This window comes from Leuresthes tenuis, unplaced genomic scaffold (genome assembly GCF_036924035.1).
Source record: "Leuresthes tenuis unplaced genomic scaffold, fLeuTen1.0.hap1 SCAF_5, whole genome shotgun sequence".
Lineage (NCBI taxonomy): Eukaryota > Metazoa > Chordata > Actinopteri > Atheriniformes > Atherinopsidae > Leuresthes > Leuresthes tenuis.
Genome location: NW_027325359.1, coordinates 16,220,038 through 16,348,516, shown reverse-complemented (window position 1 = coordinate 16,348,516; position 128,479 = coordinate 16,220,038). Strand labels below are relative to the sequence as shown.

The following is a 128,479-nucleotide window of genomic DNA, read 5'->3' as shown; positions in this document are numbered from 1 at the left end:
TTGATAAAACTATCTCAGAATAGAGAACACTGCTCGAATTCTTATAATTAAAAGAGTTATCTAGAAATATAATTTAAATTCTTGAATATTGTTGTAATAATTCCTGTTTGGCTGGGTAATTAATAACATACTTATCTGTGGTGGAAATAATTCAGAACATACATATTTCTGCTTCACTCTGACTTTAATGATGGTATAATCATAAAGATAAGCCAATAAACTTTCACACAGTCAGCTGTTTTTTGCCAGATTTCCTGCCCAGCTTTTCCTGCAGCAACAGTGTGGCCCTCTGTCTTAATCATATCTTGTAAATTCCTCAAATATCTTTAAGATTTTAGCTTGTTCCTCATATAAGATGCATACAATGCAGCTTAATTTGGTTGATGATGCACTGCCTCAAGAGAATTCTTGTTATTGTGTTTCAAGTTATCCATTTGTGGCAAAAACATCATTTCAGGCCACCTGTGTACTAAATTGGACGCTACTGAGGGGTTTTGATTTTGATGTGAGCCAGCTGTGTACCAACAAAACTTCATTATCATATTGGCTACAGTCCCTTGTGAAACAGTAGATGGTAAAAGACATGTTATCCATCAAACTTCTTTTTTTGTTTTTGAAGTTCTTGTCCAAACGGTTCAAAGGACTTACCAGACGGTTCTGTAAGACAAAACATCTTTCACATCAGGTTATCAACATTGCTACCTTTAAATGAAAGCACATACAGTCAGATTTAGAAAGATGGGCTTAACTGACCACCACTGCATTATACTTGCGCAACCACAATTGTACGAGTATAGCACACTGTGTTTTTGTGTCTTAGTTATGGCTGACAACAAAAACATTCCCTGGATGTGTTTACGGGATTTTTGGCATGGGCCACTTTGCATGATACAGTAAATGTAAAAATCCTACATATCAAAAAAAGCTAAACTAATACAAGCTCTCTCCCACCCTCATCTTTTGCCATGGCTTAGAATCAGGGTATACCCTCGACTAGCCGCCAGTCAATCACAGGGCAGCCCCTCAAAACATAGGTGGGATTTGATGTTGATTGACATGCTCATAGAAAAATGCATTCCTTTCAAGGAATACTGTGAACGTCTGAGGGCAGTTCTGCTTATAGTCCTTCATCACACATCCCAGAAAGCCAAAACAACCCTGTAACATATTCTGCTGGGAGAACAGGAGGTCATCCAGTTTAGTTCTGCTTCAACCTTGACCTACTTGTTCTCAATAAACATCATTAGCTTTTGTTTTCACAAAAGAAAAACAGAAGAAGTACATCCCTGACCCACTCAGGCTCTTATACTCAGGTTGCAATCAGTCCTGCACATGTCAGTGCATGTGTGTATGTGTCAAGCCATGGCTTTTTCCTTAACCCTAACAAGATACTCTATGTCCTAACCTCAACAAGATACTCTATGTCCTAACCTCAACAAGATACTGTATGTCCTAACCTCAACAAGGTACTTCATGTTATAAACTTAACGAAGTGGCTTCAATTTGTATGTGAAACCTCAGAAAATATTTTTGAATTGGAATTTTTTAATTGAAATCAAAAATAAAATAAAGAGTTGAACATGGATTTATCAGTCGAAAGCATTGTTTAATTCAAGTGTGACTATTCGGTTTGTGCACGTGTCCCAAAAGTAAAAATATGTAAAAGAGTTATGGCAGTTAAACAGTGCATGCATTCGAAAAAAACGCATGCACCAGTAATGTGTAAGAAAAGAGTTTTCTTACTGGGTCAGAGCCATTGGTTGGCTCTTCATGTATGTATATATATATATATATATATATATATAGCTATCAATATCCATATAGACATAAAGAACTAACCAATGGCTCTGACCCAGTCCTACACAAAATCTAAGGTATTTAGTTGGAAATGTGGCTGGGCAGTACACCATTCAAGGCAAGGTAATTATTGCAAAATAACTTTCTTTAATAGAAATGAAAAAAAACATAGTTGAAAGAAGAAAAGCACTGGTCAAACAAATCATCGGAATAGAATTCCAGCCACATAAGGTCAAGTTGACATACACAGTAAAGTGTAGGAGTGGCAGCAGCTTGGCAGCACACATGCTAATGGTTGGATTACTGCAGCCTTAGTATATAAGTATGTATGTAAGTGAAAACAAGACAAATTCAAAGTTCAAAAGCAACAGCGATACTGAAGAAGACACTCAAAGGGATGTAGCACAGGGCACAAAAAATATGATATACCGCGAAAAAGACATGATATCATTAAGTGGGATAGAAAATGTCACATTTAAGCGGTTGATTTTAGTATTTGACCCCTTGGTACAACTTGGTGAAAGTTTCTCTCAGACAGCACGCTTTAATTTTTATTTGGAATATAAAAAGACAAGAAAGTATATCATACTTCCCTACCACATCAGATTTGCGGTCAAGTCACACATCTGAACCAAATGAGTCTTTTCTTACAAACATATGGCCAATGTGTCGCTTTAGAACTGACAGGAACACTTACATTGTGGGGACTTAGTAAAGACAAACAAGTCTGCATCATTTACTGGGCAGTAAAGTGAATGCTATGTTACTGAGACTCTGCTTAAGCACTTAAAGCATCTAATTTAATTAGTTTGGATGATGAGAAGAATTCTCTACAAGTATATATCTGAAGCAAATTAAGCATGTCAGCTTTGACGTCACTTGGTTTAATAAAGTTTGTGTCCGATGTTGGGGGACCAGGACATACCCTTGTGAATTGTGAATGACTACTGTGCTACAGTGAAAAATAACACATCACTGGAATGCTATTATACCAGCAATCCCAGGGACTTGACCAATTGACACTCCAACATCTAAACTGCAAAAAGAAACAACTAACCCAGTGTTCAAATGTTCAGAAACAGAATTTATCATAATAGTGAGATTAATGAAGTACAACAAAAAGTCCTGGGACAAGTAGGGGGCCAAGACAAGAGGTCAACCCCATTACAAAGCCCTGATAACCCTAACACAAAGGCAGTTGACCTGAGATAAAAGATTGTAGAGAAAGTTGATACTTGGAGCCTGTGTGGCGTTTTGTCAAGGCTAAAAGACTGGATACAGTACCTTCAGAAAGTCTGCTAGAGTCAGTGCAGCCCAACATACCATACCTACTCAGGCCGTCACAGGGACTAATACACCGATGTATACCATAGAATTGGTGAATCTAGAGATGGTAGACTACAAGATAAACAACACAAAGATCATTTATGGGCAGTATCCATTAGCCAGCTATCAGAGCAAAAGAAAGGTGCATTGAAGAAAGAACTTCCTAAGAAATTCAACAAACTGACAATACTTGAGGCATAAGTCAGGTGGACAGAAAGGAGCCAGAATCTGTAGAAAATTAGATATTACTCAAAGTTGACAGTTTTCTGGAGATGGAAAAAAAACATTCTGAGATCTGTCATGTCTTCAAATTGACAGTTAAATTGGATCAAGATGACTGTTGGCACAGAGCAGTGGGTTCCTTAATTACACAATGTTTGGTAATCGGCAGGCTCCCCACAGCCTTATCAGTGTTGCCACACACAGTGCCAACGAAATATTTGACATTGGATGATGAAAAATGTTTTTCATAAGCAAAGAATTTAACAAACTGTCCAATGACATTCAAAATGTCTCTGGAAAAAAAATAGCTGACAGTAACATACTATGTTGAAATGAATCATTTCCATCAACTATGTATTCTAAGCTTATTATGAATGCCATCACGTCCCTTTATTCCTGTCATGACATAGCTCAATTTTATTGATGCATTGTAACACACACGTTTCACTCCCTTTCCCTATAGAAGCACGAAGACCAGTTGTGATTATTTGTTTGCTGCATATACCCCTGAAATGATAGTTTAGAGTTATAATAGAGAATAGTTGGCATTCCCAGAATATTCTGCAGTCTGCAATTTAACAGAATCTCAGCAATTAGATCCCTTTGACACATTCAAAAGGCCCAGAGTCACTGAGAGAGGAAGAAAAGCACCTTAAAAATGGATGAACTTGAAAATAAGAAGGTTAGCATGATTAATGCTGAAATGTAGCGGGGGAATCTCATTGAAATGATGAGGAGCACCCTTGGAATTCATTTGTTCAGTGCGACAGTCAGCAGGGTGGAATGCCATTCGTCTTCATCGGTCATCATCTGTCTATTGTCTTCCAATCTATGAATGACAGGGAAGCTGCTGCTGCTGTTTGTATGCTTATAATTTCACTTGCCATATTATGGGCTGACACACATATAGCAATATTCTGTCTAATAAAATCCCAGGAAGGTAGCTGGCAGGGAAATGGTAGACAAGAGTCACAGATTCACCCAAAGAGCCATGCTCACTCCTGAAGAGGTATTTTTGACTATTGGTGCTTTGGAAAGGGCAATTTATGCATCTTATCCACGTGATATGTCTGCACAGCCAAGTAAGCAAGAAGACAATAGTGGCAGGTGGCATGTCCACATACATTCAATTTATATTTCAAACTGTGCACATACAGACGATACAAATCCTCTACCTTCTGCAAAAAAAAGTTGCTGAATAAGCATGTATTGCAGAATATCATCCCGATCCACATGGGTAGATTTATACCTATTCCCTCCTGGGGAATGGCTGGTGTAACCACAGGCTTTTACTGTTCTTTGACCACTGGTCCAGATCTGCAGTGTGTGCTTTGATTAAATGTTATATTCCATCTTCTATAGATATTCATCAATGTCTGAAATTGACATGGCATTTAAAAGTACACTGCAGGACGTAGCCACTGTAAAAAAAAAAGCAGAAGGTTGATTTTGAAAGCATATATGAAGGGTTGTATGTCGTTTACTTGCAGTACTTTCAGTCATTTGTGCATTCATATAACAACTGTTGCGAAGTGACTGTTGGTGAACACTATTTTGCAGGTTGCCATTTACATGTGTGTGTAAAGACACACATTACAGCACAAAAATAATGAATTCCTGGTTGGGTTGACATTATCTTTACAAGGCGACCATCTCTCTCAGTGACACAAGTTTTACATTTCACTAGCGGTTGCTTTCATGATCACTGGAGCTTGCATATTGTGCAGATATCTTGGGTTGTATCTGCCTGAGTGAGCACACAACCCATTAGATCGTATTTCCAAGTTTATTTATAAAGCATGCTTACTTTAATCTTAAAGCACGTATTAAGGAGAAGTTGTCTTTTCCAGACATGTTCTTACATGATGACGCCCACTCTAAAATCTTTTTTATTGGCCGCAAATGTTTATAGGTGGGTTAGATGAGATGATGGAAGGTACTAAAACATGAACTATTTTGTGCATGAGATTGCTGGTCCACGGCTCGTCCAGCTGAACATTTTTTACTTTTCTACTTCCCTTCTGCTCTGCATTCTTAATGTGCTCACACCCTTGAATGGTAAGTTTGACATTAAAATTACATGTTTTTAATACATGTAACAATAAACAAGGGAACAGGGAGTTAAAAGAAAATCTACATGGTTCCAGTCAGCCTTTGATTGTCAATGATTCAATGATAAGAAAAAAAAGAAAGAAAAAAAAAGAGAAACAAGCATTTTACATTTTGTGTTCAGTTAGCTTTATGTTTCACATTCACGTCCCATTTGACTTTACAGCCCACATCAAAATGACCTTCTATAAGTCCCAAGTGCAGACATTTTCGGGCATGCATGGAAACAAGATAGTCCCAGCATTGCACACTCGACACTTTTGGAACACTGGCAAGTTGCCATTTTCTCAAGTCAACCATTTAACAAACCTGCCAATCACACCCCAAAGGCCCCAGGGGGACTGATAACATCTATTTCAAGTGTGTCTCGTTCACTAACACAACTACTGCCCATATAATTCTAATTTTGATAGCTCATGTTTACACAGGTTTTTTTTTTTTTTTTTTTTTTTTTTTACTACCTAAATTAACACTGAATGCAGTTTAAGGTGGCTGGTTTAAATGGGATGCTTTGCCCAAAGAGAGCACAGTGGAAGCCTGTGTGTGTGTCAGCTGGGCAGAGATGAACGGAACAATCAACTGCTATCAGTCGATGCATCAAAGTGGCCGGGCTTCAAAGATGTGCAAATTTCATGCCAGTAGCTAAATCAACAATCATTTCCTTGTTGACATCTACACTTAATCCTACACCCTTGTTCATTATGGAGAAAGAAAAAGTGGCTTTTGATTGTGATGGTTTCACAAAGAATAGAGAGGATAACACAACTAAAATAAAAGGTTATTAAAGGTATCTGGCATGCGTAAAAAGAGAAATTCAAATTGTTTGATGAATTATTTGTGTGATTCAATTATTTGTTGAATAATGCACTGCGCTTTTTTCTGTGGCATCAGCACTGACATTCTTTGTATCTTAAAAGAATTCATGTGAAAGAAAGAGCGCTGTGAAACATTTATAAACTTAGATATCCCACTCATTGAGAAAGTTTTGCCGACTTCCCCCTCTCCCGGTGTTGTTTCATCATTTTTATTTTGTTAGATTTGACCTAGGAGCTACTCTTCCTTGTTCTCAATATGTCTGTCCCAGTTCGAATTCCTAATACCTCCCACAAATTGAATGGCTTTGGAGAGCATCCAATCATCTCGGTAACACAGACACAGGACAGCAAAGCTGCAGGCTCTGCAGTGGATGTGTAACATAATTCTATTTGACTCATTAGATTACAGATAAGGGTGATAATGCGTGTTTCCCATTTCTGCAGTTGTTGGACCAAGACGGTGAATTAAAAAAGGACTCTTTCCCATATCATGCATTCAGGGTGAAATTAAGTTCATGTTGAACTCTTTTTATATTCATGAAGACAATACAAGGAGTTGTTAAAAAGGCATTAACATTTGAAGTGAAATATGTAGCTTGTTCTGTGACTGAGGCTGTGCCTTCAGTTGGAACTCAATTCTTGTCTGCAGGTGATTTAAGTTTGACTCGAGCTTTAGCAGTTTTATCTATTTTGTGTAAAAAAACACAGTATTAAATTATGATTACTCTGGTTACAAAGTTAACTAAATTTTGTCTTTATTTAAAAGACAAAATGTAAATTGCGAATGAAGTGTCCAATACACTAAGGGTTACAGGGGAAATTATTAACATAAGAATTGCAATTCTTATTTTTGTAATATTCAGAATAAAAAATGCACTTTTAAAGAAACATTATATGCAAATTACTTCTACCTTGTGGTCAAGTTGAAGAAAGTAATAATCTCAAATGCTGTCAACCCACAATCAAGTGTCGTCAGGTCTTGTGATAGTAACAAACAACCAAATCAATGAAAACAAGCCCAATATAAAACCTCCCCACTGTCCACCATGTGAGCCATATCAAGCTTTGGTCTTCTACCAGAGAACTTGGAGCCTGAGGGGTCTAAGCAGTATCATTTGTGTTTCTAGGATTTCTAAGATTGCCCTCTTCTGGGCAGAGACCTCTGATGTTGTTCCTAAATGCTGGAGCGAGTCTTCCAGTTTGGGGGTCACAACCCTGAGTGCTTGAATTACAACTGGCCCTACTGTCGCCCTCACGTCCCACAATTTTTCAACTTTTTCTTTGTTTAGCTTCTTGTGTTCCTTATCATGGTGTTACTGTCCCTTGGAATAGCTACATCTATCACAACTGCCTTCTTTTGTAGTTTATCAAGCACAATCTCCAGCTGGTTAACCATCACCATTTTATCTGTCTGGATGTGGAAGTCCCATAAGGTTTTTTGCTCTGTCATTCTCCATCACCTTAGGAAGCCTCAGCCAAGATTCAAACAAAGAACTTTCTTGCGGTGATGCACCACACCACCATGCAGCCAAATTGTGTGATAACAAGGAGACAAACAAAGACATATATCACATGCATCAACATGGGTCCTTCACCCACCCCGAACACATATCAGTTTCTTCAGGCTCTGATAGTAAACCCTTTGAATGTGTAAGGATGAACATGAAATGGAGCCCAGCTTGCAGATTTCCAAACCTCGATGCACTGAGGTCATTGTATTTCTCTCCTTACATGTGAGGGAATTCTGTTCAGGGTTAGATTACGGATGGTTACACACACACACACAATGTTCAGTATGCACCCTTCCCTAGGGTCTCGCTATGAAAAGAACCTAGTATATGTTAGTGCCAGTGGGTTGGACATATGGAAGGATGACTGGTGAATTAATGCCCTCAAAACCGCACACATGCTTGTGTTCACCTCCCGAGAGATGGCTAAATGTGACTTTTATGGACAATTTACGATGAATGCATGGCTTTGACTGAAATGCATTCAGGGACAGCTTTTATACAGCATTTGTAAAAGAAAAGGAAAACATCACTTGTGCATCAGTGACAGTGTGTGATGTGTGGCTGACTTCATGCATAGAATTCCCATTATAGACTCGGCACATCATACCAACTTGATCTTTGGTAACGTTGAATTTCTTCATGTTTCCATTTGCCACGTTGCAAATGTTCTCCTGTGTTGGTCATTTTCCATACGCATTTTCCTTTCGACCTCACACTGTTTCAGTATTGTTTCCGGTTTATAATCCATCTCTTAAGTTGTCATATCAATTAAGTTATTCGAACAAAAAAAGTATTTTTCATTCATCGGGAAATTACGAATAAAATATAAATCCATTTGGAATGGGAATACCAGAATTGCAGAACAATAATTAACTCCTGATGATTATAAATAAATACATTAAGAAATAGATAAATAAGCAAACCGTCATTATAAATAGTCATTGTAGAGTTATAGTGTAAGGCTATTGCTGTTGGCAGGAATGACCGTCTGTATTGGTCCTTATTGTAGCAAAGCTGAAGAAGCGCTGACTGAACACACTGTTATTCGATCACCATATATAGACTTTTACTGACATATTATACGTATTACTGACTCCCTATGCCTCATACATGCTCTTGTGCAAACTAAATTCTTGTGTAAGCTCAAAATGACCAAATCCATAGAAAGCCTTGGACTCAAAATGAGTTCCAGTCAACATTGGCAGTGATAGAATTTTAAATTCTACTGGTTTTATTCTGGTCCAGTAAGTACAAAACAAAAATATAATCTTTTGATTTTCGTCAACATGAGGATGTGAGGATTACTACCTTCAATGAAGATCTTTGCTGCTGCTCAGTGAGAAGTTATGGAAGACAAGCTGCGCTCAGAGAAATGTCTCACAGAGCAAAAAGGACTCTAGCAGGGATGTAAGAAAAATGTTTCCCCCCATGAGCCTATTCTGATCATCTATTTTAGAGGATAGTTGATCTGAGCATTTGCTTTCAGATCATATGGGGGACTGTTAAAGCGACCTGTTCAACTTCTCACATTGGTGTTGTGAATCATTATGTTTATTAGGCACGAGTAGAGCTGAGGTGGGTGGCGATGTCAAAGGTTTTTGGCTTTACTCTGGTCACAATGGGAGTTTGAATATTTAGTCTAAATATAAATTTTCACATCTTGCTGATATCATGTAATATTGTCGTACTCACTGACGATCCGGAATCTGTGCTCATTTGACATTTGTGTCCTTCGGTGTTGAGCCAAAGTTACCTCAAGAGTCAGCTGGGGAGGTTCAGCTGGGGTAACATGCGCAAAGCCAATTGGCGGAAGACTCTGGAGCAGACCCAGGACACACTGGCCTGGAAGCAATTACAGTCAAACAGCTGAAAAAAATGACAAGGAGAAATTATTATTAAAAAATGACTTACAAATTACATGCAAAAAAAAGAAAAAAGCCTCAAGGCCATAGTGATCAAACTTTCAGACCCAATATTCCTGAGGCGAGCTACCCTACTAACTACACACCTTCAAGAGCTTTCTTCTGTTTGTAAATCCCAGTAGACAGACAAAGGTTGGAATTCAGTCATGTTGAATGTCTTCTGATGCAATTAAGTTTTATAATGCTCTGACTGTACTTACTTATTGTGTTAAACTGGAATGAGTTAGTGACAGCCACCACTAGTGACTCTGAAGGGTTGTTTCTTAAACCTGTCAGAGACATCAGCTACCTGGGGTATTTTGCTGCACTTGTAAATGAAATGTCCTCACGGTATTCACGAGAGTAAGTGGCACTCAATTTTTTTTTTTTTTTTTTTCAAACGTGGAGGAAAGAGCTTCAGAAACATTCAGTGTCAGTGTTCTTCGACAGCCAATCTCACTGAATAGATAATGAAGATCGAGCACAAGGAGAAAATAGTCTAAAAGCAGTGCATAAAATCGCCCTTATTGGAAAATTCTCTGTCACGCCGCGTTTTAAAGGGAGTAAGATAAACGTCTCAACTGTGCCTTGCATTTTCAGCCAAACTTCCAATAAAAAAGAGCATTTCTTTGCATGCCAGTAATATTCATTTAGCCTTCAGACTGAAAATCCCTCCTTTTTCAGCTGCGGCTCTTACAGTGGAGAAATTAGCAGACGAAATTCACAGGCAGTCTTTACTGCCATTGGGCAGATGGTTTTTACAGCACAAATTGTAATTGATCCACCTTTCTCTATATTCTTACTTTGGGACACCAAATCAGTCTATGGGGCAGGTAAACATAAAACACCAAGGAGAGTCGTCCTCAGCACTTAATGGCCTTTTATTTCTGTTATTGTCCAAATCGCTCAGTTAAATGCCTGTCAGAAATGCTACAGGATGACATAATTTTGTTGAAGTGGCATCACCGACATCAGGCATCCATCCGACTGAAGAAAAGTGCTCGTAATTTCTTTACGTGGCAAACAGTGTCACGGGAAGGACACAAAGTGCTTAAAGATGCATAAGCAGAAAGTAATATATGGTTGAAACTGGTGAGACGGGCATGAAGGCGTGCATTATTTAGCTGTCTCATGTCTCAGTGTGCAGCAAGTACAGTCAGGATCTCAGATGTCAGTCAGAGCTGTTTTTATGAGATCAAGGCTGTTAATAAAGGGAGCCACTAGCTGTAGGGGGTGCCTAAGAAGAGGGTGAAGCATTTGACAACTGCTCATCGTCTTCTTTGAAAAAATTGTCTCTGATATCCAGGGCATCTTTCAATTATTAACAAAAACACAGCAAACGCTGCTCTTAACACCTGGCGATGAGATGAGGCAAACGGAGACTGCAGAAGGTCTTTGCTGAAGCTGACGCACGCAATCTGCTCTCCACAGCTATTCCTAACCTGTGACTGAGTTATTCACGTAGGAACCACATGTTAGAAAACCATGACACGTGTGATCCTATAATCCGCACTGAAACAGATTGTGATCAGAATGTACATAACACACGACTGCATGTATTAAATTCTTTAAACCAGAGTCATGTTTCCAGTACATTTCATTTCAAGGCATAGGTTGTAAGTAAATGTATTTTGTTATAGGTATCCTGATGGGTTTTGAATCCAGATATTTGTTTTGGGTTTTTTTTTTGTTTGACAGCTGTCAAAATCACTCTTGTGTGTTCCATCAAAACTGCTGAAGGTTTGTTTTTGTGGGTGAGTGTTCCGTTGAGCCTGGAAATACATAAAAATCCCATTTCAGCTATATCAACAGCCAGCAGCACTGAACCAAGAGAGCAAGTGCTTGTTTTGCAAGTGTTTTAGTGCTATTTAGCACATTAACACTCCGCTAACGTGCTGTTGGTTGAAATTTACTTTCCTGTTCCAGGAGTCGTGCTGACATCCTGGAGGGCATTATAGAAAACACAGGAAACACGCACTGTATATTTTAGTAATGCTTAGCTATTCAAAGGGAAGATAAATCAAAATCTATATTGATGCAGGCTAAGATGTTTACCCCATGTTGGGTGATTATAGAGAAAAATACAGTACTGTGCAAAAACTTTGTGCCACCTTTAATTTCTTTCAAAAAATGCCAGGCATACAGGAAATGGGTTAACTGATTTATTAAAAAGAAGGGAAAACATAAATGGAAATACACTATTCAAGTGAAAAAAACTGAGTTTGTACATTTCTAAAACACTCGAAACTCAGCGTTTGAGGAGACCACCTTTACTCTTCACCACAGCCGGAACCCTCTCAGACAAGCTTTCTTGTAATTTTCAAAAAGTAGTTCTCCAGGCTTCTTGAAGGACATTCCAAAGCTCTTCTTTGGATGTTGGCAGCCTTTTGTTTTGTTCTCTGTCAAGATGATCCCACACTGCTTCAATAATGTTGAGGTCTGGGCTCTGGGGAGCATTCATCACTCCATACAACCTGTTTTTCAGCCTTTTCTCCCTTCCTTCCCTTCCTTAAGAATGGCTTCTTGACAGCCACCCTTCTATGGAGACCCTTTCTGATGAGGTTTCAATGAAAAGTAGGTGGATCGGTTGAAGGGTCAGATGCATCTCTCAGGTCCTGTCAGACCATTTCAGGATTTTTCCTATTTCTTAAAGACATTCTTTTCCAGACACTGTTCATCTGCTGTATGTAGTTGTTTTTTTAACAGACACATTTCTGTAAAACATTTCACACATTGCTGAGATATGTCAAGTTCTTTGCTAATGGCTCTTTTAAAATCACCCATTTGGTGCAAAAATATATTTCATGTTAGTCAGACTTTGTTATTTTGGCATTTGTGTTGACACTACTAAAGCCAACTAAAGTTTGCATCTTTGAGATAGGCTGCTATCAACTGATGATACAATTTAAATAGGTTCCTTACTAAACCTATTACTAACTTACTGAATCATCCATTATGTGTAGTCACAACACTAATTCATCCATTGAGTTAGGGGCTTTTTTGATGCTTGAATGATTCATAGGACAGTGTTAAGTGGCTTAATAAGCACATTCTTCTGAAAATGGTCAAGTACAAGGACTGGACTGAAAATTAGGGGAAAAGAAGCAAATGTTCCAAAAAACCCATTGAAACTGTTGCTCAAGAAAACTTTAAAAAGATTTAATGAAAGTCTGCCTCTAAAGAAATCAGGGGTGACTCAACACTTGGACAATGCTTTATATTAATACAATAAAAGCGTATTATAAAACATGGCTGTGAGTGATTGACAATGCTTTTCTGCAGAAACTAAATGCCATGATGTGGAGGCATAAGCAGAGACTAGTAAACACAACGATATTAATGTTCCTGATGGAATGACACAGAAGAAAAGTTGAGTAAAGTTGAACAAAGTTGAATTTGAAACTATACCCTATAAATGTCAGAATCTTTTAAGGGCAACATCCGACCCCTCAGGTGTGCCAGCGGACGTCTCACTCAGGACACCAAATCGTTCAGAAACGGTGCCGCATGGTTTGTTACTTTTTAGTTTGCCCCAGTTCTGAGATAGTCTTGAGAGACCTATTTCAGTTCCCACTGTTAGGTGGGTAAAAAGAAAAAGAACATGTAAATTGATCGATTTTTCGAACCATTGGCTGTTGGGAAGCATGAGAGTGATTCGGCAGTTCTGTTTCTCTCTCAAATCCCACAATGGAAACAAGTCCACAAACAAAGAGAGAAATCAATGAACTTTCTTTGGCAGCTTTCAGAGTGGTGCTTAGCATCACAGCGTGCTTGCCTGAGGTGAACATCCCAGAGTGTATTATGGTGTTGCTCCATTGCCCTGTTCACATCCGCAAGCTGTTCTTAACCCATTTGAAGTGAAGCACACAGGGTTTTAACAACTACCAGCACAAGTGTGAATAGCCTCCTAGGGCCCTCTCACTCTATTCAGTCATTGAAATGGTTTCTCTTCTCAGCTGAGCATCCATATATTCCAGCATGAGAATATTAAGAGGAATGTTTACGTTAAAGCAAGGTGCTTTGTCCGGCACTCCACACTAAGGCAACTGTTCAAGTCAACAGTTTTCCTTTCCTCTCCTCATCGTGAATACTCTTATGCCCCATCGATTTATCACTGTGGATTGGAAGGTTCATGGCAGAGTTAAAAAAGACATCACAGCAGATGAGAGGGCTTTTTCTTTTTTTTTTTTTTCTCTTTTCTATTATTATTTCATCTCACCCCTGGCAGAGACTTCAAACTTTCATTGTCGCCCCGGGTTGAACCGAGATTCAAACATTCTTCCTCTGTGTGATTGAGGAGCCTCATAAACTGCACACATCTCTGAAACATCCTTTGGTCCTTCCGAAACCCTCCTTTTTTCGCCAGAGGATTGTGGAGAGTGTAATTCACTTTACAATATCAAATAATCGCCGCTTGTGATTCCTGTCTCCAAGCTAACTTGTCGGGCACGAGTTTATGGCTTTTAAAAGCAGAGGTGAGTTGCTAGAAGGACAGTTCCCAAACTGTGGCCCAAAGGTGAGGAGGCCCAAAGTGAAGCTTCACCTTCAGGTCATTGAGCAATAACGAGTGTTATCAAGTAAGCGCCAGAAGACAGGTAACGCTGGTAGAATTTATGAGAGGCCTTGCAGGATGACCCTAAGTATGGCCAGCCATTCTTCTCTGGTGACAGGGCAAAGGCTCTAAAAAGACTAATATGGCAGGATTGTGATTACATAGCCCCTTGATTTTATAGGCTGTGGCACCAACGCGGCTGTCAGTGTTCATCAGCATTGCAAAAGAACACTTCACTAATTACTGTTCTCAAGGTGAATTTCATGGGAGAAAACTATCTGTTTCTTACAATAATATTTTGACATCATGATATTCTTTGTATCAATAAAAAATTATTCCTGCCAGCTGCCTCACCCCAACATGATCTGACATCCTCTCTTCGTGATCCATTTGTTTCCTATTGTGATCCGGTAATATGGCATGCTTGGAGAACCACAAAAGATATTTTTTTTAAAAAAGAAAGAAAAGAGAAAATACATAAATTGAGACATTAATAAAAGAACAAATAACTGTTTAGATTTATAACATAAAGGACTTGCTAAAAGCATTTTTAATTCATTTTCTACTGAAGCTGAGAGCAGTCTTGCCTGCAATAATCTATTTTGATCTCAAGGTCACGACTTGATTATTCTGTTATCTCGAGATAACAAAGCTCATTTTCACATGACAACAAAATAATTTATCATGTTTTCTTTCTCTTTTGTTTTCTCAGAGATCGCATACAGTAACCTGTTTTTTTTTAGTTTTTTTTTTAGATCACATAGTGATTAGGGTAAGCTGAAAAATGAGGGGTTCCTGTGTTAATACCTTATTTTCCTGCTCATTATTGCTGTCACGACAGTTGAGGAGGATCTATCAGATCTAGTCAAGGCATATGTGTATAATTCTGATTGCTGCAGTGACTTTTGTAAATGTCTGCTCTGAAACCAGACATTGGGATGGGCTCCAGCTGTCATTGGGCGAAAGGCTGGTTACACCCCAGATGAGTTGCCAGTCCATCTCAATAAAAATACAGATTGGTCTATTTTGTTTTGAATTTCACTTACTTATTCTTATACTTTACTTGTCATTATTGTTCCTCTTATGAACTATCCTTGTTCTATGAGGAAACTACATAATCTGTCATTTTTGTCACCTTCGCCATCTGCCAAAATCTGTTTCTAAACAAATTTCATATAAGACGTTTCCAAAGATGTTTGATGTTACCAAATCTTTATTCACAGTACCGTCTTTCTTTTGCTCAATTTTGAGGGGTTTAAGTTAAAGTCTACATCTGGATTCTCTCTTTTTTTTTAAATCTCTTTGTCACATAGGAATTGTAGTGGAGCATGTCTGCAGAAAAGCCTGTGTCTGCTTTTCCTATAGTATTTGTGTTTGTGGCGTAAGGTGTACTGCAAGTGAGTTTTTGTAGATGGTGGACATTTATTTTCCATCAAACAACAATCTACTAAATTTCCCAAGTCTGCCAGTGTCCACACATGTTTACAGTGATGATAACAAAGACCTGATAAAGTCAATTTCCACCACTTTGGGTTGGAATATCAATGTCTGCCGCTTTAGTTTTTCATTGGGACTAAAGTAATAAGCAGTCAGCAAAGTTCCTAAGAAATCTGACAGTTAGTATTCATTATCAAACTGATGCTTGCAGCACCATTTAGCTTTTACACAGCTGATGGACCAAACACTAGCACATTATTCATGGTATGACAAAGAATGGAGGGATCCTGTCATGACTGTTTAGGATATCCATTATCTTTTGGCCCCGAGATGATGCACAGCATAAGTGAGTCATTGAACTGGTGGAGTGTATTCAGTTGACTTTGATGTTTGCCTCAAACTAAGCAACTTCTCGACACAATCAAATCCTTGCTTTGTTGATTGTATTTGGTGTTTGTGGCGGGCATAATGTAGCTGTTTTTGTAAGAATTCAATAGACCCGTTTCCAAGGGGATTACTACATTTCAGCACAATGTATAATAATTAAATGTGAATCTCCATATTCATACTGTGCAGCAGACTGATGAGCTAGATTACATGTCTCACACCTGGTGGCCTGTATTCTCATGCACAATGATTAACAGCTGCTGTGCAACACAGGAAACCTGAGTGACACTTGACTTGCAGATGAGCTCCTCGCCCGTGTTTGTTCTCTTATCTCACCAGAGGTAACATGAACAGGATATGACTCAAGAGTACTGGGAACATGGTGGTCTTTGCTTCCAGCTCAAACAAATTCCCATATTATGGATTGACCAGTTGTCTGAGAACCAAACTACCTTAAATTTTAATGAAGTTCTATTTTTAGGAGGGTTTGCCTGTATTTTGTGCTCTACAACAGGACTCTACCAAACATTTTTCCCCTGCCAAAAGGCAGACATGTTACTTTTAGCTCGGGGATAAGGTTGTGAACCCATGACATAAAAAATTCTATATTCTACCATTGCTCTGGCATTTTGGCAACTAAGACTTCATTCTGCACCCCATTGTGATATACAAGAACATTGCTTTCAGAATCCTGGCAATACCAGTGAAGTGACTGACAGATGTGGATTGTCTACAGAATGTCTGTATTTCACCCCCCCCCCCTGCACTGGGTGTACAGTACTAAGCTGTAAGCACTGCCAACCTCTGCATCCACTGGGAAACTGCCAGTCACTGTGCCAACCATTGGGCTTCTCTGATGCAGGAAACGGAGCAATCCAACTACAAAAGGTGCCCAAGAGTGTCACATCTGCTAATTACAGTAAATAGCATCTATTGAAATGGGTGCACACGTAAGCCGACACTACGGTACAGACACTCACACAGGCACACCTCCTCTAATCCCTCTGCTAATGAAGGTATAATCAGCAATCAAGCCTATGGAAAAACGGTCGTCTCTTCATCTGCTACACCCCCTTTCTTTAATGTCTTTACCAGATCAATTTGTTGAACACAGAGTTAACTTGTATCAACTGAGTCATATCTTGAGATTGACAAAAAGGCCCAACTGCTGCTTTTTTTTTTTACCAGCACAATACCAGCAGGGAAAGGATGAAGCAGGTTCAGTGGATGATCATATTGCAGTGACTTTCTAATTTGATTTAGATTTGCTTTGTCTGAATCTTGACTGACGTCTGCTCTAACGTTATGCTGTTTCAGGGAATGTACATTGCCATGGCAACCCAACAAACGGAGCTGGTATTGCCCACCGTACACAAACGAAGTGATAAGATTGTCAGCAGAAATGGATGATTGTACATAGTATAATTTTTTTCTCCAACTATGGATTTTGTTGTTTTCTTAAAAAACAAATGGAGAGCTATCCGTAGTTGGTCCGACAGCTGACTGCAAGCTTTAGCAAATAGTCGAACAATTTTAGAATAATGTCTCCTCACGTGAAATTGTACAAACTGGATCTGTTGTAGTTGATATCATCAGAATGAGAGAATCTGGGGACATCTCTGTGGACACGGCCGGAAATCTATACTGAAAGACTATGGCCTTCAGGCCTTCAGGTAACACTGCATTAAAAACAGACATGATTCTGCCATGGAAATCACAGCATCAACATCAACAGCTCTCAGTACCATCCACACATGCAGGTTAAAGCCCTATCATGCAAATAAGAAGCCAGACAGTATGTAAACATGATCCAGAAATGCTACATCTTCTGTCGACCAAAGATAATGTAAAATAGACGGAGGGAAAGTGGAAAACTGTTCTGTAGACAGGTGAAGCAAAACTTTGTCGAGCTTGTTATCGGTGCTCAGTTCAAAAGCCAGCATCTCTGATGGCATGCAGGTGAATTAACGCATATGGCATTGGATTATGGAATGTAGGTTTTAAAGGAACATACACTTACATATGACATATTTTGCAGGGAAGGCCTTGCGTATTTCAGCAAGACGATGTTAAACCACATACTGTATCTATTACAACAACATGGCTTCATAGTAGAGGAGTCTGTCAGCATTCCAGACCTTTCCCCAATTGAAAAGATTTGTCACATCATGAAATGCAAGATATAACAAAAAAGACTGGGACTTTTGAGTTCCTAGAATAATATAAAAGAAAATAATAAGACAACGTTCTTCTACAGGTCAAACAACTGTTTACCTCAGTTCTTAGATGTTTGCAGACTCTTGTTAAAAGAAGAGTGGACGCTACATGGTGGTAAAAAAAGCCATTGTCCCAACTTTTAAGAGATGGGTTGCTGCCATCAACTTCAGTATGAGCTAATATTCTCATTCCAACATTTAATTTGGGTTCTTTTTTAAATTGTGAATAAAATATTGGTATCATTTTAACTGCAAATCATTGTCATACAGACTTTATTTGGTATTGCTTTTGAAGTTTTCACTTTTTTTGGTTTACATAGTGTTACAATAATAGATACTAAATGGTCTGCATTTATGTACCATTAGACTTGTCTTTGTACTTTACAAAGTGCTTTACAATATGTTTCTCATCCACCTATTCATGTATACAGTCACACTGTACCTTTTATCGTGAATATAGACTCTATGTATTCAGCAGTTTGCAGTGCTTTTTTCTCTACAATCTCACACTGATGAACATAACATGGAATTCAATGCTTTGCCCACGTACACTTTGACACATGGAGAAGTTGGGGATTGAACCGCTATCTATCCTTCCTCCAGGATGGAAAGTTATTGTTGTCTAATCAAACACCTTAGATAATAATGTTACATTTCTAATCATACCAGATACTAAAATGCAAGTTACTGTACGTCAATACACTTAAGCATATCTCTGCGTCATAAATACTGTTTTACCTTCTGTCACGTTTTGATTATGTTTTGTCTTGTTTTCAGGTTTCTTGGTTTATTTCTTGTCACGTTTTTTCCCCTGTCATGTTAAGTTGTTTCTGTTCCACAGCTGCACGTCATCACTAATCACCTCCCCACAGTACTTAGTTTCCAGGTTCCCAGGCTGGGAGATTCAAACATATTTTGAGGCTTCAACTATACATAGTTGCAAAAGGTGATTCTCACACAAAGTGTTTTGTTACAAAGCAGTGAAATTAAAAGAGGTTTGACTGCATTGTCCTTTAGACCCGGTTCTTTTCTCTGGCCCCCTTAACTAAATCTTTGTGGCAGCAAGGACACACTGACCTAGGCAGGTCAATAATTTAGCTCTGCAGCTGTTATCGTGTAACCCACATCCCTGGCTTTACCAATAATTACAGCTACATCGAGGTGGGTCAAACACAAAAAAAACAGGTTATAAAGATGTCATCATTATTGTACAGACTGTTTTTCTTCCAGATCTGTGTTTGTTGATGTGCACGAATGAAGGTGTTAAACTGAGCATTGTGCAGAGAGACTCGTGTCGTCTGCTGGTGTTTAGTATCATGAACGTTTTTCAGAGCCCCTAATCCTGTCTGCTGTTGTTGTGTGTGCTCATGTGTCCTTTTTGCTGACACAAACCTGACGTTTAAAAGCAAATGCTATTTTAACTGACTAGACAGCTAGCTAAGTTGAAGTTGCTAGTTATCTAGCTAAGCTAGAGTAGACTTACACTCACATCAATTTTAACTTCAAATGTTTGTATCATGCAATATCGCTTGTTGTATTAAGATTGAAAAATATTTATTACAAGTGAAAAAAATTTTTCACTTGTAAAATGATGGGGGCATTATTCATGTTGTGGGGGGTTAATTCAGAGGGAGCTACAGCATCATGTTTTTGTAGGAGGGTGTTTCAGGAACCTGGCTTACTTGCTCTCAAAAATGCATGGGAAAATATTCATATGATGTTTTATAATGCAACATAAATAACCAACACTCCCATGGATCATCTGTAAAGAGTTTGTCAGGCTACAGGTACAGGTTCAGGCACATACGCCTGAGGGGATTTCTAAGGAAGAGCATAACTAAAGAGAAGTCTGCAAGCAAAAAGATTGAATCGGTATTTATTCGTCACAGGTTGAGCGTTTTTGACCCAGATCATGCATTTTAGTGGCACCATTGAGGACGCTGTGAGGGTGGTAACAGAACTGGACCTTTCATCTGGAAAGGACTTTGGCATAAAACACCAGATCAAACATCCATTGTTGATTAAAACTCCTACGCCCCAACGTGCAAAAAATGTGACGTCTACAGACTGCAGACCACTGATTGGCCAGGGAGTTTCGGGAACCTAGCTTGCTCAGGTCTCAAAAGTGCATGGAAAAACATTCATATGATGCATGATACTGCCAAATCCCACTTCCATCATCTATGGGGTACATTGCAAATGCAACATAAATGCATGAACACCCCCATGGATAATCTGTAAACAGTTTGTCAGGCTTCAGGTAAAGGTTCAGGCACATAAGCCTGAGGGGATTTCAAAGGAAGAGCATAACTAAAGAGAAGGCTGCAAGCGAAAAAATCTAAGTTGAATGGTATTTATTCATCACATTTCTTGCAGTATTCTTTCATCATTTAAAGTCACAATGTTATTTATTCCAAGGACAAAGAGCAGACAACAGGAAATGGGATTTTCAAGTGTATCAAATAAACTCTGACTGATGAATCAGCACTGAATTGAATTGAAAACTATAGAATCGCATCTCAAATGCATTAAAGTGCTTGCCACCTATACTTTTTTATTACTTGATATGTCATTGTTCATGCCATACACGTTGTGAACTTCAACTGTCTTTTCCCTAAACAAACTCATTTTTCTGAAGTACCAGAGTTAGCTGCTGAGGCAGTGGCCCTTTCTATTTTATTAAAGCAGTCAAAAGGCATCCAAAACAAAAACAAAACTTTCCATCAGGGGGGAGATTCCGGCAATCCAACCTGACATTTGAGAAAACATCTCAAATGCAGCAGACTGCATGTGAGACGTCAGGTAGAGTCTCAAGTCTCGTTGCACCAACAGCACCCATCACGTCAAGTCTGACTCTACTCTGAAGCTTCTTTGAACCTCTGGCAGCTTGTATGATATGAAATGCTCCTTTCTCCCCATCTAAAACTTTTTCATGCTTCACAAAGTGGCCACTTTTTTTATGGAGGCTTTTTATGCCACAGAAAGATGGTGGAATATGTTGCTTTTATAACTTAAGCACAAGAAAGACAGCTTTCTTCTTTAGATTCTGCCATTTCAAGGATCACAATGACTATTGAAGAATCAAAGGTTTGATCTGCTTGTGGAAATTAAAATGCAACAAAATCTGTTTCCAACCTATTTTGGTCTCGTAGTTCAGTTAAAGTGAGATGGTTTAAAATCACCACTTAATTTAAGATTTGTGTCTCAAAAGGAAAAACGTGGTACAGCTTGAAAAGGCTAGAACAGGATTATAGGATTATTGGGAAACGAGACATTTTTTCCTGTCTTTTTTACTATTGTAAGATGTAGTGAAATTTTATAAAATCAACTAAATACACATTGTAATACCATTGTGTATTCATCGCCACACAACAGACAACAAAATAATGTCACATAACAGACAAGAAAGAGACTTAAAAACAATGCTGAGTTCCATAAATATATACAATCGCTGACGCGAAAAAATGAAAGATAATGCCATCAGAAGTAATTTCGGGTCAGAAACTTCATTACGGTTTGACAACTGCAACGTTGGTATTTCATGTCATTGCGTAGAAAAGAAGCTCACTCAGTAAATGTAAAATCTTTTATTTGTTATTTTTGATCATATAAATCACTGGACAAAACAGTGGTAGAGCAGCACTATCTCGATTCTTTTTTTTTACTGAAGTGAACTCTATAATTATTGGAAGGCAGGAGCCTATCCCAGCTGCCACTGGGGCGAGAGGCAAAATACACCCTGGACTGGCCAGTCCATCACAGTTTGTTGCCAATATCAAAGCAAAAATGCAAACCTTGAGCTATGCAGCTATTTCTTTCTCACTGAGGTTGAATAAAAATTGAGTACACTTTATGATTTTCAAATGATGCATAATTTACTTTATCAAGTTGAGCAGAGCCCTGTGATGGACTGGTGACCTGTCCAGGGTGAACCCCGCCTCTCGCCCGATGACCGGTGGGATAGGCTCCAGCCCCCCGGCGACCCGACCGATGGATTAAGCGGGTATAGAAAATAGATGGATGAAGTTGAGCAGAACCAATTGCCTGACAACACATATAAAAGTTTAAAAAATTAAATAAAACTGCAGATAACGAGATTCAGAAGAGCAAGTTGTTTCAAAGACATGCCTATTTAAGTGAAACGTTTGAAGTTGCTGGCTTTAAGAAAATATCTTGAATGATGACTTAAGTCAGAGAGATATTCATCAAATCATACAGTATTATGATATGAGTTTATTTAGCTATGTATTGAGGCAGCTGACTGAATTGTCTTTAAAATGTTACTTTTTACTTTTATACTTATTTCATTGCTTTCATTGCCAAACAGCGTGTTACATGTAATCATAATAAAGGATGTGTCTAGTTAAAGACACACAGACAATCTTGAACTCATTTACACTGAACTACAGAAGTTCCCTTAACTAGATCCCTGCAGTGATTGTGTGCATCATACCAGTTCCTGTCCATCTCACTCCATCAGACAGCAGTGAACTCTGCCTCTCTGCATGGAGCCAGCTGTAGGCAAGGCTCAAGCACAGGGGACACACTCCATCAAGCACTGCAGCTTCTCTCTACTCCTCCTATGCTTCACTCCTCTCCTGGTAATGATTAACATCATAAATCACTCTACACCGTTTTCTCTTACTGCCAGCAGTAAGGAACGCAGCTCTTCGCTGACCCTAAGAACTCGGCATCAACAGGGAGCGGTTGTGTGGTAGAAATTCTACTTTGGGTTACAATCATTTCTATCTGCCTGTAGGCTTGCAGGATTTTTGGGAAGGATTGAATTTATCCATTTCAATTTGTCGAGTATAGCAAAAAATCACAATAGAACTAACAACTGATCATGTGTTAAAACATTTTTTTCTGCTCTTTCGGACCTGGCCGGACTAAAAAGAACATAAGAAAGAAAGCTGAGTCTACATTCAGAGATTTAGAATGGTGTCGGAAAACAATTGGCCCTTTTCAACAAGTACCTACTCCTTTCGATTTGATTTGACTCAGCTTTTAGGGTTTTCCATTAGGTAGTTGCACCTGGTAGCAGGTGGTACATTTTTAGCACCTACTCGGCCGGGGTTTGAGCTGAGTCGAACCGAAAATGTGACGTCTACAGACTGCAGGTCACTGCCAGGGAGTGATGTCACTGGATGAGTCATGGCAACAGCGACCATGCAATTTTATTTCTTACATTTACTTTATCTTATATAACGACGTTTGCTTTATTCTGTGTTGTCCGGGAGACTAAGAGTAAAGAAATTTAAATTCTCAATGTCCACTAGGGGAATTGCTAGATGCAAAGGAATAGACCAAGCAGCAACTATGCCTTCGCCTCTATGTCCTAAATTGTCGTGTCATGTTTGTGTCACATAGAAATGACATCACGGAACTGGCTATAACTACCCCACCCACAATGAAGTGGTACTTAATTGTAATAGAAAACAATGTAAGCCAAGTAGACAGTTGCGTCGAGTAGAATCAAGTAGGTACTAGGTACTAGTTCCATGAAGAACTTCCTAAGCACATCGGAATTGTGTATGTTTTGGGGAGGAATCGAAGGCTCGTTGTCAAAGACATGTGACCTCTTTCACCATGGCCTGACATGATTTTCCTCGTGGTCTTCTCATATGCGAGTAAAAGAGAAATTGTCAGGAGTGGGATTTGAACCCACGCCTCCTTTTGGAGACCAGAAGTCCCTGTGCTGAGGAAGGAAGGAATCAAACCTTGAGTCTGGCGCCTTGGACCGCTCGGCCATCCTGACAGCTGTACAGAAACCCATGCCACTCAACCCAGAGTCCGATTAGCTGGTATATCTTCGCCTCCATGTCCTAAATTGCAATATAAAATGGAAGAGCTTTGTCATGTAACTTCTTCCATGGAGTTTTGCAAGAACTGAATGGAAAATAACCAGTAAAATTGTACAACAATATAGTGTTGTTGTGTCTGGAACACCATATATTAATGGCAGTAAACTATCATTCCGCATGAGGTTAGAAAAGTTTAAGTTTTGTCCATCACTGCCAGTGATGGTAGTAGACTATAATTCTGCATTAGGCTAGAAAGGTTTAAGTGTTTTCCATCACTGCCAGGCACCAGGTGGTACTACCTAAGTCAAGTAGAATCAGGTAGGTACTAGGTAATAGTGCAAAAGAGCCTAATGTTCCATGAAGAACTTCTTAAGCACATCGGAATTGTGTATGTTTTGGGGAGGAATCGAAAGGCCCGTTGTCAAAGACATGTGACCTCTTTCATCATGGCCTGACATGATTTTCCTCATGGTCTTCTCATATGCGAGTAAAAGTGAAATTGTCAGGAGTGGGATTTGAACCCACGCCTCCTTTTGGAGACCAGAAGTCCCTGTGCTGAGGAAGGAAGGAATCATCCCTTGAGTCTGGCGCCTTGGACCGCTCGGCCATCCTGACAGCTGTACAGAAACCCATGCCACTCAACCCAGAGTCCGATTAGCTGGTATACCTTCGCCTCCATGTCCTAAATTGCAATATAAAATGGAAGAGCTTTGTCATGTAACTTCTTCCATGGAGTTTTGCAAGAACTGAATGGAAAATAACCAGTAAAATTGTACAACAATATAGTGTTGTTGTGTCTGGAACACCATATATTAATGGCAGTAAACTATCATTCCGCATGAGGTTAGAAAAGTTTAAGTTTTGTCCATCACTGCCAGTGATGGTAGTAGACTATAATTCTGCATTAGGCTAGAAAGGTTTAAGTGTTTTCCATCACTGCCAGGCACCAGGTGGTACTACCTAAGTCAAGTAGAATCAGGTAGGTACTAGGTACTAGTGCAAAAGAGCCTAATGTTCCATGAAGAACTTCTTAAGCACATCGGAATTGTGTATGTTTTGGGGAGGAATCGAAAGGCCCGTTGTCAAAGACATGTGACCTCTTTCACCATGGCCTGACATGATTTTCCTCATGGTCTTCTCATATGCGAGTAAAAGTGAAGTTGTCAGGAGTGGGATTTGAACCCACGCCTCCTTTTGGAGACCAGAAGTCCCTGTGCTGAGGAAGGAAGGAATCAAACCTTGAGTCTGGCGCCTTGGACCGCTCGGCCATCCTGACAGATGTACAGAAACCCATGCCACTCAACCCACAGACCAATTAGCTGGTATACCTTCGCCTCCATGTCCTAAATTGCAATATAAAATGGAAGAGCTTTGTCATGTAACTTCTTCCATGGAGTTTTGCAAGAACTGAATGGAAAATAACCAGTAAAATTGTACAACAATATAGTGTTGTTGTGTCTGGAACACCATATATTAATGGCAGTAAACTATCATTCCGCATGAGGTTAGAAAAGTTTAAGTTTTGTCCATCACTGCCAGTGATGGTAGTAGACTATAATTCTGCATTAGGCTAGAAAAGTTTAAGTGTTTTCCATCACTGCCAGGCACCAGGTGGTACTACCTAAGTCAAGTAGAATCAGGTAGGTACTCGGTACAAGTGCAAAAGAGCCTAATGTTCCATGAAGAACTTCCTAAGCACATCGGAATTGTGTATGTTTTGGGGAGGAATCGAAGGCCCGTTGTCAAAGACATGTGACCTCTTTCACCATGGCCTGACATGATTTTCCTCATGGTCTTCTCATATGCGAGTAAAGGTGAAGTTGTCAGGAGTGGGATTTGAACCCACGCCTCCTTTTGGAGACCAGAAGTCCCTGTGCTGAGGAAGGAAGGAATCAAACCTTGAGTCTGGCGCCTTGGACCGCTCGGCCATCCTGACAGATGTACAGAAACCCATGCCACTCAACCCACAGACCAATTAGCTGGTATACCTTCGCCTCCATGTCCTAAATTGCAATATAAAATGGAAGAGCTTTGTCATGTAACTTCTTCCATGGAGTTTTGCAAGAACTGAATGGAAAATAACCGGTAAAATTGTACAACAATATAGTGTTGTTGTGTCTGGAACACCATATATTAATGGCAGTAAACTATCATTCCGCATGAGGTTAGAAAAGTTTAAGTTTTGTCCATCACTGCCAGTGATGGTAGTAGACTATAATTCTGCATTAGGCTAGAAAAGTTTAAGTGTTTTCCATCACTGCCAGGCACCAGGTGGTACTACCTAAGTCAAGTAGAATCAGGTAGGTACTAGGTACTAGTGCAAAAGAGCCTAATGTTCCATGAAGAACTTCTTAAGCACATCGGAATTGTGTATGTTTTGGGGAGGAATCGAAAGGCCCGTTGTCAAAGACATGTGACCTCTTTCACCATGGCCTGACATGATTTTCCTCATGGTCTTCTCATATGCGAGTAAAAGTGAAGTTGTCAGGAGTGGGATTTGAACCCACGCCTCCTTTTGGAGACCAGAAGTCCCTATGCTGAGGAAGGAAGGAATCAAACCTTGAGTCTGGCGCCTTGGACCGCTCGGCCATCCTGACAGATGTACAGAAACCCATGCCACTCAACCCACAGACCAATTAGCTGGTATACCTTCGCCTCCATGTCCTAAATTGCAATATAAAATGGAAGAGCTTTGTCATGTAACTTCTTCCATGGAGTTTTGCAAGAACTGAATGGAAAATAACCAGTAAAATTGTACAACAATATAGTGTTGTTGTGTCTGGAACACCATATATTAATGGCAGTAAACTATCATTCCGCATGAGGTTAGAAAAGTTTAAGTTTTGTCCATCACTGCCAGTGATGGTAGTAGACTATAATTCTGCATTAGGCTAGAAAAGTTTAAGTGTTTTCCATCACTGCCAGGCACCAGGTGGTACTACCTAAGTCAAGTAGAATCAGGTAGGTACTCGGTACAAGTGCAAAAGAGCCTAATGTTCCATGAAGAACTTCCTAAGCACATCGGAATTGTGTATGTTTTGGGGAGGAATCGAAGGCCCGTTGTCAAAGACATGTGACCTCTTTCACCATGGCCTGACATGATTTTCCTCATGGTCTTCTCATATGCGAGTAAAGGTGAAGTTGTCAGGAGTGGGATTTGAACCCACGCCTCCTTTTGGAGACCAGAAGTCCCTGTGCTGAGGAAGGAAGGAATCAAACCTTGAGTCTGGCGCCTTGGACCGCTCGGCCATCCTGACAGATGTACAGAAACCCATGCCACTCAACCCACAGACCAATTAGCTGGTATACCTTCGCCTCCATGTCCTAAATTGCAATATAAAATGGAAGAGCTTTGTCATGTAACTTCTTCCATGGAGTTTTGCAAGAACTGAATGGAAAATAACCGGTAAAATTGTACAACAATATAGTGTTGTTGTGTCTGGAACACCATATATTAATGGCAGTAAACTATCATTCCGCATGAGGTTAGAAAAGTTTAAGTTTTGTCCATCACTGCCAGTGATGGTAGTAGACTATAATTCTGCATTAGGCTAGAAAAGTTTAAGTGTTTTCCATCACTGCCAGGCACCAGGTGGTACTACCTAAGTCAAGTAGAATCAGGTAGGTACTAGGTACTAGTGCAAAAGAGCCTAATGTTCCATGAAGAACTTCTTAAGCACATCGGAATTGTGTATGTTTTGGGGAGGAATCGAAAGGCCCGTTGTCAAAGACATGTGACCTCTTTCACCATGGCCTGACATGATTTTCCTCATGGTCTTCTCATATGCGAGTAAAAGTGAAGTTGTCAGGAGTGGGATTTGAACCCACGCCTCCTTTTGGAGACCAGAAGTCCCTGTGCTGAGGAAGGAAGGAATCAAACCTTGAGTCTGGCGCCTTGGACCGCTCGGCCATCCTGACAGATGTACAGAAACCCATGCCACTCAACCCACAGACCAATTAGCTGGTATACCTTCGCCTCCATGTCCTAAATTGCAATATAAAATGGAAGAGCTTTGTCATGTAACTTCTTCCATGGAGTTTTGCAAGAACTGAATGGAAAATAACCAGTAAAATTGTACAACAATATAGTGTTGTTGTGTCTGGAACACCATATATTAATGGCAGTAAACTATCATTCCGCATGAGGTTAGAAAAGTTTAAGTTTTGTCCATCACTGCCAGTGATGGTAGTAGACTATAATTCTGCATTAGGCTAGAAAAGTTTAAGTGTTTTCCATCACTGCCAGGCACCAGGTGGTACTACCTAAGTCAAGTAGAATCAGGTAGGTACTCGGTACAAGTGCAAAAGAGCCTAATGTTCCATGAAGAACTTCCTAAGCACATCGGAATTGTGTATGTTTTGGGGAGGAATCGAAGGCCCGTTGTCAAAGACATGTGACCTCTTTCACCATGGCCTGACATGATTTTCCTCATGGTCTTCTCATATGCGAGTAAAGGTGAAGTTGTCAGGAGTGGGATTTGAACCCACGCCTCCTTTTGGAGACCAGAAGTCCCTGTGCTGAGGAAGGAAGGAATCAAACCTTGAGTCTGGCGCCTTGGACCGCTCGGCCATCCTGACAGATGTACAGAAACCCATGCCACTCAACCCACAGACCAATTAGCTGGTATACCTTCGCCTCCATGTCCTAAATTGCAATATAAAATGGAAGAGCTTTGTCATGTAACTTCTTCCATGGAGTTTTGCAAGAACTGAATGGAAAATAACCAGTAAAATTGTACAACAATATAGTGTTGTTGTGTCTGGAACACCATATATTAATGGCAGTAAACTATCATTCCGCATGAGGTTAGAAAAGTTTAAGTTTTGTCCATCACTGCCAGTGATGGTAGTAGACTATAATTCTGCATTAGGCTAGAAAAGTTTAAGTGTTTTCCATCACTGCCAGGCACCAGGTGGTACTACCTAAGTCAAGTAGAATCAGGTAGAATCAGCTTTGTCATGTAACTTCTTCCATGGAGTTTTGCAAGAACTGAATGGAAAATAACCAGTAAAATTGTACAACAATATAGTGTTGTTGTGTCTGGAACACCATATATTAATGGCAGTAAACTATCATTCCGCATGAGGTTAGAAAAGTTTAAGTTTTGTCCATCACTGCCAGTGATGGTAGTAGACTATAATTCTGCATTAGGCTAGAAAAGTTTAAGTGTTTTCCATCACTGCCAGGCACCAGGTGGTACTACCTAAGTCAAGTAGAATCAGGTAGGTACTAGGTACTAGTGCAAAAGAGCCTAATGTTCCATGAAGAACTTCTTAAGCACATCGGAATTGTGTATGTTTTGGGGAGGAATCGAAAGGCCCGTTGTCAAAGACATGTGACCTCTTTCACCATGGCCTGACATGATTTTCCTCATGGTCTTCTCATATGCGAGTAAAAGTGAAGTTGTCAGGAGTGGGATTTGAACCCACGCCTCCTTTTGGAGACCAGAAGTCCCTGTGCTGAGGAAGGAAGGAATCAAACCTTGAGTCTGGCGCCTTGGACCGCTCGGCCATCCTGACAGATGTACAGAAACCCATGCCACTCAACCCACAGACCAATTAGCTGGTATACCTTCGCCTCCATGTCCTAAATTGCAATATAAAATGGAAGAGCTTTGTCATGTAACTTCTTCCATGGAGTTTTGCAAGAACTGAATGGAAAATAACCAGTAAAATTGTACAACAATATAGTGTTGTTGTGTCTGGAACACCATATATTAATGGCAGTAAACTATCATTCCGCATGAGGTTAGAAAAGTTTAAGTTTTGTCCATCACTGCCAGTGATGGTAGTAGACTATAATTCTGCATTAGGCTAGAAAAGTTTAAGTGTTTTCCATCACTGCCAGGCACCAGGTGGTACTACCTAAGTCAAGTAGAATCAGGTAGGTACTAGGTACTAGTGCAAAAGAGCCTAATGTTCCATGAAGAACTTCTTAAGCACATCGGAATTGTGTATGTTTTGGGGAGGAATCGAAAGGCCCGTTGTCAAAGACATGTGACCTCTTTCACCATGGCCTGACATGATTTTCCTTATGGTCTTCTCATATGCGAGTAAAAGTGAAGTTGTCAGGAGTGGGATTTGAACCCACGCCTCCTTTTGGAGACCAGAAGTCCCTGTGCTGAGGAAGGAAGGAATCAAACCTTGAGTCTGGCGCCTTGGACCGCTCGGCCATCCTGACAGATGTACAGAAACCCATGCCACTCAACCCACAGACCAATTAGCTGGTATACCTTCGCCTCCATGTCCTAAATTGCAATATAAAATGGAAGAGCTTTGTCATGTAACTTCTTCCATGGAGTTTTGCAAGAACTGAATGGAAAATAACCAGTAAAATTGTACAACAATATAGTGTTGTTGTGTCTGGAACACCATATATTAATGGCAGTAAACTATCATTCCGCATGAGGTTAGAAAAGTTTAAGTTTTGTCCATCACTGCCAGTGATGGTAGTAGACTATAATTCTGCATTAGGCTAGAAAAGTTTAAGTGTTTTCCATCACTGCCAGGCACCAGGTGGTACTACCTAAGTCAAGTAGAATCAGGTAGAATCAGCTTTGTCATGTAACTTCTTCCATGGAGTTTTGCAAGAACTGAATGGAAAATAACCAGTAAAATTGTACAACAATATAGTGTTGTTGTGTCTGGAACACCATATATTAATGGCAGTAAACTATCATTCCGCATGAGGTTAGAAAAGTTTAAGTTTTGTCCATCACTGCCAGTGATGGTAGTAGACTATAATTCTGCATTAGGCTAGAAAGGTTTAAGTGTTTTCCATCACTGCCAGGCACCAGGTGGTACTACCTAAGTCAAGTAGAATCAGGTAGGTACTAGGTACTAGTGCAAAAGAGCCTAATGTTCCATGAAGAACTTCTTAAGCACATCGGAATTGTGTATGTTTTGGGGAGGAATCGAAAGGCCCGTTGTCAAAGACATGTGACCTCTTTCACCATGGCCTGACATGATTTTCCTCATGGTCTTCTCATATGCGAGTAAAAGTGAAGTTGTAAGGAGTGGGATTTGAACCCACGCCTCCTTTTGGAGACCAGAAGTCCCTGTGCTGAGGAAGGAAGGAATCAAACCTTGAGTCTGGCGCCTTGGACCGCTCGGCCATCCTGACAGCTGTACAGAAACCCATGCCACTCAACCCAGAGTCCGATTAGCTGGTATACCTTCGCCTCCATGTCCTAAATTGCAATATAAAATGGAAGAGCTTTGTCATGTAACTTCTTCCATGGAGTTTTGCAAGAACTGAATGGAAAATAACCAGTAAAATTGTACAACAATATAGTGTTGTTGTGTCTGGAACACCATATATTAATGGCAGTAAACTGTCATTCCGCATGAGGTTAGAAAAGTTTAAGTTTTGTCCATCACTGCCAGTGATGGTAGTAGACTATAATTCTGCATTAGGCTAGAAAGGTTTAAGTGTTTTCCATCACTGCCAGGCACCAGGTGGTACTACCTAAGTCAAGTAGAATCAGGTAGGTACTAGGTACTAGTGCAAAAGAGCCTAATGTTCCATGAAGAACTTCTTAAGCACATCGGAATTGTGTATGTTTTGGGGAGGAATCGAAAGGCCCGTTGTCAAAGACATGTGACCTCTTTCACCATGGCCTGACATGATTTTCCTCATGGTCTTCTCATATGCGAGTAAAAGTGAAGTTGTCAGGAGTGGGATTTGAACCCACGCCTCCTTTTGGAGACCAGAAGTCCCTGTGCTGAGGAAGGAAGGAATCAAACCTTGAGTCTGGCGCCTTGGACCGCTCGGCCATCCTGACAGATGTACAGAAACCCATGCCACTCAACCCACAGACAAATTAGCTGGTATACCTTCGCCTCCATGTCCTAAATTGCAATATAAAATGGAAGAGCTTTGTCATGTAACTTCTTCCATGGAGTTTTGCAAGAACTGAATGGAAAATAACCAGTAAAATTGTACAACAATATAGTGTTGTTGTGTCTGGAACACCATATATTAATGGCAGTAAACTATCATTCCGCATGAGGTTAGAAAAGTTTAAGTTTTGTCCATCACTGCCAGTGATGGTAGTAGACTATAATTCTGCATTAGGCTAGAAAAGTTTAAGTGTTTTCCATCACTGCCAGGCACCAGGTGGTACTACCTAAGTCAAGTAGAATCAGGTAGAATCAGCTTTGTCATGTAACTTCTTCCATGGAGTTTTGCAAGAACTGAATGGAAAATAACCAGTAAAATTGTACAACAATATAGTGTTGTTGTGTCTGGAACACCATATATTAATGGCAGTAAACTATCATTCCGCATGAGGTTAGAAAAGTTTAAGTTTTGTCCATCACTGCCAGTGATGGTAGTAGACTATAATTCTGCATTAGGCTAGAAAAGTTTAAGTGTTTTCCATCACTGCCAGGCACCAGGTGGTACTACCTAAGTCAAGTAGAATCAGGTAGGTACTAGGTACTAGTGCAAAAGAGCCTAATGTTCCATGAAGAACTTCTTAAGCACATCGGAATTGTGTATGTTTTGGGGAGGAATCGAAAGGCCCGTTGTCAAAGACATGTGACCTCTTTCACCATGGCCTGACATGATTTTCCTCATGGTCTTCTCATATGCGAGTAAAAGTGAAGTTGTCAGGAGTGGGATTTGAACCCACGCCTCCTTTTGGAGACCAGAAGTCCCTGTGCTGAGGAAGGAAGGAATCAAACCTTGAGTCTGGCGCCTTGGACCGCTCGGCCATCCTGACAGATGTACAGAAACCCATGCCACTCAACCCACAGACCAATTAGCTGGTATACCTTCGCCTCCATGTCCTAAATTGCAATATAAAATGGAAGAGCTTTGTCATGTAACTTCTTCCATGGAGTTTTGCAAGAACTGAATGGAAAATAACCAGTAAAATTGTACAACAATATAGTGTTGTTGTGTCTGGAACACCATATATTAATGGCAGTAAACTATCATTCCGCATGAGGTTAGAAAAGTTTAAGTTTTGTCCATCACTGCCAGTGATGGTAGTAGACTATAATTCTGCATTAGGCTAGAAAAGTTTAAGTGTTTTCCATCACTGCCAGGCACCAGGTGGTACTACCTAAGTCAAGTAGAATCAGGTAGGTACTAGGTACTAGTGCAAAAGAGCCTAATGTTCCATGAAGAACTTCTTAAGCACATCGGAATTGTGTATGTTTTGGGGAGGAATCGAAAGGCCCGTTGTCAAAGACATGTGACCTCTTTCACCATGGCCTGACATGATTTTCCTTATGGTCTTCTCATATGCGAGTAAAAGTGAAGTTGTCAGGAGTGGGATTTGAACCCACGCCTCCTTTTGGAGACCAGAAGTCCCTGTGCTGAGGAAGGAAGGAATCAAACCTTGAGTCTGGCGCCTTGGACCGCTCGGCCATCCTGACAGATGTACAGAAACCCATGCCACTCAACCCACAGACCAATTAGCTGGTATACCTTCGCCTCCATGTCCTAAATTGCAATATAAAATGGAAGAGCTTTGTCATGTAACTTCTTCCATGGAGTTTTGCAAGAACTGAATGGAAAATAACCAGTAAAATTGTACAACAATATAGTGTTGTTGTGTCTGGAACACCATATATTAATGGCAGTAAACTATCATTCCGCATGAGGTTAGAAAAGTTTAAGTTTTGTCCATCACTGCCAGTGATGGTAGTAGACTATAATTCTGCATTAGGCTAGAAAAGTTTAAGTGTTTTCCATCACTGCCAGGCACCAGGTGGTACTACCTAAGTCAAGTAGAATCAGGTAGAATCAGCTTTGTCATGTAACTTCTTCCATGGAGTTTTGCAAGAACTGAATGGAAAATAACCAGTAAAATTGTACAACAATATAGTGTTGTTGTGTCTGGAACACCATATATTAATGGCAGTAAACTATCATTCCGCATGAGGTTAGAAAAGTTTAAGTTTTGTCCATCACTGCCAGTGATGGTAGTAGACTATAATTCTGCATTAGGCTAGAAAGGTTTAAGTGTTTTCCATCACTGCCAGGCACCAGGTGGTACTACCTAAGTCAAGTAGAATCAGGTAGGTACTAGGTACTAGTGCAAAAGAGCCTAATGTTCCATGAAGAACTTCTTAAGCACATCGGAATTGTGTATGTTTTGGGGAGGAATCGAAAGGCCCGTTGTCAAAGACATGTGACCTCTTTCACCATGGCCTGACATGATTTTCCTCATGGTCTTCTCATATGCGAGTAAAAGTGAAGTTGTAAGGAGTGGGATTTGAACCCACGCCTCCTTTTGGAGACCAGAAGTCCCTGTGCTGAGGAAGGAAGGAATCAAACCTTGAGTCTGGCGCCTTGGACCGCTCGGCCATCCTGACAGCTGTACAGAAACCCATGCCACTCAACCCAGAGTCCGATTAGCTGGTATACCTTCGCCTCCATGTCCTAAATTGCAATATAAAATGGAAGAGCTTTGTCATGTAACTTCTTCCATGGAGTTTTGCAAGAACTGAATGGAAAATAACCAGTAAAATTGTACAACAATATAGTGTTGTTGTGTCTGGAACACCATATATTAATGGCAGTAAACTGTCATTCCGCATGAGGTTAGAAAAGTTTAAGTTTTGTCCATCACTGCCAGTGATGGTAGTAGACTATAATTCTGCATTAGGCTAGAAAGGTTTAAGTGTTTTCCATCACTGCCAGGCACCAGGTGGTACTACCTAAGTCAAGTAGAATCAGGTAGGTACTAGGTACTAGTGCAAAAGAGCCTAATGTTCCATGAAGAACTTCTTAAGCACATCGGAATTGTGTATGTTTTGGGGAGGAATCGAAAGGCCCGTTGTCAAAGACATGTGACCTCTTTCACCATGGCCTGACATGATTTTCCTCATGGTCTTCTCATATGCGAGTAAAAGTGAAGTTGTCAGGAGTGGGATTTGAACCCACGCCTCCTTTTGGAGACCAGAAGTCCCTGTGCTGAGGAAGGAAGGAATCAAACCTTGAGTCTGGCGCCTTGGACCGCTCGGCCATCCTGACAGATGTACAGAAACCCATGCCACTCAACCCACAGACAAATTAGCTGGTATACCTTCGCCTCCATGTCCTAAATTGCAATATAAAATGGAAGAGCTTTGTCATGTAACTTCTTCCATGGAGTTTTGCAAGAACTGAATGGAAAATAACCAGTAAAATTGTACAACAATATAGTGTTGTTGTGTCTGGAACACCATATATTAATGGCAGTAAACTATCATTCCGCATGAGGTTAGAAAAGTTTAAGTTTTGTCCATCACTGCCAGTGATGGTAGTAGACTATAATTCTGCATTAGGCTAGAAAAGTTTAAGTGTTTTCCATCACTGCCAGGCACCAGGTGGTACTACCTAAGTCAAGTAGAATCAGGTAGAATCAGCTTTGTCATGTAACTTCTTCCATGGAGTTTTGCAAGAACTGAATGGAAAATAACCAGTAAAATTGTACAACAATATAGTGTTGTTGTGTCTGGAACACCATATATTAATGGCAGTAAACTATCATTCCGCATGAGGTTAGAAAAGTTTAAGTTTTGTCCATCACTGCCAGTGATGGTAGTAGACTATAATTCTGCATTAGGCTAGAAAAGTTTAAGTGTTTTCCATCACTGCCAGGCACCAGGTGGTACTACCTAAGTCAAGTAGAATCAGGTAGGTACTAGGTACTAGTGCAAAAGAGCCTAATGTTCCATGAAGAACTTCTTAAGCACATCGGAATTGTGTATGTTTTGGGGAGGAATCGAAAGGCCCGTTGTCAAAGACATGTGACCTCTTTCACCATGGCCTGACATGATTTTCCTCATGGTCTTCTCATATGCGAGTAAAAGTGAAGTTGTCAGGAGTGGGATTTGAACCCACGCCTCCTTTTGGAGACCAGAAGTCCCTGTGCTGAGGAAGGAAGGAATCAAACCTTGAGTCTGGCGCCTTGGACCGCTCGGCCATCCTGACAGCTGTACAGAAACCCATGCCACTCAACCCAGAGTCCGATTAGCTGGTATACCTTCGCCTCCATGTCCTAAATTGCAATATAAAATGGAAGAGCTTTGTCATGTAACTTCTTCCATGGAGTTTTGCAAGAACTGAATGGAAAATAACCAGTAAAATTGTACAACAATATAGTGTTGTTGTGTCTGGAACACCATATATTAATGGCAGTAAACTATCATTCCGCATGAGGTTAGAAAAGTTTAAGTTTTGTCCATCACTGCCAGTGATGGTAGTAGACTATAATTCTGCATTAGGCTAGAAAAGTTTAAGTGTTTTCCATCACTGCCAGGCACCAGGTGGTACTACCTAAGTCAAGTAGAATCAGGTAGAATCAGCTTTGTCATGTAACTTCTTCCATGGAGTTTTGCAAGAACTGAATGGAAAATAACCAGTAAAATTGTACAACAATATAGTGTTGTTGTGTCTGGAACACCATATATTAATGGCAGTAAACTATCATTCCGCATGAGGTTAGAAAAGTTTAAGTTTTGTCCATCACTGCCAGTGATGGTAGTAGACTATAATTCTGCATTAGGCTAGAAAAGTTTAAGTGTTTTCCATCACTGCCAGGCACCAGGTGGTACTACCTAAGTCAAGTAGAATCAGGTAGGTACTAGGTACTAGTGCAAAAGAGCCTAATGTTCCATGAAGAACTTCTTAAGCACATCGGAATTGTGTATGTTTTGGGGAGGAATCGAAAGGCCCGTTGTCAAAGACATGTGACCTCTTTCACCATGGCCTGACATGATTTTCCTCATGGTCTTCTCATATGCGAGTAAAAGTGAAGTTGTCAGGAGTGGGATTTGAACCCACGCCTCCTTTTGGAGACCAGAAGTCCCTGTGCTGAGGAAGGAAGGAATCAAACCTTGAGTCTGGCGCCTTGGACCGCTCGGCCATCCTGACAGATGTACAGAAACCCATGCCACTCAACCCACAGACCAATTAGCTGGTATACCTTCGCCTCCATGTCCTAAATTGCAATATAAAATGGAAGAGCTTTGTCATGTAACTTCTTCCATGGAGTTTTGCAAGAACTGAATGGAAAATAACCAGTAAAATTGTACAACAATATAGTGTTGTTGTGTCTGGAACACCATATATTAATGGCAGTAAACTATCATTCCGCATGAGGTTAGAAAAGTTTAAGTTTTGTCCATCACTGCCAGTGATGGTAGTAGACTATAATTCTGCATTAGGCTAGAAAAGTTTAAGTGTTTTCCATCACTGCCAGGCACCAGGTGGTACTACCTAAGTCAAGTAGAATCAGGTAGGTACTAGGTACTAGTGCAAAAGAGCCTAATGTTCCATGAAGAACTTCTTAAGCACATCGGAATTGTGTATGTTTTGGGGAGGAATCGAAAGGCCCGTTGTCAAAGACATGTGACCTCTTTCACCATGGCCTGACATGATTTTCCTTATGGTCTTCTCATATGCGAGTAAAAGTGAAGTTGTCAGGAGTGGGATTTGAACCCACGCCTCCTTTTGGAGACCAGAAGTCCCTGTGCTGAGGAAGGAAGGAATCAAACCTTGAGTCTGGCGCCTTGGACCGCTCGGCCATCCTGACAGATGTACAGAAACCCATGCCACTCAACCCACAGACCAATTAGCTGGTATACCTTCGCCTCCATGTCCTAAATTGCAATATAAAATGGAAGAGCTTTGTCATGTAACTTCTTCCATGGAGTTTTGCAAGAACTGAATGGAAAATAACCAGTAAAATTGTACAACAATATAGTGTTGTTGTGTCTGGAACACCATATATTAATGGCAGTAAACTATCATTCCGCATGAGGTTAGAAAAGTTTAAGTTTTGTCCATCACTGCCAGTGATGGTAGTAGACTATAATTCTGCATTAGGCTAGAAAAGTTTAAGTGTTTTCCATCACTGCCAGGCACCAGGTGGTACTACCTAAGTCAAGTAGAATCAGGTAGAATCAGCTTTGTCATGTAACTTCTTCCATGGAGTTTTGCAAGAACTGAATGGAAAATAACCAGTAAAATTGTACAACAATATAGTGTTGTTGTGTCTGGAACACCATATATTAATGGCAGTAAACTATCATTCCGCATGAGGTTAGAAAAGTTTAAGTTTTGTCCATCACTGCCAGTGATGGTAGTAGACTATAATTCTGCATTAGGCTAGAAAGGTTTAAGTGTTTTCCATCACTGCCAGGCACCAGGTGGTACTACCTAAGTCAAGTAGAATCAGGTAGGTACTAGGTACTAGTGCAAAAGAGCCTAATGTTCCATGAAGAACTTCTTAAGCACATCGGAATTGTGTATGTTTTGGGGAGGAATCGAAAGGCCCGTTGTCAAAGACATGTGACCTCTTTCACCATGGCCTGACATGATTTTCCTCATGGTCTTCTCATATGCGAGTAAAAGTGAAGTTGTAAGGAGTGGGATTTGAACCCACGCCTCCTTTTGGAGACCAGAAGTCCCTGTGCTGAGGAAGGAAGGAATCAAACCTTGAGTCTGGCGCCTTGGACCGCTCGGCCATCCTGACAGCTGTACAGAAACCCATGCCACTCAACCCAGAGTCCGATTAGCTGGTATACCTTCGCCTCCATGTCCTAAATTGCAATATAAAATGGAAGAGCTTTGTCATGTAACTTCTTCCATGGAGTTTTGCAAGAACTGAATGGAAAATAACCAGTAAAATTGTACAACAATATAGTGTTGTTGTGTCTGGAACACCATATATTAATGGCAGTAAACTGTCATTCCGCATGAGGTTAGAAAAGTTTAAGTTTTGTCCATCACTGCCAGTGATGGTAGTAGACTATAATTCTGCATTAGGCTAGAAAGGTTTAAGTGTTTTCCATCACTGCCAGGCACCAGGTGGTACTACCTAAGTCAAGTAGAATCAGGTAGGTACTAGGTACTAGTGCAAAAGAGCCTAATGTTCCATGAAGAACTTCTTAAGCACATCGGAATTGTGTATGTTTTGGGGAGGAATCGAAAGGCCCGTTGTCAAAGACATGTGACCTCTTTCACCATGGCCTGACATGATTTTCCTCATGGTCTTCTCATATGCGAGTAAAAGTGAAGTTGTCAGGAGTGGGATTTGAACCCACGCCTCCTTTTGGAGACCAGAAGTCCCTGTGCTGAGGAAGGAAGGAATCAAACCTTGAGTCTGGCGCCTTGGACCGCTCGGCCATCCTGACAGATGTACAGAAACCCATGCCACTCAACCCACAGACAAATTAGCTGGTATACCTTCGCCTCCATGTCCTAAATTGCAATATAAAATGGAAGAGCTTTGTCATGTAACTTCTTCCATGGAGTTTTGCAAGAACTGAATGGAAAATAACCAGTAAAATTGTACAACAATATAGTGTTGTTGTGTCTGGAACACCATATATTAATGGCAGTAAACTATCATTCCGCATGAGGTTAGAAAAGTTTAAGTTTTGTCCATCACTGCCAGTGATGGTAGTAGACTATAATTCTGCATTAGGCTAGAAAAGTTTAAGTGTTTTCCATCACTGCCAGGCACCAGGTGGTACTACCTAAGTCAAGTAGAATCAGGTAGAATCAGCTTTGTCATGTAACTTCTTCCATGGAGTTTTGCAAGAACTGAATGGAAAATAACCAGTAAAATTGTACAACAATATAGTGTTGTTGTGTCTGGAACACCATATATTAATGGCAGTAAACTATCATTCCGCATGAGGTTAGAAAAGTTTAAGTTTTGTCCATCACTGCCAGTGATGGTAGTAGACTATAATTCTGCATTAGGCTAGAAAAGTTTAAGTGTTTTCCATCACTGCCAGGCACCAGGTGGTACTACCTAAGTCAAGTAGAATCAGGTAGGTACTAGGTACTAGTGCAAAAGAGCCTAATGTTCCATGAAGAACTTCTTAAGCACATCGGAATTGTGTATGTTTTGGGGAGGAATCGAAAGGCCCGTTGTCAAAGACATGTGACCTCTTTCACCATGGCCTGACATGATTTTCCTCATGGTCTTCTCATATGCGAGTAAAAGTGAAGTTGTCAGGAGTGGGATTTGAACCCACGCCTCCTTTTGGAGACCAGAAGTCCCTGTGCTGAGGAAGGAAGGAATCAAACCTTGAGTCTGGCGCCTTGGACCGCTCGGCCATCCTGACAGCTGTACAGAAGCCCATGCCACTCAACCCAGAGTCCGATTAGCTGGTATACCTTCGCCTCCATGTCCTAAATTGCAATATAAAATGGAAGAGCTTTGTCATGTAACTTCTTCCATGGAGTTTTGCAAGAACTGAATGGAAAATAACCAGTAAAATTGTACAACAATATAGTGTTGTTGTGTCTGGAACACCATATATTAATGGCAGTAAACTATCATTCCGCATGAGGTTAGAAAAGTTTAAGTTTTGTCCATCACTGCCAGTGATGGTAGTAGACTATAATTCTGCATTAGGCTAGAAAGGTTTAAGTGTTTTCCATCACTGCCAGGCACCAGGTGGTACTACCTAAGTCAAGTAGAATCAGGTAGGTACTAGGTACTAGTGCAAAAGAGCCTAATGTTCCATGAAGAACTTCTTAAGCACATCGGAATTGTGTATGTTTTGGGGAGGAATCGAAAGGCCCGTTGTCAAAGACATGTGACCTCTTTCACCATGGCCTGACATGATTTTCCTCATGGTCTTCTCATATGCGAGTAAAAGTGAAGTTGTCAGGAGTGGGATTTGAACCCACGCCTCCTTTTGGAGACCAGAAGTCCCTGTGCTGAGGAAGGAAGGAATCAAACCTTGAGTCTGGCGCCTTGGACCGCTCGGCCACCCTGACAGATGTACAGAAACCCATGCCACTCAACCCACAGACCAATTAGCTGGTATACCTTCGCCTCCATGTCCTAAATTGCAATATAAAATGGAAGAGCTTTGTCATGTAACTTCTTCCATGGAGTTTTGCAAGAACTGAATGGAAAATAACCAGTAAAATTGTACAACAATATAGTGTTGTTGTGTCTGGAACACCATATATTAATGGCAGTAAACTATCATTCCGCATGAGGTTAGAAAAGTTTAAGTTTTGTCCATCACTGCCAGTGATGGTAGTAGACTATAATTCTGCATTAGGCTAGAAAAGTTTAAGTGTTTTCCATCACTGCCAGGCACCAGGTGGTACTACCTAAGTCAAGTAGAATCAGGTAGAATCAGCTTTGTCATGTAACTTCTTCCATGGAGTTTTGCAAGAACTGAATGGAAAATAACCAGTAAAATTGTACAACAATATAGTGTTGTTGTGTCTGGAACACCATATATTAATGGCAGTAAACTATCATTCCGCATGAGGTTAGAAAAGTTTAAGTTTTGTCCATCACTGCCAGTGATGGTAGTAGACTATAATTCTGCATTAGGCTAGAAAAGTTTAAGTGTTTTCCATCACTGCCAGGCACCAGGTGGTACTACCTAAGTCAAGTAGAATCAGGTAGGTACTAGGTACTAGTGCAAAAGAGCCTAATGTTCCATGAAGAACTTCTTAAGCACATCGGAATTGTGTATGTTTTGGGGAGGAATCGAAAGGCCCGTTGTCAAAGACATGTGACCTCTTTCACCATGGCCTGACATGATTTTCCTCATGGTCTTCTCATATGCGAGTAAAAGTGAAGTTGTCAGGAGTGGGATTTGAACCCACGCCTCCTTTTGGAGACCAGAAGTCCCTGTGCTGAGGAAGGAAGGAATCAAACCTTGAGTCTGGCGCCTTGGACCGCTCGGCCACCCTGACAGATGTACAGAAACCCATGCCACTCAACCCACAGACCAATTAGCTGGTATACCTTCGCCTCCATGTCCTAAATTGCAATATAAAATGGAAGAGCTTTGTCATGTAACTTCTTCCATGGAGTTTTGCAAGAACTGAATGGAAAATAACCAGTAAAATTGTACAACAATATAGTGTTGTTGTGTCTGGAACACCATATATTAATGGCAGTAAACTATCATTCCGCATGAGGTTAGAAAAGTTTAAGTTTTGTCCATCACTGCCAGTGATGGTAGTAGACTATAATTCTGCATTAGGCTAGAAAAGTTTAAGTGTTTTCCATCACTGCCAGGCACCAGGTGGTACTACCTAAGTCAAGTAGAATCAGGTAGAATCAGCTTTGTCATGTAACTTCTTCCATGGAGTTTTGCAAGAACTGAATGGAAAATAACCAGTAAAATTGTACAACAATATAGTGTTGTTGTGTCTGGAACACCATATATTAATGGCAGTAAACTATCATTCCGCATGAGGTTAGAAAAGTTTAAGTTTTGTCCATCACTGCCAGTGATGGTAGTAGACTATAATTCTGCATTAGGCTAGAAAGGTTTAAGTGTTTTCCATCACTGCCAGGCACCAGGTGGTACTACCTAAGTCAAGTAGAATCAGGTAGGTACTAGGTACTAGTGCAAAAGAGCCTAATGTTCCATGAAGAACTTCTTAAGCACATCGGAATTGTGTATGTTTTGGGGAGGAATCGAAAGGCCCGTTGTCAAAGACATGTGACCTCTTTCACCATGGCCTGACATGATTTTCCTCATGGTCTTCTCATATGCGAGTAAAAGTGAAGTTGTCAGGAGTGGGATTTGAACCCACGCCTCCTTTTGGAGACCAGAAGTCCCTGTGCTGAGGAAGGAAGGAATCAAACCTTGAGTCTGGCGCCTTGGACCGCTCGGCCACCCTGACAGATGTACAGAAACCCATGCCACTCAACCAACAGACCAATTAGCTGGTATACCTTCGCCTCCATGTCCTAAATTGCAATATAAAATGGAAGAGCTTTGTCATGTAACTTCTTCCATGGAGTTTTGCAAGAACTGAATGGAAAATAACCAGTAAAATTGTACAACAATATAGTGTTGTTGTGTCTGGAACACCATATATTAATGGCAGTAAACTATCATTCCGCATGAGGTTAGAAAAGTTTAAGTTTTGTCCATCACTGCCAGTGATGGTAGTAGACTATAATTCTGCATTAGGCTAGAAAAGTTTAAGTGTTTTCCATCACTGCCAGGCACCAGGTGGTACTACCTAAGTCAAGTAGAATCAGGTAGAATCAGCTTTGTCATGTAACTTCTTCCATGGAGTTTTGCAAGAACTGAATGGAAAATAACCAGTAAAATTGTACAACAATATAGTGTTGTTGTGTCTGGAACACCATATATTAATGGCAGTAAACTATCATTCCGCATGAGGTTAGAAAAGTTTAAGTTTTGTCCATCACTGCCAGTGATGGTAGTAGACTATAATTCTGCATTAGGCTAGAAAAGTTTAAGTGTTTTCCATCACTGCCAGGCACCAGGTGGTACTACCTAAGTCAAGTAGAATCAGGTAGGTACTAGGTACTAGTGCAAAAGAGCCTAATGTTCCATGAAGAACTTCTTAAGCACATCGGAATTGTGTATGTTTTGGGGAGGAATCGAAAGGCCCGTTGTCAAAGACATGTGACCTCTTTCACCATGGCCTGACATGATTTTCCTCATGGTCTTCTCATATGCGAGTAAAGGTGAAGTTGTCAGGAGTGGGATTTGAACCCACGCCTCCTTTTGGAGACCAGAAGTCCCTGTGCTGAGGAAGGAAGGAATCAAACCTTGAGTCTGGCGCCTTGGACCACTCGGCCATCCTGACAGATGTACAGAAACCCATGCCACTCAACCCACAGACCAATTAGCTGGTATACCTTCGCCTCCATGTCCTAAATTGCAATATAAAATGGAAGAGCTTTGTCATGTAACTTCTTCCATGGAGTTTTGCAAGAACTGAATGGAAAATAACCAGTAAAATTGTACAACAATATAGTGTTGTTGTGTCTGGAACACCATATATTAATGGCAGTAAACTATCATTCCGCATGAGGTTAGAAAAGTTTAAGTTTTGTCCATCACTGCCAGTGATGGTAGTAGACTATAATTCTGCATTAGGCTAGAAAAGTTTAAGTGTTTTCCATCACTGCCAGGCACCAGGTGGTACTACCTAAGTCAAGTAGAATCAGGTAGAATCAGCTTTGTCATGTAACTTCTTCCATGGAGTTTTGCAAGAACTGAATGGAAAATAACCAGTAAAATTGTACAACAATATAGTGTTGTTGTGTCTGGAACACCATATATTAATGGCAGTAAACTATCATTCCGCATGAGGTTAGAAAAGTTTAAGTTTTGTCCATCACTGCCAGTGATGGTAGTAGACTATAATTCTGCATTAGGCTAGAAAAGTTTAAGTGTTTTCCATCACTGCCAGGCACCAGGTGGTACTACCTAAGTCAAGTAGAATCAGGTAGGTACTAGGTACTAGTGCAAAAGAGCCTAATGTTCCATGAAGAACTTCTTAAGCACATCGGAATTGTGTATGTTTTGGGGAGGAATCGAAAGGCCCGTTGTCAAAGACATGTGACCTCTTTCACCATGGCCTGACATGATTTTCCTCATGGTCTTCTCATATGCGAGTAAAAGTGAAGTTGTCAGGAGTGGGATTTGAACCCACGCCTCCTTTTGGAGACCAGAAGTCCCTGTGCTGAGGAAGGAAGGAATCAAACCTTGAGTCTGGCGCCTTGGACCGCTCGGCCACCCTGACAGATGTACAGAAACCCATGCCACTCAACCCACAGACCAATTAGCTGGTATACCTTCGCCTCCATGTCCTAAATTGCAATATAAAATGGAAGAGCTTTGTCATGTAACTTCTTCCATGGAGTTTTGCAAGAACTGAATGGAAAATAACCAGTAAAATTGTACAACAATATAGTGTTGTTGTGTCTGGAACACCATATATTAATGGCAGTAAACTATCATTCCGCATGAGGTTAGAAAAGTTTAAGTTTTGTCCATCACTGCCAGTGATGGTAGTAGACTATAATTCTGCATTAGGCTAGAAAAGTTTAAGTGTTTTCCATCACTGCCAGGCACCAGGTGGTACTACCTAAGTCAAGTAGAATCAGGTAGAATCAGCTTTGTCATGTAACTTCTTCCATGGAGTTTTGCAAGAACTGAATGGAAAATAACCAGTAAAATTGTACAACAATATAGTGTTGTTGTGTCTGGAACACCATATATTAATGGCAGTAAACTATAATTCCGCATGAGGTTAGAAAAGTTTAAGTTTTGTCCATCACTGCCAGTGATGGTAGTAGACTATAATTCTGCATTAGGCTAGAAAAGTTTAAGTGTTTTCCATCACTGCCAGGCACCAGGTGGTACTACCTAAGTCAAGTAGAATCAGGTAGAATCAGCTTTGTCATGTAACTTCTTCCATGGAGTTTTGCAAGAACTGAATGGAAAATAACCAGTAAAATTGTACAACAATATAGTGTTGTTGTGTCTGGAACACCATATATTAATGGCAGTAAACTATCATTCCGCATGAGGTTAGAAAAGTTTAAGTTTTGTCCATCACTGCCAGTGATGGTAGTAGACTATAATTCTGCATTAGGCTAGAAAAGTTTAAGTGTTTTCCATCACTGCCAGGCACCAGGTGGTACTACCTAAGTCAAGTAGAATCAGGTAGGTACTAGGTACTAGTGCAAAAGAGCCTAATGTTCCATGAAGAACTTCTTAAGCACATCGGAATTGTGTATGTTTTGGGGAGGAATCGAAAGGCCCGTTGTCAAAGACATATGACCTCTTTCACCATGGCCTGACATGATTTTCCTCATGGTCTTCTCATATGCGAGTAAAAGTGAAGTTGTCAGGAGTGGGATTTGAACCCACGCCTCCTTTTGGAGACCAGAAGTCCCTGTGCTGAGGAAGGAAGGAATCAAACCTTGAGTCTGGCGCCTTGGACCGCTCGGCCATCCTGACAGCTGTACAGAAACCCATGCCACTCAACCCAGAGTCCGATTAGCTGGTATACCTTCGCCTCCATGTCCTAAATTGCAATATAAAATGGAAGAGCTTTGTCATGTAACTTCTTCCATGGAGTTTTGCAAGAACTGAATGGAAAATAACCAGTAAAATTGTACAACAATATAGTGTTGTTGTGTCTGGAACACCATATATTAATGGCAGTAAACTGTCATTCCGCATGAGGTTAGAAAAGTTTAAGTTTTGTCCATCACTGCCAGTGATGGTAGTAGACTATAATTCTGCATTAGGCTAGAAAGGTTTAAGTGTTTTCCATCACTGCCAGGCACCAGGTGGTACTACCTAAGTCAAGTAGAATCAGGTAGGTACTAGGTACTAGTGCAAAAGAGCCTAATGTTCCATGAAGAACTTCTTAAGCACATCGGAATTGTGTATGTTTTGGGGAGGAATCGAAAGGCCCGTTGTCAAAGACATGTGACCTCTTTCACCATGGCCTGACATGATTTTCCTCATGGTCTTCTCATATGCGAGTAAAAGTGAAGTTGTCAGGAGTGGGATTTGAACCCACGCCTCCTTTTGGAGACCAGAAGTCCCTGTGCTGAGGAAGGAAGGAATCAAACCTTGAGTCTGGCGCCTTGGACCGCTCGGCCACCCTGACAGATGTACAGAAACCCATGCCACTCAACCCACAGACCAATTAGCTGGTATACCTTCGCCTCCATGTCCTAAATTGCAATATAAAATGGAAGAGCTTTGTCATGTAACTTCTTCCATGGAGTTTTGCAAGAACTGAATGGAAAATAACCAGTAAAATTGTACAACAATATAGTGTTGTTGTGTCTGGAACACCATATATTAATGGCAGTAAACTATCATTCCGCATGAGGTTAGAAAAGTTTAAGTTTTGTCCATCACTGCCAGTGATGGTAGTAGACTATAATTCTGCATTAGGCTAGAAAAGTTTAAGTGTTTTCCATCACTGCCAGGCACCAGGTGGTACTACCTAAGTCAAGTAGAATCAGGTAGAATCAGCTTTGTCATGTAACTTCTTCCATGGAGTTTTGCAAGAACTGAATGGAAAATAACCAGTAAAATTGTACAACAATATAGTGTTGTTGTGTCTGGAACACCATATATTAATGGCAGTAAACTATCATTCCGCATGAGGTTAGAAAAGTTTAAGTTTTGTCCATCACTGCCAGTGATGGTAGTAGACTATAATTCTGCATTAGGCTAGAAAAGTTTAAGTGTTTTCCATCACTGCCAGGCACCAGGTGGTACTACCTAAGTCAAGTAGAATCAGGTAGGTACTAGGTACTAGTGCAAAAGAGCCTAATGTTCCATGAAGAACTTCTTAAGCACATCGGAATTGTGTATGTTTTGGGGAGGAATCGAAAGGCCCGTTGTCAAAGACATGTGACCTCTTTCACCATGGCCTGACATGATTTTCCTCATGGTCTTCTCATATGCGAGTAAAAGTGAAGTTGTCAGGAGTGGGATTTGAACCCACGCCTCCTTTTGGAGACCAGAAGTCCCTGTGCTGAGGAAGGAAGGAATCAAACCTTGAGTCTGGCGCCTTGGACCGCTCGGCCATCCTGACAGATGTACAGAAACCCATGCCACTCAACCCACAGACCAATTAGCTGGTATACCTTCGCCTCCATGTCCTAAATTGCAATATAAAATGGAAGAGCTTTGTCATGTAACTTCTTCCATGGAGTTTTGCAAGAACTGAATGGAAAATAACCAGTAAAATTGTACAACAATATAGTGTTGTTGTGTCTGGAACACCATATATTAATGGCAGTAAACTATCATTCCGCATGAGGTTAGAAAAGTTTAAGTTTTGTCCATCACTGCCAGTGATGGTAGTAGACTATAATTCTGCATTAGGCTAGAAAAGTTTAAGTGTTTTCCATCACTGCCAGGCACCAGGTGGTACTACCTAAGTCAAGTAGAATCAGGTAGGTACTAGGTACTAGTGCAAAAGAGCCTAATGTTCCATGAAGAACTTCTTAAGCACATCGGAATTGTGTATGTTTTGGGGAGGAATCGAAAGGCCCGTTGTCAAAGACATGTGACCTCTTTCACCATGGCCTGACATGATTTTCCTCATGGTCTTCTCATATGCGAGTAAAGGTGAAGTTGTCAGGAGTGGGATTTGAACCCACGCCTCCTTTTGGAGACCAGAAGTCCCTGTGCTGAGGAAGGAAGGAATCAAACCTTGAGTCTGGCGCCTTGGACCGCTCGGCCATCCTGACAGATGTACAGAAACCCATGCCACTCAACCCACAGTCCAATTAGCTGGTATACCTTCGCCTCCATGTCCTAAATTGCAATATAAAATGGAAGAGCTTTGTCATGTAACTTCTTCCATGGAGTTTTGCAAGAATTGAACGGAAAATAACCAGTAAAATTGTACAACAATATAGTGTTGTTGTGTCTGGAACACCATACATTAATGGCAGTAAACTATCATTCCGCATTAGGTTAGAAAAGTTTAAGTTTTGTCCATCACTGCCAGTGATGGTAGTAGACTATAATTCTGCATTAGGCTAGAGAAGTTTAAGTGTTTTCCATCACTGCCAAGCACCTGGTGGTACTACCTAAGTCAAGTAGAATCAGGTAGAATCAGCTTTGTCATGTAACTTCTTCCATGGAGTTTTGCAAGAACTGAATGGAAAATAACCAGTAAAATTGTACAACAATATAGTGTTGTTGTGTCTGGAACACCATATATTAATGGCAGTAAACTATCATTCCGCATGAGGTTAGAAAAGTTTAAGTTTTGTCCATCACTGCCAGTGATGGTAGTAGACTATAATTCTGCATTAGGCTAGAGAAGTTTAAGTGTTTTCCATCACTGCCAGGCACCAGGTGGTACTACCTAAGTCAAGTAGAATCAGGTAGGTACTAGGTACTAGTGCAAAAGAGCCTAATGTTCCATGAAGAACTTCTTAAGCACATCGGAATTGTGTATGTTTTGGGGAGGAATCGAAAGGCCCGTTGTCAAAGACATGTGACCTCTTTCACCATGGCCTGACATGATTTTCCTCATGGTCTTCTCATATGCGAGTAAAAGTGAAGTTGTCAGGAGTGGGATTTGAACCCACGCCTCCTTTTGGAGACCAGAAGTCCCTGTGCTGAGGAAGGAAGGAATCAAACCTTGAGTCTGGCGCCTTGGACCGCTCGGCCATCCTGACAGATGTACAGAAACCCATGCCACTCAACCCACAGACCAATTAGCTGGTATACCTTCGCCTCCATGTCCTAAATTGCAATATAAAATGGAAGAGCTTTGTCATGTAACTTCTTCCATGGAGTTTTGCAAGAACTGAACGGAAAATAACCAGTAAAAGTGTACAACAATATAGTGTTGTTGTGTCTGGAACACCATACATTAATGGCAGTAAACTATCATTCCGCATGAGGTTAGAAAAGTTTAAGTTTTGTCCATCACTGCCAGTGATGGTAGTAGACTATAATTCTGCATTAGGCTAGAAAAGTTTAAGTGTTTTCCATCACTGCCAGGCACCAGGTGGTACTACCTAAGTCAAGTAGAATCAGGTAGGTACTAGGTACTAGTGCAAAAGAGCCTAATGTTCCATGAAGAACTTCTTAAGCACATCGGAATTGTGTATGTTTTGGGGAGGAATCGAAAGGCCCGTTGTCAAAGACATGTGACCTCTTTCACCATGGCCTGACATGATTTTCCTCATGGTCTTCTCATATGCGAGTAAAAGTGAAGTTGTCAGGAGTGGGATTTGAACCCATGCCTCCCTTTGGAGACCAGAAGTCCCTGTGCTGAGGAAGGAAGGAATCAAACCTTGAGTCTGGCGCCTTGGACCGCTCGGCCATCCTGACAGATGTACAGAAACCCATGCCACTCAACCCACAGACCAATTAGCTGGTATACCTTCGCCTCCATGTCCTAAATTGCAATATAAAATGGAAGAGCTTTGTCATGTAACTTCTTCCATGGAGTTTTGCAAGAACTGAACGGAAAATAACCAGTAAAAGTGTACAACAATATAGTGTTGTTGTGTCTGGAACACCATACATTAATGGCAGTAAACTATCATTCCGCATGAGGTTAGAAAAGTTTAAGTTTTGTCCATCACTGCCAGTGATGGTAGTAGACTATAATTCTGCATTAGGAGAATTATAGTCTACTATTTAAGTGTTTTCCATCACTGTCAGGCACCAGGTGGTACTACCTAAGTCAAGTAGAATCAGGTAGGTACTCGGTACAAGTGCAAAAGAGCCTAACGTTCCATGAAGAACTTCCTAAGCACATTGGAATTGTGTATGTTTTGGGGAGGAATCGAAGGCCCGTTGTCAAAGACATGTGACCTCTTTCACCATGGCCTGACATGATTTTCCTCATGGTCTTCTCATATGCGAGTAAAGGTGAAGTTGTCAGGAGTGGGATTTGAACCCACGCCTCCTTTTGGAGACCAGAAGTCCCTGTGCTGAGGAAGGAAGGAATCAAACCTTGAGTCTGGCGCCTTGGACCGCTCGGCCATCCTGACAGATGTACAGAAACCCATGCCACTCAACCCACAGACCAATTAGCTGGTATACCTTCGCCTCCATGTCCTAAATTGCAATATAAAATGGAAGAGCTTTGTCATGTAACTTCTTCCATGGAGTTTTGCAAGAACTGAACGGAAAATAACCAGTAAAAGTGTACAACAATATAGTGTTGTTATGTCTGGAACACCATACATTAATGGCAGTAAACTATCATTCCGCATTAGGTTAGAAAAGTTTAAGTTTTGTCCATCACTGCCAGTGATGGTAGTAGACTATAATTCTGCATTAGGAGAATTATAGTCTACTATTTAAGTGTTTTCCATCACTGTCAGGCACCAGGTGGTACTACCTAAGTCAAGTAGAATCAGGTAGGTACTCGGTACAAGTGCAAAAGAGCCTAACGTTCCATGAAGAACTTCCTAAGCACATCGGAATTGTGTATGTTTTGGGGAGGAATCGAAAGGCCCGTTGTCAAAGACATGTGACCTCTTTCACCATGGCCTGACATGATTTTCCTCATGGTCTTCTCATATGCGAGTAAAAGTGAAGTTGTCAGGAGTGGGATTTGAACCCACGCCTCCTTTTGGAGACCAGAAGTCCCTGTGCTGAGGAAGGAAGGAATCATCCCTTGAGTCTGGCGCCTTGGACCGCTCGGCCATCCTGACAGCTGTACAGAAACCCATGCCACTCAACCCACAGTCCAATTAGCTGGTATACCTTCGCCTCCATGTCCTAAATTGCAATATAAAATGGAAGAGCTTTGTCATGTAACTTCTTCCATGGAGTTTTGCAAGAACTGAACGGAAAATAACCAGTAAAATTGTACAACAATATAGTGTTGTTGTGTCTGGAACACCATACATTAATGGCAGTAAACTATCATTCCGCATGAGGTTAGAAAAGTTTAAGTTTTGTCCATCACTGCCAGTGATGGTAGTAGACTATAATTCTGCATTAGGCTAGAAAGGTTTAAGTGTTTTCTATCACTGCCAGTGATGGTAGTAGACTATAATTCTGCATTAGGAGAATTATAGTCTACTATTTAAGTGTTTTCCATCACTGTCAGGCACCAGGTGGTACTACCTAAGTCAAGTAGAATCAGGTAGGTACTCGGTACAAGTGCAAAAGAGCCTAACGTTCCATGAAGAACTTCCTAAGCACATTGGAATTGTGTATGTTTTGGGGAGGAATCGAAGGCCCGTTGTCAAAGACATGTGACCTCTTTCACCATGGCCTGACATGATTTTCCTCATGGTCTTCTCATATGCGAGTAAAGGTGAAGTTGTCAGGAGTGGGATTTGAACCCACGCCTCCTTTTGGAGACCAGAAGTCCCTGTGCTGAGGAAGGAAGGAATCAAACCTTGAGTCTGGCGCCTTGGACCGCTCGGCCATCCTGACAGATGTACAGAAACCCATGCCACTCAACCCACAGTCAAAGACATGTGACCTCTTTCACCATGGCCTGACATGATTTTCCTCATGGTCTTCTCATATGCGAGTAAAGGTGAAGTTGTCAGGAGTGGGATTTGAACCCACGCCTCCTTTTGGAGACCAGAAGTCCCTGTGCTGAGGAAGGAAGGAATCAAACCTTGAGTCTGGCGCCTTGGACCGCTCGGCCATCCTGACAGATGTACAGAAACCCATGCCACTCAACCCACAGTCAAAGACATGTGACCTCTTTCACCATGGCCTGACATGATTTTCCTCATGGTCTTCTCATATGCGAGTAAAGGTGAAGTTGTCAGGAGTGGGATTTGAACCCACGCCTCCTTTTGGAGACCAGAAGTCCCTGTGCTGAGGAAGGAAGGAATCAAACCTTGAGTCTGGCGCCTTAGACCGCTCGGCCATCCTGACAGCTGTACAGAAACCCATGCCACTCAACCCACAGTCCAATTAGCTGGTATACCTTCGCCTCCATGTCCTAAATTGCAATATAAAATGGAAGAGCTTTGTCATGTAACTTCTTCCATGGAGTTTTGCAAGAACTGAACGGAAAATAACCAGTAAAATTGTACAACAATATAGTGTTGTTGTGTCTGGAACACCATATATTAATGGCAGTAAACTATCATTCCGCATGAGGTTAGAAAAGTTTAAGTTTTGTCCATCACTGCCAGTGATGGTAGTAGACTATAATTCTGCATTAGGCTAGAAAGGTTTAAGTGTTTTCCATCACTGCCAGGCACCAGGTGGTACTACCTAAGTCAAGTAGAATCAGGTAGGTACTCGGTACAAGTGCAAAAGAGCCTAACGTTCCATGAAGAACTTCCTAAGCACATTGGAATTGTGTATGTTTTGGGGAGGAATCGAAGGCCCGTTGTCAAAGACATGTGACCTCTTTCACCATGGCCTGACATGATTTTCCTCATGGTCTTCTCATATGCGAGTAAAGGTGAAGTTGTCAGGAGTGGGATTTGAACCCACGCCTCCTTTTGGAGACCAGAAGTCCCTGTGCTGAGGAAGGAAGGAATCATCCCTTGAGTCTGGCGCCTTGGACCGCTCGGCCATCCTGACAGATGTACAGAAACCCATGCCACTCAACCCACAGTCCAATTAGCTGGTATACCTTCGCCTCCATGTCCTAAATTGCAATATAAAATGGAAGAGCTTTGTCATGTAACTTCTTCCATGGAGTTTTGCAAGAACTGAACGGAAAATAACCAGTAAAAGTGTACAACAATATAGTGTTGTTGTGTCTGGAACACCATACATTAATGGCAGTAAACTATCATTCCGCATTAGGTTAGAAAAGTTTAAGTTTTGTCCATCACTGCCAGTGATGGTAGTAGACTATAATTCTGCATTAGGCTAGAAAAGTTTAAGTGTTTTCCATCACTGCCAGGCACCAGGTGGTACTACCTAAGTCAAGTAGAATCAGGTAGGTACTCGGTACAAGTGCAAAAGAGCCTAACGTTCCATGAAGAACTTCCTAAGCACATCGGAATTGTGTATGTTTTGGGGAGGAATCGAAGGCCCGTTGTCAAAGACATGTGACCTCTTTCACCATGGCCTGACATGCTTTTCCTCATGGTCTTCTCATATGCGAGTAAAGGTGAAGTTGTCAGGAGTGGGATTTGAACCCACGCCTCCTTTTGGAGACCAGAAGTCCCTGTGCTGAGGAAGGAAGGAATCAAACCTTGAGTCTGGCGCCTTGGACCGCTCGGCCATCCTGACAGATGTACAGAAACCCATGCCACTCAACCCACAGTCCAATTAGCTGGTATACCTTCGCCTCCATGTCCTAAATTGCAATATAAAATGGAAGAGCTTTGTCATGTAACTTCTTCCATGGAGTTTTGCAAGAACTGAACGGAAAATAACCAGTAAAAGTGTACAACAATATAGTGTTGTTGTGTCTGGAACACCATACATTAATGGCAGTAAACTATCATTCCGCATTAGGTTAGAAAAGTTTAAGTTTTGTCCATCACTGCCAGTGATGGTAGTAGACTATAATTCTGCATTAGGCTAGAGAAGTTTAAGTGTTTTCCATCACTGCCAGGCACCAGGTGGTACTACCTAAGTCAAGTAGAATCAGGTAGAATCAGCTTTGTCATGTAACTTCTTCCATGGAGTTTTGCAAGAACTGAATGGAAAATAACCAGTAAAATTGTACAACAATATAGTGTTGTTGTGTCTGGAACACCATATATTAATGGCAGTAAACTATCATTCCGCATGAGGTTAGAAAAGTTTAAGTTTTGTCCATCACTGCCAGTGATGGTAGTAGACTATAATTCTGCATTAGGCTAGAAAAGTTTAAGTGTTTTCCATCACTGCCAGGCACCAGGTGGTACTACCTAAGTCAAGTAGAATCAGGTAGGTACTAGGTACTAGTGCAAAAGAGCCTAATGTTCCATGAAGAACTTCTTAAGCACATCGGAATTGTGTATGTTTTGGGGAGGAATCGAAAGGCCCGTTGTCAAAGACATGTGACCTCTTTCACCATGGCCTGACATGATTTTCCTCATGGTCTTCTCATATGCGAGTAAAAGTGAAGTTGTCAGTAGTGGGATTTGAACCCACGCCTCCTTTTGGAGACCAGAAGTCCCTGTGCTGAGGAAGGAAGGAATCAAACCTTGAGTCTGGCGCCTTGGACCGCTCGGCCATCCTGACAGATGTACAGAAACCCATGCCACTCAACCCACAGACCAATTAGCTGGTATACCTTCGCCTCCATGTCCTAAATTGCAATATAAAATGGAAGAGCTTTGTCATGTAACTTCTTCCATGGAGTTTTGCAAGAACTGAATGGAAAATAACCAGTAAAATTGTACAACAATATAGTGTTGTTGTGTCTGGAACACCATATATTAATGGCAGTAAACTATCATTTCGCATGAGGTTAGAAAAGTTTAAGTTTTGTCCATCACTGCCAGTGATGGTAGTAGACTATAATTCTGCATTAGGCTAGAAAAGTTTAAGTGTTTTCCATCACTGCCAGGCACCAGGTGGTACTACCTAAGTCAAGTAGAATCAGGTAGGTACTAGGTACTAGTGCAAAAGAGCCTAATGTTCCATGAAGAACTTCTTAAGCACATCGGAATTGTGTATGTTTTGGGGAGGAATCGAAAGGCCCGTTGTCAAAGACATGTGACCTCTTTCACCATGGCCTGACATGATTTTCCTCATGGTCTTCTCATATGCGAGTAAAAGTGAAGTTGTCAGTAGTGGGATTTGAACCCACGCCTCCTTTTGGAGACCAGAAGTCCCTGTGCTGAGGAAGGAAGGAATCAAACCTTGAGTCTGGCGCCTTGGACCGCTCGGCCATCCTGACAGATGTACAGAAACCCATGCCACTCAACCCACAGACCAATTAGCTGGTATACCTTCGCCTCCATGTCCTAAATTGCAATATAAAATGGAAGAGCTTTGTCATGTAACTTCTTCCATGGAGTTTTGCAAGAACTGAATGGAAAATAACCAGTAAAATTGTACAACAATATAGTGTTGTTGTGTCTGGAACACCATATATTAATGGCAGTAAACTATCATTCCGCATGAGGTTAGAAAAGTTTAACTTTTGTCCATCACTGCCAGTGATGGTAGTAGACTATAATTCTGCATTAGGCTAGAAAGGTTTAAGTGTTTTCCATCACTGCCAGGCACCAGGTGGTACTACCTAAGTCAAGTAGAATCAGGTAGGTACTAGGTACTAGTGCAAAAGAGCCTAATGTTCCATGAAGAACTTCTTAAGCACATCGGAATTGTGTATGTTTTGGGGAGGAATCGAAGGCCCGTTGTCAAAGACATGTGACCTCTTTCACCATGGCCTGACATGATTTTCCTCATGGTCTTCTCATATGCGAGTAAAAGTGAAGTTGTCAGGAGTGGGATTTGAACCCACGCCTCCTTTTGGAGACCAGAAGTCCCTGTGCTGAGGAAGGAAGGAATCAAACCTTGAGTCTGGCGCCTTGGACCGCTCGGCCATCCTGACAGATGTACAGAAACCCATGCCACTCAACCCACAGACCAATTAGCTGGTATACCTTCGCCTCCATGTCCTAAATTGCAATATAAAATGGAAGAGCTTTGTCATGTAACTTCTTCCATGGAGTTTTGCAAGAACTGAATGGAAAATAACCAGTAAAATTGTACAACAATATAGTGTTGTTGTGTCTGGAACACCATATATTAATGGCAGTAAACTATCATTCCGCATGAGGTTAGAAAAGTTTAACTTTTGTCCATCACTGCCAGTGATGGTAGTAGACTATAATTCTGCATTAGGCTAGAAAGGTTTAAGTGTTTTCCATCACTGCCAGGCACCAGGTGGTACTACCTAAGTCAAGTAGAATCAGGTAGGTACTAGGTACTAGTGCAAAAGAGCCTAATGTTCCATGAAGAACTTCTTAAGCACATCGGAATTGTGTATGTTTTGGGGAGGAATCGAAGGCCCGTTGTCAAAGACATGTGACCTCTTTCACCATGGCCTGACATGATTTTCCTCATGGTCTTCTCATATGCGAGTAAAAGTGAAGTTGTCAGGAGTGGGATTTGAACCCACGCCTCCTTTTGGAGACCAGAAGTCCCTGTGCTGAGGAAGGAAGGAATCAAACCTTGAGTCTGGCGCCTTGGACCGCTCGGCCATCCTGACAGCTGTACAGAAACCCATGCCACTCAACCCACAGTCCAATTAGCTGGTATACCTTCGCCTCCATGTCCTAAATTGCAATATAAAATGGAAGAGCTTTGTCATGTAACTTCTTCCATGGAGTTTTGCAAGAACTGAACGGAAAATAACCAGTAAAATTGTACAACAATATAGTGTTGTTGTGTCTGGAACACCATATATTAATGGCAGTAAACTATCATTCCGCATGAGGTTAGAAAAGTTTAAGTTTTGTCCATCACTGCCAGTGATGGTAGTAGACTATAATTCTGCATTAGGCTAGAAAAGTTTAAGTGTTTTCCATCACTGCCAGGCACCAGGTGGTACTACCTAAGTCAAGTAGAATCAGGTAGGTACTAGGTACTAGTGCAAAAGAGCCTAATGTTCCATGAAGAACTTCTTAAGCACATCGGAATTGTGTATGTTTTGGGGAGGAATCGAAAGGCCCGTTGTCAAAGACATGTGACCTCTTTCACCATGGCCTGACATGCTTTTCCTCATGGTCTTCTCATATGCGAGTAAAGGTGATGTTGTCAGGAGTGGGATTTGAACCCACGCCTCCTTTTGGAGACCAGAAGTCCCTGTGCTGAGGAAGGAAGGAATCAAACCTTGAGTCTGGCGCCTTGGACCGCTCGGCCATCCTGACAGATGTACAGAAACCCATGCCACTCAACCCACAGTCCAATTAGCTGGTATACCTTCGCCTCCATGTCCTAAATTGCAATATAAAATGGAAGAGCTTTGTCATGTAACTTCTTCCATGGAGTTTTGCAAGAACTGAACGGAAAATAACCAGTAAAAGTGTACAACAATATAGTGTTGTTGTGTCTGGAACACCATACATTAATGGCAGTAAACTATCATTCCGCATTAGGTTAGAAAAGTTTAACTTTTGTCCATCACTGCCAGTGATGGTAGTAGACTATAATTCTGCATTAGGCTAGAAAGGTTTAAGTGTTTTCCATCACTGCCAGGCACCAGGTGGTACTACCTAAGTCAAGTAGAATCAGGTAGGTACTAGGTACTAGTGCAAAAGAGCCTAATGTTCCATGAAGAACTTCTTAAGCACATCGGAATTGTGTATGTTTTGGGGAGGAATCGAAGGCCCGTTGTCAAAGACATGTGACCTCTTTCACCATGGCCTGACATGATTTTCCTCATGGTCTTCTCATATGCGAGTAAAAGTGAAGTTGTCAGGAGTGGGATTTGAACCCACGCCTCCTTTTGGAGACCAGAAGTCCCTGTGCTGAGGAAGGAAGGAATCAAACCTTGAGTCTGGCGCCTTGGACCGCTCGGCCATCCTGACAGATGTACAGAAACCCATGCCACTCAACCCACAGACCAATTAGCTGGTATACCTTCGCCTCCATGTCCTAAATTGCAATATAAAATGGAAGAGCTTTGTCATGTAACTTCTTCCATGGAGTTTTGCAAGAACTGAATGGAAAATAACCAGTAAAATTGTACAACAATATAGTGTTGTTGTGTCTGGAACACCATATATTAATGGCAGTAAACTATCATTCCGCATGAGGTTAGAAAAGTTTAACTTTTGTCCATCACTGCCAGTGATGGTAGTAGACTATAATTCTGCATTAGGCTAGAAAGGTTTAAGTGTTTTCCATCACTGCCAGGCACCAGGTGGTACTACCTAAGTCAAGTAGAATCAGGTAGGTACTAGGTACTAGTGCAAAAGAGCCTAATGTTCCATGAAGAACTTCTTAAGCACATCGGAATTGTGTATGTTTTGGGGAGGAATCGAAAGGCCCGTTGTCAAAGACATGTGACCTCTTTCACCATGGCCTGACATGATTTTCCTCATGGTCTTCTCATATGCGAGTAAAAGTGAAGTTGTCAGGAGTGGGATTTGAACGCACGCCTCCTTTTGGAGACCAGAAGTCCCTGTGCTGAGGAAGGAAGGAATCAAACCTTGAGTCTGGCGCCTTGGACCGCTCGGCCATCCTGACAGATGTACAGAAACCCATGCCACTCAACCCACAGACCAATTAGCTGGTATACCTTCGCCTCCATGTCCTAAATTGCAATATAAAATGGAAGAGCTTTGTCATGTAACTTCTTCCATGGAGTTTTGCAAGAACTGAACGGAAAATAACCAGTAAAAGTGTACAACAATATAGTGTTGTTGTGTCTGGAACACCATACATTAATGGCAGTAAACTATCATTCCGCATGAGGTTAGAAAAGTTTAAGTTTTGTCCATCACTGCCAGTGATGGTAGTAGACTATAATTCTGCATTAGGCTAGAAAAGTTTAAGTGTTTTCCATCACTGCCAGGCACCAGGTGGTACTACCTAAGTCAAGTAGAATCAGGTAGGTACTAGGTACTAGTGCAAAAGAGCCTAATGTTCCATGAAGAACTTCTTAAGCACATCGGAATTGTGTATGTTTTGGGGAGGAATCGAAAGGCCCGTTGTCAAAGACATGTGACCTCTTTCACCATGGCCTGACATGATTTTCCTCATGGTCTTCTCATATGCGAGTAAAAGTGAAGTTGTCAGGAGTGGGATTTGAACCCATGCCTCCCTTTGGAGACCAGAAGTCCCTGTGCTGAGGAAGGAAGGAATCAAACCTTGAGTCTGGCGCCTTGGACCGCTCGGCCATCCTGACAGATGTACAGAAACCCATGCCACTCAACCCACAGACCAATTAGCTGGTATACCTTCGCCTCCATGTCCTAAATTGCAATATAAAATGGAAGAGCTTTGTCATGTAACTTCTTCCATGGAGTTTTGCAAGAACTGAACGGAAAATAACCAGTAAAAGTGTACAACAATATAGTGTTGTTGTGTCTGGAACACCATACATTAATGGCAGTAAACTATCATTCCGCATGAGGTTAGAAAAGTTTAAGTTTTGTCCATCACTGCCAGTGATGGTAGTAGACTATAATTCTGCATTAGGAGAATTATAGTCTACTATTTAAGTGTTTTCCATCACTGTCAGGCACCAGGTGGTACTACCTAAGTCAAGTAGAATCAGGTAGGTACTCGGTACAAGTGCAAAAGAGCCTAACGTTCCATGAAGAACTTCCTAAGCACATTGGAATTGTGTATGTTTTGGGGAGGAATCGAAGGCCCGTTGTCAAAGACATGTGACCTCTTTCACCATGGCCTGACATGATTTTCCTCATGGTCTTCTCATATGCGAGTAAAGGTGAAGTTCTCAGGAGTGGGATTTGAACCCACGCCTCCTTTTGGAGACCAGAAGTCCCTGTGCTGAGGAAGGATGGAATCAAACCTTGAGTCTGGCGCCTTGGACCGCTCGGCCATCCTGACAGATGTACAGAAACCCATGCCACTCAACCCACAGACCAATTAGCTGGTATACCTTCGCCTCCATGTCCTAAATTGCAATATAAAATGGAAGAGCTTTGTCATGTAACTTCTTCCATGGAGTTTTGCAAGAACTGAACGGAAAATAACCAGTAAAAGTGTACAACAATATAGTGTTGTTATGTCTGGAACACCATACATTAATGGCAGTAAACTATCATTCCGCATTAGGTTAGAAAAGTTTAAGTTTTGTCCATCACTGCCAGTGATGGTAGTAGACTATAATTCTGCATTAGGAGAATTATAGTCTACTATTTAAGTGTTTTCCATCACTGTCAGGCACCAGGTGGTACTACCTAAGTCAAGTAGAATCAGGTAGGTACTCGGTACAAGTGCAAAAGAGCCTAACGTTCCATGAAGAACTTCCTAAGCACATCGGAATTGTGTATGTTTTGGGGAGGAATCGAAAGGCCCGTTGTCAAAGACATGTGACCTCTTTCACCATGGCCTGACATGATTTTCCTCATGGTCTTCTCATATGCGAGTAAAAGTGAAGTTGTCAGGAGTGGGATTTGAACCCACGCCTCCTTTTGGAGACCAGAAGTCCCTGTGCTGAGGAAGGAAGGAATCATCCCTTGAGTCTGGCGCCTTGGACCGCTCGGCCATCCTGACAGCTGTACAGAAACCCATGCCACTCAACCCACAGTCCAATTAGCTGGTATACCTTCTCCTCCATGTCCTAAATTGCAATATAAAATGGAAGAGCTTTGTCATGTAACTTCTTCCATGGAGTTTTGCAAGAACTGAACGGAAAATAACCAGTAAAATTGTACAACAATATAGTGTTGTTGTGTCTGGAACACCATACATTAATGGCAGTAAACTATCATTCCGCATGAGGTTAGAAAAGTTTAAGTTTTGTCCATCACTGCCAGTGATGGTAGTAGACTATAATTCTGCATTAGGAGAATTATAGTCTACTATTTAAGTGTTTTCCATCACTGTCAGGCACCAGGTGGTACTACCTAAGTCAAGTAGAATCAGGTAGGTACTCGGTACAAGTGCAAAAGAGCCTAACGTTCCATGAAGAACTTCCTAAGCACATCGGAATTGTGTATGTTTTGGGGAGGAATCGAAAGGCCCGTTGTCAAAGACATGTGACCTCTTTCACCATGGCCTGACATGATTTTCCTCATGGTCTTCTCATATGCGAGTAAAAGTGAAGTTGTCAGGAGTGGGATTTGAACCCACGCCTCCTTTTGGAGACCAGAAGTCCCTGTGCTGAGGAAGGAAGGAATCATCCCTTGAGTCTGGCGCCTTGGACCGCTCGGCCATCCTGACAGCTGTACAGAAACCCATGCCACTCAACCCACAGTCCAATTAGCTGGTATACCTTCTCCTCCATGTCCTAAATTGCAATATAAAATGGAAGAGCTTTGTCATGTAACTTCTTCCATGGAGTTTTGCAAGAACTGAACGGAAAATAACCAGTAAAATTGTACAACAATATAGTGTTGTTGTGTCTGGAACACCATACATTAATGGCAGTAAACTATCATTCCGCATGAGGTTAGAAAAGTTTAAGTTTTGTCCATCACTGCCAGTGATGGTAGTAGACTATAATTCTGCATTAGGCTAGAAAGGTTTAAGTGTTTTCTATCACTGCCAGTGATGGTAGTAGACTATAATTCTGCATTAGGAGAATTATAGTCTACTATTTAAGTGTTTTCCATCACTGTCAGGCACCAGGTGGTACTACCTAAGTCAAGTAGAATCAGGTAGGTACTCGGTACAAGTGCAAAAGAGCCCAACGTTCCATGATGAACTTCCTAAGCACATTGGAATTGTGTATGTTTTGGGGAGGAATCGAAGGCCCGTTGTCAAAGACATGTGACCTCTTTCACCATGGCCTGACATGATTTTCCTCATGGTCTTCTCATATGCGAGTAAAGGTGAAGTTGTCAGGAGTGGGATTTGAACCCACGCCTCCTTTTGGAGACCAGAAGTCCCTGTGCTGAGGAAGGAAGGAATCAAACCTTGAGTCTGGCGCCTTGGACCGCTCGGCCATCCTGACAGATGTACAGAAACCCATGCCACTCAACCCACAGTCAAAGACATGTGACCTCTTTCACCATGGCCTGACATGATTTTCCTCATGGTCTTCTCATATGCGAGTAAAGGTGAAGTTGTCAGGAGTGGGATTTGAACCCACGCCTCCTTTTGGAGACCAGAAGTCCCTGTGCTGAGGAAGGAAGGAATCAAACCTTGAGTCTGGCGCCTTGGACCGCTCGGCCATCCTGACAGATGTACAGAAACCCATGCCACTCAACCCACAGACCAATTAGCTGGTATACCTTCGCCTCCATGTCCTAAATTGCAATATAAAATGGAAGAGCTTTGTCATGTAACTTCTTCCATGGAGTTTTGCAAGAACTGAATGGAAAATAACCAGTAAAATTGTACAACAATATAGTGTTGTTGTGTCTGGAACACCATATATTAATGGCAGTAAACTATCATTCCGCATGAGGTTAGAAAAGTTTAACTTTTGTCCATCACTGCCAGTGATGGTAGTAGACTATAATTCTGCATTAGGCTAGAAAGGTTTAAGTGTTTTCCATCACTGCCAGGCACCAGGTGGTACTACCTAAGTCAAGTAGAATCAGGTAGGTACTAGGTACTAGTGCAAAAGAGCCTAATGTTCCATGAAGAACTTCTTAAGCACATCGGAATTGTGTATGTTTTGGGGAGGAATCGAAGGCCCGTTGTCAAAGACATGTGACCTCTTTCACCATGGCCTGACATGATTTTCCTCATGGTCTTCTCATATGCGAGTAAAAGTGAAGTTGTCAGGAGTGGGATTTGAACCCACGCCTCCTTTTGGAGACCAGAAGTCCCTGTGCTGAGGAAGGAAGGAATCAAACCTTGAGTCTGGCGCCTTGGACCGCTCGGCCATCCTGACAGCTGTACAGAAACCCATGCCACTCAACCCACAGTCCAATTAGCTGGTATACCTTCGCCTCCATGTCCTAAATTGCAATATAAAATGGAAGAGCTTTGTCATGTAACTTCTTCCATGGAGTTTTGCAAGAACTGAACGGAAAATAACCAGTAAAATTGTACAACAATATAGTGTTGTTGTGTCTGGAACACCATATATTAATGGCAGTAAACTATCATTCCGCATGAGGTTAGAAAAGTTTAAGTTTTGTCCATCACTGCCAGTGATGGTAGTAGACTATAATTCTGCATTAGGCTAGAAAAGTTTAAGTGTTTTCCATCACTGCCAGGCACCAGGTGGTACTACCTAAGTCAAGTAGAATCAGGTAGGTACTCGGTACAAGTGCAAAAGAGCCTAACGTTCCATGATGAACTTCCTAAGCACATTGGAATTGTGTATGTTTTGGGGAGGAATCGAAGGCCCGTTGTCAAAGACATGTGACCTCTTTCACCATGGCCTGACATGATTTTCCTCATGGTCTTCTCATATGCGAGTAAAGGTGAAGTTGTCAGGAGTGGGATTTGAACCCACGCCTCCTTTTGGAGACCAGAAGTCCCTGTGCTGAGGAAGGAAGGAATCAAACCTTGAGTCTGGCGCCTTGGACCGCTCGGCCATCCTGACAGATGTACAGAAACCCATGCCACTCAACCCACAGTCAAAGACATGTGACCTCTTTCACCATGGCCTGACATGATTTTCCTCATGGTCTTCTCATATGCGAGTAAAGGTGAAGTTGTCAGGAGTGGGATTTGAACCCACGCCTCCTTTTGGAGACCAGAAGTCCCTGTGCTGAGGAAGGAAGGAATCAAACCTTGAGTCTGGCGCCTTGGACCGCTCGGCCATCCTGACAGATGTACAGAAACCCATGCCACTCAACCCACAGACCAATTAGCTGGTATACCTTCGCCTCCATGTCCTAAATTGCAATATAAAATGGAAGAGCTTTGTCATGTAACTTCTTCCATGGAGTTTTGCAAGAACTGAATGGAAAATAACCAGTAAAATTGTACAACAATATAGTGTTGTTGTGTCTGGAACACCATATATTAATGGCAGTAAACTATCATTCCGCATGAGGTTAGAAAAGTTTAACTTTTGTCCATCACTGCCAGTGATGGTAGTAGACTATAATTCTGCATTAGGCTAGAAAGGTTTAAGTGTTTTCCATCACTGCCAGGCACCAGGTGGTACTACCTAAGTCAAGTAGAATCAGGTAGGTACTAGGTACTAGTGCAAAAGAGCCTAATGTTCCATGAAGAACTTCTTAAGCACATCGGAATTGTGTATGTTTTGGGGAGGAATCGAAGGCCCGTTGTCAAAGACATGTGACCTCTTTCACCATGGCCTGACATGATTTTCCTCATGGTCTTCTCATATGCGAGTAAAAGTGAAGTTGTCAGGAGTGGGATTTGAACCCACGCCTCCTTTTGGAGACCAGAAGTCCCTGTGCTGAGGAAGGAAGGAATCAAACCTTGAGTCTGGCGCCTTGGACCGCTCGGCCATCCTGACAGCTGTACAGAAACCCATGCCACTCAACCCACAGTCCAATTAGCTGGTATACCTTCGCCTCCATGTCCTAAATTGCAATATAAAATGGAAGAGCTTTGTCATGTAACTTCTTCCATGGAGTTTTGCAAGAACTGAACGGAAAATAACCAGTAAAATTGTACAACAATATAGTGTTGTTGTGTCTGGAACACCATATATTAATGGCAGTAAACTATCATTCCGCATGAGGTTAGAAAAGTTTAAGTTTTGTCCATCACTGCCAGTGATGGTAGTAGACTATAATTCTGCATTAGGCTAGAAAAGTTTAAGTGTTTTCCATCACTGCCAGGCACCAGGTGGTACTACCTAAGTCAAGTAGAATCAGGTAGGTACTAGGTACTAGTGCAAAAGAGCCTAATGTTCCATGAAGAACTTCTTAAGCACATCGGAATTGTGTATGTTTTGGGGAGGAATCGAAAGGCCCGTTGTCAAAGACATGTGACCTCTTTCACCATGGCCTGACATGCTTTTCCTCATGGTCTTCTCATATGCGAGTAAAGGTGATGTTGTCAGGAGTGGGATTTGAACCCACGCCTCCTTTTGGAGACCAGAAGTCCCTGTGCTGAGGAAGGAAGGAATCAAACCTTGAGTCTGGCGCCTTGGACCGCTCGGCCATCCTGACAGATGTACAGAAACCCATGCCACTCAACCCACAGTCCAATTAGCTGGTATACCTTCGCCTCCATGTCCTAAATTGCAATATAAAATGGAAGAGCTTTGTCATGTAACTTCTTCCATGGAGTTTTGCAAGAACTGAACGGAAAATAACCAGTAAAAGTGTACAACAATATAGTGTTGTTGTGTCTGGAACACCATACATTAATGGCAGTAAACTATCATTCCGCATTAGGTTAGAAAAGTTTAACTTTTGTCCATCACTGCCAGTGATGGTAGTAGACTATAATTCTGCATTAGGCTAGAAAGGTTTAAGTGTTTTCCATCACTGCCAGGCACCAGGTGGTACTACCTAAGTCAAGTAGAATCAGGTAGGTACTAGGTACTAGTGCAAAAGAGCCTAATGTTCCATGAAGAACTTCTTAAGCACATCGGAATTGTGTATGTTTTGGGGAGGAATCGAAGGCCCGTTGTCAAAGACATGTGACCTCTTTCACCATGGCCTGACATGATTTTCCTCATGGTCTTCTCATATGCGAGTAAAAGTGAAGTTGTCAGGAGTGGGATTTGAACCCACGCCTCCTTTTGGAGACCAGAAGTCCCTGTGCTGAGGAAGGAAGGAATCAAACCTTGAGTCTGGCGCCTTGGACCGCTCGGCCATCCTGACAGCTGTACAGAAACCCATGCCACTCAACCCACAGTCCAATTAGCTGGTATACCTTCGCCTCCATGTCCTAAATTGCAATATAAAATGGAAGAGCTTTGTCATGTAACTTCTTCCATGGAGTTTTGCAAGAACTGAACGGAAAATAACCAGTAAAATTGTACAACAATATAGTGTTGTTGTGTCTGGAACACCATATATTAATGGCAGTAAACTATCATTCCGCATGAGGTTAGAAAAGTTTAAGTTTTGTCCATCACTGCCAGTGATGGTAGTAGACTATAATTCTGCATTAGGCTAGAAAAGTTTAAGTGTTTTCCATCACTGCCAGGCACCAGGTGGTACTACCTAAGTCAAGTAGAATCAGGTAGGTACTAGGTACTAGTGCAAAAGAGCCTAATGTTCCATGAAGAACTTCTTAAGCACATCGGAATTGTGTATGTTTTGGGGAGGAATCGAAAGGCCCGTTGTCAAAGACATGTGACCTCTTTCACCATGGCCTGACATGCTTTTCCTCATGGTCTTCTCATATGCGAGTAAAGGTGATGTTGTCAGGAGTGGGATTTGAACCCACGCCTCCTTTTGGAGACCAGAAGTCCCTGTGCTGAGGAAGGAAGGAATCAAACCTTGAGTCTGGCGCCTTGGACCGCTCGGCCATCCTGACAGATGTACAGAAACCCATGCCACTCAACCCACAGTCCAATTAGCTGGTATACCTTCGCCTCCATGTCCTAAATTGCAATATAAAATGGAAGAGCTTTGTCATGTAACTTCTTCCATGGAGTTTTGCAAGAACTGAACGGAAAATAACCAGTAAAAGTGTACAACAATATAGTGTTGTTGTGTCTGGAACACCATACATTAATGGCAGTAAACTATCATTCCGCATTAGGTTAGAAAAGTTTAACTTTTGTCCATCACTGCCAGTGATGGTAGTAGACTATAATTCTGCATTAGGCTAGAAAGGTTTAAGTGTTTTCCATCACTGCCAGGCACCAGGTGGTACTACCTAAGTCAAGTAGAATCAGGTAGGTACTAGGTACTAGTGCAAAAGAGCCTAATGTTCCATGAAGAACTTCTTAAGCACATCGGAATTGTGTATGTTTTGGGGAGGAATCGAAGGCCCGTTGTCAAAGACATGTGACCTCTTTCACCATGGCCTGACATGATTTTCCTCATGGTCTTCTCATATGCGAGTAAAAGTGAAGTTGTCAGGAGTGGGATTTGAACCCACGCCTCCTTTTGGAGACCAGAAGTCCCTGTGCTGAGGAAGGAAGGAATCAAACCTTGAGTCTGGCGCCTTGGACCGCTCGGCCATCCTGACAGATGTACAGAAACCCATGCCACTCAACCCACAGACCAATTAGCTGGTATACCTTCGCCTCCATGTCCTAAATTGCAATATAAAATGGAAGAGCTTTGTCATGTAACTTCTTCCATGGAGTTTTGCAAGAACTGAATGGAAAATAACCAGTAAAATTGTACAACAATATAGTGTTGTTGTGTCTGGAACACCATATATTAATGGCAGTAAACTATCATTCCGCATGAGGTTAGAAAAGTTTAACTTTTGTCCATCACTGCCAGTGATGGTAGTAGACTATAATTCTGCATTAGGCTAGAAAGGTTTAAGTGTTTTCCATCACTGCCAGGCACCAGGTGGTACTACCTAAGTCAAGTAGAATCAGGTAGGTACTAGGTACTAGTGCAAAAGAGCCTAATGTTCCATGAAGAACTTCTTAAGCACATCGGAATTGTGTATGTTTTGGGGAGGAATCGAAAGGCCCGTTGTCAAAGACATGTGACCTCTTTCACCATGGCCTGACATGATTTTCCTCATGGTCTTCTCATATGCGAGTAAAAGTGAAGTTGTCAGGAGTGGGATTTGAACGCACGCCTCCTTTTGGAGACCAGAAGTCCCTGTGCTGAGGAAGGAAGGAATCAAACCTTGAGTCTGGCGCCTTGGACCGCTCGGCCATCCTGACAGATGTACAGAAACCCATGCCACTCAACCCACAGACCAATTAGCTGGTATACCTTCGCCTCCATGTCCTAAATTGCAATATAAAATGGAAGAGCTTTGTCATGTAACTTCTTCCATGGAGTTTTGCAAGAACTGAACGGAAAATAACCAGTAAAAGTGTACAACAATATAGTGTTGTTGTGTCTGGAACACCATACATTAATGGCAGTAAACTATCATTCCGCATGAGGTTAGAAAAGTTTAAGTTTTGTCCATCACTGCCAGTGATGGTAGTAGACTATAATTCTGCATTAGGCTAGAAAAGTTTAAGTGTTTTCCATCACTGTCAGGCACCAGGTGGTACTACCTAAGTCAAGTAGAATCAGGTAGGTACTCGGTACAAGTGCAAAAGAGCCTAACGTTCCATGAAGAACTTCCTAAGCACATTGGAATTGTGTATGTTTTGGGGAGGAATCGAAGGCCCGTTGTCAAAGACATGTGACCTCTTTCACCATGGCCTGACATGATTTTCCTCATGGTCTTCTCATATGCGAGTAAAGGTGAAGTTCTCAGGAGTGGGATTTGAACCCACGCCTCCTTTTGGAGACCAGAAGTCCCTGTGCTGAGGAAGGATGGAATCAAACCTTGAGTCTGGCGCCTTGGACCGCTCGGCCATCCTGACAGATGTACAGAAACCCATGCCACTCAACCCACAGACCAATTAGCTGGTATACCTTCGCCTCCATGTCCTAAATTGCAATATAAAATGGAAGAGCTTTGTCATGTAACTTCTTCCATGGAGTTTTGCAAGAACTGAACGGAAAATAACCAGTAAAAGTGTACAACAATATAGTGTTGTTATGTCTGGAACACCATACATTAATGGCAGTAAACTATCATTCCGCATTAGGTTAGAAAAGTTTAAGTTTTGTCCATCACTGCCAGTGATGGTAGTAGACTATAATTCTGCATTAGGAGAATTATAGTCTACTATTTAAGTGTTTTCCATCACTGTCAGGCACCAGGTGGTACTACCTAAGTCAAGTAGAATCAGGTAGGTACTCGGTACAAGTGCAAAAGAGCCTAACGTTCCATGAAGAACTTCCTAAGCACATCGGAATTGTGTATGTTTTGGGGAGGAATCGAAAGGCCCGTTGTCAAAGACATGTGACCTCTTTCACCATGGCCTGACATGATTTTCCTCATGGTCTTCTCATATGCGAGTAAAAGTGAAGTTGTCAGGAGTGGGATTTGAACCCACGCCTCCTTTTGGAGACCAGAAGTCCCTGTGCTGAGGAAGGAAGGAATCATCCCTTGAGTCTGGCGCCTTGGACCGCTCGGCCATCCTGACAGCTGTACAGAAACCCATGCCACTCAACCCACAGTCCAATTAGCTGGTATACCTTCTCCTCCATGTCCTAAATTGCAATATAAAATGGAAGAGCTTTGTCATGTAACTTCTTCCATGGAGTTTTGCAAGAACTGAACGGAAAATAACCAGTAAAATTGTACAACAATATAGTGTTGTTGTGTCTGGAACACCATACATTAATGGCAGTAAACTATCATTCCGCATGAGGTTAGAAAAGTTTAAGTTTTGTCCATCACTGCCAGTGATGGTAGTAGACTATAATTCTGCATTAGGCTAGAAAGGTTTAAGTGTTTTCTATCACTGCCAGTGATGGTAGTAGACTATAATTCTGCATTAGGAGAATTATAGTCTACTATTTAAGTGTTTTCCATCACTGTCAGGCACCAGGTGGTACTACCTAAGTCAAGTAGAATCAGGTAGGTACTCGGTACAAGTGCAAAAGAGCCTAACGTTCCATGATGAACTTCCTAAGCACATTGGAATTGTGTATGTTTTGGGGAGGAATCGAAGGCCCGTTGTCAAAGACATGTGACCTCTTTCACCATGGCCTGACATGATTTTCCTCATGGTCTTCTCATATGCGAGTAAAGGTGAAGTTGTCAGGAGTGGGATTTGAACCCACGCCTCCTTTTGGAGACCAGAAGTCCCTGTGCTGAGGAAGGAAGGAATCAAACCTTGAGTCTGGCGCCTTGGACCGCTCGGCCATCCTGACAGATGTACAGAAACCCATGCCACTCAACCCACAGTCAAAGACATGTGACCTCTTTCACCATGGCCTGACATGATTTTCCTCATGGTCTTCTCATATGCGAGTAAAGGTGAAGTTGTCAGGAGTGGGATTTGAACCCACGCCTCCTTTTGGAGACCAGAAGTCCCTGTGCTGAGGAAGGAAGGAATCAAACCTTGAGTCTGGCGCCTTGGACCGCTCGGCCATCCTGACAGATGTACAGAAACCCATGCCACTCAACCCACAGTCAAAGACATGTGACCTCTTTCACCATGGCCTGACATGATTTTCCTCATGGTCTTCTCATATGCGAGTAAAGGTGAAGTTGTCAGGAGTGGGATTTGAACCCACGCCTCCTTTTGGAGACCAGAAGTCCCTGTGCTGAGGAAGGAAGGAATCAAACCTTGAGTCTGGCGCCTTGGACCGCTCGGCCATCCTGACAGATGTACAGAAACCCATGCCACTCAACCCACAGACCAATTAGCTGGTATACCTTCGCCTCCATGTCCTAAATTGCAATATAAAATGGAAGAGCTTTGTCATGTAACTTCTTCCATGGAGTTTTGCAAGAACTGAATGGAAAATAACCAGTAAAATTGTACAACAATATAGTGTTGTTGTGTCTGGAACACCATATATTAATGGCAGTAAACTATCATTCCGCATGAGGTTAGAAAAGTTTAACTTTTGTCCATCACTGCCAGTGATGGTAGTAGACTATAATTCTGCATTAGGCTAGAAAGGTTTAAGTGTTTTCCATCACTGCCAGGCACCAGGTGGTACTACCTAAGTCAAGTAGAATCAGGTAGGTACTAGGTACTAGTGCAAAAGAGCCTAATGTTCCATGAAGAACTTCTTAAGCACATCGGAATTGTGTATGTTTTGGGGAGGAATCGAAAGGCCCGTTGTCAAAGACATGTGACCTCTTTCACCATGGCCTGACATGATTTTCCTCATGGTCTTCTCATATGCGAGTAAAAGTAAAGTTGTCAGGAGTGGGATTTGAACGCACGCCTCCTTTTGGAGACCAGAAGTCCCTGTGCTGAGGAAGGAAGGAATCAAACCTTGAGTCTGGCGCCTTGGACCGCTCGGCCATCCTGACAGATGTACAGAAACCCATGCCACTCAACCCACAGACCAATTAGCTGGTATACCTTCGCCTCCATGTCCTAAATTGCAATATAAAATGGAAGAGCTTTGTCATGTAACTTCTTCCATGGAGTTTTGCAAGAACTGAACGGAAAATAACCAGTAAAAGTGTACAACAATATAGTGTTGTTGTGTCTGGAACACCATACATTAATGGCAGTAAACTATCATTCCGCATGAGGTTAGAAAAGTTTAAGTTTTGTCCATCACTGCCAGTGATGGTAGTAGACTATAATTCTGCATTAGGCTAGAAAAGTTTAAGTGTTTTCCATCACTGCCAGGCACCAGGTGGTACTACCTAAGTCAAGTAGAATCAGGTAGGTACTAGGTACTAGTGCAAAAGAGCCTAATGTTCCATGAAGAACTTCTTAAGCACATCGGAATTGTGTATGTTTTGGGGAGGAATCGAAAGGCCCGTTGTCAAAGACATGTGACCTCTTTCACCATGGCCTGACATGATTTTCCTCATGGTCTTCTCATATGCGAGTAAAAGTGAAGTTGTCAGGAGTGGGATTTGAACCCATGCCTCCCTTTGGAGACCAGAAGTCCCTGTGCTGAGGAAGGAAGGAATCAAACCTTGAGTCTGGCGCCTTGGACCGCTCGGCCATCCTGACAGATGTACAGAAACCCATGCCACTCAACCCACAGACCAATTAGCTGGTATACCTTCGCCTCCATGTCCTAAATTGCAATATAAAATGGAAGAGCTTTGTCATGTAACTTCTTCCATGGAGTTTTGCAAGAACTGAACGGAAAATAACCAGTAAAAGTGTACAACAATATAGTGTTGTTGTGTCTGGAACACCATACATTAATGGCAGTAAACTATCATTCCGCATGAGGTTAGAAAAGTTTAAGTTTTGTCCATCACTGCCAGTGATGGTAGTAGACTATAATTCTGCATTAGGAGAATTATAGTCTACTATTTAAGTGTTTTCCATCACTGTCAGGCACCAGGTGGTACTACCTAAGTCAAGTAGAATCAGGTAGGTACTCGGTACAAGTGCAAAAGAGCCTAACGTTCCATGAAGAACTTCCTAAGCACATTGGAATTGTGTATGTTTTGGGGAGGAATCGAAGGCCCGTTGTCAAAGACATGTGACCTCTTTCACCATGGCCTGACATGATTTTCCTCATGGTCTTCTCATATGCGAGTAAAGGTGAAGTTCTCAGGAGTGGGATTTGAACCCACGCCTCCTTTTGGAGACCAGAAGTCCCTGTGCTGAGGAAGGAAGGAATCAAACCTTGAGTCTGGCGCCTTGGACCGCTCGGCCATCCTGACAGATGTACAGAAACCCATGCCACTCAACCCACAGACCAATTAGCTGGTATACCTTCGCCTCCATGTCCTAAATTGCAATATAAAATGGAAGAGCTTTGTCATGTAACTTCTTCCATGGAGTTTTGCAAGAACTGAACGGAAAATAACCAGTAAAAGTGTACAACAATATAGTGTTGTTATGTCTGGAACACCATACATTAATGGCAGTAAACTATCATTCCGCATTAGGTTAGAAAAGTTTAAGTTTTGTCCATCACTGCCAGTGATGGTAGTAGACTATAATTCTGCATTAGGAGAATTATAGTCTACTATTTAAGTGTTTTCCATCACTGTCAGGCACCAGGTGGTACTACCTAAGTCAAGTAGAATCAGGTAGGTACTCGGTACAAGTGCAAAAGAGCCTAACGTTCCATGAAGAACTTCCTAAGCACATCGGAATTGTGTATGTTTTGGGGAGGAATCGAAAGGCCCGTTGTCAAAGACATGTGACCTCTTTCACCATGGCCTGACATGATTTTCCTCATGGTCTTCTCATATGCGAGTAAAAGTGAAGTTGTCAGGAGTGGGATTTGAACCCACGCCTCCTTTTGGAGACCAGAAGTCCCTGTGCTGAGGAAGGAAGGAATCATCCCTTGAGTCTGGCGCCTTGGACCGCTCGGCCATCCTGACAGCTGTACAGAAACCCATGCCACTCAACCCACAGTCCAATTAGCTGGTATACCTTCGCCTCCATGTCCTAAATTGCAATATAAAATGGAAGAGCTTTGTCATGTAACTTCTTCCATGGAGTTTTGCAAGAACTGAACGGAAAATAACCAGTAAAATTGTACAACAATATAGTGTTGTTGTGTCTGGAACACCATACATTAATGGCAGTAAACTATCATTCCGCATGAGGTTAGAAAAGTTTAAGTTTTGTCCATCACTGCCAGTGATGGTAGTAGACTATAATTCTGCATTAGGCTAGAAAGGTTTAAGTGTTTTCTATCACTGCCAGTGATGGTAGTAGACTATAATTCTGCATTAGGAGAATTATAGTCTACTATTTAAGTGTTTTCCATCACTGTCAGGCACCAGGTGGTACTACCTAAGTCAAGTAGAATCAGGTAGGTACTCGGTACAAGTGCAAAAGAGCCTAACGTTCCATGATGAACTTCCTAAGCACATTGGAATTGTGTATGTTTTGGGGAGGAATCGAAGGCCCGTTGTCAAAGACATGTGACCTCTTTCACCATGGCCTGACATGATTTTCCTCATGGTCTTCTCATATGCGAGTAAAGGTGAAGTTGTCAGGAGTGGGATTTGAACCCACGCCTCCTTTTGGAGACCAGAAGTCCCTGTGCTGAGGAAGGAAGGAATCAAACCTTGAGTCTGGCGCCTTGGACCGCTCGGCCATCCTGACAGATGTACAGAAACCCATGCCACTCAACCCACAGTCAAAGACATGTGACCTCTTTCACCATGGCCTGACATGATTTTCCTCATGGTCTTCTCATATGCGAGTAAAGGTGAAGTTGTCAGGAGTGGGATTTGAACCCACGCCTCCTTTTGGAGACCAGAAGTGACATGATTTTCCTCATGGTCTTCTCATATGCGAGTAAAAGTGAAGTTGTCAGGAGTGGGATTTGAACGCACGCCTCCTTTTGGAGACCAGAAGTCCCTGTGCTGAGGAAGGAAGGAATCAAACCTTGAGTCTGGCGCCTTAGACCGCTCGGCCATCCTGACAGCTGTACAGAAACCCATGCCACTCAACCCACAGTCCAATTAGCTGGTATACCTTCGCCTCCATGTCCTAAATTGCAATATAAAATGGAAGAGCTTTGTCATGTAACTTCTTCCATGGAGTTTTGCAAGAACTGAACGGAAAATAACCAGTAAAATTGTACAACAATATAGTGTTGTTGTGTCTGGAACACCATATATTAATGGCAGTAAACTATCATTCCGCATGAGGTTAGAAAAGTTTAAGTTTTGTCCATCACTGCCAGTGATGGTAGTAGACTATAATTCTGCATTAGGCTAGAAAGGTTTAAGTGTTTTCCATCACTGCCAGGCACCAGGTGGTACTACCTAAGTCAAGTAGAATCAGGTAGGTACTCGGTACAAGTGCAAAAGAGCCTAACGTTCCATGAAGAACTTCCTAAGCACATTGGAATTGTGTATGTTTTGGGGAGGAATCGAAGGCCCGTTGTCAAAGACATGTGACCTCTTTCACCATGGCCTGACATGATTTTCCTCATGGTCTTCTCATATGCGAGTAAAGGTGAAGTTGTCAGGAGTGGGATTTGAACCCACGCCTCCTTTTGGAGACCAGAAGTCCCTGTGCTGAGGAAGGAAGGAATCATCCCTTGAGTCTGGCGCCTTGGACCGCTCGGCCATCCTGACAGATGTACAGAAACCCATGCCACTCAACCCACAGTCCAATTAGCTGGTATACCTTCGCCTCCATGTCCTAAATTGCAATATAAAATGGAAGAGCTTTGTCATGTAACTTCTTCCATGGAGTTTTGCAAGAACTGAACGGAAAATAACCAGTAAAAGTGTACAACAATATAGTGTTGTTGTGTCTGGAACACCATACATTAATGGCAGTAAACTATCATTCCGCATTAGGTTAGAAAAGTTTAAGTTTTGTCCATCACTGCCAGTGATGGTAGTAGACTATAATTCTGCATTAGGCTAGAAAAGTTTAAGTGTTTTCCATCACTGCCAGGCACCAGGTGGTACTACCTAAGTCAAGTAGAATCAGGTAGGTACTCGGTACAAGTGCAAAAGAGCCTAACGTTCCATGAAGAACTTCCTAAGCACATCGGAATTGTGTATGTTTTGGGGAGGAATCGAAGGCCCGTTGTCAAAGACATGTGACCTCTTTCACCATGGCCTGACATGCTTTTCCTCATGGTCTTCTCATATGCGAGTAAAGGTGAAGTTGTCAGGAGTGGGATTTGAACCCACGCCTCCTTTTGGAGACCAGAAGTCCCTGTGCTGAGGAAGGAAGGAATCAAACCTTGAGTCTGGCGCCTTGGACCGCTCGGCCATCCTGACAGATGTACAGAAACCCATGCCACTCAACCCACAGTCCAATTAGCTGGTATACCTTCGCCTCCATGTCCTAAATTGCAATATAAAATGGAAGAGCTTTGTCATGTAACTTCTTCCATGGAGTTTTGCAAGAACTGAACGGAAAATAACCAGTAAAAGTGTACAACAATATAGTGTTGTTGTGTCTGGAACACCATACATTAATGGCAGTAAACTATCATTCCGCATTAGGTTAGAAAAGTTTAAGTTTTGTCCATCACTGCCAGTGATGGTAGTAGACTATAATTCTGCATTAGGCTAGAGAAGTTTAAGTGTTTTCCATCACTGCCAGGCACCAGGTGGTACTACCTAAGTCAAGTAGAATCAGGTAGAATCAGCTTTGTCATGTAACTTCTTCCATGGAGTTTTGCAAGAACTGAATGGAAAATAACCAGTAAAATTGTACAACAATATAGTGTTGTTGTGTCTGGAACACCATATATTAATGGCAGTAAACTATCATTCCGCATGAGGTTAGAAAAGTTTAAGTTTTGTCCATCACTGCCAGTGATGGTAGTAGACTATAATTCTGCATTAGGCTAGAAAAGTTTAAGTGTTTTCCATCACTGCCAGGCACCAGGTGGTACTACCTAAGTCAAGTAGAATCAGGTAGGTACTAGGTACTAGTGCAAAAGAGCCTAATGTTCCATGAAGAACTTCTTAAGCACATCGGAATTGTGTATGTTTTGGGGAGGAATCGAAAGGCCCGTTGTCAAAGACATGTGACCTCTTTCACCATGGCCTGACATGATTTTCCTCATGGTCTTCTCATATGCGAGTAAAAGTGAAGTTGTCAGTAGTGGGATTTGAACCCACGCCTCCTTTTGGAGACCAGAAGTCCCTGTGCTGAGGAAGGAAGGAATCAAACCTTGAGTCTGGCGCCTTGGACCGCTCGGCCATCCTGACAGATGTACAGAAACCCATGCCACTCAACCCACAGACCAATTAGCTGGTATACCTTCGCCTCCATGTCCTAAATTGCAATATAAAATGGAAGAGCTTTGTCATGTAACTTCTTCCATGGAGTTTTGCAAGAACTGAATGGAAAATAACCAGTAAAATTGTACAACAATATAGTGTTGTTGTGTCTGGAACACCATATATTAATGGCAGTAAACTATCATTCCGCATGAGGTTAGAAAAGTTTAAGTTTTGTCCATCACTGCCAGTGATGGTAGTAGACTATAATTCTGCATTAGGCTAGAAAAGTTTAAGTGTTTTCCATCACTGCCAGGCACCAGGTGGTACTACCTAAGTCAAGTAGAATCAGGTAGGTACTAGGTACTAGTGCAAAAGAGCCTAATGTTCCATGAAGAACTTCTTAAGCACATCGGAATTGTGTATGTTTTGGGGAGGAATCGAAAGGCCCGTTGTCAAAGACATGTGACCTCTTTCACCATGGCCTGACATGATTTTCCTCATGGTCTTCTCATATGCGAGTAAAAGTGAAGTTGTCAGTAGTGGGATTTGAACCCACGCCTCCTTTTGGAGACCAGAAGTCCCTGTGCTGAGGAAGGAAGGAATCAAACCTTGAGTCTGGCGCCTTGGACCGCTCGGCCATCCTGACAGATGTACAGAAACCCATGCCACTCAACCCACAGACCAATTAGCTGGTATACCTTCGCCTCCATGTCCTAAATTGCAATATAAAATGGAAGAGCTTTGTCATGTAACTTCTTCCATGGAGTTTTGCAAGAACTGAATGGAAAATAACCAGTAAAATTGTACAACAATATAGTGTTGTTGTGTCTGGAACACCATATATTAATGGCAGTAAACTATCATTCCGCATGAGGTTAGAAAAGTTTAACTTTTGTCCATCACTGCCAGTGATGGTAGTAGACTATAATTCTGCATTAGGCTAGAAAGGTTTAAGTGTTTTCCATCACTGCCAGGCACCAGGTGGTACTACCTAAGTCAAGTAGAATCAGGTAGGTACTAGGTACTAGTGCAAAAGAGCCTAATGTTCCATGAAGAACTTCTTAAGCACATCGGAATTGTGTATGTTTTGGGGAGGAATCGAAGGCCCGTTGTCAAAGACATGTGACCTCTTTCACCATGGCCTGACATGATTTTCCTCATGGTCTTCTCATATGCGAGTAAAAGTGAAGTTGTCAGGAGTGGGATTTGAACCCACGCCTCCTTTTGGAGACCAGAAGTCCCTGTGCTGAGGAAGGAAGGAATCAAACCTTGAGTCTGGCGCCTTGGACCGCTCGGCCATCCTGACAGATGTACAGAAACCCATGCCACTCAACCCACAGACCAATTAGCTGGTATACCTTCGCCTCCATGTCCTAAATTGCAATATAAAATGGAAGAGCTTTGTCATGTAACTTCTTCCATGGAGTTTTGCAAGAACTGAATGGAAAATAACCAGTAAAATTGTACAACAATATAGTGTTGTTGTGTCTGGAACACCATATATTAATGGCAGTAAACTATCATTCCGCATGAGGTTAGAAAAGTTTAACTTTTGTCCATCACTGCCAGTGATGGTAGTAGACTATAATTCTGCATTAGGCTAGAAAGGTTTAAGTGTTTTCCATCACTGCCAGGCACCAGGTGGTACTACCTAAGTCAAGTAGAATCAGGTAGGTACTAGGTACTAGTGCAAAAGAGCCTAATGTTCCATGAAGAACTTCTTAAGCACATCGGAATTGTGTATGTTTTGGGGAGGAATCGAAGGCCCGTTGTCAAAGACATGTGACCTCTTTCACCATGGCCTGACATGATTTTCCTCATGGTCTTCTCATATGCGAGTAAAAGTGAAGTTGTCAGGAGTGGGATTTGAACCCACGCCTCCTTTTGGAGACCAGAAGTCCCTGTGCTGAGGAAGGAAGGAATCAAACCTTGAGTCTGGCGCCTTGGACCGCTCGGCCATCCTGACAGCTGTACAGAAACCCATGCCACTCAACCCACAGTCCAATTAGCTGGTATACCTTCGCCTCCATGTCCTAAATTGCAATATAAAATGGAAGAGCTTTGTCATGTAACTTCTTCCATGGAGTTTTGCAAGAACTGAACGGAAAATAACCAGTAAAATTGTACAACAATATAGTGTTGTTGTGTCTGGAACACCATATATTAATGGCAGTAAACTATCATTCCGCATGAGGTTAGAAAAGTTTAAGTTTTGTCCATCACTGCCAGTGATGGTAGTAGACTATAATTCTGCATTAGGCTAGAAAAGTTTAAGTGTTTTCCATCACTGCCAGGCACCAGGTGGTACTACCTAAGTCAAGTAGAATCAGGTAGGTACTAGGTACTAGTGCAAAAGAGCCTAATGTTCCATGAAGAACTTCTTAAGCACATCGGAATTGTGTATGTTTTGGGGAGGAATCGAAAGGCCCGTTGTCAAAGACATGTGACCTCTTTCACCATGGCCTGACATGATTTTCCTCATGGTCTTCTCATATGCGAGTAAAAGTGAAGTTGTCAGTAGTGGGATTTGAACCCACGCCTCCTTTTGGAGACCAGAAGTCCCTGTGCTGAGGAAGGAAGGAATCAAACCTTGAGTCTGGCGCCTTGGACCGCTCGGCCATCCTGACAGATGTACAGAAACCCATGCCACTCAACCCACAGACCAATTAGCTGGTATACCTTCGCCTCCATGTCCTAAATTGCAATATAAAATGGAAGAGCTTTGTCATGTAACTTCTTCCATGGAGTTTTGCAAGAACTGAATGGAAAATAACCAGTAAAATTGTACAACAATATAGTGTTGTTGTGTCTGGAACACCATATATTAATGGCAGTAAACTATCATTCCGCATGAGGTTAGAAAAGTTTAACTTTTGTCCATCACTGCCAGTGATGGTAGTAGACTATAATTCTGCATTAGGCTAGAAAGGTTTAAGTGTTTTCCATCACTGCCAGGCACCAGGTGGTACTACCTAAGTCAAGTAGAATCAGGTAGGTACTAGGTACTAGTGCAAAAGAGCCTAATGTTCCATGAAGAACTTCTTAAGCACATCGGAATTGTGTACTTTTTGGGGAGGAATCGAAGGCCCGTTGTCAAAGACATGTGACCTCTTTCACCATGGCCTGACATGATTTTCCTCATGGTCTTCTCATATGCGAGTAAAAGTGAAGTTGTCAGGAGTGGGATTTGAACCCACGCCTCCTTTTGGAGACCAGAAGTCCCTGTGCTGAGGAAGGAAGGAATCAAACCTTGAGTCTGGCGCCTTGGACCGCTCGGCCATCCTGACAGATGTACAGAAACCCATGCCACTCAACCCACAGACCAATTAGCTGGTATACCTTCGCCTCCATGTCCTAAATTGCAATATAAAATGGAAGAGCTTTGTCATGTAACTTCTTCCATGGAGTTTTGCAAGAACTGAATGGAAAATAACCAGTAAAATTGTACAACAATATAGTGTTGTTGTGTCTGGAACACCATATATTAATGGCAGTAAACTATCATTCCGCATGAGGTTAGAAAAGTTTAACTTTTGTCCATCACTGCCAGTGATGGTAGTAGACTATAATTCTGCATTAGGCTAGAAAGGTTTAAGTGTTTTCCATCACTGCCAGGCACCAGGTGGTACTACCTAAGTCAAGTAGAATCAGGTAGGTACTAGGTACTAGTGCAAAAGAGCCTAATGTTCCATGAAGAACTTCTTAAGCACATCGGAATTGTGTATGTTTTGGGGAGGAATCGAAGGCCCGTTGTCAAAGACATGTGACCTCTTTCACCATGGCCTGACATGATTTTCCTCATGGTCTTCTCATATGCGAGTAAAAGTGAAGTTGTCAGGAGTGGGATTTGAACCCACGCCTCCTTTTGGAGACCAGAAGTCCCTGTGCTGAGGAAGGAAGGAATCAAACCTTGAGTCTGGCGCCTTGGACCGCTCGGCCATCCTGACAGATGTACAGAAACCCATGCCACTCAACCCACAGACCAATTAGCTGGTATACCTTCGCCTCCATGTCCTAAATTGCAATATAAAATGGAAGAGCTTTGTCATGTAACTTCTTCCATGGAGTTTTGCAAGAACTGAATGGAAAATAACCAGTAAAATTGTACAACAATATAGTGTTGTTGTGTCTGGAACACCATATATTAATGGCAGTAAACTATCATTCCGCATGAGGTTAGAAAAGTTTAACTTTTGTCCATCACTGCCAGTGATGGTAGTAGACTATAATTCTGCATTAGGCTAGAAAGGTTTAAGTGTTTTCCATCACTGCCAGGCACCAGGTGGTACTACCTAAGTCAAGTAGAATCAGGTAGGTACTAGGTACTAGTGCAAAAGAGCCTAATGTTCCATGAAGAACTTCTTAAGCACATCGGAATTGTGTATGTTTTGGGGAGGAATCGAAGGCCCGTTGTCAAAGACATGTGACCTCTTTCACCATGGCCTGACATGATTTTCCTCATGGTCTTCTCATATGCGAGTAAAAGTGAAGTTGTCAGGAGTGGGATTTGAACCCACGCCTCCTTTTGGAGACCAGAAGTCCCTGTGCTGAGGAAGGAAGGAATCAAACCTTGAGTCTGGCGCCTTGGACCGCTCGGCCATCCTGACAGATGTACAGAAACCCATGCCACTCAACCCACAGACCAATTAGCTGGTATACCTTCGCCTCCATGTCCTAAATTGCAATATAAAATGGAAGAGCTTTGTCATGTAACTTCTTCCATGGAGTTTTGCAAGAACTGAATGGAAAATAACCAGTAAAATTGTACAACAATATAGTGTTGTTGTGTCTGGAACACCATATATTAATGGCAGTAAACTATCATTCCGCATGAGGTTAGAAAAGTTTAACTTTTGTCCATCACTGCCAGTGATGGTAGTAGACTATAATTCTGCATTAGGCTAGAAAGGTTTAAGTGTTTTCCATCACTGCCAGGCACCAGGTGGTACTACCTAAGTCAAGTAGAATCAGGTAGGTACTAGGTACTAGTGCAAAAGAGCCTAATGTTCCATGAAGAACTTCTTAAGCACATCGGAATTGTGTATGTTTTGGGGAGGAATCGAAGGCCCGTTGTCAAAGACATGTGACCTCTTTCACCATGGCCTGACATGATTTTCCTCATGGTCTTCTCATATGCGAGTAAAAGTGAAGTTGTCAGGAGTGGGATTTGAACCCACGCCTCCTTTTGGAGACCAGAAGTCCCTGTGCTGAGGAAGGAAGGAATCAAACCTTGAGTCTGGCGCCTTGGACCGCTCGGCCATCCTGACAGCTGTACAGAAACCCATGCCACTCAACCCACAGTCCAATTAGCTGGTATACCTTCGCCTCCATGTCCTAAATTGCAATATAAAATGGAAGAGCTTTGTCATGTAACTTCTTCCATGGAGTTTTGCAAGAACTGAACGGAAAATAACCAGTAAAATTGTACAACAATATAGTGTTGTTGTGTCTGGAACACCATATATTAATGGCAGTAAACTATCATTCCGCATGAGGTTAGAAAAGTTTAAGTTTTGTCCATCACTGCCAGTGATGGTAGTAGACTATAATTCTGCATTAGGCTAGAAAAGTTTAAGTGTTTTCCATCACTGCCAGGCACCAGGTGGTACTACCTAAGTCAAGTAGAATCAGGTAGGTACTCGGTACAAGTGCAAAAGAGCCTAATGTTCCATGAAGAACTTCTTAAGCACATCGGAATTGTGTATGTTTTGGGGAGGAATCGAAAGGCCCGTTGTCAAAGACATGTGACCTCTTTCACCATGGCCTGACATGATTTTCCTCATGGTCTTCTCATATGCGAGTAAAGGTGAAGTTGTCAGGAGTGGGATTTGAACCCACGCCTCCTTTTGGAGACCAGAAGTCCCTGTGCTGAGGATGGAAGGAATCAAACCTTGAGTCTGGCGCCTTAGACCGCTCGGCCATCCTGACAGCTGTACAGAAACCCATGCCACTCAACCCACAGTCCAATTAGCTGGTATACCTTCGCCTCCATGTCCTAAATTGCAATATAAAATGGAAGAGCTTTGTCATGTAACTTCTTCCATGGAGTTTTGCAAGAACTGAACGGAAAATAACCAGTAAAAGTGTACAACAATATAGTGTTGTTGTGTCTGGAACACCATACATTAATGGCAGTAAACTATCATTCCGCATTAGGTTAGAAAAGTTTAAGTTTTGTCCATCACTGCCAGTGATGGTAGTAGACTATAATTCTGCATTAGGCTAGAAAAGTTTAAGTGTTTTCCATCACTGCCAGGCACCAGGTGGTACTACCTAAGTCAAGTAGAATCAGGTAGAATCAGCTTTGTCATGTAACTTCTTCCATGGAGTTTTGCAAGAACTGAATGGAAAATAACCAGTAAAATTGTACAACAATATAGTGTTGTTGTGTCTGGAACACCATATATTAATGGCAGTAAACTATCATTCCGCATGAGGTTAGAAAAGTTTAAGTTTTGTCCATCACTGCCAGTGATGGTAGTAGACTATAATTCTGCATTAGGCTAGAAAAGTTTAAGTGTTTTCCATCACTGCCAGGCACCAGGTGGTACTACCTAAGTCAAGTAGAATCAGGTAGGTACTAGGTACTAGTGCAAAAGAGCCTAATGTTCCATGAAGAACTTCTTAAGCACATCGGAATTGTGTATGTTTTGGGGAGGAATCGAAAGGCCCGTTGTCAAAGACATGTGACCTCTTTCACCATGGCCTGACATGATTTTCCTCATGGTCTTCTCATATGCGAGTAAAAGTGAAGTTGTCAGTAGTGGGATTTGAACCCACGCCTCCTTTTGGAGACCAGAAGTCCCTGTGCTGAGGAAGGAAGGAATCAAACCTTGAGTCTGGCGCCTTGGACCGCTCGGCCATCCTGACAGATGTACAGAAACCCATGCCACTCAACCCACAGACCAATTAGCTGGTATACCTTCGCCTCCATGTCCTAAATTGCAATATAAAATGGAAGAGCTTTGTCATGTAACTTCTTCCATGGAGTTTTGCAAGAACTGAATGGAAAATAACCAGTAAAATTGTACAACAATATAGTGTTGTTGTGTCTGGAACACCATATATTAATGGCAGTAAACTATCATTCCGCATGAGGTTAGAAAAGTTTAAGTTTTGTCCATCACTGCCAGTGATGGTAGTAGACTATAATTCTGCATTAGGCTAGAAAAGTTTAAGTGTTTTCCATCACTGCCAGGCACCAGGTGGTACTACCTAAGTCAAGTAGAATCAGGTAGGTACTAGGTACTAGTGCAAAAGAGCCTAATGTTCCATGAAGAACTTCTTAAGCACATCGGAATTGTGTATGTTTTGGGGAGGAATCGAAGGCCCGTTGTCAAAGACATGTGACCTCTTTCACCATGGCCTGACATGATTTTCCTCATGGTCTTCTCATATGCGAGTAAAAGTGAAGTTGTCAGTAGTGGGATTTGAACCCACGCCTCCTTTTGGAGACCAGAAGTCCCTGTGCTGAGGAAGGAAGGAATCAAACCTTGAGTCTGGCGCCTTGGACCGCTCGGCCATCCTGACAGATGTACAGAAACCCATGCCACTCAACCCACAGACCAATTAGCTGGTATACCTTCGCCTCCATGTCCTAAATTGCAATATAAAATGGAAGAGCTTTGTCATGTAACTTCTTCCATGGAGTTTTGCAAGAACTGAATGGAAAATAACCAGTAAAATTGTACAACAATATAGTGTTGTTGTGTCTGGAACACCATATATTAATGGCAGTAAACTATCATTCCGCATGAGGTTAGAAAAGTTTAACTTTTGTCCATCACTGCCAGTGATGGTAGTAGACTATAATTCTGCATTAGGCTAGAAAGGTTTAAGTGTTTTCCATCACTGCCAGGCACCAGGTGGTACTACCTAAGTCAAGTAGAATCAGGTAGGTACTAGGTACTAGTGCAAAAGAGCCTAATGTTCCATGAAGAACTTCTTAAGCACATCGGAATTGTGTATGTTTTGGGGAGGAATCGAAGGCCCGTTGTCAAAGACATGTGACCTCTTTCACCATGGCCTGACATGATTTTCCTCATGGTCTTCTCATATGCGAGTAAAAGTGAAGTTGTCAGGAGTGGGATTTGAACCCACGCCTCCTTTTGGAGACCAGAAGTCCCTGTGCTGAGGAAGGAAGGAATCAAACCTTGAGTCTGGCGCCTTGGACCGCTCGGCCATCCTGACAGATGTACAGAAACCCATGCCACTCAACCCACAGACCAATTAGCTGGTATACCTTCGCCTCCATGTCCTAAATTGCAATATAAAATGGAAGAGCTTTGTCATGTAACTTCTTCCATGGAGTTTTGCAAGAACTGAATGGAAAATAACCAGTAAAATTGTACAACAATATAGTGTTGTTGTGTCTGGAACACCATATATTAATGGCAGTAAACTATCATTCCGCATGAGGTTAGAAAAGTTTAACTTTTGTCCATCACTGCCAGTGATGGTAGTAGACTATAATTCTGCATTAGGCTAGAAAGGTTTAAGTGTTTTCCATCACTGCCAGGCACCAGGTGGTACTACCTAAGTCAAGTAGAATCAGGTAGGTACTAGGTACTAGTGCAAAAGAGCCTAATGTTCCATGAAGAACTTCTTAAGCACATCGGAATTGTGTATGTTTTGGGGAGGAATCGAAGGCCCGTTGTCAAAGACATGTGACCTCTTTCACCATGGCCTGACATGATTTTCCTCATGGTCTTCTCATATGCGAGTAAAAGTGAAGTTGTCAGGAGTGGGATTTGAACCCACGCCTCCTTTTGGAGACCAGAAGTCCCTGTGCTGAGGAAGGAAGGAATCAAACCTTGAGTCTGGCGCCTTGGACCGCTCGGCCATCCTGACAGCTGTACAGAAACCCATGCCACTCAACCCACAGTCCAATTAGCTGGTATACCTTCGCCTCCATGTCCTAAATTGCAATATAAAATGGAAGAGCTTTGTCATGTAACTTCTTCCATGGAGTTTTGCAAGAACTGAACGGAAAATAACCAGTAAAATTGTACAACAATATAGTGTTGTTGTGTCTGGAACACCATATATTAATGGCAGTAAACTATCATTCCGCATGAGGTTAGAAAAGTTTAAGTTTTGTCCATCACTGCCAGTGATGGTAGTAGACTATAATTCTGCATTAGGCTAGAAAAGTTTAAGTGTTTTCCATCACTGCCAGGCACCAGGTGGTACTACCTAAGTCAAGTAGAATCAGGTAGGTACTAGGTACTAGTGCAAAAGAGCCTAATGTTCCATGAAGAACTTCTTAAGCACATCGGAATTGTGTATGTTTTGGGGAGGAATCGAAAGGCCCGTTGTCAAAGACATGTGACCTCTTTCACCATGGCCTGACATGATTTTCCTCATGGTCTTCTCATATGCGAGTAAAAGTGAAGTTGTCAGTAGTGGGATTTGAACCCACGCCTCCTTTTGGAGACCAGAAGTCCCTGTGCTGAGGAAGGAAGGAATCAAACCTTGAGTCTGGCGCCTTGGACCGCTCGGCCATCCTGACAGATGTACAGAAACCCATGCCACTCAACCCACAGACCAATTAGCTGGTATACCTTCGCCTCCATGTCCTAAATTGCAATATAAAATGGAAGAGCTTTGTCATGTAACTTCTTCCATGGAGTTTTGCAAGAACTGAATGGAAAATAACCAGTAAAATTGTACAACAATATAGTGTTGTTGTGTCTGGAACACCATATATTAATGGCAGTAAACTATCATTCCGCATGAGGTTAGAAAAGTTTAACTTTTGTCCATCACTGCCAGTGATGGTAGTAGACTATAATTCTGCATTAGGCTAGAAAGGTTTAAGTGTTTTCCATCACTGCCAGGCACCAGGTGGTACTACCTAAGTCAAGTAGAATCAGGTAGGTACTAGGTACTAGTGCAAAAGAGCCTAATGTTCCATGAAGAACTTCTTAAGCACATCGGAATTGTGTACTTTTTGGGGAGGAATCGAAGGCCCGTTGTCAAAGACATGTGACCTCTTTCACCATGGCCTGACATGATTTTCCTCATGGTCTTCTCATATGCGAGTAAAAGTGAAGTTGTCAGGAGTGGGATTTGAACCCACGCCTCCTTTTGGAGACCAGAAGTCCCTGTGCTGAGGAAGGAAGGAATCAAACCTTGAGTCTGGCGCCTTGGACCGCTCGGCCATCCTGACAGATGTACAGAAACCCATGCCACTCAACCCACAGACCAATTAGCTGGTATACCTTCGCCTCCATGTCCTAAATTGCAATATAAAATGGAAGAGCTTTGTCATGTAACTTCTTCCATGGAGTTTTGCAAGAACTGAATGGAAAATAACCAGTAAAATTGTACAACAATATAGTGTTGTTGTGTCTGGAACACCATATATTAATGGCAGTAAACTATCATTCCGCATGAGGTTAGAAAAGTTTAACTTTTGTCCATCACTGCCAGTGATGGTAGTAGACTATAATTCTGCATTAGGCTAGAAAGGTTTAAGTGTTTTCCATCACTGCCAGGCACCAGGTGGTACTACCTAAGTCAAGTAGAATCAGGTAGGTACTAGGTACTAGTGCAAAAGAGCCTAATGTTCCATGAAGAACTTCTTAAGCACATCGGAATTGTGTATGTTTTGGGGAGGAATCGAAGGCCCGTTGTCAAAGACATGTGACCTCTTTCACCATGGCCTGACATGATTTTCCTCATGGTCTTCTCATATGCGAGTAAAAGTGAAGTTGTCAGGAGTGGGATTTGAACCCACGCCTCCTTTTGGAGACCAGAAGTCCCTGTGCTGAGGAAGGAAGGAATCAAACCTTGAGTCTGGCGCCTTGGACCGCTCGGCCATCCTGACAGATGTACAGAAACCCATGCCACTCAACCCACAGACCAATTAGCTGGTATACCTTCGCCTCCATGTCCTAAATTGCAATATAAAATGGAAGAGCTTTGTCATGTAACTTCTTCCATGGAGTTTTGCAAGAACTGAATGGAAAATAACCAGTAAAATTGTACAACAATATAGTGTTGTTGTGTCTGGAACACCATATATTAATGGCAGTAAACTATCATTCCGCATGAGGTTAGAAAAGTTTAACTTTTGTCCATCACTGCCAGTGATGGTAGTAGACTATAATTCTGCATTAGGCTAGAAAGGTTTAAGTGTTTTCCATCACTGCCAGGCACCAGGTGGTACTACCTAAGTCAAGTAGAATCAGGTAGGTACTAGGTACTAGTGCAAAAGAGCCTAATGTTCCATGAAGAACTTCTTAAGCACATCGGAATTGTGTATGTTTTGGGGAGGAATCGAAGGCCCGTTGTCAAAGACATGTGACCTCTTTCACCATGGCCTGACATGATTTTCCTCATGGTCTTCTCATATGCGAGTAAAAGTGAAGTTGTCAGGAGTGGGATTTGAACCCACGCCTCCTTTTGGAGACCAGAAGTCCCTGTGCTGAGGAAGGAAGGAATCAAACCTTGAGTCTGGCGCCTTGGACCGCTCGGCCATCCTGACAGATGTACAGAAACCCATGCCACTCAACCCACAGACCAATTAGCTGGTATACCTTCGCCTCCATGTCCTAAATTGCAATATAAAATGGAAGAGCTTTGTCATGTAACTTCTTCCATGGAGTTTTGCAAGAACTGAATGGAAAATAACCAGTAAAATTGTACAACAATATAGTGTTGTTGTGTCTGGAACACCATATATTAATGGCAGTAAACTATCATTCCGCATGAGGTTAGAAAAGTTTAACTTTTGTCCATCACTGCCAGTGATGGTAGTAGACTATAATTCTGCATTAGGCTAGAAAGGTTTAAGTGTTTTCCATCACTGCCAGGCACCAGGTGGTACTACCTAAGTCAAGTAGAATCAGGTAGGTACTAGGTACTAGTGCAAAAGAGCCTAATGTTCCATGAAGAACTTCTTAAGCACATCGGAATTGTGTATGTTTTGGGGAGGAATCGAAGGCCCGTTGTCAAAGACATGTGACCTCTTTCACCATGGCCTGACATGATTTTCCTCATGGTCTTCTCATATGCGAGTAAAAGTGAAGTTGTCAGGAGTGGGATTTGAACCCACGCCTCCTTTTGGAGACCAGAAGTCCCTGTGCTGAGGAAGGAAGGAATCAAACCTTGAGTCTGGCGCCTTGGACCGCTCGGCCATCCTGACAGCTGTACAGAAACCCATGCCACTCAACCCACAGTCCAATTAGCTGGTATACCTTCGCCTCCATGTCCTAAATTGCAATATAAAATGGAAGAGCTTTGTCATGTAACTTCTTCCATGGAGTTTTGCAAGAACTGAACGGAAAATAACCAGTAAAATTGTACAACAATATAGTGTTGTTGTGTCTGGAACACCATATATTAATGGCAGTAAACTATCATTCCGCATGAGGTTAGAAAAGTTTAAGTTTTGTCCATCACTGCCAGTGATGGTAGTAGACTATAATTCTGCATTAGGCTAGAAAAGTTTAAGTGTTTTCCATCACTGCCAGGCACCAGGTGGTACTACCTAAGTCAAGTAGAATCAGGTAGGTACTCGGTACAAGTGCAAAAGAGCCTAATGTTCCATGAAGAACTTCTTAAGCACATCGGAATTGTGTATGTTTTGGGGAGGAATCGAAAGGCCCGTTGTCAAAGACATGTGACCTCTTTCACCATGGCCTGACATGATTTTCCTCATGGTCTTCTCATATGCGAGTAAAGGTTAAGTTGTCAGGAGTGGGATTTGAACCCACGCCTCCTTTTGGAGACCAGAAGTCCCTGTGCTGAGGATGGAAGGAATCAAACCTTGAGTCTGGCGCCTTAGACCGCTCGGCCATCCTGACAGCTGTACAGAAACCCATGCCACTCAACCCACAGTCCAATTAGCTGGTATACCTTCGCCTCCATGTCCTAAATTGCAATATAAAATGGAAGAGCTTTGTCATGTAACTTCTTCCATGGAGTTTTGCAAGAACTGAACGGAAAATAACCAGTAAAAGTGTACAACAATATAGTGTTGTTGTGTCTGGAACACCATACATTAATGGCAGTAAACTATCATTCCGCATTAGGTTAGAAAAGTTTAAGTTTTGTCCATCACTGCCAGTGATGGTAGTAGACTATAATTCTGCATTAGGCTAGAAAAGTTTAAGTGTTTTCCATCACTGCCAGGCACCAGGTGGTACTACCTAAGTCAAGTAGAATCAGGTAGGTACTCGGTACAAGTGCAAAAGAGCCTAACGTTCCATGAAGAACTTCCTAAGCACATCGGAATTGTGTATGTTTTGGGGAGGAATCGAAGGCCCGTTGTCAAAGACATGTGACCTCTTTCACCATGGCCTGACATGCTTTTCCTCATGGTCTTCTCATATGCGAGTAAAGGTGATGTTGTCAGGAGTGGGATTTGAACCCACGCCTCCTTTTGGAGACCAGAAGTCCCTGTGCTGAGGAAGGAAGGAATCAAACCTTGAGTCTGGCGCCTTGGACCGCTCGGCCATCCTGACAGATGTACAGAAACCCATGCCACTCAACCCACAGTCCAATTAGCTGGTATACCTTCGCCTCCATGTCCTAAATTGCAATATAAAATGGAAGAGCTTTGTCATGTAACTTCTTCCATGGAGTTTTGCAAGAACTGAACGGAAAATAACCAGTAAAAGTGTACAACAATATAGTGTTGTTGTGTCTGGAACACCATACATTAATGGCAGTAAACTATCATTCCGCATTAGGTTAGAAAAGTTTAAGTTTTGTCCATCACTGCCAGTGATGGTAGTAGACTATAATTCTGCCTTAGGCTAGAGAAGTTTAAGTGTTTTCCATCACTGCCAGGCACCAGGTGGTACTACCTAAGTCAAGTAGAATCAGGTAGAATCAGCTTTGTCATGTAACTTCTTCCATGGAGTTTTGCAAGAACTGAATGGAAAATAACCAGTAAAATTGTACAACAATATAGTGTTGTTGTGTCTGGAACACCATATATTAATGGCAGTAAACTATCATTCCGCATGAGGTTAGAAAAGTTTAAGTTTTGTCCATCACTGCCAGTGATGGTAGTAGACTATAATTCTGCATTAGGCTAGAAAAGTTTAAGTGTTTTCCATCACTGCCAGGCACCAGGTGGTACTACCTAAGTCAAGTAGAATCAGGTAGGTACTCGGTACAAGTGCAAAAGAGCCTAACGTTCCATGAAGAACTTCCTAAGCACATCGGAATTGTGTATGTTTTGGGGAGGAATTGAAGGCCCGTTGTCAAAGACATGTGACCTCTTTCACCATGGCCTGACATGATTTTCCTCATGGTCTTCTCATATGCGAGTAAAAGTGAAGTTGTCAGGAGTGGGATTTGAACCCACGCCTCCTTTTGGAGACCAGAAGTCCCTGTGCTGAGGAAGGAAGGAATCAAACCTTGAGTCTGGCGCCTTAGACCGCTCGGCCATCCTGACAGCTGTACAGAAACCCATGCCACTCAACCCACAGTCCAATTAGCTGGTATACCTTCGCCTCCATGTCCTAAATTGCAATATAAAATGGAAGAGCTTTGTCATGTAACTTCTTCCATGGAGTTTTGCAAGAACTGAACGGAAAATAACCAGTAAAAGTGTACAACAATATAGTGTTGTTGTGTCTGGAACACCATACATTAATGGCAGTAAACTATCATTCCGCATTAGGTTAGAAAAGTTTAAGTTTTGTCCATCACTGCCAGTGATGGTAGTAGACTATAATTCTGCATTAGGCTAGAGAAGTTTAAGTGTTTAAATCTTGCCTCAACTGTTTTCTACTTGTTTTTGTTTCATTTATGAATTTAACCCTAAAATAACCTGAACACACCTTTAAAAGAAAGCTTCCATCTTTCCTCATGATGTAGAATGAACACTAGCAAGTTACATCCTTCTTTTACTTGTGTTCAAAGTCATAATATCATTTTCATCTTTTCAGGTTTGACATTACAAGATGGAGTGCATAAGTAATTCAGCCCTTTGGAAAAAGTACCATAATTGATGGCTCAGGTATAAACTATGGGAAATATTAAAAGGTAACATCAACCCAAACCTCAGCTCTTATGACACTCTAAGCCCTTAGCTTTAATTATTGATGTAAATATCCACTTTGACAGGATCTGTCAGTGACGATAACCCAGCCATTTGCCCATCACATAAAAGAGCAATGATGCACTGGTAGCCTTGCAATCTGCAGGGTTCAGGGAATTAGCCAGAAATTTGCTGTCCAAGCAATAATGCAGTGGATTTTCTGTCTTTCTTTCTTTCTCACCAACACCCACTCTCTTTCTGATAGAATTAACTTTACAAAAGGTAGAAAACTTAAGAGGCCAAGAGATCAAAGTGACCCTTGCCACAGATCATCAAGGCAGGAAGCTGAGAGCACATTTAAATCTCTGCACCATTCTCAAAAGTCAGCCTGAAAAACGAACAAAGATAAGCCTCGGAGACATGTAAATATTTGAAGTCAGGACACAACATTTTAAAGAGAATTATAAATGAAAAGTACAGAATTTTAAATGGGCCAAACTTAGAATATGTGGACACCAAGAAGTTGTATTTCAGCTTTCTAACACAGCTCTGCAAGAAATGATTAAACCATTGCCAGGCTGTATAAATTGTCAGAATAGAATGTCTGCATCCACTGCTCCAGCTCACGCATGGTTGAGCAGAAACTCAGAACCACTGCCAGCAAGACTCACCATGATCTTGCCTGACTCAGTGTCTCGTAATACATAATTCTACTTAAACGTTCTACTTAAGTTCAGATACAGTAGAAAGTTTTGCTTCCTTTTCAGCATATCAAATTTCTATTGATTATTTTTTCCAATATAGGAAAATGAAATGATGGAATTATATAGGTGTACATTTAAAATTATGTTGAAATAAAGGAGGACTATGTTTTTTAAAGGAGTCAGTTTTCACTTATTTGGTCTTCAAGATAAGAAAAATGAGGAATATGTACAATTAAACCTTCTATCCATCCATTTTCTGCCACTTATCCAGGTCACAAGGGCAAACTTCAATATGTTTGAATAATCAGAACTACTCAGTGATGGGAAAAGTAAAAATATAGTTTCTCACTCTGTGATTAGCAGTAGTATGTCAAAGTCTTTGCCAATCATTAAGCCTGAGAGCTTTGTTTTTATGCAAGTCCAAACCATAAAAACTTGAATGTTTAGTCGATTTCAATTAATTTCAGGTTCAATTTATTTGTAATTTCAGTGAATGTATAGTGCAATGTGTTTAATACCCAGTGATAAGGTTTGCTTAATTATTGGGCAGCTTCTTTACTTCAGGCAAAATGGGCCAAATTAAGATTTAACAACCATGGAAAGGTCAAAACTTGTAAAATGCCTTGCAGATGGATGCAACACTCTGGAATCGCTGGACTATTGAAGCCTGACGAGCGGACAATCAAATGCTGTGTCATGAACAGTTGTAGGGTCACAATAAAGTTGTGTACAAGCACAGGCACAAACTGAGAGTAAAATACTTTAATTATCCTCAAGGTTTCAAGTTCTCAGATAAATGGTCAAGGTAGCTCATTTTGGGTTTATACAGGACACGATATTTGTGAAAGGCCTACATGTTAGTTATTTCTTAATTTTGTGTTTCTTATCTTTGACAAATACCTACTATTACTTTATAATAAAATCAAAAGTTGGGGAATTTTTTTGATAGTGCACATTTGCACACTTACAAAGACAAAAAACCCTGTTCCATTGACAATTTTTTAGGTTTGAGGCTCAAAAGGGCTTTAACTTGATATCAGAGCTTTTTATCTGTAAAAGCAAGGCAAATTTATTTGTAGAGCACAATTCGTACACAAAGCAATTCAAAGGGCTTTACAGCTACATAAAATCCCAAGAAGGCAAATAAAATCATTCCATAAAACATAAAAATAATCATTAATTAATTTAATTAAAAGCGAAGAGTGCAGATGAAATACTTTCAGTTGTCATATGCACAGCTAAATAGAACTGTTTTCAGCCTGGATTTAAACATTGTCAGAGTTGAGGCCTGTTTCACATCTTCTGGAAGACTGTTCCAGATTTTAGGAGCATAAAACTGAAACGCAGCCTGGCCTTGTTTAGTCCTGACTCTGGGCACCAGCAGGAGACCCCTCCCTGAGGTTCTCAGAGTCCGAGATGGTTCATATGGCTCTAACATGTCAGAGATGTGTTTTGGCGCGAGACCATGAAGAGACTTGTACACAAGCAGAACTGTTTTAAAGTCAATTCTCTGAGCGACAGGAAGCCAGTGCAGAGACCTGAGCACTGAACTAATATGGTCGTATTTCCTGGTTCTAGTCAGGACTCAAGCAGCAGCTTTCTGGATGTACTGCAGCTGTCTTACAGCCGGTTTTGAGAGCCCAGTGAGCAGGCCATTACAGTAGTCTAACCTGCTGTATACAAAATACAAAATTAACCCTGAAGAATATAATTTGCCTGATAATTGAGCTGATGATGTTGTTTTGCCGGCTGCGTAAACCTGCCATATGTACTGAAACAAGCTTTTGCGGGTAATTATGCAGCTGCTTGTATGATAATGATGATTATCTTGCTCCTCATGCTATGCAGTCACAACATAAATAAAAGGATGGAAGTCGTCATCTGCAGTCAGGTTGGGTTAAGTTTAATCATTTGCACACTGGAAATAAGTAGCAAACACATTTTTCTAATGCTGCATAAATAATGCAACATTCAGAGGTCAAAACTGTAACCTAGTCAATTCAAAAGATTTAGATTTTGAAAAAAAATGGCCTGCCACTCGGTGTTCTGCATAATACAATGTGTAAATAATGCCAAAACAGGGACATTATGAGACAAGGGAGTGCAACTACCTGTAAGAAAACAGCTAAGAAAAAATGAGAGAGGAATCGGTGCTGGCTACACTTAACTTAAATTAAATGTGTGTTTAAAGTAACTCCTTATCATAAAAGTAATTTAGAAAACTTTAAAAAGAAAACACAAATTTAATCAGGTTGCCTTAAATTACAATGTGGACGACAAGCTAAAGATCAGATTTGACATTTACTTCCCTGCAAAGTTTAACAGAACACAATCTAATCCCAAATGATGGGGGCCCGGGGCATGTATTTCAAAGAGTCTGAATGGGCTATTGATCCCATAATTCCATATCCCATAATTATTGAGAAAAGCACAGTTTCAGTTGATAGAGGTAACATTGCTTTGAAAAAAGAATTAGCCAAGATAATGTTGAGCAGTTGTGAATAATCCTTTGAAGGGAAGAAGCACAGAGCTTGTTTTGCGATTTAAATTTTTTTGTCGTGTCACAGAAGGTTAAGTGTTTCCTAAAGGCAGCAGTGAGCATGTGGTGGTGTTTCTCAAAACTCCTCTGAAGATATCTTTATTCAGACTTTCAGCTGCAGGTATTTTTAGATTTGTGGGAGGAAATGGCAGACAGTTATCTACCCCAACATTTTTCTCGTCATCATTTTCTGAATGGTGATCGGTTGGCAGCTTCAGACATGGCAGGTTTCAGTTTAGATATGACTTCTGTCATAAATAATATTTCTATTTTCTTATGGGGCCTGGATGTTTGGAGTTCAGTATTGGACAGGTGAAATTCATATAAATCTTCACACCAGACAAGACGTTTGATGGCCAACAAGTGTCTCTCAAAAATCCAGGACTGTACCTTGAGTTCCTACCTGACCTTTTTGTTTGACTTGAATAATGCATTTTTCCATCCGAATCGCTCACTAAGGCTTTGGACCAGTTTTTTCATGGATTTAAATTGGGTTTTAATCAACACATTCACAGATTCAGTGCCCCCTCATGACATCTTGGGAAATTAAATTCAATCTCATTGACTTACAAAGCAGCGGCACGGGACCGGCCAAATTTTTCTGTTCGACAACCATCTCCTAAGAGACAGTCACTAATCCCCATCCTGACAGAATCACTCTTACACCAGCTTCGAATAATTCCAATGCCAATAAGGTTCCCCATTCAGTTTGATTATATCAAGCAGAGGATATGTAGGAAATTTTGCATTACTATCCTAAACCCAAGAACTACTAATTCTCAATACTGACTCTATCATTTGGGCAAAGACAACAGTCAACATATCATGCAATTTTATTGCCCATGTGACCTTTGCAGTATGCTATTATTCTAAAACCACTTAAGTCTGGCTATAATAACCAATCATTACTTTTTTATTGCTTGCACTTCTGACTGATGCTGTGTTAACTTGTGTTTTTATCGGCTTTTGTAGAGCAGACTCATCTACAACAACACAGTACGTGCTGTTTGCACTTTTTTTTACATTTCAATCTTTGGCAAACCCTGGGAGTTCTCCATGCTGTTATTTCTTTGTATGTTTGCATGTGCAATGAATCACTAAAACGGTGTGACTCTAGTTGTACAGGCGTGTTTTAAATAGCCACCAATGTTTTTGACGTAAAATACAGCTGCCAGCAGTCACAAGGGAATCCACAGCCTTCCAGTCCCATGCTCGAAGAAATCACATCATGTGCAATGAACATTTTCGTTAAAGGGCTCTAATGACTGTATGCCTGAATGGCTGAAAGATTATTGAGGATGTTGCTTTAAATAACAACCTGGTTTGGGTCCTTTATCAATAGAACAAGCTTCCTCAGATGCACCTCAAAGACTTCCTACTTATGCTTGAAGGCACTCACATCCTAGTCGGCAGCTAGGGTATTCTGCTGTACGCTTGACATGCACTCCCATTTGAGACTGCTAGTGTCACACTTTGGCCTGAGGGCTGCAGCAAGTCGGAGAAGCAGGGGACTCAGACTCTCTGCCTCACCTCCTTGTGGAATTGAAGCACATGTGCACTGTGAGCATGAACTGACTGGGTTTGTCACAACCTGCCTCACACACCTCCCTCCTCCTCCCCTCTGGTTTTATCTTGCTTTAGTGAATATACTCTGCATCAGCTCTTCTCTCACTATTGGAGGCACAGTACAAAGTGCAATCTGAAAAAAAGAAAAGAGAGAATGCCGTATGAGTGGAAAGAAATTATTATCTTGTTGGTACTGTTTGCAAATTAGCTCCTAGTTCACTGTTGTTTGTAATGCAATCGCTTCCGAGATGGGCCCAATATTTTAGCTTATGCAAAAAAACAAAAAAAAAGGGAAAGGTGGAGTGTAAACAGTGAGAATGTCGCCATATGTGAAAATAAAGCCGCCCCTTTCTTTGGCAGGCAACTGACATGTCCGTGCTGAAAGTTCACAGCTGGTAGATACACTGTACAGTCATGAAATCAAAGAAACGATTCACAGGGCAGCACGACCAGAACACGGTCTGCTGATTTTAAGGCCAGGTCCCATGGCAAAGGGCTGTGCCATGGTATAAAGAGTCTGCACAGCTGGTGCCTCAGTGGGAGGCAGAGTGGACCATTTAGATCTACATGCAATGTGGAAAGAGTGAGTTGAGTTGACAATGAGTTTTATCAATGGTGGCATGGAATGACTCATACTTGCAGGATGTGTAGAACAAAAGACAAGTGATCATTTATCTCACATGTTCACCAAATAACTGCAGGAAGAACCAGGTAACTGAATACTGATGTTGCCATCAAAATAAAGACCGAGATTTACTTCCAGAATGGCAACAATTTTACTGTGTTCAACTGAGGCATTATTTATTGGCAGTGCCTAAAAAGCTATGTTGTCAGGAGTTGCATTCAGATATGATTACATCATTAGAATCAGAAAGGTGCAGCACAAACTGCACAGAAATTCTTGAATTATCTGTAGAGATCAATTCAACAGTCACAACTGCCACCAGTTTAGAATAGAATAGAACCTTTATTGTCATTGCAATCCACACAGTAGTGCAATGAGATGGGGTTTGCAACTCTACAGATGCAAAATAACAAATACAACAAGTAAAATCTAACAAGTTAATGTCATGTTAAGGTGTTGTTAAACTTTTTTTTTTCTTCCATCAAATGCTAGTTTTGTTGTGTTTTTGGTTCTTGATTTTTCCGTTGGGACTTTAGGTTTTGCATGTTTTAGGTTTCTATTAAGTCATTAGTTTTACCATTGTTTTTCCCCAGTCACTCTTGCCCCTTCATTAGGTTCATCCATGTCACCTGTTTTGTTCTCAGCTGCACTCCATCACCAATCACCTCCCCTCAGTATTTAGTTTCCAGGATCCCTCATGTCAGTGTGAAATTCTCGCTGTCATTACTGCCACAGATGCTCATGGTTTGTTACATTAGGTTTGAGCTCATGTTTTTGCAGACACAGTCATAGTTTGTTTATGTTTTTTTTTCGCCACAGCTTTTATTGTATTCCGGCTCAGCCGTGTCTTTTGTTTGTACTTTTGAAATAAATCAGTTTTTTACTTTAATATATCTGTATCTGGGTCCTACCTCCACGCAAAGCCACACCACAACTAACCAGTTGTGACAGCTGATACTTTGCAGTTGCAAAGACTAGAATTGGGCGATGCTAAATAACGTATCATCTTTACGGTTAGTCATAATATTGCACTGTAATGATTTGAAATCAAACATATAAGACACAAAGTATTTACTGTAAAGCCAAGTTTCCAAACCTGGACTCCAGTTTTGGCACCTTTTGGGCACCTCTACTCTTTAGTTTTTAGAGTTTTGTTAAAAGAAAACCTTAACCGCTTGCTGCATCTGTTGGAGCCATTGATTGCACTGCAGCGCTTCATCATTTTAGACATGTTAAACTGTGCTTCCCACTTTGTCAAACACTCCTTGGCTTCTGGGCGATCTGCCTTTTTTTGTCACCTATTGACATACAAAGTTCATTTACCTGAATAAAGTCACACGTCTGCTGATGTCATGTGAATCCCTCCATTTTTCAGATACATCTTCTATATTTATTGAAGAGAATGGCACTTTATGTTGGAAAATCCAGCACTTTTAGATTGATGTCATGAAATGTTTGGAAGGAATTTTAAAAAATCAAAGTCCCTCAAGACACCATACTCTCTGAGTATGTAATGATATTATATTATATATTCTTGTTGTATTTGAATCTAATATTGATGCAAGTGCCATGTATGTGAGTAGGTACTTGTACTTGTACTTGGGTGTCTGTTCGGTTCCTCGGTTGAACCTTTCCATATATGAAAAAAAGCAGACGAGCATAATTGGAAAAGAAAAAAGGGTACTCACCTGCTAGGACGTCATATAGTATAGGTTATTACTTTGGATTTTATCACTTTTTAGAATCTCACAAAAAAAAATCCTGCTCCTGTGATGGACTGGTGACCTGTCCTGGCTGGACCCTGCCTTTCAACCAAAAGCCATTGGGAAAGGCTCTAGCCTCCTATGATCCTGAATAACATGAAGCCAGTATGAAAAATGAATGAATGGCTTCTTGTCCTGAAATTTTCCCAAACTTTTTCTTGTATTGATAAAAGCTGTCAAAAAACATAAAATGCATGAGGTACACACAAACTTTTCCTGACGTGGTGGGCTATCAACATGTAAAGCCACAACGGCTAGGTTCTAACTAAAATGCAAAACAGAGATCTGTAATAATGTAACTGAGTAATTCATATGTAAATAATGCAGCTTTTACAGTACATGCTTGCATGCTCAAATCTTATGAAATAGTCACTGAAACATATTCTGCATGAAAGTGGCCACTCAACGGCTCTATATTTGATACTTAAATCAACATTCTGGAGGATAAACCTGTTAGGTGATATCACAAGGGGATAAATAGAGCAAATAAGATGCCAGAATATTTGTTTGCGATAGTGTAACATCACCAAAGTGGCTGAAACAGACAAATCATGGATTGTCTCTCAGAGAAGAATCCCCACAATAATGTTTTCAATGCATCACGGTATCTGCCGATGATGATGCATTAAATACTTACACACAGTATCAGACTGTTAAGAATCTATCTGTGCAAAGAGCTTTTTGATGATAATGGCTTGCACACTAATTTACTTTGACGTTCATTTGCCATTTTCCCAGAACACCAGTGACTATTTAGATCCCAAGAACGTCACCTGCCAGTATGAATATGTATGACTATATGTTTGATAAATGATGATAGGGCCCGCAACACTACTGCACTTGCATTTTTTCTTGTACTCTTTCTGTGCCAATTACACTTACCAAAAATGACTGAACCTTTGATGTAATCTGAAGCAAAGAACATTAATGACATGATTTGCATGAGGTGATTAAGAGCTACATCACCTGAGGGTTTTATCCTCTGGTTAAGACTAGAGTCACGCTGAGCACCACCCAGCTTCAACAAACATGGAGCTGCAGACACTAAGCAATACAGATGATTCGAGACAAATCTCTCCATGTAATCAAGGCTGATAGAGATTAATCTAGTGGGGGGAAACAGATTGGTTGCAAGATGAGAAAAATTAGAGAGAGCTAAAGTACAAATAACTTTTTGAATGTTTTGCACTTATTTGGCTTGTCGTGATGATGATATTAAAGATAATACAGTGGGATCATTAGAGCATCCATTCATATGTCTCTCATATGTATCTCCTCCACCACTTTCAAACAGAATCCTGTTATTAAAAACCCCTTGCTGGTTATTAAAGTGTTTCATATTATAACTACTGCAAATCACAGAGTCATTGTACATTGTACTGTATGGACAAATATGTATATTTACTCTGTATGACAAATCAAACTATAAATGGATACAAAAGAATGTTTGCAGAGTTACTCTAATAAGCAAAAGTGAGCTCAAGGGACCTGTAACTGACAGACCGAGTGGGCTGCTTGTTCGTTGTACAGGGTATTTAGACATTAAACTGATTAACTGTTCAGGTAGAATATCTAAGATGTGCTCTTTGGGTCCGAAAGAAAAATGCTGTTCAACACATCTCCTTTCTATAATTAACTACCCAAGTGTCAGAAAACTTTACTTTGAAAAAACAGAAAAAACTTTTCTGTTTTTATTGTTTTTTTTACGGTTTTTGGATAGAGCAGATCATGGTGAGGAAGTAAGGAAAAGTCATTAAAACCTAACATGTAACCAAACAATGCTAAGAAAAAGCCTTTGGACTAGCCAGCTCTCACTACAACCTATTTTTCACCTTTCAGTTACATTTATGCAATTAGGAGATGCTTTTATCCAAAGTGACTTACAAGGAAAAAGGAGAACTAACAATTGAGTATATAAAGAATAATTTACAATAAACAATTACAATGTCAAGAGCGAGCGAGACCACCTAAACCTATGTTCAGGGTATCTGTTCACAATTATCATTCCAGAAAATGGATCTGTCAATTAAAACAAACAATCAAACAAACTTTAATTAGTCAAATCAAGAGCAAAATCTGAAGAGCTGCAAAAAGTTTAAGTGCGGCAGAATAGGACGATTCCTTCCAGTTAGAGAACATAGATTTCCATATGTTTTCAGTGGGTGCCTCACAAATACGTCTACATGCTTTAACATTTTGTTGCCACTTGAGATCAGTGGCATAAATATGAAGAACATCCTGAGCTAAGAATTGTTCCAAGTTGCGTTGGTGGTGTGGTTGGTCCTTTAGCTTTGTTCTGCTGTGGAAAAGACAGAAGTCCAAGTAAACAACGATCTACTTTGTGATGGAGTGAAACTTGGTTTTCAGATAATGAAGACTTTTTGCTGCAGCTGCAGTCATTGTCCCTTGTGCTTCTTGATTATTTATAGTTGAAGATGCATCCCTCATCTTTGTCATGAATAAGGTTGTTGTATGCCTCTGTCAGTTCTAGCAACCTCACGCTGAGCTTGAGCTTGGCACAGTAGAATACTTCTGTGAAGGTATAAAACAGTTCTTAGAGTTCATGCTTACACTCAAGATTCATGTGGCTTGGTCTGATGACATCTTTTTCTGGTAATCCGTTTACAGTTGTGGTCAGAAGTTTACATACACTCATCATGGGTATGAATGTCATAGTCATTTGGGGCTTTTAATGATTTATTTGAACCATTCTTTTTCGAGGATGTTATGTCTATGCTACATATAACTGCAATGATTGAATGATGGTGGATTTCGAACATCTAACATCCTAGAAATCCTATCATTGGAACCATCAACAAATGAGTTCAAGATGAGCTACTACATGGATTGAAAAAAAACCCTGATATTACTCCACATGATGGGGTTGTACTAATTCATTTTCACAATCTCCAAGCTATGTCACTTGTCACTCGGGGGGAAATGTGAATGGCTCCTCTGACTCCTCTCGTCAAATTTGATTCTCATTAAGCTAGAGGGCTGCGACTTTCCTTTCAACTCAGAGTAATAAAGTGATTCTCAATGAGGTCCAACTTTAGAGTAATTTAAATGAGCTTTATGGAAGTTTGACAGACAGTTCTCACAATGCAAACCATACAGCAGGCAGAGCAAAGCCAGATAATGGGAAACTCCATCACTCATCTTTGTTCTACAAAAGGGGCAAAATTCACACGTCATATTTATTGTCACGTACTTTGATGAACTCTGATTACATACATTACTTCACACTAACTCAGCTTAAAAGCCACCTCAGTGTACACATTGAGTGTTCACACTTTTTCTCTTTAGCTACTTTCCTCTATTTTTGACTGGTGTGTATATGTGTGTGTGAGCTTTTGGCCCCGTGGGCTTTTATTTTACAGATATGCAGCTCTGTAAGAAGTGCTATGTCGCAGAGAACAGGGAAAGATTCTGAATTATGCAGCTGACCTTCCACTCAGAACTTTTCTTCTTGTCTACATGGAATCTATAAGAAGCGGCCGCACCTCTTATCAAATACAAGCACTTTATATTGATTTCCTAAAAGTTCTCCTTTTTTTATTGCAGAAGAGTTTCAGTGAAAGACTTTGGTTAGTGTCTTGTCATTTTGGTTTATTGGCAGCACAGTCACAGCCAAGGGGTCTTCTGCGATTGCTCTAGTTAGATTTCATCACAGAAAGTTCTACACAGTCTTGTAAAATGAGAAGGTGTCAGACTTTGTCAGCTGGGCTGAGAGGGACTAATGAGAGAAGACAATATAACTGTGTATTGGTCACATTATTTTTTGCTCTGCTGCAGTATGCCTCTACATGACAATCATTTGAGTGCAAAATCACTCTTGACTGACTTCTTGAGGGAGACTTAATGTAATCAACAATCAAGATCAATTATTCAGAGCTATTTGAAGTAGAAAATGCATTTCCTAAGCTGAAAAACATAACTCATCTTCAAAGAAATCGTTTAATACACAGGAGATATTCCCCCTATACCATTTGATTAAATTAACCTTGTCTTCATTTTTCTCTCTGGAAGTGGCTTAGATATGATTGAGGATTTTAGCTTACACTGTAATGAAATATACATTTAATTTGTTTTGCAGTGTTTACAGGAGCCTATTAGTAACAACCATTTGTGTATTTTATTATTATAACATGATTTGACGGAGATGCAAACAACATTCAACTTTCTTTTTTTTTCAAATTTGAGTTTTCAGGGTAGGTTCAAGGAAACTATTCGTTTTTTTTTCTTTAGCAATCAAAACCACCTCGTTGAGGTTACAGAATGATCACAATTTGGGCTAACACACAGCCTTCACATTTCCATTTTGTTTGTTGCCTAGGTAACAAATCATCGTCAGAATTCGGTAGGTTCCAATTGGCCAGTATGAATGAAAAGATTCTAGTCTGAAAAACACATGTCGTGGTCATGATAAATATATAATATATAACTGGCTGATTTAGAAATTGCAGTTTTTGTTTTCATTAAAAAGAAACACACACACACACTCACATACATATATATGTATATATACATATTGTTTTTTACCTGAGACTTTTTTAATAAAATGGGATATTAAATATAATCTGTTCACATGCAGTAGTTTTATTGCATATACGAAGTCCAGCAGTGAAGGGGCTTGGACAGCTGAAAACCAAATATCTCTGCTTATATGAGTTATACAGCAGAGAGGCAATGAAAAGAATTTAGGTCCCTTTTCAGCACCAGGTGACATCAGTCTCTGTCGTATATGGTAAACCGCTGCGGTAAAAAACCAAACAATTTCAGTCTGTTGTGAAACATATGTTTTTAACACAAGATATCTCCATCGAATCGGAAAACAAGGAAAACATAGCTTTTGATAAGGTTTGGCCAGAACTACTAAATTAAATGTACTAGTCACACTCACAAAGGCCACACTGTTCATTGTAAAGACTGAAAAGAATACCACAATCAGAAAAAAACAAGTGATTTCTACAGAAAATATAATCAATCCTTGTCTGTTTTTGTGATGTAACTTTAATCTATTAAACATCTTATCTAAACCTGAAGGAGTGACTCTTTAAGGCAACAACCAAGATGGCAAACTGTATGCCACTAAACCAGCATACTTCATTGGTTACATCCCAGCTCGAAAACACTGCCAATTCAGAATCAGTCAACTAAAAAGAAAAAAAAAATCTTGTACCCTCTGATATTTCAAAAGCATGAACAAGGTTTGGCAGACTAACCGTATGTGGGAAGAGTCATGAACACTCATGGGAGAAAGCAATACTGCTGTGAGGCATTCCCAGCACACCAAGCCAGTCAGAATGTTTTTTTTTTCCCAAGGCAAGCAAAATAAGTCTAAACAACCGGCATTAAAGAAACCAAAAACCAGACACCTGTGTAGAACCTCGAAGACAATTATGATTTAGTGCAAACTATACATCCAGGCTGCATACATAGAGAACAAAACACAATGCATCTTTTCATTAACGGACCCAGATGACAACAGTTGGTTTTAACTACATGTTATGTTTTATGCAAGCTGTGGAACTTAAAAGTGCTTTGAATCCATCCATTCATCCATCCATCATCTGCCGCTTATCCGAGGGTCGGGTCGCGGGGGCAGCAGCTTTAACAGAGAAACCCAGACGTCCCAGAACACCTCACCCAGGTGTTTTGCTTTGAATCCTATAAGCAAATATAACATCATAAACACTCACAGATCATGACATGAATAGCGCTGCTCATTTATGTAGCGGCGATATATGTCAAGATCTGGATTGTCTAACACTTGATTCTTGTAGTGGTCGTCTGCCGTGTGATGGACTGGCGACCTGTCCAGGGTGTACCCTCCCTAAATTGGATTAAGCGGGAATAGAAAATGGATGGATGGATTCTTTTATATAATACCGCATGACTGAAGGGCAGGAATAAAAACTACAGTAACTTTGTCAAGGACCAAACTATGATGGATTAAGATGTACAAAAAATGAGACAGTGGTATGTGTTTATTGACAGTGGTCCAATACAGTGACCCCTGTGATAACGAGCATGTTCTTAGGTCTTTTACGATCCACACCAGAGCATTTTTTTACATCGTTTTTTAACAGTATATCCCAATCTATGTATTATTTATTTAAAGCCAGACGTACACAGCGTTACCTTGCCTTATGAATGAACTGGCATCATCATGTTGATCAGGAAATAAATTAAATACTGGAATTTTGTGAAGAGTCATTTTGTTACTAAAGCCACCCATGCTCTACAATTTCTTGTGTGCAAATGTGAGTCTCACCATTCCAGCCTGGCTAACACTCATACAGTCATCAAAAGTGGTCTTCTCATGCATCTTTATATGTTTATCAGGGTTCTCAGGACAGAGCAGGGAGTATGTTGGCTCATGGTGACTCTGCAGGATGCCTTTACCCCATTAACATTAGCCATCTAATTCCCCAGCTGGCTGGAGCTGGAGAGATCTGACAAAGGAGTACTCTCTCTGTCTCTCTTTGAAAACTGCCCTTTGCTGAAGGTGAGGGTGAAATTTGTCCCCCAGACCTTTTAATCTCAGAGGCACTGTCAGGGAGGTAGTTTAATTATGACTGATACAGTTGTGTGTGTGTGTCTGTGTGAGCTTGTGTGTCTGTGAAATGGCTTTGTGAGCACTGCCATCAGTATGTGTGGGACAATGAAGCTTTTCAATTAAGAGCCCAGTCTGATGGACATGACTGGCTCCCTGTTCAGTAAAAGACTCCATTTACTTAAAAAGAAAACAAGAGAGGAAACAATTTTATCTGTAAGGTTAGCTTTTATTCTTCTGCAAGAACACTCAGTGGATCATTTGCTGACACCTTGGTGCAAGCGGTTGCATGGATTTGTATGAGTTCGTATTCAGAGAATCTTTAACAAAGCACCAATTATGATAGTTCCTTTCTTTTTTGTGTGTTTATCGCAAGTACCTTGTGAAGTCAGATTATTATTATCATAATTCAAAAACCAATTCAAAAGCTAATGTCTGTGTATTAAATAGCAGCGATTTAAAAAAAACAAAATTGAGACTACTGAGAAGTCTGTCTGTGCAATATCTTTGCTGATGTATGCTACTGAATTTTATACATTTTTCTGCTGGCACTTATAACCAAAAGGTCAGGCAGGTGGAATTAAAAAAATCATTCTTCATTCAACCTAGGTGGTAATTCATGTATAACCTTGCAGACCATTGGAAAGGCTAGTTACTAGCTGGTGACCCTAATCATACCTTTGTATAGCTGGTGAAGGTAACTATCACATCTGAAGCCAAGCCACCAATAAAATACACAAGACAAAAGTGACCATAGTAACATCGCTACTGCAAACCAACCTGGGACACATACTCCTTGTCAAAAACCGGCAGGACACAGGCGCAGGATCAATTTCAAAGTAAGATAGTTTACAGGCGGCTGTAGCTCAGGAGGAAGAGCAGTCACCCACCAATCGGAAGGTCGGTGGTTCGACTCTGGCTTCCCCAGGATACATGTCGAAGCGTCCTTGGGCAAGACACTGAACCCCACGTTGCTCCCCCAGTGTATCATTGGGGGTATGAATGTGTGTGAATGCTTAGAAAGCACGTAGTTATGTCCTAAGACGTGCTGTATGAATGTGTGTGAGTGGGGTGAATGCGGCATGTAGTGAAGCGCTTTGAGTGGTCAGCTAGACTAGAAAAGCGCTGTACAAGTACAAGTCCATTTACCATTTACCATATAAACTTTCTTATCAAGTCTCCGGACAGAGAAATAAACACTTGTGAAAATTACTAAGGCTCTGATCACTATAACTATAGAAGCATCAGAGGCCGGTATAAAACTTAATCAAAAGAAACAGTCTCTCCACTCTAAGAGGAAAACAAAAGGTCTATGAAAAGATTAATATTTAAATTTAACCACACTCTTCTCAAGAGGTGAAACAAAGAAAACTCTCCTTCTAATGGAGGAACTATAGAATATATCAAAGAACAAAAAATCAAGCATCCACTCCTATAACGGAGGAGCTATGAAACATTACAACAAAAATCTCTCTAAAGGAGGAAACCAAAAACGACTATGAAAATTAGTCAAAGCTAAACTGTGAAAATACACAAACATTAACCAAAAGAAAAACTCTGAAGGAGAAACGCTCGACTTCAGCGAATAAACAAGGTATCAAAATATTGAATACCACAATGGTCAGGAATCTGGAACGCAGGGAATCAAGCAATAGGTTTCAGAGACTATATTCATTCAATATATTCAAGGTTCATTCAATATATTCAGAGTTTCATTCAATATATTCAAGGTTCATTCAATATATTCAGAGTTTCATTCAATATATTCAAGGTTCATTCAATATATTCAGAGTTTCATTCAATATATTCAAGGTTCATTCAATATATTCAGAGTTTCATTCCATATATTCAAGGTTCATTCAATATATTCAGAGTTTCATTCCATATATTCAAGGTTCATTCAATATATTCAGAGTTTCATTCAATATATTCAAGGTTCATTCAATGTATTCAGAGTTTCATTCCATATATTCAAGGTTTATTCAATATATTCAGAGTTTCATTCAATATATTCAAAGTTTCATTCCATATATTCAAAGATTAATTTCCTGAACGGCATGCCATAATATATATATATATATATATAAGTCTGTCCGTGCAATATCTTTGCTGATGTATGCTACTGAAATTTATACATTTTATTTTACATTGTATACATTTTATACATATATATATATATATATATATATATAGAGAGAGAGAGAGAGAGAGAGAGAGAGAGAGAGAGAGAAAGATAGATAGATCAAACTTTCCCATTCTCTTTTTATGGTGTATGTCTAGCAGATAGATTGAGAGTTACACACACTGTGACACCGCTGCCAGTATTAATCATCATCATGCCCCCGTGCTCCTGAGAGCGGTATACACTTGGTACTACGTGAGATTGGCAACGGCTGATGCTTGGGTTATTATAACTGTGCTGTTTTTTGTTTTTTTTACTAAAATCCTCTTCTTCCTTTCCATTTGCAATGTTCTGAAAGTCATGTTAAATGTATATAATTTTTTCTGAAGGTGATTCTAAATACTGACTGCAAAGGCTTGGTGAACAGAAGCAGTGGACATGAAGACGGGAGAACAATAAGGTAATGTGAAAATGAGCCTACAGCAAGAGCTGCATTTTGTCTGGGGAAATATGGGCAAGGTTCTTTAGGATTAGTGAAAGAGGTTTTAATTTGAGTCCAAACAGTAAGGGGGTGCAATTAAAACTGCTTCATCAGACAAATGCCTCTCAACATAAACATATTATTGGCCAGGGAAATGGGAGGCTCTTTTTTTCCCTCTATAATTTGACTTTGTTGGCAGCTCCACTGGTCATGGTGTCTTGAGGTGAGACAGATCTTAAACTTACACAGCTTTTCTGGTCATACTGCTGCCTTTTCAGTTTTAAATTGACTTTTTTGGTACTTGTTGAGGTCAGGGTGCCATAATAAGTAGGTAGAGGTTGATCCTCGCTGCTAATTACCCGCCACATGGCATTGTTATTCTTTGCTAATTGCATTCTGTGAGTTACTGAGGGCGCTTTGCCTTAGAGATTTTTAATCTATGTATTAAGCCCATGAATTTTGCAATAACAGTAGCTGAGGACTGTAGCAGCAATTAATATTTGTCCCACCATAACCATACAGTAAATCCTATGATGAGGTTCAGAAAACTTATTTCATTGTATTTATAATTGTAACACAATCCATTTCTAGGAAAAGCAAAAAGAACATCCAAGCACTGATGATTATGAGTGAGAACGATGCTCACATGCTCCTGTTAGTAAATCTGCATGTAGTGGGCATGTCTCCGTGGATTATAAAACATGCCTTTCGGTTGTTTTTTTCTGTGTATAAAGTTTCTTGTTTCTACAGTATTTGCATATCTCTAGTTAGAATGCCTGTAAAAATAATTCCTTACATTACTTTCAGGAACTCATGCTTATGCTGTTGATCACTGAGAGAGAGAAGAACACGAGAATTCAGAAGTTGTGATACTGTAATATGATCATTTTTCTAATTCTATTGTGGGTTACTGTCACAGAGGGCCAATAACTGAACTGCATGAGCAAGTGCTTCATGCAAATTACTTCCACTTCAATAGGAAGGCATTTCCATTAATCTGACAGCATCTGATAATTCAATTTAATTCAACACAGTTTATTTATGGATTTGCAAGGCACCAATTCAAAACAAAAGTTTTCTAAAGGCACAACTAAGTTCAGTAAGATTCAAAGTAAATACAGCATTATTCAACCCAGTTTATTAAAATGATCGTTGCATTGACGATCTGTCAGTGTGGGACTCAATTGGTAGGTGTGTCCAAAATCTTACCCGTACTTTACCTCCATTATTCACAATGCAAGAACCAAATAGATAAGAAAAAAAATCACTTTTGAAAGTTCCCAACTGTGTTTGTACTTTTCCCCTCTGTCTGCCACACACACAGTTGCAATATCCCTGGCCTGGTGTCATGGTGCCTGTTGACCCCCCCCCCCCCTTTTCCATCCTTTCAATCCCAACCCATTTGAGGCAAATGGCTGCCCTTACTGAGTCTGGTTCTGCTTGAGGTGTCATCTTGTTAAAAGGGAGTTGTTCTCTCCACTGTTACCACTTAAATGCTCAGGATAGGACACGAAGAAGTTGGTTTCCTTAGCTAGGCAACTTGCTATGAATTGGCATTATATGATTTGGACTGATTTTGTTTTTTTAATTTGATTAATTATTATTATTAAAATTATTATTTTGATTAATAATGAATTGGACTGGACTGGATTTTAATTTGATTTAATTGAAGTTCATTTTTAAAGTGCCCTGAGATAGCTTTTGTTGGGAATTAGCGTTGACACAGTGTATTTTCAGTGTACTTGTCTGGCTAATAAGTGTTGCCTTTCCAAAATGACATTGTCATTGTAGGAAACACCCCATGCAAAACTGCCTGGCTAGCAAATGATCACACACACACATGCACTATGGCTCTCTTGTTGTCAAAAGCTGCCTTATTGCTTTCGTCCCTGTTCCACTGCACATGGTAATGGGTACTGGCTGGTGTCAAAACAGTTTCCATTAGCTGTGTTGTTTACATGGCCTTTGAGCAACAAGGAGGATCAAAGATGTTGATGACTGAGTTCCTAATTTTTTTTGATATTCTATGCAGTCAGGTGACATACATAAAACAGATTACATATAAATAGCAGTATGCAGTAAATGGACTGTACTTGTATAGCGCTTTTCTGGTCTAGCTGACACTCAAAGTGCTTCTAACACTACATGCCACATTCACACATACTCATACAGTCTTAGTCTATGCATAACTATGTGCTTCTTATTCATTCACACACATTCACACACCGATGGATGCATCGTGGGGTTCAGTGTCTTGCCTAAGGGCGCTTTGACGTGTGGCCTGGAGAAGCCGGAGTCAAACCACTGACCTTCCGATTGGTGAGCGACTGCTCTTCCTCCTGAGCGACAGCCACCCCAGTATTATGCAGTAAAGTGAAATGGCAAGTTAGTGTCATTATCAGATGACAGGCAGTGTACCGTTTAGCTACATCAAATGTCTGAAACACTAAAAAGTTAAACCGACAGGCTACAAAACCAAGCAGGTTCCTGATATTAGATGAGATGAAGGATTTTTTTCTGTCACAAATGTACAATACTGACATATAATGTGTAAACTAGTGCCATCCACTTAACTTGTGTGATTTTTGCATATGTCCATTTATTGAGCTATAAGTAATAAAACAAAGCAGTTTACTGATCTCTACATCATCCATGTGATTGGTAGTGCACCCATGAATATAAATATGTTCCAGAGGTGACCTATACCCTAACGACAGTGCTGGCTGAAATGCTTGAGTGTTCGTTGTCTGCATTTTTCCAGTCATAAATGAGTCCTTATGGATATGTTTTTCTCCTCAGTTCAGAAAAGTCACACGGAGTTAAGGTTATGCAAATCTCTTGTTTTTTTTCCCTCTTGCTCTGCCTTTGGATAAACAGTGATTTAGTCAAAAAAAAAACTCAAATGACACTCAATGAAAAGTGCATCAGTATCAGTAAAGCTGTGACAGACATATCTTTGAGAAGCAAATCCACGAAAACAGCTTTGATAGCTACAATTTGGACTGCCAAAAATGCACATTTTGTCGCATGCTGTCATCGAAGAGCTTTCTGTTTGGAGGAGTGAGTGCTTCCCTCTGTCAACAATTTTCTCAACGCAGTCAGTTGACGGGAACAGAACTTTTGCATTTTCCACAGACAATACTCGCTGTCTTAACAACGCAGTTCTTGCATCATTTAGGACTGATATGAATGATGATGGTGTGAAATACTGCAGGCTTCAGGAGGAAGCGAATCACAGCAGTAATTATCATTTTCCTTAGAGCCTATGGTGTTTTGTTCTAGTGAGAGTGTGGTTGTGTCTTTGTGTGTGTTTGTGTATAAAGTGCACACTGCACTCAAGAACATATTTAAAGAGATGGAAATGTGTAAATGGGACAGAAATGTCCAGATTTATCAACACATATCAAATTATTCAAGTGGATCACAGAAGAGAGACCAGAAAGATGTCAGTTAAAATGTCATTTACCTCTCTTAGAAAATGGTGATATCACAGTTATGGACATATACAGTGGTCATGTGTTCTCGTCATATGTTACGGACAGTTTAAGATCCTTAGGGAGTAAATATGCCGTATGTATTGAAAATAAAGAAACACTAAAGGTTTCTAGAATCTCCAGTTTGTAAAATGAGAAAGATGAACACCAGCTCAGCCTCCATAAATATGGCTCTATGAGCATGAATTTCAACAATATTAATCTACTGCGACGTCAGTCACTTCAGTTCAGTGATGTGTCGCCAGCTATTACCAAGAGTACGAGCTCATCAGCCTTGTCTATTAACGCATTCGGACCACCTTTCTCCCATAAACTAAAACTAAACTGTTTGGTGAACTGTGCATTATCAACTGTGTTCGCATTGGTCATCAGACATGTTTTGTTTTTGCCTCACAAACAATAGTAGGTGCATTTAAACTGCTTGTAATGCTAAACCTGAGCAGGGCGTTTGGAGGGCGGACAAGCTAATACACCCTTTAAACTGTGTGAAGACTCAAAGCAGAAAACATGAAGACAGCTTTGTACTGTGCACCAGCACTTACATTTCAATCTGCCACTGATGCAGAAATCCTGTTCTGTTTTGTAGGATTTGTAGTACAACCTTACTCACCTGGATGGCTGAGTAAAATTGGGCCATTGACCTGTTTATGACACATTCTGATGGATTAGGGCATCTCGTTACCGATGTAATTACATGTGTTGATATTAAATTCAGATTTCAGTTCATATCAGTTTATCTTTACACCGCTAACAATGTTCAAAGATGAACAGCTTCTGAAATTGAATTAGATTAAAGGGAAATTGCATACTTCTATGTCCTGACAATGTTTATGACATCTTTATGTATTGTCATATGCGTTGAACGGCTTGTAATTACATCTTTACATATACAAATAACTGCAGAAACTGGTGAGTCAGACAGCATTTATGACAAGGAATTACTCTATTTTCTCAAAAATAAACTGAGATTCAGTTAAAAGCTGAGACTCTTATAATGGCAAGGAACGGAGTTCACACAAATAAATAGGTCAAGGTCAAATTTATTTATATAGCACATCTAAAAACAACCAAGGCTAACCAAAGTGCTTTACAGGTAGAAAAAAAACAGTACAAATAATTTGCACATCAAAACAAATTAAGTAAAACACAACTAAAAATAATATATAATGATATAAAAAGACAAGGGGGAAATGTGCTCACGTTTACTGGTCCTTGCTAAGAGACAAGTGACAGCATTTTACAACGAACTGATGCTGATGAAGAGATGTCTGATCCAGACCAACATACAGGGAATTATAATAATCCAGTCGGGTAACCACATGACTGGATTATTGAAATAAAAGCCTGAATAACCCTTTTTAAATCGTTCTAAGTTAAGTATGGCTTTAATAAGGCCAACTGTTGTAGCTGGAAATAGCTAGTCTTGACAACAAAACTGATTTATCTGCACGATCAATTTTCAATGTGCTGTCAAAAATCCCACAAAAGTATTTAGCAGACGTATGAATTAAAGAAGCCAATGAGCCAAGAGTGGCTGCACAATCTTTCACTTGCTCCGAACTGCCAAACACCACCATTTCCTGTCAAGGAAGTTGTTATGACACATTGTGTTGTTCACTGCTTTGCCTTTTCTACTTCTGTCCATCTCCACAATGCAACAGAAAACTTAAGAGGCAGAATCTGGAGGAGAAAAAAAAATTACAGAACTCCACATAGGAATTTAAGGATATCCATTTGCATATGAGCACACAGGTCTGTGGAAATGAGATGCAAATTGGGGGCCTGTTGTACATATATATACATATATATCTATTTATTATGGCAGGCCATTCAGGAAATGAATCTTTGAATATATGGAATGAAACTTTGAAGATATGGCATGAATATTTGGTTAGCTTGATATTTGTATCAGTTTAACCTAACCATGTGCATTAATTCTAACCCTAACCACGTACTCTCAACACCTAATCCAAACCATTGGTGGGTGGGTGTTTATTAACCAAAACAAGTCACAAATTGTGGTGTGAGGACCAAAGAAAAATGCTAAAACTCAGTCAAAACCAATTAAGTGAAAAATGTTGTCTCAAAGCAGAAATCTCTTGAGCAAAGGTGCTTCAGCCATCCTCTCTGACATCATTATAAGGCATTGTGAGTGTCTAAACACAGCCAGGTTGAGGTAAAAAGGGCTGTCATTATGTATTGTGGGGAAATATATAGAGACAGAAGAATGTTTAAGTGCAAAAGAAGAGGATGACAAAAAAAACATCTTCTGGGCATCATATCTGTACCATAATACATGCTATCCACCCAGTACACAAAAAGGCTACTGAATATTTACAGTGTTTTGGAGTAAAAGTTGGTGGATCAGACAAGGTCATTAGGCTTTATGATCTCATATCAATGTCTGTGCAACATTTCAATGCAAAAGGTTTATTTGGAGCACAGTCGTCGACTGAGGAACACCATCATCAGAGAAATTTTTAACCTTTCTCAGATAATACCATGGACTGGCATATCCACTATTTCTCCTACCATTTCAAGACATTTCATCTCATTCCATCCACTCAGACAGCTCGGCCCGTGTTACAAACAGTCCCAGTTCTGTATGCTTATCCCAGTCTCTCAAAATCATGGTATAAAAGTGTGTGTGTGCATGTATGAGCATACATGAATGTTATTGTTCTGATATATGCCTCTTTGTGCCTCCTATATGTCTCCTTGTTTGCAACCACAGTCATGTCAAAGAGAGATTTTTTTTTTTGCTGTTGAATTAGGTCAGAGACGTGTGTGTGTGTGTGTCTGTGTGTCTGTGTGAACGTCGGGAAGTGCATGCAGCACAAACAAGAATTAAACTTCAAGTCACGTTTCAAAACTAACAAGAATGACATTTTTTGTTCTCATCATGACATTTTATCACTGTCATATTTCTGACCTGAGGGCCACTGGAGAGACAATTCAGAGAATGGCCAACAGGGAACAAATAAAGGAGGCTGTATATTTTCAGAGCAGCAGAAACAAAGCTCGTCTTACTGGGATCTTATGTATCATATTTGAGGTCTTTTGATGATAATTTATCATGTCTCTTTATTTCTCTGTAACACAGGAGTGTTTTTCTTTTCCCATGCTAACCTAATCATTTTGAAATCGTGTTTGTTTTTGGGGGCTTTTTTATTTCACTCTTAATCCTAATTAGGTCATTACCATGCCCAGATGCTTTATATCTCCCAGCCTTACATGCAGTAAAGTTACTGGATAAATTAGTAGCAAAGGTACATCCAGTGAAACATAACAATGTTATAAACAGATAAAGAGGAGATGCATTTTAATGAGTCTGATTTAGTAAAATAAATCATTTTTGTTAGATAGTTGTTGGTAAGGATTCAGGCCATAATTACCCAGTGGCATTCATGATGTAATCAAGATCATTTGAACATGTAGGAACAATGCAAAGTGCTTTAGTGGGTGATTAAACATTTTTCACATTTAGACAGAGATTCATATGAGAAAGATATATAGTGTGAATATAATGACGAATAACTTAACTGCTGTAGATCACAGCCTAACTGGAATGCTGTTATTTCAAGAAAAATCTGTATGACGGTCGACTACCTGTAAGTCAAGCACTGGAATGTCCTTTGGTTGTGAAACCAAAGTACTGCAAATCCTATTTTTCGCTTAGATGCTCTGTCAATGTTTTGTTTGACAGTTTGGAGAAAGGTTGTAGACACCCAACCTACACTCAGTTGCTCATTAAAGAGGGTTGCAGTTTGCAGAATCAAACAAAGCGCATTTAGCCGAAGCTTTTTATGCTTCTCATTGTGATTCCGTCTGGAGAGACGTGCGGGCATACAGGTTCATTGAGTCATAATTCTTTAATAGCTCATTTGTTGTGTTTGTCACCTAATTGTAGATGAGTTTGAGCGTTGAAATCTATTCATCACAAAAATTAAAGGGTTAAATGCTGCTTTCGTCAACTCAGACGGTTTCATAGGCACCTGTTTGAAATACAACCGCAAACTGTTGTCAGTAAACAAAACAATATTTTTATTTGATTTAATTACTGTGATTAGAGTCTTAAAATTATGCAAATGTTATCTTGAAACATAATTGAAAAAAAAAACGCTGATTTTTTCAGAACAAACACACATTTGTGGGCGCTTTGTTCAAGCGCAATTGTTCAAAACGCTGTGTTTTCGTTATCTTTGACCCGGCAACATGAATTCACACAATCAGCACCTTGTGTGTTTTTATATTAGAAGTTAACGAGTCAGATAACATGTTCTGTTATTAACTCCTCATTTCCTGGTGCACACTGATGGGATTTGTGATTTCTTGCCTTTATTTCCAAACACCGTTGAAAGTTGTGGGAAAACACGACAAGAGGTGGAGTTTTAATTGGTTCGAAATTGTGAGAACAGAAAAAAATAAGAGCCACAGTGCAACATCAAAATGGCCCACATCATGGCATTTAATAAGGATGGAAGTTAAAAAAAACAAATCAAGTTGATGCTCTGATAACAGGATGGGATTTCCATTAATTTCACACTTGAAGAGTTTGCATTTTCATACTGTGCTGAGTTAACAACCCTCTAATTTGAACATCTAGAAACTTCTGGGGAAAAAAAGCAAGCAAGATCCTGTACCACTGTAAATGTAAAGTACACGTGTACATGTGTTGTTTTACTCTACATTCAGATCATGAAACGTCATTTGCAAAACTAATAATGAAAAGTAATCCTGATCACATCACTAAGGCAGCTGTGTGGTCCGCTGGATCATCTTTAGGGATCTATCAGAACGAGGATTTGGCAAAGATTAAAAAAGTTGTAATTAGCTGAGCAACCCAAGCCTTAACTCTTTGAATAAACCTGTGTGGAGATTAGGAAAATTCTTGGCACAAAAGATCAAGGTTGATTAATTGTATACTACAGGGTAGACTAAAAAAAAAAAAAAATGTGTATAAAAGGATGGAATTAACTATGTCTCAAAAAAAATATGCAACACGAAAAGAACCCCACTCCTCTGTGTCACAGGCCAATGCAATGAAAAGCCCTGTGCCCACCTGGCAACAAACTACTGTGCAACGACTCTGGTATTCTTCACATTGGTACACCAGGGTACACCGCGAGCACCCACACATGCTGGGGTGAGTAGTTATTCCCTTGAAAATGTGCTCGTCATTTGTCTGATCACGACAAGTAATTGTGCGCAGCCTTTAATGCAGCCTGACCCGGACTCGCTCATGATTTCTCTCAAGCTGCTCTGTAAAAATGAGTCCAAGTATGACAGCGTTGATGAATCCCTTCATTGTCTGTTCATATAGCTGGTCACGGTATGTAGGGGAGGGGGCATTTTAAATATTATAATCAAGTTGCATCTGATCAGTGGGTCCTAAGCATTGTCTTCGGGCCTGTTCATTTAATGCCGCCATGGGCTTTTAATGAGGGGCACATTGTAGAGAGAGGGAAGAGGCAATGGGATTTTAATAGGCTCACTATGGTCCACTGGGAAGGGAAAACAGTCTGCATTATTTCTCTTGGAGCATCTAATTTAAGTAAGCGAGGGGAGCAGCGATGTTGTCTGCTTGTCAAAGTTTAGTCTTATGGAGGCGGTGAGTCAACGAGATGCCGTGTCTACTTTCAATGTAGATAAGGTGCTTGGAATACGTTAACCTTTTCCTCATTTGTTTTGCGTGTGTACCCTTTTTGTTCCACCGTGAAATGAGAAGCCTTTGCTGCTACAGGGCAAATTTGAGCTCACAAGGAGCTCACAAGGCAAAAGTGAACATTAGCCTTCAATCGAAATTAGAAAAGATGATGGTAGAGGAGCCTTATAGAAGGGGGATGTTGACTTATCTTTCTTTTCATTCTTCTGTTCTCCATCTCTGGCCATTAAAGCTCTGTACCTAAGGCACTGCAATTAACGGTACAGTAAAGAAGAAATGTCACAACAGTTAGCTAAGGAGAAAGGAGTGACAGAATTAGGAGGACATAACTTTCTAAAGCTTCAAGTGGCCAGGCATGTGGGAGCCAAATAATGCTGCAATGACTGTCAAAATTCACACTTATTGACTTTATGATCCCATGACCTTTTACCTTATTGTTGCCCAAAACTCTAGCCATCTATTGGAAAATGTATATTAGCTGTAAGCTATTTAATTTTTTCATCACCGCTGGAGACGGTTCAGTATCAGAGGTGGCATTGTTGTCCTTTACCAACGTGAGTCAGCCCCAAATCAATCATAGCGACTTGTAAATATGCCCTGCTGCACAGATGATTCATGGCTGCAGTAAGTGAATTGGATTAAGCAAAAGGTTTCTGCTGTGCTTTTGTTATGCTATGGCTGACCATTGTTGCCCAAAAGAAAAGGAAAAATTCGTGTAACTCAGACACCTAAGACCTAAGTCCCTCAAGCTAACATTTTATTATGCCACCTTTAGCTCTGACTATGTCATGCAATAGCTGTGGCATTGTATGGTAAAAACATTTGCAATGTCAGAGCATTGATCCAAGGTTGGATGAATTTTTCAACAAGATCTTGGTAGAGTCGGTTAAAGTAATCTGTAGGACATCCCGAAGAGTATCAATAGGGCTCAGGTCTCGACACTGTGGTGGCCAATGCATGTTTGGAAAAGAAAATGAAAAAAAAAAGGTATTGTTGTTGAATTTAGTCCTGACCAACTGAAACAAACTTCAGATCATAAAACTGCCCCTACAGGTTTGTGCAAGAGGCCCTTAGCATGATGGGAGCAGTGCGTTATCCACCTATCCTCATAACCTGATGCATATCTCTCTGGAACAGAGTAAATCTTGAGTCATCAGACCACATGACCTTTCTTAAAAGCTCAATTTTAAAGTTCTGTAACTAACTGAAGACTGTTTTTTAGGCTACATAGATGACATCTAGATAGATGTCGAAATTCGCTGAGTTCTCTTTACATTGTGCACTTGGAAATGCTCTGGCTTTTACTATTAAGCACTGCAGTGAGTTCTGTCGATTTTCTTTGATTCTATTTCACTGAACATTTAAGTGATCGCCAATCCTGATCGTGAAAGTTATTGCTGTTTATGCATACGCATGAGGGGAAAACAACAAAGGCAGAAAACATTAACCTCTTCACCGAGTGAGTCATTTTCATCTGAATAAAAGCTGGCGGCTTTACAGTGTGTGGTATCCAGATCCTATGGGTCATCTATTAGTCTGAAGGAAAAAGTATTCAAAACGAAACAAAAGTGAAAGGCCTTTACTAGATTGTATCGGTTGCCCTAACCCAACCTATCCCAGCCGTGACCAAACTCAAAAAAACTTTCTCAAACCATGAAAATAAGTTAATCTTTTTAAGCCATTTGGACAAGGAAAGTTATTGCTCATTCATCCAGGTAAATAAGTCATGCATTCAAGTCATCAGGTTTAAAATGACATTAGTTTACTCTTTCCATTTTCCTTGCAAAAAACAAGAGAGTGGAGCAGACATGAGGCTGGACAGAGAACCTCAAAACTATCACAGTCTATGAGTTTTGTCCTGGTTTCGACTTGGTGTATTGGTTTCTTATGTGTTATTCTAGTTTCCCTTTTTAAAACCAGTTTACGTCTTGCACTTTAGCTACCTTGCTTATTTTGCCCTCATATAAATAAGTAATCTGTTGTGTTTACTTTTTTCAGACCCTGCTTGCCACACCTGCTCTTTCTTTGTAATCATCTCCCTCAGGATAATTTCTCCATGTTTTCCATTGTTCCTTGCCAGATCCTCATCATAGCCAGAACCTCGTCTGCCCTGCCTTAGTTTGCTTTAAAGCTTCCTATTAGGTACAGTGTCCTCGTTTCAACTCTTCTTCCACTCTTTGTTCATTATAAATCTTGGATCTGCAGCTCTTTATGTTGTTTTTTTTTAAACAAAGACATGGCTGCCCTCATCTGCCTGCCTCTTGCTCGGGAGCCTGCATTTGGGTCCTCCCCATCATCACTTGTGACAAAAACAAAACAAACCTCTAGTCATGGTTTTCGCCGGCACAAGGGCATACAAAGCAGGACCGAGTGCACTTTACGGTTCCCATGAGACAGCAAGGCAGGAGATGTTTTTGTCCGTGCATTTATGTGCTTGTTGTAGTGAGGCTGCTCCCTCCTGAAAAGCCCAGCCTGCTCTGGTTGTTCAGTCACACAGACCTAAGCAGCTACCACCATTCTGCCTGAGCTCTGCCTGTAATTTTTATTTGAATTTATGGTGAATATTAGTCTGAGTGCAGGGTGACTCATCAAATGTTATTATTGCCTGCCATCATAAGACAAATTCCAAAATATATCTAAGAATGCCAAAAACAGAAAATAAGTATTAGTCATCTGTTAGCCAGATACTGGCACTTAAGCTGCATATATCAGAGGACATGCAGCATTAAATAAAAACACAGTCACAAAATCTAATTTCATGAGGGCTTTAGGGACTGACAATAAACTTCTCTACTTTTCACATCTCTCCGTCGAAAAGTTCTGACTATATATTCTTACATATTCTGGCTTCTAAATTTAGTCTCAGGTACCGGGATTCAGATATGAGATTACGTGGTTCATATTCTTGAGAGAGCAGAGACTTGTTATTTCTATAACTAATTAATTCATTAACCAATTATCTCTTATTCTTCCAACAAGAGCTAATATGGCACTTCTTTCCATGATGGCCCGGAGAAAGGGCTTGTTTTGAAGACATGGCTCATTTTAGTTGTCTACTAAATAAGACTGAATAATCTCATCTCCATTTAGGAATATGCACCGCAAACTAATGCAGGCTCCTTACAAAGCTTCAGTGGAACATTCAGCTTTGATTGATGCATATGTGGCAGCCAGCTGGCACCATGGATATCATACATCTTCAGTTGCCCTCAGGCCATTATCAATCTGGTGAGGCTCCTGAAAGCTTTGAGAGAATTGTGGTAGTAGTCATATGAAGCAGGTTTATAATTGTATCCAACACATTCGTACCCCCAACTCTCATTTTAGAGGCCCTCACATAATGAGGCGCATGGGGTACCCTTTTAGCATTTTAGGCATTACCAACACACCGAGAGCTGCTCTACTGCTGCATCTCACCAGTTTTGCCACCAAATTTCCTTCTTTATTTTTTAACCACAGGTCTATCACAGGACGGCCTTCACTCTATTGTACTTCTTCAATACTCGTTAAAAGTACTGAGTTAAAGGTAAGAAAACATCATGAAATAGGCGTTAAAGAGCACACTTACATACATTTTATGATGAAAGGTACTGTCAACATTTCCCATGTGACTATGGTGATTGCTCACGTGACAGTTACGTCATCAGCTTTGGAAACCCTCCACTTCCACATTCAGAATTAAAGCAATGGGCTTCTGACCTAGCATCAGTATATCAGAAGCTGGGAGTGAGAACAGGTTGATGAGTTCTGAACTTAGACTATCTCATTAATTGTTTTAGTCATACCCAGGTTCAGACAATGCAGTGTACAGAGATGAAGTATGGGATGTTCATCAAAAGTTGAGTTATCTCCCCTTATTGACTGGTGCTCCATCACTTCCAAATCCCCTATGATACCAAGGGATTTGTAATTTTATGATGTCTTCAGAGAAAACCCTTGTTGATCTGCAACCTTTCCACGTTACCTGCATAGATAGCAACCAAGATCCCAGATGCATTAATTTGCTTGATTGAGAGGAAATAATTCACTGGCTCCTCTTAAATTTGTCCATCAGTCCTGATGAATCCATCCAAGACGTCCATGAGCTTTTATCCGCATCTTACATAACAGATTTAGCTGCGAGGACGAAAAAAAATCCCTCTATTTACTCTCACTATTTACTGCACACAACAAAACATGTTTTGGTTAGGATGATAGTGGGACATGTCAAGAACAAGGTTTGTCTGAACTGTGGCAGCCTTGGAGTTTGTGGTAGCCCATGAAATACAGGAACTGAAATGAAGGTTAGCTTCACCTTTACAATGTACTGGATTATGGGCATATCAGACTAAGCCTGCTTTTTTTTGTACTTCTTTGACAACATTTGGCACTTCTGTATGTTTGAGATGCTTTTTTTTTTAAATGTGACCAAGAAAGAGGAGCAGGAAATTGACATAAGAAAAATATATGTGGATACTGACTCATTCGAGACAATCTTTTTTTATACAGTATTTGAAATTACTGTTCATGAAAAAAATAAAAAATAACAACTTCTGTGGTACTCCAGGGCCCACAAAGTCATGCTCACACCTTTTTTGCACATATAACCTCAAAGATGAATGCACAGTGAGCATGTTTATGCCTTGTACATAGGTCAAACTAGGCAAATACGGTTTTCACGAGAAAGCTGGGGAATGATGAGGGGCTTGTGAAAATATAACATGAGACAGATGTAACCTTTTCGTGAAATATTGTATTGCATATATTGTCTTTTTTTTTTTTTACATTCTACCGTGTTATGAAAATCGCACTCCAAAAGCATATTTTTCTACACAAGAGAGCCAGCACCTCAGTTCAATACTCAGCAGTCTACCTGCATATCAAGGACAAGGGACAGTCTTTTCAGGACGGTAATGTATACATTCTGGACAGGGAAGACAGATGGTTTGAGAGAGGGGAAAAAGAAGCCATATATATATATTAAACTGGAAAAAACTGTGGCCCTATCCATCACCTCTAAAACATTTTAAATGCAGCCTTGACTTCCATCCCCTGGTGGTTTCACATCCATTAGCACTTTGAATTGCGTGACCAAAACTTCTCACGTGTTGGCCAGGCAGGTATACGGCTCACAGATAACAACCCAAACAAGCCACAGGATGAGATGGTCAGGTGGGTCAGTGGCGTACATGTGACCGCAATTTCCCCTAAAGTAGGAATGTTGCTGTAAGAGCTTAAATGCCTGGAAGTCACCCCCAGGGAAATTAGAACTGAAGAAGACTTTAAGATGAGACACGAAACGTGAAATCTTAAAAAGCCATTGAAAGACATTCAGATGCCTTGTTAATAATATCTGTAGAGCCCAAAATGCACTGTACTGTTGATATTTTTATATTTATATCATAGATGTATTATCCCTCTGAAGTTTAATTGTGACACTCGAAGCCGATGAAGTATATGGGAAGAAGTAGCTGAATAGGTGCTATCGACTGTAAAGCCACAGCCATGCATAAGGGTCACATCTATAGGAAACTTATACATACATTGTGGGTAAAAGTGCATGCATTGTGCATGTATACATAGCATTGAATCAAGTTTTATGCATCTTGCCCCAGTTTACTCTAACAGTTTGAAAATGAGTATTCTAGCCCGTAGGCATAAAGTTGTCTGACTGTATTTGGAACAACAATCACATAACATGACATGACATTGTCATGAGCTGCTCTTTTTAGTGTGAGTGTGTTGTGGGCATGGTTTTCTCCTTTGCTCTCTGGCAGGTTTCCAGTGCACAGCTGATTGTCATTACCTCATCAGCCGTTCTGCTTATCTATTCTGGCTTGATCTCCACTCGATGCCAGATCGTTTCTTTCCCTACTATGATAGTATTGGCCAAATTCCTCAGTCGAAATTGTTGTCTGTCCTTGGTTCAGTGCTTAACCTTTGTTCTCTGGGTCGTCTGAGAAAATTCCTGCCAATATCCATAAGCTGTACCAGCCTGATGATTAAATTATGCCAACTATTCAAACTGTCACATCCACACCAACAAGTTCCTTGGAATACTCACCTGGTTGCCAGACTCCACAAATCCACCTGGGTATCCAAGATCACCTGACTTCTCAGTTTACCTGGCAGTCTCACTCTAACGCCATCTTGGAAGGCTTCACCTGCCTGCCAGCTCACACCATCACAAGCTCCCACTGCCTCGGTCGCTCGGAGGTTGCCTGTCATTCTCCAGATACACCACACTCTTTGAAGTTGGATTTGCTTGAACTAATCATGAGCACATCTCCATGGCATATTGTAAAGAAACATTTTAACGATCATTCAGTTGTTGGTCTGCCTCCTTGGGTCCCACACATCTGCCTTGTGACAGACATAACATTTATGTCAAACTTGGCGTGCAAGCTAGCTCTTTACCCTCTCCAATTAGTTATTTTCATATCTTAACTGATCCCAAAATTCATTTTTGATTAAATGCGCACAAATGTACTAATTCAGTGGGAGCATGTCACAGTACTTTTTAGAGGCAGTTGACCAATTGTGTAGTGAAGCATTATGGAGAATGGCAAAACAGCTAATACTAGCTAACTTTGTTTGTTAGTGAACACTAAGGAATACCTCGAATCCTCAAAAACCCATTAAAAGAAATTTCTTCAGCTGTTCACAAATTAACCGTGCAGTTCAGCTGTAACATTCATACACTTGGTGCTTTGGAAAGCACTTGGCTGGGCTGCAGAGCTTGAAGAAACACCTCAACTGTTCCTCTAATGACAAATTTTTAAACTGTAAGCAGCATTTACTTTCTAACTTGTCTTTAACCATATTCTGAGTTGGATTTATATTTGAGGAAAATGCATTTGTTTCAAATCAGTATTCTGAGTATAATAGCAATATATTTAATTAAATACTCGTGCGATAATTAGCAAATGGCATGAAGTCATCTTGTTCCTATATGACTTGAACTCGGGCGGCATGGTAGTGTGGTGGTTAGCGCTGGGAACCTTCACAGCAGTAAGGATCACAATTCAAATCTCATTATGGCCTTTGCATGTTCTCCCTCTACCTGTATTACATTTTTCCAGGTACTCAGGCTTCCTTTCATGGTGAGAAAACATGCATGTTAGGTTAATTGGTGATCCAAATTGACCATTGCTGTGGGTGTGAGCCATGCAAGCATGCATGTATCATTTGCCTCTATGTTGGCCCAGTGATGAACAGGCAACCTGTTATGTTGGTATATTAAGCTGGGATACACCCTAGACCCCAATGACCCTAAACAGGTTAAAGTGGATATAGAAATACAATGGTCGGATGTATCTTTTAACATGGGACTGCTTAGTAATGCAAGAAATCACCATAAGGAGTAATTCAAAATCAGAAAAAAAAATGTTTTAAAAAAAGATAATTTACTGTATGATTGCATTATAGAAAATATCTGACATTCTCGCACCTGCCTCAGTGTCCATCTCTTAGCAGATCTGTGAAGGAGCAATATCCAGTACTGTGATGCAAAGTACTGGGATAATGGTTATTATTACTATAGCACTGATGATTGAAAAATTTAGTGGGGCTGGTTACTGTGTGTTGGAGTTAAAAGTGTCTGTCTGTGTTGGTGGTCAGAACTGGTAATTGAAGTTTAATACCTAAAAACACTGAAAATAAATTCATATAATAATATTCTCATTAAATAGAAAATATAAACTTATATTATATAAATATTCTTTTAGCAGGACCTGAACTCTCCACTAAGAGCTATTCAGCATCCCAAGTGACTCCCGAGAGTCCCTGATGTGAGAAAAGACATGGCAGAAGGACAAGGCGAAAGAGCAAGTAAATGCCGAGATGGGAGGATTAAAGGATGGATTTGGGCTGTAACTGCAAAGGCAATTGGTTTGTAAGGGGAAGATGAAAGACAGGAACTGCAGGCAAAAAAAATAAGCAGAGACCATAAGAGACAGCAAATGGGGAAATTGGAAGGAAAGTAAAATTAAGCAGAGGTGTTGAGAGGGAAAGAGAAAGGCAAAAGGGAGCCAGGGAGATCTATCTGCCAGGGGAACAGTGTTGTATTTCAGGCCCAGTGCCTTTGTGCCATTTAAATCTCTGCAGGTTTCTCAGGCTCTCAATGCCCCAGGTTCTCCTATATAAAGCTCAGACAGCTGCTGGAATTTCCACTTTGCAGCTATTGAATGGGAATAATACAATGTCAATCCATGTTTTCATCGTCATCACCCAGCTGCTCTCATGGGTTGATGCCACCTGTCTCCTTCTGCTTAGATCACCTAGTGTGGAGAAAATATAACTTTCTGCATGAGTGAAATGTTAGGGAAATGTTTGACATTTAAGATCCTTTTACAGAATTGGAACACACTGTTATTAAACAACTAGCTTTATTTGTATGGCAATATGAGCAAGCTGAAGATTGCCTTGTGTTGTATACTTGCTGTAAAGGAATCAGCTTGTTTGGGCAACAGTATTTTTATATGTTGATCTTTACAATGCAGTTTGCACACTTTCGAAAAAGTACATGCAAATGGACACCTTAACAATGTACAACCATTCTAAAACCTCTTGTTGCAACACAATTTTGGACTGTGGGTATTTTCTCCTGTTTAACTACAAGAGTGCTATTGAGGTTGGATACCAGTTTGGCTCAGACAGTAAATATCAAAGCTTAATAGATTGAATGGAATTAGTATAATTGTTTGTTGCTCACTTGTCAAGTTTATCCACAGGAAACTTCTGAAAGCCTCACATATTACGAAAAAGACGGAGGTAAACTTTTGTCAAGGTTTTCCTTTAACTGGTACTAGACTAAATGGCCCTAGACCGAAGATACAGTGGAAAATTATGCTTTCTTCTCACATAAACATGTCTATCTAGATCAGGGACCAGAAACTCTGGTCTTCAAGAGCCGCTGTTCCTGCTTTAACACATCTCATTCAGATTAAATGGATCTCTTCAAAACCTTGCTCAATTCCGCACAAACCAGCTAATGAGGCATCGACCTGAATGAATCAGGTGTGTGATTGTCTGATCTAGATCAAAATGATCAGTTATTTTTGATTGTATTCCTTTACCAAACATAGTCTGCAATAACAAAAACTGGCACATTGATGATTTTTTTTCAAGGTAATACCTCTTTGCATTGTAGAAAGAAATGCATTTTTAGAAATGTTCTTTTTATCTGGTGGAAGAGGACAAGTGTTAATCTGTGTTATACTGCCTCTATCATCTAAGAAAGATTTGAAAGGCTCTTCTATCTTAAATCAAAATCTAGGTCAGAAGTACAAAAAAAAAAAAAAAACTGATTTCTTGAAATTGCAATTGAAAGCCTTCCTTTTTTTCAGCCCTTCTTCACATCTTTTCTTTAACAAGTTTGGAGTATCAAGTGTCTAACCAGAGTCACATTGCATGACTCGTGTCAGAATAGCATTGAGATTCTACAGAGTATCTCACTAACCGCATTTTCATCATATCTTATATTGATTATTAGGTCTTGAGGGAAGTATACAGATCAACTTCTAAAGATGTTTCCAGACAGGGAGATTTAAGTATCTTATAAGTTTAGAGCATGCCACACTATGACACAAACTTAATACCAATTGTCTGTCTTCAGTCAAAAGGTATTTACCTGACTTCAAGTCACTCTCCAATGCTGACTCAGGAGGATTGCTCATTCAAGTTAAAAAATCCATCCTGCTGTTGGGGACCTGCCCAACTGAAGTCATTCATCTTTGGAGGAAACTAACCCCTTCAGACTGCTTGCTCTCTCTCCTTTCGGCCAGACATCTGAGGACAGAGGTCTCCCAGCTCCTGCAACCCTGCAAGTGGCCCCCTATCTCTCTCTCTCTCTCTCTCTCTCTCGCAGCACACAAAGCCCACAAGGACCCCCTTTTCAGCTGACCAAAGCCAAGGCCAGTGTACAGCTGAGAGTCCACTGGGATGACCCAGAGTTAGCCTAAGCATTAACTCCAACAGGACCAGAAGAAGTGGCCAGAATCCTTCTTCTAGGGTGCATAAGAGATTCACACAAAAGACTCGACCTTGACTGCACACTGGATTGTTTCCAGTCATTTTCTTCTAGAACTGAACAATGACCAAGGTCTGTGGTAACAATAGAACCCACTGGGTATAAGCATTTGAGATTTGAACATCCCGCCCTTCGTGGTCTTTCTGTCCTATCAGTTTACTATTCGCTTTCACATGTTGGCAACATGCATACACAGAGAAAGAGGCCAGAAATCTCCAGGTAACACATGGGCTACACATCCCCATAGTTGTAGCTTGTCTAGCTAACACATTACTTACTGAGCACATGGTCACAGTCACCATCTTATGCCCTCACCATCACATGATCATGGTTGCCATTTTGTCTTAGTGTCCTCCCCTCTTCTCCAATACATTGGTCTTTCTACCATTGCTTATCTATTTTTTTACATGGGATTAACTTGGTAGACAATAGAGTTTATCACAGTACCACTGATTTAATCATTGTGCTAACTTAAACTATTCCATTGTACTATTCCAAAGGAGCTGGAGCTGTTTTGTGGTCATTGTGTATGTCTCACTGCAGAACATATCTTTTCTTTGAGATGGTTATTGTTTAAGAAATTATAAAAGAATGTGTGTGGATGGATGAATGTGGCTTGTCATGGTAAAGCACAACAAGACTAGAAAAAAACTATACAAAATGCAGACCATTGAACATCCTCTATGATCAAACCAAATCGATTGCTTGATGAAGACCCATTGGTGCCTGGAAGATGTTTCATAATTGTGTAACTCTTTTGATAAGAAAAATCATTCAGTGCCAGTGAGGCACCAGTTTCAACTACAATTACTTGTTTGACTTTAAGAAAAAGTCAGATTATGTGTCCTGTCCATGCCATTCCAGTGCAAATAAATGTCCTTCAGCAATATATGTTTTTACAGCCTGTTCTGTCCATTTTCTTGCCTGCCACTGTACAACACTGTGAGACATGTAACTTCAGCCTGGGACTAGCCTTGAACTGTCTACCCGTCATGGTGACAGCCATGAGGAGGAATGTGATTGTTGCGCTTGTGCTTGTTTAGTTGTTTATGTGCAAGATTACGCAAGACAGCAGGACAGCAGCTTTTCTTGGAGAACAACATGTGGGTTGCAACACTGGAGACTTAAAGTATAAAACTGAGGCAAGAACAAGGTTTTGGAAAACATATGCTTTGTCGTCATATGCCTTACAGTAAAATTAAATATGTTTTATTATTAGACATTTGTGCATTAAAAAAAAACACAGCTTTTACAGTTACTTTTTAGTTTAACAATTCAAAATATGTATCCACATAATAAAAGCCTTAAAAGAATAAAAATGTAAATACACATGTGCATGACAGACCACATTCTTATAAATATTAGCCTGGAAGGGACAAGAAATGTTGTTCATAAGAGCAAATTCTGTGTTGGTGACATGAACCAGTGGAGACTCCACTGGAGAACTGAGCAAACCAGCGTTAACAATGTTAGCTGACAATTGCCAGCGTGTTTTCACAGCACTATAAAGTTTCTGCTTGGATGCACCTTGTACAGGTCAAGAGACAAGATCTCACTGAGGCTTCTGTAACAGTTAACACAACCATGTGTGGCTCTCATTTTAGATGAGAGGATTATGTACCTGGAGATTTTATGGGGCAGACAGTGGAGAGACGGTGCTGGAGTGTTGAGATTCAGCCCCAAAAAAAGGAGCTTTACGCCGCAAGTTTTAGACGGTAATTTCATGTAAAATGTTCACCACTGGTTCCCCTCACACCAAAAATCAGCTTATCTCTCATTGATGGTATTTCTTCTAATCTTTAGCCTTTCCTGGATTTTTTTTATACTGGTCTCTTCAAAATCAAAATTCCTGTGTGGACCCACATTTCTTACGTT

The 128,479-nt window shown here is 40.8% G+C and overlaps 97 non-coding genes across 97 annotated transcripts; all 97 read right to left on the bottom strand.

The window, feature by feature from the left end:
- Positions 1-23,916: 23,916 nt before the first annotated feature.
- On the bottom strand, positions 23,917-24,031 carry trnal-caa (transfer RNA leucine (anticodon CAA)). The gene is made up of 2 exons: positions 23,994-24,031; positions 23,917-23,962 (listed from the first exon to the last, which is right to left on the bottom strand). It is a non-coding gene; the product is annotated as a tRNA-Leu (tRNA).
- Positions 24,032-24,577: 546 nt separating this feature from the next.
- Positions 24,578-24,692, bottom strand: trnal-caa (transfer RNA leucine (anticodon CAA)). Its single transcript has 2 exons — positions 24,655-24,692; positions 24,578-24,623 (listed from the first exon to the last, which is right to left on the bottom strand). It is a non-coding gene; the product is annotated as a tRNA-Leu (tRNA).
- A 546-nt stretch (positions 24,693-25,238) lies between these two features.
- Positions 25,239-25,353, bottom strand: trnal-caa (transfer RNA leucine (anticodon CAA)). Its single transcript has 2 exons — positions 25,316-25,353; positions 25,239-25,284 (listed from the first exon to the last, which is right to left on the bottom strand). It is a non-coding gene; the product is annotated as a tRNA-Leu (tRNA).
- Positions 25,354-25,898: 545 nt separating this feature from the next.
- Positions 25,899-26,013, bottom strand: trnal-caa (transfer RNA leucine (anticodon CAA)). Its single transcript has 2 exons — positions 25,976-26,013; positions 25,899-25,944 (listed from the first exon to the last, which is right to left on the bottom strand). It is a non-coding gene; the product is annotated as a tRNA-Leu (tRNA).
- Positions 26,014-26,559: 546 nt separating this feature from the next.
- On the bottom strand, positions 26,560-26,674 carry trnal-caa (transfer RNA leucine (anticodon CAA)). Its single transcript has 2 exons — positions 26,637-26,674; positions 26,560-26,605 (listed from the first exon to the last, which is right to left on the bottom strand). It is a non-coding gene; the product is annotated as a tRNA-Leu (tRNA).
- Positions 26,675-27,219: 545 nt separating this feature from the next.
- trnal-caa (transfer RNA leucine (anticodon CAA)) lies at positions 27,220-27,334 on the bottom strand. Its single transcript has 2 exons — positions 27,297-27,334; positions 27,220-27,265 (listed from the first exon to the last, which is right to left on the bottom strand). It is a non-coding gene; the product is annotated as a tRNA-Leu (tRNA).
- A 546-nt stretch (positions 27,335-27,880) lies between these two features.
- Positions 27,881-27,995, bottom strand: trnal-caa (transfer RNA leucine (anticodon CAA)). Its single transcript has 2 exons — positions 27,958-27,995; positions 27,881-27,926 (listed from the first exon to the last, which is right to left on the bottom strand). It is a non-coding gene; the product is annotated as a tRNA-Leu (tRNA).
- A 545-nt stretch (positions 27,996-28,540) lies between these two features.
- Positions 28,541-28,655, bottom strand: trnal-caa (transfer RNA leucine (anticodon CAA)). The gene is made up of 2 exons: positions 28,618-28,655; positions 28,541-28,586 (listed from the first exon to the last, which is right to left on the bottom strand). It is a non-coding gene; the product is annotated as a tRNA-Leu (tRNA).
- An 827-nt stretch (positions 28,656-29,482) lies between these two features.
- On the bottom strand, positions 29,483-29,597 carry trnal-caa (transfer RNA leucine (anticodon CAA)). The gene is made up of 2 exons: positions 29,560-29,597; positions 29,483-29,528 (listed from the first exon to the last, which is right to left on the bottom strand). It is a non-coding gene; the product is annotated as a tRNA-Leu (tRNA).
- A 546-nt stretch (positions 29,598-30,143) lies between these two features.
- trnal-caa (transfer RNA leucine (anticodon CAA)) lies at positions 30,144-30,258 on the bottom strand. The gene is made up of 2 exons: positions 30,221-30,258; positions 30,144-30,189 (listed from the first exon to the last, which is right to left on the bottom strand). It is a non-coding gene; the product is annotated as a tRNA-Leu (tRNA).
- Positions 30,259-31,085: 827 nt separating this feature from the next.
- trnal-caa (transfer RNA leucine (anticodon CAA)) lies at positions 31,086-31,200 on the bottom strand. The gene is made up of 2 exons: positions 31,163-31,200; positions 31,086-31,131 (listed from the first exon to the last, which is right to left on the bottom strand). It is a non-coding gene; the product is annotated as a tRNA-Leu (tRNA).
- A 546-nt stretch (positions 31,201-31,746) lies between these two features.
- On the bottom strand, positions 31,747-31,861 carry trnal-caa (transfer RNA leucine (anticodon CAA)). The gene is made up of 2 exons: positions 31,824-31,861; positions 31,747-31,792 (listed from the first exon to the last, which is right to left on the bottom strand). It is a non-coding gene; the product is annotated as a tRNA-Leu (tRNA).
- Positions 31,862-32,688: 827 nt separating this feature from the next.
- On the bottom strand, positions 32,689-32,803 carry trnal-caa (transfer RNA leucine (anticodon CAA)). The gene is made up of 2 exons: positions 32,766-32,803; positions 32,689-32,734 (listed from the first exon to the last, which is right to left on the bottom strand). It is a non-coding gene; the product is annotated as a tRNA-Leu (tRNA).
- Positions 32,804-33,349: 546 nt separating this feature from the next.
- On the bottom strand, positions 33,350-33,464 carry trnal-caa (transfer RNA leucine (anticodon CAA)). Its single transcript has 2 exons — positions 33,427-33,464; positions 33,350-33,395 (listed from the first exon to the last, which is right to left on the bottom strand). It is a non-coding gene; the product is annotated as a tRNA-Leu (tRNA).
- An 827-nt stretch (positions 33,465-34,291) lies between these two features.
- On the bottom strand, positions 34,292-34,406 carry trnal-caa (transfer RNA leucine (anticodon CAA)). The gene is made up of 2 exons: positions 34,369-34,406; positions 34,292-34,337 (listed from the first exon to the last, which is right to left on the bottom strand). It is a non-coding gene; the product is annotated as a tRNA-Leu (tRNA).
- Positions 34,407-34,952: 546 nt separating this feature from the next.
- trnal-caa (transfer RNA leucine (anticodon CAA)) lies at positions 34,953-35,067 on the bottom strand. Its single transcript has 2 exons — positions 35,030-35,067; positions 34,953-34,998 (listed from the first exon to the last, which is right to left on the bottom strand). It is a non-coding gene; the product is annotated as a tRNA-Leu (tRNA).
- Positions 35,068-35,894: 827 nt separating this feature from the next.
- Positions 35,895-36,009, bottom strand: trnal-caa (transfer RNA leucine (anticodon CAA)). The gene is made up of 2 exons: positions 35,972-36,009; positions 35,895-35,940 (listed from the first exon to the last, which is right to left on the bottom strand). It is a non-coding gene; the product is annotated as a tRNA-Leu (tRNA).
- An 827-nt stretch (positions 36,010-36,836) lies between these two features.
- On the bottom strand, positions 36,837-36,951 carry trnal-caa (transfer RNA leucine (anticodon CAA)). The gene is made up of 2 exons: positions 36,914-36,951; positions 36,837-36,882 (listed from the first exon to the last, which is right to left on the bottom strand). It is a non-coding gene; the product is annotated as a tRNA-Leu (tRNA).
- A 546-nt stretch (positions 36,952-37,497) lies between these two features.
- On the bottom strand, positions 37,498-37,612 carry trnal-caa (transfer RNA leucine (anticodon CAA)). Its single transcript has 2 exons — positions 37,575-37,612; positions 37,498-37,543 (listed from the first exon to the last, which is right to left on the bottom strand). It is a non-coding gene; the product is annotated as a tRNA-Leu (tRNA).
- Positions 37,613-38,439: 827 nt separating this feature from the next.
- On the bottom strand, positions 38,440-38,554 carry trnal-caa (transfer RNA leucine (anticodon CAA)). The gene is made up of 2 exons: positions 38,517-38,554; positions 38,440-38,485 (listed from the first exon to the last, which is right to left on the bottom strand). It is a non-coding gene; the product is annotated as a tRNA-Leu (tRNA).
- A 546-nt stretch (positions 38,555-39,100) lies between these two features.
- On the bottom strand, positions 39,101-39,215 carry trnal-caa (transfer RNA leucine (anticodon CAA)). The gene is made up of 2 exons: positions 39,178-39,215; positions 39,101-39,146 (listed from the first exon to the last, which is right to left on the bottom strand). It is a non-coding gene; the product is annotated as a tRNA-Leu (tRNA).
- Positions 39,216-40,042: 827 nt separating this feature from the next.
- trnal-caa (transfer RNA leucine (anticodon CAA)) lies at positions 40,043-40,157 on the bottom strand. Its single transcript has 2 exons — positions 40,120-40,157; positions 40,043-40,088 (listed from the first exon to the last, which is right to left on the bottom strand). It is a non-coding gene; the product is annotated as a tRNA-Leu (tRNA).
- Positions 40,158-40,703: 546 nt separating this feature from the next.
- Positions 40,704-40,818, bottom strand: trnal-caa (transfer RNA leucine (anticodon CAA)). The gene is made up of 2 exons: positions 40,781-40,818; positions 40,704-40,749 (listed from the first exon to the last, which is right to left on the bottom strand). It is a non-coding gene; the product is annotated as a tRNA-Leu (tRNA).
- Positions 40,819-41,645: 827 nt separating this feature from the next.
- trnal-caa (transfer RNA leucine (anticodon CAA)) lies at positions 41,646-41,760 on the bottom strand. Its single transcript has 2 exons — positions 41,723-41,760; positions 41,646-41,691 (listed from the first exon to the last, which is right to left on the bottom strand). It is a non-coding gene; the product is annotated as a tRNA-Leu (tRNA).
- Positions 41,761-42,587: 827 nt separating this feature from the next.
- On the bottom strand, positions 42,588-42,702 carry trnal-caa (transfer RNA leucine (anticodon CAA)). Its single transcript has 2 exons — positions 42,665-42,702; positions 42,588-42,633 (listed from the first exon to the last, which is right to left on the bottom strand). It is a non-coding gene; the product is annotated as a tRNA-Leu (tRNA).
- An 827-nt stretch (positions 42,703-43,529) lies between these two features.
- trnal-caa (transfer RNA leucine (anticodon CAA)) lies at positions 43,530-43,644 on the bottom strand. The gene is made up of 2 exons: positions 43,607-43,644; positions 43,530-43,575 (listed from the first exon to the last, which is right to left on the bottom strand). It is a non-coding gene; the product is annotated as a tRNA-Leu (tRNA).
- Positions 43,645-44,471: 827 nt separating this feature from the next.
- trnal-caa (transfer RNA leucine (anticodon CAA)) lies at positions 44,472-44,586 on the bottom strand. The gene is made up of 2 exons: positions 44,549-44,586; positions 44,472-44,517 (listed from the first exon to the last, which is right to left on the bottom strand). It is a non-coding gene; the product is annotated as a tRNA-Leu (tRNA).
- A 1,108-nt stretch (positions 44,587-45,694) lies between these two features.
- trnal-caa (transfer RNA leucine (anticodon CAA)) lies at positions 45,695-45,809 on the bottom strand. The gene is made up of 2 exons: positions 45,772-45,809; positions 45,695-45,740 (listed from the first exon to the last, which is right to left on the bottom strand). It is a non-coding gene; the product is annotated as a tRNA-Leu (tRNA).
- A 546-nt stretch (positions 45,810-46,355) lies between these two features.
- On the bottom strand, positions 46,356-46,470 carry trnal-caa (transfer RNA leucine (anticodon CAA)). The gene is made up of 2 exons: positions 46,433-46,470; positions 46,356-46,401 (listed from the first exon to the last, which is right to left on the bottom strand). It is a non-coding gene; the product is annotated as a tRNA-Leu (tRNA).
- Positions 46,471-47,297: 827 nt separating this feature from the next.
- Positions 47,298-47,412, bottom strand: trnal-caa (transfer RNA leucine (anticodon CAA)). Its single transcript has 2 exons — positions 47,375-47,412; positions 47,298-47,343 (listed from the first exon to the last, which is right to left on the bottom strand). It is a non-coding gene; the product is annotated as a tRNA-Leu (tRNA).
- A 546-nt stretch (positions 47,413-47,958) lies between these two features.
- trnal-caa (transfer RNA leucine (anticodon CAA)) lies at positions 47,959-48,073 on the bottom strand. The gene is made up of 2 exons: positions 48,036-48,073; positions 47,959-48,004 (listed from the first exon to the last, which is right to left on the bottom strand). It is a non-coding gene; the product is annotated as a tRNA-Leu (tRNA).
- Positions 48,074-48,900: 827 nt separating this feature from the next.
- trnal-caa (transfer RNA leucine (anticodon CAA)) lies at positions 48,901-49,015 on the bottom strand. The gene is made up of 2 exons: positions 48,978-49,015; positions 48,901-48,946 (listed from the first exon to the last, which is right to left on the bottom strand). It is a non-coding gene; the product is annotated as a tRNA-Leu (tRNA).
- A 546-nt stretch (positions 49,016-49,561) lies between these two features.
- On the bottom strand, positions 49,562-49,676 carry trnal-caa (transfer RNA leucine (anticodon CAA)). Its single transcript has 2 exons — positions 49,639-49,676; positions 49,562-49,607 (listed from the first exon to the last, which is right to left on the bottom strand). It is a non-coding gene; the product is annotated as a tRNA-Leu (tRNA).
- Positions 49,677-50,229: 553 nt separating this feature from the next.
- On the bottom strand, positions 50,230-50,344 carry trnal-caa (transfer RNA leucine (anticodon CAA)). The gene is made up of 2 exons: positions 50,307-50,344; positions 50,230-50,275 (listed from the first exon to the last, which is right to left on the bottom strand). It is a non-coding gene; the product is annotated as a tRNA-Leu (tRNA).
- Positions 50,345-50,898: 554 nt separating this feature from the next.
- Positions 50,899-51,013, bottom strand: trnal-caa (transfer RNA leucine (anticodon CAA)). Its single transcript has 2 exons — positions 50,976-51,013; positions 50,899-50,944 (listed from the first exon to the last, which is right to left on the bottom strand). It is a non-coding gene; the product is annotated as a tRNA-Leu (tRNA).
- A 618-nt stretch (positions 51,014-51,631) lies between these two features.
- trnal-caa (transfer RNA leucine (anticodon CAA)) lies at positions 51,632-51,746 on the bottom strand. Its single transcript has 2 exons — positions 51,709-51,746; positions 51,632-51,677 (listed from the first exon to the last, which is right to left on the bottom strand). It is a non-coding gene; the product is annotated as a tRNA-Leu (tRNA).
- Positions 51,747-51,859: 113 nt separating this feature from the next.
- On the bottom strand, positions 51,860-51,974 carry trnal-caa (transfer RNA leucine (anticodon CAA)). Its single transcript has 2 exons — positions 51,937-51,974; positions 51,860-51,905 (listed from the first exon to the last, which is right to left on the bottom strand). It is a non-coding gene; the product is annotated as a tRNA-Leu (tRNA).
- Positions 51,975-52,087: 113 nt separating this feature from the next.
- On the bottom strand, positions 52,088-52,202 carry trnal-caa (transfer RNA leucine (anticodon CAA)). Its single transcript has 2 exons — positions 52,165-52,202; positions 52,088-52,133 (listed from the first exon to the last, which is right to left on the bottom strand). It is a non-coding gene; the product is annotated as a tRNA-Leu (tRNA).
- A 545-nt stretch (positions 52,203-52,747) lies between these two features.
- Positions 52,748-52,862, bottom strand: trnal-caa (transfer RNA leucine (anticodon CAA)). Its single transcript has 2 exons — positions 52,825-52,862; positions 52,748-52,793 (listed from the first exon to the last, which is right to left on the bottom strand). It is a non-coding gene; the product is annotated as a tRNA-Leu (tRNA).
- A 545-nt stretch (positions 52,863-53,407) lies between these two features.
- On the bottom strand, positions 53,408-53,522 carry trnal-caa (transfer RNA leucine (anticodon CAA)). The gene is made up of 2 exons: positions 53,485-53,522; positions 53,408-53,453 (listed from the first exon to the last, which is right to left on the bottom strand). It is a non-coding gene; the product is annotated as a tRNA-Leu (tRNA).
- Positions 53,523-54,349: 827 nt separating this feature from the next.
- trnal-caa (transfer RNA leucine (anticodon CAA)) lies at positions 54,350-54,464 on the bottom strand. Its single transcript has 2 exons — positions 54,427-54,464; positions 54,350-54,395 (listed from the first exon to the last, which is right to left on the bottom strand). It is a non-coding gene; the product is annotated as a tRNA-Leu (tRNA).
- Positions 54,465-55,010: 546 nt separating this feature from the next.
- trnal-caa (transfer RNA leucine (anticodon CAA)) lies at positions 55,011-55,125 on the bottom strand. The gene is made up of 2 exons: positions 55,088-55,125; positions 55,011-55,056 (listed from the first exon to the last, which is right to left on the bottom strand). It is a non-coding gene; the product is annotated as a tRNA-Leu (tRNA).
- A 545-nt stretch (positions 55,126-55,670) lies between these two features.
- trnal-caa (transfer RNA leucine (anticodon CAA)) lies at positions 55,671-55,785 on the bottom strand. Its single transcript has 2 exons — positions 55,748-55,785; positions 55,671-55,716 (listed from the first exon to the last, which is right to left on the bottom strand). It is a non-coding gene; the product is annotated as a tRNA-Leu (tRNA).
- A 545-nt stretch (positions 55,786-56,330) lies between these two features.
- Positions 56,331-56,445, bottom strand: trnal-caa (transfer RNA leucine (anticodon CAA)). Its single transcript has 2 exons — positions 56,408-56,445; positions 56,331-56,376 (listed from the first exon to the last, which is right to left on the bottom strand). It is a non-coding gene; the product is annotated as a tRNA-Leu (tRNA).
- Positions 56,446-56,991: 546 nt separating this feature from the next.
- trnal-caa (transfer RNA leucine (anticodon CAA)) lies at positions 56,992-57,106 on the bottom strand. Its single transcript has 2 exons — positions 57,069-57,106; positions 56,992-57,037 (listed from the first exon to the last, which is right to left on the bottom strand). It is a non-coding gene; the product is annotated as a tRNA-Leu (tRNA).
- A 545-nt stretch (positions 57,107-57,651) lies between these two features.
- Positions 57,652-57,766, bottom strand: trnal-caa (transfer RNA leucine (anticodon CAA)). The gene is made up of 2 exons: positions 57,729-57,766; positions 57,652-57,697 (listed from the first exon to the last, which is right to left on the bottom strand). It is a non-coding gene; the product is annotated as a tRNA-Leu (tRNA).
- Positions 57,767-58,312: 546 nt separating this feature from the next.
- Positions 58,313-58,427, bottom strand: trnal-caa (transfer RNA leucine (anticodon CAA)). Its single transcript has 2 exons — positions 58,390-58,427; positions 58,313-58,358 (listed from the first exon to the last, which is right to left on the bottom strand). It is a non-coding gene; the product is annotated as a tRNA-Leu (tRNA).
- A 546-nt stretch (positions 58,428-58,973) lies between these two features.
- Positions 58,974-59,088, bottom strand: trnal-caa (transfer RNA leucine (anticodon CAA)). Its single transcript has 2 exons — positions 59,051-59,088; positions 58,974-59,019 (listed from the first exon to the last, which is right to left on the bottom strand). It is a non-coding gene; the product is annotated as a tRNA-Leu (tRNA).
- Positions 59,089-59,641: 553 nt separating this feature from the next.
- Positions 59,642-59,756, bottom strand: trnal-caa (transfer RNA leucine (anticodon CAA)). The gene is made up of 2 exons: positions 59,719-59,756; positions 59,642-59,687 (listed from the first exon to the last, which is right to left on the bottom strand). It is a non-coding gene; the product is annotated as a tRNA-Leu (tRNA).
- A 554-nt stretch (positions 59,757-60,310) lies between these two features.
- Positions 60,311-60,425, bottom strand: trnal-caa (transfer RNA leucine (anticodon CAA)). Its single transcript has 2 exons — positions 60,388-60,425; positions 60,311-60,356 (listed from the first exon to the last, which is right to left on the bottom strand). It is a non-coding gene; the product is annotated as a tRNA-Leu (tRNA).
- Positions 60,426-60,979: 554 nt separating this feature from the next.
- Positions 60,980-61,094, bottom strand: trnal-caa (transfer RNA leucine (anticodon CAA)). The gene is made up of 2 exons: positions 61,057-61,094; positions 60,980-61,025 (listed from the first exon to the last, which is right to left on the bottom strand). It is a non-coding gene; the product is annotated as a tRNA-Leu (tRNA).
- Positions 61,095-61,712: 618 nt separating this feature from the next.
- trnal-caa (transfer RNA leucine (anticodon CAA)) lies at positions 61,713-61,827 on the bottom strand. The gene is made up of 2 exons: positions 61,790-61,827; positions 61,713-61,758 (listed from the first exon to the last, which is right to left on the bottom strand). It is a non-coding gene; the product is annotated as a tRNA-Leu (tRNA).
- Positions 61,828-61,940: 113 nt separating this feature from the next.
- trnal-caa (transfer RNA leucine (anticodon CAA)) lies at positions 61,941-62,055 on the bottom strand. The gene is made up of 2 exons: positions 62,018-62,055; positions 61,941-61,986 (listed from the first exon to the last, which is right to left on the bottom strand). It is a non-coding gene; the product is annotated as a tRNA-Leu (tRNA).
- Positions 62,056-62,600: 545 nt separating this feature from the next.
- On the bottom strand, positions 62,601-62,715 carry trnal-caa (transfer RNA leucine (anticodon CAA)). The gene is made up of 2 exons: positions 62,678-62,715; positions 62,601-62,646 (listed from the first exon to the last, which is right to left on the bottom strand). It is a non-coding gene; the product is annotated as a tRNA-Leu (tRNA).
- Positions 62,716-63,260: 545 nt separating this feature from the next.
- trnal-caa (transfer RNA leucine (anticodon CAA)) lies at positions 63,261-63,375 on the bottom strand. Its single transcript has 2 exons — positions 63,338-63,375; positions 63,261-63,306 (listed from the first exon to the last, which is right to left on the bottom strand). It is a non-coding gene; the product is annotated as a tRNA-Leu (tRNA).
- A 113-nt stretch (positions 63,376-63,488) lies between these two features.
- Positions 63,489-63,603, bottom strand: trnal-caa (transfer RNA leucine (anticodon CAA)). Its single transcript has 2 exons — positions 63,566-63,603; positions 63,489-63,534 (listed from the first exon to the last, which is right to left on the bottom strand). It is a non-coding gene; the product is annotated as a tRNA-Leu (tRNA).
- Positions 63,604-64,148: 545 nt separating this feature from the next.
- trnal-caa (transfer RNA leucine (anticodon CAA)) lies at positions 64,149-64,263 on the bottom strand. The gene is made up of 2 exons: positions 64,226-64,263; positions 64,149-64,194 (listed from the first exon to the last, which is right to left on the bottom strand). It is a non-coding gene; the product is annotated as a tRNA-Leu (tRNA).
- Positions 64,264-64,809: 546 nt separating this feature from the next.
- trnal-caa (transfer RNA leucine (anticodon CAA)) lies at positions 64,810-64,924 on the bottom strand. The gene is made up of 2 exons: positions 64,887-64,924; positions 64,810-64,855 (listed from the first exon to the last, which is right to left on the bottom strand). It is a non-coding gene; the product is annotated as a tRNA-Leu (tRNA).
- A 545-nt stretch (positions 64,925-65,469) lies between these two features.
- trnal-caa (transfer RNA leucine (anticodon CAA)) lies at positions 65,470-65,584 on the bottom strand. Its single transcript has 2 exons — positions 65,547-65,584; positions 65,470-65,515 (listed from the first exon to the last, which is right to left on the bottom strand). It is a non-coding gene; the product is annotated as a tRNA-Leu (tRNA).
- Positions 65,585-66,130: 546 nt separating this feature from the next.
- Positions 66,131-66,245, bottom strand: trnal-caa (transfer RNA leucine (anticodon CAA)). The gene is made up of 2 exons: positions 66,208-66,245; positions 66,131-66,176 (listed from the first exon to the last, which is right to left on the bottom strand). It is a non-coding gene; the product is annotated as a tRNA-Leu (tRNA).
- A 545-nt stretch (positions 66,246-66,790) lies between these two features.
- Positions 66,791-66,905, bottom strand: trnal-caa (transfer RNA leucine (anticodon CAA)). Its single transcript has 2 exons — positions 66,868-66,905; positions 66,791-66,836 (listed from the first exon to the last, which is right to left on the bottom strand). It is a non-coding gene; the product is annotated as a tRNA-Leu (tRNA).
- Positions 66,906-67,451: 546 nt separating this feature from the next.
- On the bottom strand, positions 67,452-67,566 carry trnal-caa (transfer RNA leucine (anticodon CAA)). Its single transcript has 2 exons — positions 67,529-67,566; positions 67,452-67,497 (listed from the first exon to the last, which is right to left on the bottom strand). It is a non-coding gene; the product is annotated as a tRNA-Leu (tRNA).
- Positions 67,567-68,111: 545 nt separating this feature from the next.
- On the bottom strand, positions 68,112-68,226 carry trnal-caa (transfer RNA leucine (anticodon CAA)). The gene is made up of 2 exons: positions 68,189-68,226; positions 68,112-68,157 (listed from the first exon to the last, which is right to left on the bottom strand). It is a non-coding gene; the product is annotated as a tRNA-Leu (tRNA).
- A 554-nt stretch (positions 68,227-68,780) lies between these two features.
- Positions 68,781-68,895, bottom strand: trnal-caa (transfer RNA leucine (anticodon CAA)). The gene is made up of 2 exons: positions 68,858-68,895; positions 68,781-68,826 (listed from the first exon to the last, which is right to left on the bottom strand). It is a non-coding gene; the product is annotated as a tRNA-Leu (tRNA).
- A 618-nt stretch (positions 68,896-69,513) lies between these two features.
- On the bottom strand, positions 69,514-69,628 carry trnal-caa (transfer RNA leucine (anticodon CAA)). Its single transcript has 2 exons — positions 69,591-69,628; positions 69,514-69,559 (listed from the first exon to the last, which is right to left on the bottom strand). It is a non-coding gene; the product is annotated as a tRNA-Leu (tRNA).
- A 113-nt stretch (positions 69,629-69,741) lies between these two features.
- On the bottom strand, positions 69,742-69,856 carry trnal-caa (transfer RNA leucine (anticodon CAA)). Its single transcript has 2 exons — positions 69,819-69,856; positions 69,742-69,787 (listed from the first exon to the last, which is right to left on the bottom strand). It is a non-coding gene; the product is annotated as a tRNA-Leu (tRNA).
- A 113-nt stretch (positions 69,857-69,969) lies between these two features.
- Positions 69,970-70,084, bottom strand: trnal-caa (transfer RNA leucine (anticodon CAA)). Its single transcript has 2 exons — positions 70,047-70,084; positions 69,970-70,015 (listed from the first exon to the last, which is right to left on the bottom strand). It is a non-coding gene; the product is annotated as a tRNA-Leu (tRNA).
- A 546-nt stretch (positions 70,085-70,630) lies between these two features.
- trnal-caa (transfer RNA leucine (anticodon CAA)) lies at positions 70,631-70,745 on the bottom strand. Its single transcript has 2 exons — positions 70,708-70,745; positions 70,631-70,676 (listed from the first exon to the last, which is right to left on the bottom strand). It is a non-coding gene; the product is annotated as a tRNA-Leu (tRNA).
- Positions 70,746-71,291: 546 nt separating this feature from the next.
- Positions 71,292-71,406, bottom strand: trnal-caa (transfer RNA leucine (anticodon CAA)). Its single transcript has 2 exons — positions 71,369-71,406; positions 71,292-71,337 (listed from the first exon to the last, which is right to left on the bottom strand). It is a non-coding gene; the product is annotated as a tRNA-Leu (tRNA).
- Positions 71,407-71,959: 553 nt separating this feature from the next.
- Positions 71,960-72,074, bottom strand: trnal-caa (transfer RNA leucine (anticodon CAA)). The gene is made up of 2 exons: positions 72,037-72,074; positions 71,960-72,005 (listed from the first exon to the last, which is right to left on the bottom strand). It is a non-coding gene; the product is annotated as a tRNA-Leu (tRNA).
- Positions 72,075-72,628: 554 nt separating this feature from the next.
- Positions 72,629-72,743, bottom strand: trnal-caa (transfer RNA leucine (anticodon CAA)). The gene is made up of 2 exons: positions 72,706-72,743; positions 72,629-72,674 (listed from the first exon to the last, which is right to left on the bottom strand). It is a non-coding gene; the product is annotated as a tRNA-Leu (tRNA).
- Positions 72,744-73,361: 618 nt separating this feature from the next.
- On the bottom strand, positions 73,362-73,476 carry trnal-caa (transfer RNA leucine (anticodon CAA)). The gene is made up of 2 exons: positions 73,439-73,476; positions 73,362-73,407 (listed from the first exon to the last, which is right to left on the bottom strand). It is a non-coding gene; the product is annotated as a tRNA-Leu (tRNA).
- A 113-nt stretch (positions 73,477-73,589) lies between these two features.
- Positions 73,590-73,799, bottom strand: trnal-caa (transfer RNA leucine (anticodon CAA)). The gene is made up of 2 exons: positions 73,762-73,799; positions 73,590-73,635 (listed from the first exon to the last, which is right to left on the bottom strand). It is a non-coding gene; the product is annotated as a tRNA-Leu (tRNA).
- Positions 73,800-74,344: 545 nt separating this feature from the next.
- trnal-caa (transfer RNA leucine (anticodon CAA)) lies at positions 74,345-74,459 on the bottom strand. Its single transcript has 2 exons — positions 74,422-74,459; positions 74,345-74,390 (listed from the first exon to the last, which is right to left on the bottom strand). It is a non-coding gene; the product is annotated as a tRNA-Leu (tRNA).
- Positions 74,460-75,004: 545 nt separating this feature from the next.
- trnal-caa (transfer RNA leucine (anticodon CAA)) lies at positions 75,005-75,119 on the bottom strand. The gene is made up of 2 exons: positions 75,082-75,119; positions 75,005-75,050 (listed from the first exon to the last, which is right to left on the bottom strand). It is a non-coding gene; the product is annotated as a tRNA-Leu (tRNA).
- An 827-nt stretch (positions 75,120-75,946) lies between these two features.
- trnal-caa (transfer RNA leucine (anticodon CAA)) lies at positions 75,947-76,061 on the bottom strand. The gene is made up of 2 exons: positions 76,024-76,061; positions 75,947-75,992 (listed from the first exon to the last, which is right to left on the bottom strand). It is a non-coding gene; the product is annotated as a tRNA-Leu (tRNA).
- Positions 76,062-76,607: 546 nt separating this feature from the next.
- Positions 76,608-76,722, bottom strand: trnal-caa (transfer RNA leucine (anticodon CAA)). The gene is made up of 2 exons: positions 76,685-76,722; positions 76,608-76,653 (listed from the first exon to the last, which is right to left on the bottom strand). It is a non-coding gene; the product is annotated as a tRNA-Leu (tRNA).
- A 545-nt stretch (positions 76,723-77,267) lies between these two features.
- Positions 77,268-77,382, bottom strand: trnal-caa (transfer RNA leucine (anticodon CAA)). The gene is made up of 2 exons: positions 77,345-77,382; positions 77,268-77,313 (listed from the first exon to the last, which is right to left on the bottom strand). It is a non-coding gene; the product is annotated as a tRNA-Leu (tRNA).
- Positions 77,383-77,927: 545 nt separating this feature from the next.
- trnal-caa (transfer RNA leucine (anticodon CAA)) lies at positions 77,928-78,042 on the bottom strand. The gene is made up of 2 exons: positions 78,005-78,042; positions 77,928-77,973 (listed from the first exon to the last, which is right to left on the bottom strand). It is a non-coding gene; the product is annotated as a tRNA-Leu (tRNA).
- A 546-nt stretch (positions 78,043-78,588) lies between these two features.
- On the bottom strand, positions 78,589-78,703 carry trnal-caa (transfer RNA leucine (anticodon CAA)). Its single transcript has 2 exons — positions 78,666-78,703; positions 78,589-78,634 (listed from the first exon to the last, which is right to left on the bottom strand). It is a non-coding gene; the product is annotated as a tRNA-Leu (tRNA).
- A 545-nt stretch (positions 78,704-79,248) lies between these two features.
- Positions 79,249-79,363, bottom strand: trnal-caa (transfer RNA leucine (anticodon CAA)). The gene is made up of 2 exons: positions 79,326-79,363; positions 79,249-79,294 (listed from the first exon to the last, which is right to left on the bottom strand). It is a non-coding gene; the product is annotated as a tRNA-Leu (tRNA).
- A 545-nt stretch (positions 79,364-79,908) lies between these two features.
- Positions 79,909-80,023, bottom strand: trnal-caa (transfer RNA leucine (anticodon CAA)). The gene is made up of 2 exons: positions 79,986-80,023; positions 79,909-79,954 (listed from the first exon to the last, which is right to left on the bottom strand). It is a non-coding gene; the product is annotated as a tRNA-Leu (tRNA).
- A 545-nt stretch (positions 80,024-80,568) lies between these two features.
- On the bottom strand, positions 80,569-80,683 carry trnal-caa (transfer RNA leucine (anticodon CAA)). Its single transcript has 2 exons — positions 80,646-80,683; positions 80,569-80,614 (listed from the first exon to the last, which is right to left on the bottom strand). It is a non-coding gene; the product is annotated as a tRNA-Leu (tRNA).
- A 545-nt stretch (positions 80,684-81,228) lies between these two features.
- On the bottom strand, positions 81,229-81,343 carry trnal-caa (transfer RNA leucine (anticodon CAA)). The gene is made up of 2 exons: positions 81,306-81,343; positions 81,229-81,274 (listed from the first exon to the last, which is right to left on the bottom strand). It is a non-coding gene; the product is annotated as a tRNA-Leu (tRNA).
- Positions 81,344-81,889: 546 nt separating this feature from the next.
- trnal-caa (transfer RNA leucine (anticodon CAA)) lies at positions 81,890-82,004 on the bottom strand. Its single transcript has 2 exons — positions 81,967-82,004; positions 81,890-81,935 (listed from the first exon to the last, which is right to left on the bottom strand). It is a non-coding gene; the product is annotated as a tRNA-Leu (tRNA).
- Positions 82,005-82,831: 827 nt separating this feature from the next.
- trnal-caa (transfer RNA leucine (anticodon CAA)) lies at positions 82,832-82,946 on the bottom strand. The gene is made up of 2 exons: positions 82,909-82,946; positions 82,832-82,877 (listed from the first exon to the last, which is right to left on the bottom strand). It is a non-coding gene; the product is annotated as a tRNA-Leu (tRNA).
- A 545-nt stretch (positions 82,947-83,491) lies between these two features.
- Positions 83,492-83,606, bottom strand: trnal-caa (transfer RNA leucine (anticodon CAA)). Its single transcript has 2 exons — positions 83,569-83,606; positions 83,492-83,537 (listed from the first exon to the last, which is right to left on the bottom strand). It is a non-coding gene; the product is annotated as a tRNA-Leu (tRNA).
- Positions 83,607-84,151: 545 nt separating this feature from the next.
- trnal-caa (transfer RNA leucine (anticodon CAA)) lies at positions 84,152-84,266 on the bottom strand. Its single transcript has 2 exons — positions 84,229-84,266; positions 84,152-84,197 (listed from the first exon to the last, which is right to left on the bottom strand). It is a non-coding gene; the product is annotated as a tRNA-Leu (tRNA).
- Positions 84,267-84,811: 545 nt separating this feature from the next.
- Positions 84,812-84,926, bottom strand: trnal-caa (transfer RNA leucine (anticodon CAA)). Its single transcript has 2 exons — positions 84,889-84,926; positions 84,812-84,857 (listed from the first exon to the last, which is right to left on the bottom strand). It is a non-coding gene; the product is annotated as a tRNA-Leu (tRNA).
- A 546-nt stretch (positions 84,927-85,472) lies between these two features.
- On the bottom strand, positions 85,473-85,587 carry trnal-caa (transfer RNA leucine (anticodon CAA)). Its single transcript has 2 exons — positions 85,550-85,587; positions 85,473-85,518 (listed from the first exon to the last, which is right to left on the bottom strand). It is a non-coding gene; the product is annotated as a tRNA-Leu (tRNA).
- Positions 85,588-86,132: 545 nt separating this feature from the next.
- trnal-caa (transfer RNA leucine (anticodon CAA)) lies at positions 86,133-86,247 on the bottom strand. The gene is made up of 2 exons: positions 86,210-86,247; positions 86,133-86,178 (listed from the first exon to the last, which is right to left on the bottom strand). It is a non-coding gene; the product is annotated as a tRNA-Leu (tRNA).
- A 545-nt stretch (positions 86,248-86,792) lies between these two features.
- trnal-caa (transfer RNA leucine (anticodon CAA)) lies at positions 86,793-86,907 on the bottom strand. Its single transcript has 2 exons — positions 86,870-86,907; positions 86,793-86,838 (listed from the first exon to the last, which is right to left on the bottom strand). It is a non-coding gene; the product is annotated as a tRNA-Leu (tRNA).
- A 545-nt stretch (positions 86,908-87,452) lies between these two features.
- Positions 87,453-87,567, bottom strand: trnal-caa (transfer RNA leucine (anticodon CAA)). Its single transcript has 2 exons — positions 87,530-87,567; positions 87,453-87,498 (listed from the first exon to the last, which is right to left on the bottom strand). It is a non-coding gene; the product is annotated as a tRNA-Leu (tRNA).
- Positions 87,568-88,112: 545 nt separating this feature from the next.
- On the bottom strand, positions 88,113-88,227 carry trnal-caa (transfer RNA leucine (anticodon CAA)). Its single transcript has 2 exons — positions 88,190-88,227; positions 88,113-88,158 (listed from the first exon to the last, which is right to left on the bottom strand). It is a non-coding gene; the product is annotated as a tRNA-Leu (tRNA).
- A 546-nt stretch (positions 88,228-88,773) lies between these two features.
- trnal-caa (transfer RNA leucine (anticodon CAA)) lies at positions 88,774-88,888 on the bottom strand. The gene is made up of 2 exons: positions 88,851-88,888; positions 88,774-88,819 (listed from the first exon to the last, which is right to left on the bottom strand). It is a non-coding gene; the product is annotated as a tRNA-Leu (tRNA).
- Positions 88,889-89,433: 545 nt separating this feature from the next.
- On the bottom strand, positions 89,434-89,548 carry trnal-caa (transfer RNA leucine (anticodon CAA)). Its single transcript has 2 exons — positions 89,511-89,548; positions 89,434-89,479 (listed from the first exon to the last, which is right to left on the bottom strand). It is a non-coding gene; the product is annotated as a tRNA-Leu (tRNA).
- Positions 89,549-90,374: 826 nt separating this feature from the next.
- trnal-caa (transfer RNA leucine (anticodon CAA)) lies at positions 90,375-90,489 on the bottom strand. The gene is made up of 2 exons: positions 90,452-90,489; positions 90,375-90,420 (listed from the first exon to the last, which is right to left on the bottom strand). It is a non-coding gene; the product is annotated as a tRNA-Leu (tRNA).
- Between the last annotated feature and the right edge of the window lie 37,990 nt (positions 90,490-128,479).